The sequence below is a fragment of the Nyctibius grandis genome, chromosome 1, assembly GCF_013368605.1.
Source record: "Nyctibius grandis isolate bNycGra1 chromosome 1, bNycGra1.pri, whole genome shotgun sequence".
NCBI classification, from domain to species: domain Eukaryota; kingdom Metazoa; phylum Chordata; class Aves; order Nyctibiiformes; family Nyctibiidae; genus Nyctibius; species Nyctibius grandis.
The window spans coordinates 79,682,700-79,826,878 of NC_090658.1; the positions used below are offsets into that span (position 1 = coordinate 79,682,700).

The following is a 144,179-nucleotide window of genomic DNA, read 5'->3' on the forward strand; positions in this document are numbered from 1 at the left end:
AGAAGTATCTGCATGAGCAAAAAGCTCCAGCCCAGGAAGGTACAGAGGGTGTAAGAAGAAGAATGTGGCTGGAGAGATGGAAATGGCTTAGTTGGGGCACCAGGTGAAGTTCTGCGATGGCTGATCTTATTTGCAAAGACTGCAGGTGAAAACAGACCCAAGCAGGAGCTGATCCAGACTATTCCCAGCCTGTGGGGAACATTCAGTTTTGGAACTGAATGACCCATGTTTTAAGCCAAACTGAACCCATGAGTCTAAACTTCTTCAAAACTCTGGGGAGATGTTGCTTTTGACCTCACTCTCTAGCTTGGATCCATTTGGTTAGTCACTAGCCAGCTGAAGATTATTCTGTGTCAGGAAAAGATCTGCCTTTGCTCTCTGGCTCAGATTAATTTACTGTCGTCCCCCTGACAGTTTGTCTGCTTTTATATGCACATCCTGCTGCTAAATGTGGGTAAAATAAGTGGCTAGTCCGTTTACTCTCTTTCCTTTCAGCTTGTTGATTGCAGGATTCAGTCATATGCAGAGTAATGTGTAACTGAAGGGTGATAGCTTTGCCCAGCTGGCTTAGATCTCACCTCTATGCCTGTAGTCAAAAAGACCTACCTATTCTGAATGACATGGGAAGCTCTTCAGGGCCCAGAATGTGACAAGTAATCAGTTCTTACAGAAACGTTTCTGCAATACTGTGGAATCCAGCCAAGACACATGATGAAAGTGAAAACTCTTTTCTAGGACATCCAGTTTCATTTATTTCCGTTGTGCCCATAGAACTTCTCAGCAAAAGTCTGTACCCTTCCACGTGGTGATTGTGTCCTGCGTCCTTTTGTGATTTGGTTACCCTGGCAATCCAGCTAATTTTCCAGAAAAGTCAGGTCCATAAAAGTTCATTGACTTGTTACATTAATGGCCTGCTTGCTCCTTCAGTAGACTTCAGCATCCATTGATTGCAGGTTCTTTCATGGGCTTGGACCCTTATGGGAAGATATCTGCAGAGAGGGCTATGCCCTGGCATGCTTGATTTGAGCTGATATTTTTTCTCCTTGTTTCTTCTTCACTTGAGCTGCACAGATCATCTTTCTTGTTTCTTGAAACACTGGGGCAGTTTTTCTACATATTACCAGGCTTCTGTTCCAGCAGGTTCTCTATAGGAGTGAAGTTTTCTGGTTAAAGTCTCTTCTTACATGCCTCCCTTTGACTTGAAAAAGTCTCAAGATAATTTCTGCCTATAGGCAAGCTGCAGAGGGACCAATGCATATCAAGTTCATCTATACTTTCCACTTGAATTTAGCATTTTTTAGAGCTTGAGGATTAAGAGATAAAGCCTAAAACATACTTAAATATGCCACAACACTGAGCATTCAAATGCCTGGTTCATTGAATGCTATGTGGGGTGCTTGCACTTTGTATGGGGAGAGTCAGGTGCCTCAAAAGAATGGAACGTGACTGCACAAGGAGCTGCTTTCACCAGCCAGCAGGGAATATGTGCCTGGAAGGGGAAGTCATACAGGGAAGCCCATGCAGTCAAGAGCTGCTTACACTTAAAAAATAATAATAATAAAAAGAAACCCTAAACATGAAATGTTAACCAGAGGTTGACCTCTCTCCTTTGGTATCTTCCTCGCTTCTTTGCCCATGTTTTGGAGAGGATACAGGCCTGCACATTCTCAGGATACTGGCAATGGACAGGATTGCTGCAAGCTGAACCTTGTGGAAGGAGAAGGAGTGGAAAGACTGTGGTGATGAAGGGGTGGCAGAACAGTACTGGGGAGTTTCCTGAAGCTCTTACTACAGCAAGCCCAAGCAAAAGCCATCTCTTTTTATAGAGGCGTAGTCATGGATGGGGTTTTCTTTGAGGAGTCCACCATAAGCCAAATCCTACGAGTGCTCTGGATCTCAGAGCATCGGGGTTTCAGGCTTGTTCAAAAACCGGGCTCCTCCCAGCTGGAAAGGCACTGGCTTGTACTATTGGGGAAGAAATGGGGCTGTATTGGCTCCAAATCTGTTCCAGGTGTCGTGATCTTTTGAGAAAAATGTCAGGATCCCAGCAGATGAAGGAGAAGACACATGACACTAGGGAGATTTCTTCACTGGGATACAGAGAGCATCTCATCATCTCAGCTGCCCTTGAAGTTGGGTAATTCGCAGTTGGGTGATTCTCCCTTTGTCATAAGGCCACTTGTACGTGCAATGAGCACTCCAGAATTAAAAAGAAATCCCAGGCATGGATGGCACTACTCACCAGTTCTACTTGCCCAAAAGTCCCCACGTGCAGGAGCAGCAATGACTCCGCCCAAGAGTTTCTGCAGCCCAGGGTGAAGAAGGCCTCCCAGCACCAAGCCAATGGGGTGCCAACATGTGCTAAAAAGGGTTGGCTGGAGCCAGCGATCCAGGCAGGGATGTGCCTGCCTGAGAAGTCACAAGGTAGCTGTGCAGAAGCTCTGGGCTTTCCAAATGCTTTTGAGGGCCTGCCTGTTGCAGGAGCACACATGCCTTGTACCCTGCATGGAGGGGTCCTGCATGGTGGTGGGGCTGGGAGAATTTTGCTGGAGCCATCGCATAGCAGAATCTGGCCGTGGGGGAAAGGCTGGGATAGGATCAAGCAATGTGAAATACTGTATTTACCTGAATATAAGGCAGCCCCACTTCCAAGGAAGCCCTAGCTTCCCAAAACCAAAACTGAGTAATAATTCACTGGTTGTGTATTAGAAACATAAATCTTCTGTGTCCTGGTGAGGGTCAAGTCATCCCAGTCCTGCACAAGACTCCACTGCCCACCCGCCCTATACAACAGCCTCTCCGCAGCCCCATGCGACCTCCTCTGCCCCCCTTTTTTGTGATCGCCCTGCCTGACATGCGATAAAGGGTGCCCCCAAAGCACCCAGTGCGACAACACGCATGGCTTCTGCCTCCGTCTGGCCATGCAACTTGCCCCAGAGCTGCTGCCAAAGGGCACTATGGAGGCACCTGAGGTTTTATACCATGACAGGAGTTGTGGGTATTTGGAGTCTCTGTTTTTTCCCAGCACTTTCTGAAATGAATCTCTACCCAAGCTAGTACGGTCTATTTTGTAGAATCATAGAATGGTTTGGGTTGGAAGAGACCTTAAAGATCATCTAGTTCCAACCCCCCTGCCGTGGGCAGGGACACCTTCCACTAGACCAGGTTGCTCAAAGCCCCATCCAACCTGGCTGTAAACACTGCCAGGGAGGGGGCAGCCACAGCTTCTCTGGGCAACCTGTGCCAGTGTCTCACCACCCTCACAGTAAAGAATTTCTTCCTAAACTCTAATCTAAATCTACCCTCTTTCAGTTTAAAACCATTCCCCCTCGTTCTCTCACTACATGCCCTTGTAAAAAGCCCCTCTCCTGCTTCCCTGTAGGCCCCCTTCAGGTACTGGAAGGCTGCTAGAAGGTCTCCCCGGAGCCTTCTCTTCTCCAGGCTGAACAGCCCCGATTCTCCCAGTGCTCCAGCCCTCTGATCATTTATTTTACTTTGTTCTCAGTGGGACGTCAAGGTGAAAGTGAGTATGTTTTATGCATTTCTTTTGAGAAGCACCTCTGCAGCAGCAGCTGACACCGTGTGCCACCGCGGGGCCTGTGCCGCGGAGCCGCGCTGCCATCTTGTGGGCCGCGCCCGCCTCGCAGGCTGCCACGGTGCGGCCCTCGCAGAGCGCAACAAGAGACGGGCATGTAGCGTGGGGCTGTTTTTTTCATCAGTTTTCCCAATCAGTTTTAAAATCTGAAAGGTATTTTTGAAAAGAAGAGCGGGAGCAAGCACCATCCTGGGGTACACGGTCCATTTGATCATGAGGGAAGTGGCTGACCGCAGAGCAAGTGGACCTGTTGTCAGAGCCCCCATGGCTGCGAGCTTTGTGGGCATCACGGGCTGTCCAGATGTCTCCTTCCATTATCCTAAGGACAAATATCCTGACACATCTTTGCCAATCTGGAATTTTATAGCCCTGGCCAGCTAATTTTTTACCATCGGAGAGGCCAGCGTGCGCGTGCTCTGCAGAAGACGAGCGAAGGAGAACAGGGAATGCATTTCAGCTGGAAGTGCTATCGAACCGCACAAATAATGGGTGCAATTTGTGTGGAATTGCCTGCTTGGTACTATCGAAACACCTCGCTGAAGAGAGAGCATTGCTAGTGCTTGCTCGTTGGTGGGGGAAAGGGTGAGGGAAAAAATTCTGTTCTCTGTGACAAGAGGAGCGATCCCAACACACGGTGGAGCTAGATGATGGCGTATAATGCGCGTAAGTACACCGATACTACTACCAAACAGGATTAGGGACTAGCTTTTTCTTCTCAGAGTCAGCCTTTCATGCTAATTTACTGCTTATCCTGTATTAGCCTGACTTCTCCATTTGCCTAGATCATGGAATGGTGGTGCCTCAAGTCACTTGAAGACAGAGCATTGAACTTCCTGTTGCCACTGATGGTAAATGCACCAAAGTAGGGGAGAGGGAGCCACAAACCCTGACTGTGCCACAAACCCTGACTGCGTGTCTAGCCTCTCCCTTCATCAGGAGCATCTCAGCCCAAGTGAAATTGTAAAAATCTCCCCAAGAGACGTAGCACAACAGGGCTTTGTGCATCCCCTTGCACGACCATGGGAGAGCTGTGGAGTGAAGGCAATAAGACAGGAGCTTGTGTCTGGGTTTAAGCGAAGAAACAAGAACCTCTGCTGAAACACACTTCCCCCTGCTTTTAGCCTCTGCTTACCCTGTTATACACAAGACAAAAATTCAGTCATCTTCCTGTTTAAAAGACAGGAGGTGCTAAATCCCAGCTTCTCCTTTGTAGGGACCTACCTTCCGCTCTAGCCAGTACCCAAGTACATTGGAGGATTTAGACCCAAGGGCGGAGGCTTTTGCGGCTCTTTTCTCGCTTGGGACATAGGCAGGAGCATGTGGCATTAACAGCTCCAGTGGCTTCAGCTCCAAATGAGGTGGCAAAGGCGTTCTCAGCCCAGATATCTTTTCTGTTTTCTTTCCAGCTGTAGCAGTTGATCAGCAGGGGGTTTACCAGGTGGTCGTGCTCTCCTTGCAAACCTTGTTCCTCTTCCACACCAAGTCACTTATGACACCCAGCCTTTGATTCATTATCACGTCGCATTTTGGAAAAGTTAAACCCTGGACCAAACAGAAGAGAACTGCAGGGTTGCCTGGATGCTAAACCGCAGTGGTGGACAGTTAAACAGGAGACAGCTGGCTATCAAGCCTTTGAGTTTCACAGAAGGAAAAGCTGAGGTGAACAACTGGGTCTGGGGAAAGAGGAACAGAGGGTGCCCAAGCAGCACCATACAGCCAGCTAAGGGCAAGCAAAGGGATGGCAAGCAGGTCCCCATTCAGCAAGGGAACTCTAGTTCGCCAGGTGAACAGAAGAAGGCAATCATCTGGCAAAGACAAGGGCACAGCTTTGTAATGGTACAGAGGACCCCTGGAAAGACTGTAGAACGAGAACAACCAATTAACAAGCTGCTGTGGCTTCGGGAAGGCCGTAATAGACATACAGGTGTAATGAGCACATCTGATGCACAGAAGCTATTTAACCTTCAGCCTTGTGCCTTATAAAGAACCTCTGGGGCAGTTGATAAGGCTGTTAATTATTAGAGTTAACCTTAGCAGATGGAGGTGTCCTTAAGTATGGGTTCCTGTGATACACTCAGATAATTTCTCCATTATGTCAATAACTAATTTCCTAAATTGGTCAAGAATTGACAGATTGGCATCCAATAATCAAGCCTTAACTCATGGCTCTGGGAGCAGTTACAGGCCATGAGGACTACAAAACCCATTCATAGGTCCTTGTGTACACACACACACACACTCCTGTAAGAGCTTGGTGTTAGCCATTAGTAAAATAAATAACCAATGCATATAAAACGCCTAAGTAGACAAGGACAGACATTGCTTGAGCACTGTCTGCAGGTGCTCTGAGAGCAGAGGATGAAGTCAGTCTGACTTTTAAAGAACTGTGTATTGAAAAATTGTAAATGAACAGAATCACAATCAGACCAAAACACCAATTATATTTACTACCACAAGCACGACTGTACGAGCAACTGCCCTAAGCAGAGCTGTGGTAAAGGGGAGCAGCGCTGAAGGGTTTGCTGCCCAAGCTGGCACACCAGCTGCACCCAGCTTGTGGAGGAGAAGGGACATGGCCGTGTTACTGTGTCACAGTGTTACATGTGTCTGAGCTTACCTGCCTGAAACTCCTCTGGCTGACTGCCTGAAGTTAAATCAAAGGAGGCCGAGGAGAGACAGGACAGAGGAGGAAATGAAACAATGAAGGCGATAAAGCCTAATAATACTGAGGGTCCTTCAGGGTGGGCAGTGAGGTACTGGAATAACTGCTGCTGGAAGGGTGACAAGCTGTTTTTCCAAGGTCAGCGATGAACAGAAAAAGATATTAAACCCTGCCCCAGCACAGATGAAAGGACCAGGGGAGCAGGGGTACGGAAAGGAGGGAAGAGAAGCCTCTTAAGGGGAGGCATTAGTGCAGTTGCAGATGCACCTGGGTGTGCAACCAGAGCTGGGGACCGATGGGCCGTGGGGGCATTTTCAGGGGCTCATCTAAGCTGCTGGAGAGGTGATGAGGGGAAGCCCTGAGCACCAAGACCTCCCGCAGGCTTAGCCCTGTCTCCTGGTTTGCGGTGGGCTTTCGGCCGTACCCCCAGCCATTCTGTCCTGAAGGGAGAGTTTCAGCTGTCCATCGTAGGCTTTTGGAGGGGAAGGGGCTGGCAGGCAATGCATTCAAAGAGAGCAATCCTGTTTATATAGCAACACAGGGAGTGGAGGGGGGGGGGACACAAAATGGAGCTGCCAGCCCAGTTGAACGTGACAGCAGCCCTCATCTACTGAGCTTGTGCCCTGGGAGAGATGGCAAAGCTGGGCTGGGGAGGGACACTGCTCCCCCACCTGGAATGATGTCTGGCTTTTTTTTCCCCCACAGACATACTTTATTAGACTAGACGCTACCACCTTTCCCCACAAACCTCATCCTTAGGCTGCCATGGCTGCAGCATCACTGCCACAGCATCACTGCCATACCTGTGAGCTGGGGGCAAGCGCCTGCGGGAGAGGCTGAGTGGGGGGGAGAGCGAGCCCAGGTGCACCACACGCTGGAGCCATCTTCCCACCGATACTCGCCAGGCGGCTGTGACTGAAATTTAATTTGCCTGGTGCGTTCTGTGGACATTTTAATCAGCATTTCCTACAATCTACTTGGCAAAGAGGCTCAACTGGCAGCTGCCTGACTAAATGGGCTTTGCACCCAGTCTAACCTTCTCCATTCGCAATTTCCAGTGCTGGAAAACCTCGCTGTCTCACTCTCAGAAGTTTCTATAGCAATCACGGCCATCCTAGCGAAGCACTGAAAATGGCAGCCCATTCAGACTGTAATTTTGCTGGACAGTAATTGCTCCTTTCTTTATTAGTCTCTGAAATGTTACTTTTCAGGAGATACCAACCACAACTGCCTCCAGTCCCCTGCCTGTGTTTTCAACAAACTTTGTCTGCCCCACCCCAACTGTTAGCTGTTTGCAGCGTGTTTGAACCTCAACTAACAGGGAAGTGTTCTCGGGTCCTTCGTGCCTCAGCTACAGGAAAGACCTGACGTGAGTGATGCTCTTAACAAGCCTGCAGGAAAAAAACTCGCTGCCCAACACGTCATGTTGTGACCTGAACATTATCCACCACTGCAGGCAGAAAAAGTTACACAACTGTGTTTGGCTTTACTACTTGTAAAAGACTGGAGGATACAAAGAAAGCTTTTTCTTCATGTCATTGCGCTTACTTTTCCTGGTTCAGTTAACTTCAGCTTAAACAATCACTTGATCTTTTGTTCTGTGCTTCATCTTTCAGCAGCTGTGAGCGCTCTTAATTACTGTGACACTGAAGAACCACGCGCTAAAAATATATTAAGTAACAGAACAAAAGGTTTTGCTTCTTGCAAGAAGAGGATATGATAGCATGAAACTCCAGCTTGTGAAGGAATTGATCAACCATTTCTTAAGCTCTTCTAATAATCATTCCCTATACTTTTATGGCTATTGTTGCCTGCTGGAAAAATTAGCTTAAAGCTGAGTAAGGGGAATTGTGGATAAGTGCAATTTGGCTTTGGACTGACACAGTCTTTGCACTGGCAGCAGTACTCGAATCTGGGAATATAGGATTCACATTGGAAAAGAGTGGATTTTTATAACGATTTAAATGAACAATTTCAGCTAGAGAGTGGATTAACAGAGCCAACTAAACCCTTCACCCTGACAAAGAACTGGCGGGAGGACTATAGAAACTCATCCAAAACTTTACCAACATGAATGCAGAGTAATAGGTCAGTGAGAAGCATTTCTGTATTTTAATGGCGCTCTTAGAATTCAATTCAGTTTAAAACAAAAGTTGTTTTACAAATATGTGGAGAATGCAGAAGGCTGGAGAGGGAGCAAGTGGCCTGCATCCTCCATCTGCTCCATCCTCCCTCTACTCTCACGCAAGAACTGCCGCTGTGAGTCCTCCTTCTCGGCAGACAGAAAGGCAAACACAGGCGCTGCCCCAACCTGAGGGGCAGAAATGTCTCCCATTCTGCAGGGGCATGGATGTGACCCCAGACCCCACACCCCTTATTTCATATGTGCCAGAGCTCTCGAGGCCCAAAGCCAAGCAGCAGGAAACTCCAAACCCAGGGGTCTAATGGGCTGACAGGGAAAGCAGGTCTTGAACAGTAAGAATCCCAAATTAACAGGAAAAAAGAGCACTTAATTGGGGTTTGCACTCACCTGGAGCACCCCACCCTCATGTTCGTTACCAGAGAAAAGAGTCAGAGAGGTGGAAAAAAGGTTCCAAAACCAAAAATTAGGGATGCTGGCAGCAGTAACTGAGAAGGACAAGTCTAAACTGCCTCTGGAGGAGGACCTTTCTGACAAGCCCTGGATACACCTCCCAAAAGCTGAGCCACGTGTACAGCAATGGCCTGTGGTGCTACAGCTCATCCAGTCAACCAAGTGCCCAGAAACTGGCAGTGCTGCCAGTCCACGGTTGCCCCTTGGAGACAGAGATGTAAAAAAAAAAAAACTATCTCACAAAGTAATTAGCACAAGGCCAATCAATTCAGAACAATATTCTATACCTCAAAACAGCATGAATAATAAGTGAAATGTTTATAAACTCAGGATTTATTAATTTTTCTTTATTACAACATACGTTCTTCTCAAGTAACAGAAGGATTTAACAGTGTTCAGTTTGTTATAAATTAGACTCAAAATTACGTATTTTTTTTAAAAATTCTCAGTATATAATACAAGGAAAATCCCAACAGAATTTACAAAGCCACCATAGTTCTCAAGTACAGGAGCTAAGGTTGTAATGAATCATATAGGAAATTTCTCATTACAGGTAGAAGATAAACTACATGAATTGGTTAGGGTTTTAATCACAAACCTCAGATATTTTTTCTTCTTTAAAAAATAAAAAAAGTTCCCTATACTTTTATGGCTATTGTTGCCTGCTGGAAAAATTAGCTTAAAGCTGAGTAAGGGGAATTGTGGATAAGTGTTTGCAATTTGGCAATTTTTTTCTTCTTTTGCATTATACCAAAAAAAATGATCACTACAAAGAGGCACGTGGTGTTTAGTTGATGGCATTAATTCTGTAACCCAAACAAGGAAACTAATCCACTTTGAGTAGCTAAATTATTTTTTGCACTATTTACGTACTTCACTGAAGTATTTTCATCCCAGAGCCTCAGCAAGCATCTTAGAATACTAATGAGTGAAGCCTGGCAGCACTCCAGTGTCAGCAAATAAGAAAGTAACATCATCCCTGTTTTAGCAATGGGGAAACTGAGGCACCGGCATTATTCAGATCCAGGTACTTGCAGAAAGAAAACTCCTGGATCTTGATCCTCTTAGACAGGTCTTGACGGAGATACTAGTCTTCCTCCTTGTTAGATGGCTGGTGATCGAGCTGAGCACTGTTTGAAACCAGGTCTTTTTATTTTTTCATGTTTAAATTGCTGCAAAATAAGTGACATCTATCCAGCTATAGTGGCATTACGCTCACCTTTACTCAAAAAAGCCATTAATGGTTTTCCTTTTTAGACCAAAAAACGACAACAGCAAGAAGTGCATCTTCAATCCCTGCAAAGACCTTTCGAAGACTGTCTCGTTATACCCAAAATAATGCAATTATTCCATTGATTTGTGCAAAGGTAAGTACAGAAACCCAGTAGCTTTGAAAGACAGAATTGCATTATTTATAAAAAAAGATAAGTAAGAGCTACTGCACAAGAATATGAAATGAAAATACAGCTTTAGAGATAAAATGTCTATATGGCAAGAGTAACTATGCTCACAGAAGCTGCAATTTAAATTTTTGGGCATTGGGAACATTCCCCTTCATCAATCAAGTACTTGAAACAAGGTAGCTGACAGATTCTCAGTCAGGATTTGGCCTTTCTAAACTGACTTGAAATGTTTCACGTAGTCCAGAATCACAAGGATTTTACTTCCTGTGACAGCAAAATATCATACCACATGAATAAGGTTACTCTAAAAGACCTTTAAAAATAACTTCGCAATAATGTTTGCTGAATGACTAAAAGGGAAATAAAAACATGTTGCAGATCTGAGATTACATGAAGTTGCAAGTTAAGAAAAACCTAAGAAGCCAATACTTGAACTTGGAATAGAAGCATCCAGCAAAAATCCAGCAATTTTAAGGCCATTAAGGAGTGTGCATCATTTATTCACAGGCATCTCACAGTTTACGTTTTGGCAACTAAAACATCTTAAAGTGGGAATAAAAAGTCATGGACTGCTGCTGTCCGACAGCAGCAAGGAGCAGGCGAGGCCGCAGGGGACAGGACTGCTGGGAGCACAGGTGACCCAGGGCCCTGGGGCAGGACATACCCAGTGTTGTCCATCATGCCCCAGTGACAGATTCTGGCCGGTGCCAGTTGCCTGGAAGTTGTTTGGCCTCAGAAGAAGCCCCTCCAAATGCCCTATTGGAAAGAGACTTGATGCATGCTACAGCATTATTAGCAGCATCATAAAATAAGCACGTAGGGCCTCACTTTCTTTAGGGAAGCGGATGGGCGTAAGTATGCTGCTTCTGTGGTTCCTGTGGGGATCTCTGCCCTGGTGTCTGGGCTGGCTCACAAATTGGTCCCATCAATCTCTCCTTGTGGTCCTGACCTAAAAGTGGCAATCCACACCATGCAGTGCAACCACAAACACTGCACAGTGATTTAAGCAGCTTTTCTTGTTTACAGCCTCTTTCAGCCCCAAAACCCTTCTGGAATATTCCACATTTCTTCTCCTTGATTACTGCCAGTGCCTACCAATGACTCCCCACACACAGCTTCCTTGCTAGCCAATGAAAGACTGCACTATGGTTTTATTTAATGATATGCCCTGGAAGCAGCACTGGCTCTGGAGGCTTTTGGGAACTTCTCTCCTATGGTTTGACAGAGCTCTCCTACATCCCAGGAGGCTTGCAATGATTCCTGAGTTCCACTGCATCTAGGAGCTTCCAAAAACCTGGAGTATCTGAGTTTGGGATGGGCACTCAGATTGCAGAAAAGCCTCAAATACCAACAGGCAAAGCTGCACCAGTTTGAACACAAACAGATCTGCCCAGGGGGTTCCAGGGATCTCCTGGTTAAATGACGTTGGTCATCACCCACACAGACTGTGGAGAAACAGCTCACTCCCCCGGCCCAAGACAGTCTCCGTGGGAATGCAGAACCTGCCAGAACCTCCTCTCTCACACATCCCAAGCGTCTCACCTGTGTTCTGCAAGATTGTGCATTTCCCCTGGACCACTTGATGGAGGAGGACATACAGGCTAAATACACAGTCAGTCTTTAAAACAATGCAAATAAATATCCAGATGCAAGATGCTTTAGGGTATCTACCACCACCACCCATTTTCCCACAATACATTCTGGGTCAGACAAGGCAGGAGGCATTTGAATGCTACTAGAAAAAAAGTCAAGGCTGAAGCCTCAGGAGAGTTACCAGCGCAGGCCCAGGCTGATGAGTATAAATATAGAACCACACACACTTAAATTATATATATTAGTCTTACCTATATTTATATATATGTATAAGTTAAGTACACATATGTGTGTGTATATACAGACACACACGCATGAATCTCAATAGTCCCTCTGTTGAGAAACCTAATAAAAATCTCTGAAAATATACATCATTTATTTGGATATTCTTAATATAGGCAATGTATTCTGATTGGGCTTTTCATAAATATGCATTAAAATTCTCCATGGTAGTCACCCTTGTGGGAATAACAACACAGTTGCATAAGTTGTAAACTATAAATATAGGCTTTAAAAATTCTTTGAAGAACAGGTATAGCCAGAATAAGTAACCTCCAGGGCAAACAGAAGTGATCAGAACAGAAAACCAGACTTGAGCACATGGCTCCAAAACACCTGTATTGCCGTAACACGTGCAAACGCACAGGACCTCTCCAGTCCTCTTCGCCCCCCAAAAGTCCCTTTTGAAAGCTTTCTGTAATTGTAACAGGGGATTACAATTGAAGCAATTTAATCAGGCTTAACAAAGGCAGAGAAGAATATTTTTGGTAACAGATACAGTACAAGGAAAAGGTCATGTTGCAAAAGATCCCTCCAAGACAACCCCTCAAATTTGGGCACAGTTTGTTATCTATCTCCTCCCTAAGAAATTACGGCAAGCTTTTCAGTCCATTTGCATAATATTCTTCCCTATTCAGGGTTTCCAAATATACTCTTAAAATTACTTTTAATAAAAGTACAATATAAGCCAATATGCACAATACCATATTTTGTTTCAGTTAGATTAAAACCAAGAATGACACAATTGCATTTTTAACTAAAAGAAAGTTTCCAACTACAAACACGAGGACGGGCAATGTGCTTTGGGGAATCAGTTAATATCCCATCTTTTCCATAAAACACATTCCTATTGTAACGTGATGAATTGCCTCAGCACTACCGTGTACTACTCTCCTTAGATCTGTGCAGGTGTGCCAACAGCAGTGGAAGGTTTGGTATAGATAAAGCCTGAGAAAATTCAGTGTAGAAATACGTCACTGGTGCAGGGGCAGCATATCCAGGCTTGCAAGAACCACAAAATTTAGGAAGAGTATTAACTTGCACTTGTATGTTACAGTATACCCTGCCTTATAGGTTCTTTTCCCATCCATGATTACTTAGATCTTAATCCTCTGCGGTTTCAAGTACCTTCAAGCTCCTCCTCAGGCTTCTCTCTTGGTTCAAACCGAACCAGACTGCGCAACAATCTGATTACAAGAAAATCTTAGAGCCTGAAAGTCAGCAGATGCCTACCCACAGAAAAGAGGAAAAAAAAACCAGAATACACTACAAAGGAGTTCCAGGATTCTAGCAGGGACCTGTACCGTATCAGGAATTTCATAAAGAAAGCATTTGATGTTTCTTTTGTGCAAACTGCATTGTACATGACAGAAGCAGGGCATGAACCACAAAGTGTCCTCTTCACGTGACATTATAAATCTACTGTTGAACCCTGCATGGGCCATTAACTTTGCCTCTAGACCAATTCTCCAGAAAAAATCTAATCCTGTTAGACTTCCTGAACATCAAAGTGATGTTTTACAGAAAAGAAAATGAAGGCAAAATTTCATGTGTTCACACATTGCTGGTACAGAAAAATTACCAAGTCCTCATGTCTTAAGCTCAAAAACTAACTGATGAAAGAAAACATGGTCCAGACGATAAAGTGCAATTATTATTTCAGTTGTGCTAAAAAGCTTTCCCATTCTGTAGTTTTACTTCTTGATGGCTTTATTCAACTTTTAATTATAACTTTTTTTGCTTCTGTCCCCATCTTTCCAGTACTGTTCAGTTTGCATTTCTGTAAGCCGTGAGACAGTACGCTGGAAGGCAAAGATCTCCTCTTCTCCTGTAAACATGGAGAGTCCTTTGGCGGCATCCTACATTAATAGACAAAAACAGTACCACAAAACTGTGAGAGACATACCTGTATTGAAGCGTATCCTGTCTAACTCCTAAGGCTGAATGCTTTACAGGCTTGGACAATACAAGACAGCAGCATGGCAAGGGAAAAGAAAATTAACCTCCAGAAATTAAAGAAAAATACCTATTTCAGCTAGATAATCCTCTAATGGAACACAGCAAAGCAATAATTTGGATTTCGAACAACATGATGACATGTTAACCATCTATAGAATCATAGAATGGTTTGGGTTGGAAGGGACCTTAAAGATCATCTAGTTCCAACCCCCCTGCCATGGGGGGAGATGACTAATTGCATACTGATTTCGACAAATAATTTGAAAATTCATTAACAATAACTAAGTCATAGGGAAAAGGAAAAACAGAATAAGCAACATGCAACTTAGTATTATTTGTGAGGCAGCCCTGTATAGTCTATGCAGAGACAGAACAGAGCATCTTTTATTTCTGCATTTTAAATGCAGGAGCTAAGCTTAAATCAGTATTTTCATACATGGATGAACAGATATAATGAATAACAATCAAAATGACCCTAAAACTTACGCAAAATGGTTCTATATATTGTGACATTTTGACTATGAATAAATAACATAACATGCAATTATGAGAGCGACAGATACACTGCAGAAAAAGCAGCAAATCACTAGTTAAACGTTTACTCGATTCCTCTTCCTAAAATGCTGCTGTAATTATGAGACGAAAACCAATTTTGTTACAAAAGGGAGACGATGTTAGTATCATGTACCTGGCTCAAGTCCAAATCATCCATCAACACTCTGTTGTCCTCTGGCTCACCATTGTCATGTTCTACCAGGAACAAGCTTTGGAGAGGAGTCACTGCAGAACAAATAATACGCACCTGAGAGAAGGAAAACAGGCAACAATATCATCACTTGGGCTTTACAGAAAAGCGATAAAATACATGTTTTATGAAAAGCAAACTTCAGATTACGACCTTCGTTTTTTTCCAGCTATTTTCCCTTTCTCTTATTAGCACTGCTGTTACAGATTTACCTGACTTAGTCGTTTGGAATATTAACCTTACAGGATCTTTTTTCTCAATAACAACTCATGTAACTTTTACTCAGAGAACAGCATAACTGTGCTATTAAATACTCAGAATATCTGCTACACAGGCAATGAGTTCACAATCAAGTTTACTTTCCAAAATAACAGCTATAAAGTATTAGTGACCAATTCTTTCCCCCCACAGTCAGATTCCTCTGAGTAGGTAAGTGCACTGCACACGTATTTCCATCTAAATAATGTTTAAATTCCAAATTTCCTAGAAGGCTGAATTGAGCCACTCTTGTTTTCACCTATGATAACAATAATGATGCTGTTTTCTTGTCTGCTTAGAGGAGATACACTGCTCAGTGAGATACAGTATCTCTAGGGGCCTGCAATAAAGACAGACTGAAATATTACAGAAGGAGACACTTGTTGAGACCATGCAGGCAAAATGCATTCTGGACAAGTCTCCACAAATATCCTCTCAGGCAGTTTTTCCAAACAACTATTTGCGACGGGAGTTTAACACTTGTTTATTTCCTATGGAGGAAGTAATAGAAAGCGGCTGTTTGCTTGCGATTCTTAATGACAGCACGTAGATAGAGCAGATCACCCCCCGGCCCCAATTTCTAACACACTATTATTAGTTTATAAATATTAGCATATCCTCTTAGAAACTGTCCGTGTCCAAATCATAAAGCACAAAGAATCTGGCTGACTTAAATGAGACGACTCATACGCTTAGTTAGTTCAATACCTTGCTGAATTAGGACCTTTCTGATCCTCTTGGCAGGACATTCTTGAAACAAAATCTCAATTGATATTTCCTGATTGCATAAATATTTAAGTGTGTGCATATATAATCACACATAAGATAGGGTTTCATATCTCGTATTACTTTTAAAAACTCATCTTAAACATGAACAACTCTTTGTTTTAGTAGTGATGATTTTGCTTCCATGATTGAAACCTCTGTAAATCCACATGAAGTGCTGCATTTGTCTTACTGTTCCATTAGCAGTTCTGCAACCTAATGTAAAGCCTACAGTGACTGTTTCCTTTAAACTTAATAATGTAACTATACTATTAACTCCTCAGTACCCTGTTCAGGAAGGCACTGATTCCCAACCAACTGCCCATACAGATTAAAATTTTAAAAATTTAAATTTACTCCTGCAGAGTTGGCAGCACAATCTTTCATTATTAAAATGATTGACAAGGCTTCTGTGGTTTTCCTGGGTTAGGAAAGAAATAACATCCCTATTCAAGACAGGCAAATGAGCTCAGGCTTGTATTTATGGTCATGCTTAATACAGAAATCAAAAAAATAAATACCTGCTTATTTGCCTTTATTGCAATGAGGCCTTTTTTGTGAAGCTGGAATGGTGTTTCTTTGCAGTGCTAGTTCATTCTGCTTATGTTTTCCAAATCATTACTACAGAAAGTCATACTGCAAACCAATTATAACAGGTTTTAGGGGTCCCAATATTATTCCTATACATATAGGAAAGGCTTGGTTCTCACCTTATGCTCATAAAAGGTATCAATAAGAGTAATGAAACGACGAGCTTGTGTCCTTTTTGCCATTGTAAGAAGTGGTATGTCACGAACAAAGACCATGTCAAAATGCTTTGATATTTCCAAATAGTCACTGGCCCCAAGAGGCTGAAACAAAATAAGCCATAAGAAATGAAAACCCATGACAGAATGATACATAAACACTGTATCTTGAAATACTACAATCACAGAAGAAAGTGTATAAAGTCCTTATCATATTCTTATTTTTGTTTCTTCATGTCTTGCTTCAGGAATGCTTGTTTGCCCTTACTGACATAGGTATATATGGGTGCTCATTCATGCTGTCAGCTTACACCTGAACACTGTTCAATAGTTAAAAATGTGGCTCTACTGCATCTTGACAATGTTATGATCTCTCTGACAACCTCAAACAAAATAATCACTAAAAACCATAATCTGTAGAAGAAAAGAAAAAACATGGTTACGCTACGAAGTCAACCTAAAGCATAAATAATCTGACAGCTATTAGGATACTTTCCAGCAGCAAAATTTTTGAACGCAAATGCATAGGCCAGTTACTAAATCATAAGTAGACCCGCATTTAGTTCACCCAAGACTAACCCACATTGAATAAAAATCTTATGTTCTAAGTACTGAAAGCAACAGGAAACAGACAAAAATACAATTTTGTAGCAGTTCCTTTGTTCATAGTTTCACCTGTAATGATGAAATAAAAATCTATAATAAGAACTTAGTAGTTTCTATTTGTGTATCTAAACCATCAACAGAAGATATGCACAAATAGTAGTAGCTCATTCAGGTACACAAATAGATTCATTTAAAATCACTTTTTCATTACATGGAAGTTAATTTTTTTTCTGCAAGATCTACCCTATTAGTACTGCAGGTAGTACTTTATCTTGAGCTATTAAGTCATCGTATTTAGGAGAAAAACATCATACTCCTGAAGCTCATCCCATTAGTTTTACTTGTGTGAATACTTCAGTATCTTGGATGTAACTATTCCACAGAGCAAGACCAGCAGCATTTTGCACAATAACGTCACAACTCCCTTCCTAGCTAATGAAATGTGCTGTACCAACAGTATAATATGGTTATAAAGCACTGCAATACTGCTAATATCTTAAAAACAGGAAATAAAAAATATTTTCTCTAACTGAAATTACTGGACAAATTTGCTGTAGGCCAAGCATAACTGCTTAAGTAGAACCCTTCTGCCAGAAGTTATTTTGAGAAATTATTACTGGCTGTCCATGACCAGGACTTTTGGTTTTATTTAGACGCAAGAATGAAAAACACGTAAAAATGGTCTATACGTGAGCACAGGAGAGTGAAGCCCTGATGGCATTTCAAAAATTCTTCTGAAAATTGATGGGAATAAGCTAGAGCTTCCCACCAGCTAACCCCGCCCCCCGCCAGCAGGTATTAAAGTCTCTAACTCAAAGCCAGTCCTCCCATTTGCAGTCTCATGAATCACCCTGCTTTCCCATTCACAACCACACAACTGCCCTGTGGCATCTATGCAAAAGAATTATTACAAAAACTTTCACATGTTTTTAGCAGTGTTTAAGAGCAGTATATACTATATCCTCTCCTCAAAGTTATATATACTGTTTATTTTCTCCCTCCCTTTCAGTCCCCCAGCCACTATTATGGACTTCCTAACCAGAAACCAAGAAACTAATCATCATGAGGGCCACCAGAAACAGCTTCATGCATCACCTCTGAAAAAATCTCATCTGGACAAAGAGCACCTGAACTTGAAACGTTTTGATAAAATCAAGCATGAAAAGGTTAAAGAAAGTGAAAGGAACTGGTGGATGGAAATATTACAGAGCTAGCCCACTGCATACCTCACCATCAGACACAAGTAATAGCCAGCTGGACAACAGTCATATCAAGTGCAAAAGAAAACAATGGAAGCACTAAAAGCAACACGTACTAGGGTGCTGCTGGAGATTTTAAGATTGGTGGTAAGCAAACGGTTTAGACAATGGTAATTTTTGTTCCATACTTAGGACTGAAGAACTGTTAAGTATAGAAAAGATCAAGTGCGCCTGTGTGCCGAGTACCTGAAAGGGACAATAGCAGAGATCTAATTCCACGTGAGAAAGGAAATAATTTCTCATGTCTCTAGGTAAGAAATTACAGACATCACTGCTACTCAGGTTTTTTCTTTTATCACGTAAAGAGCCCAAGTACTCTTCTGCTGAAGCCCCAGACCCTGAGGAATTATTCTGTCTTGCCCCAATGTGATATACTTTCTCATCCAAACCTTATGAAGACACCCTCCTCATTTCAAATACAAAGTATCAAATACTAAAAGCTGATTCCTAAAATAAGTAGATTAATAAACAAAAATTAAAGGCTTCAAACTTTTGCAAAACCCACAGTCTGAAGTGCCCAATCGCTGAGCTATACATCTAAGAACTTGGTGGGCACCTTGGTGGATATCCAGACACCAAAATGAAAAACCTGGGGAGTCCAAGGGAGGAAACAGGTGGAGGACAAACATCATGCTAATGCATTTCAAATGGGAAGAAAGGAAGATGCAATACTTCTTTTGCTTTTTATACAGACATAAAACCACAGTCAAACAAGAATTCAATCTACTTCAGCAGTGCAAAAAGCAGGCAATTCAAAAATTCCTCTAATTAAGGACATAAAAGGCAGATCATTTCAAGCTGTTTACAAGAATTTCTGAAACACCTATGCCAGCGCTAAGTGATAATATTCGGTGCCTTTGGAGACTCCAAAATCTTATGATCAGAAAAATCCGAGCCTAGCAGCCATGAGTATTCTAATAGAGTAAGTTTGTACCTCCCTGCCAAGACTCAAGTCTGGTGAGATGCAACTGAAACTCCGAGCCAGCCAGTCTTTTGTTATATATGGCTCAGCTGGCATCAGCTGTAGTTCTTTACATAGAAAAGTTCTCAAACTCTCTCCTTTTAGAGTTTAGAAAGACATGGAGATGGAGACAAAGCTTTTGATCTTGTTCTCAACATGACTTACTCTCATACTGGACAAGTCCTTTAATTTCCTTCTGCCTTACTCATTACTGTAAAAAGAAGGAAAACACAGCAAATTAGCAAATGCTCCAAGGGCAGCTTAAAGCCTTTCTTGTATTCCTTTAACCTTGGTATTGGCTGAATTTCCATGCTGCCTGCAATTGCTTCAAAGCTTTTCTAACTCACCAGCTACGCTCAAAATGCTCCATATGCAGGAGACCATGATGCAGGGGCACCCCGACAGCTTCTCAAGTCACATTCTCACTGGCCTATTGCACCTGCAAAACTGGCATGAGGCTGGCACAAGCACCCACGTACGAACTCTGTGCCACACACAAAAAAGCCAGGGAAAATGGGCTCAAGCCCAGATTACACCACTGCTAGAGATTCTGGCTGTACAGTCCATATACAGAAGCTCCACTGAGGAGCAGATTTCTGCTGTTTCAGCAACCAACAGCCCTCCCCTCAACTTCACATTATTGCCGACAGGCTCTTTTTCCTCACCTTGCAGCAAGTACTGGCTGGATCCTGACTGCCAACAGTACAGGCTTGGGACAAGATGACAAGACTAGGGGCAAATGAGCTTAGACACTTACCAGTTGTCTGTATAACCCTCTAGGGCTGAAATTTGTTTTATGAACCTCAACCAGTCACAGAAAGTGTTCCATTTTAGTCAGTAGCATACATGAAGGTATTACTTCCTCTGAAGTTGCTAAATAAGCTACAAATCCTCCTATTATTGACACATATATATGTAATCCTTTTATTAAAAGTTTAGCTTGATTAATCTGGTCCTCTGAACAACATTCTAAAAATAACAACTTGATTGGTGTGTGTTTCTGGTACTGTCTGATCTTTTTTTGATTCATCAATTATCGATCAAAACTCAACTTCAGAGCCATAACACATTGATGTAACAATTGTCATCATTTGTTACCAGCTCTTTCACATGCTGCAATATTATTTTTTTTAAAAGCATTAAGAATCTTTCTTACAGTATTATTGTTCCTGCATGTGTATATAAGGTAAAACTGTTGCAGATTTTTGTCATTAACTCTGATGCCAGGAGTCAGCATTTTATAGGCATCATACTAATGCAAAACGCATTAGCACTAACATGGGCTACCTTGCTGACAAAGTGTTTACTCCACTTCAGTCTGCTTGACTGAGTTCTCACCTTCATTTGTTTTTGTTTCTCTGCCTACTTAATGCATTTTCAGCTATCATCATCTCAGTTCAAGTAGGATGTTTATTATTTGAAGCTCTCTGTGGACTGTTTTAAGAGTTAGTAGTCTCCTGTTTCTATTATATACTCCATTTAATTAAAGTATAAAGCATCCTTCTTTGTTGACTCATCGACGACAAAGTAACTCATCTTTTAGAGATTGTCTGAAGAATACAGAATGCTTTACATACGTTAGACAAAGTTATTTTATCTCAAGAGAAAATTTATTTTTGTTGATGTTGGAAGATATTCCAGGGCCACTTCCAATAACATCCTGAAGAGCTGTGACTGACAATAACTACAATTTAGTGCAGACACTCCCAACGCTCCAAAACTTCCTAAAACCAAAATACAGTTTAAGACTAGGTAATATTTACAACTTAGACATTAAGCAATAACAAAAAATTATAGAGCTCTTTCTGTTGTTTTCAAAGGAGCCACACTCTATCACTAGTAGGCCTGATAAAATAGAGCACTGAGTAATATTTCAAGATCATAATTCAAGAAAGGAACAGAAAAACCTAAGGTATGATCTGCGATGCAGCTACATGCTGAAAAATAAATAAAAACATAAGATAGGGCACAGCTAACTTGGTTAAAAAATTTAAAGACACTAATGGCAATGCAAATCTATTGGAAAACTCTGCAAGTTACAGGCAAAGATGAGAAGTTCATTTGAAGCATTATTAATAAACTGAGAATTTAATTAAGGCGGCAATTTCATATCAAGTTTTACTGAACGTTTCTAATGGCAAAAAAAAAAGAAGCATGTCATTGTGTAATTAAAGATCACATCAGAGGGCATACTGAGGATAGATTAAAATAACATGCAGTTTTGTTTTGGAGCTTCCTAACTAAGCACTATGAGTTGGCTTGCAACTTTAAAATCATTATTTTAACTTGTTTGAACACTACTTGACATGAGGCTATACAACTTGTTTGTTAAAATATTCACTAAATGATTCCTTATTCTTTCTTTTAAAATATCCCTTAATGTGTGTTTTAATTACTAAGAGGGAAGACACTAAAAATAAACAGAACAATGATGTTTCCAGCAGTAATTACACAAATGAAAGCTACATTTTAAAAACATTATTAAAGCTGAAAAGTCAGACACAGATGTTAGACAGCAGTTGCCTGCACACTCTTAATCTTTATCTCTTGGATATATGCTATAGTCTTGACTTACATTAAGTGATGTTTCCTCGTCTCCCAGGACCCCTGACCTACCAGTATGCAGAACAGTGGTTCTCATATAATGCAACTTTGCAATAAGTGTTTTGCCCTCACTTCTGGTGAGTCACAAGATCTCATTTTTCATGGACTTTTCAAATGCTTTTGTGAAGAAGAATTATGCCTTTATTCTTCAGCTTTTGTTATCACAACAGCTAGGTACTTCACCTGCAGTAATGAATTTATCTCCACAACTATAGCTGTGATTCAAGAAAGTGATAGTATCTCTCTTTTACAAACAGAGGACAGAGAAATTAAAGTTAAAAGCGTAAGCTGTTTTTTCAGGTTTCATGGAACGCTACCAATTCGAAGTCCAATGCCCACTGACTTCAGTTAGAGCCATGACTATGGCAGTCTAGGACTCAGTGTCTCAAGAAGACTGTCCAGAAAATTAAGATTTCAATTGCCAGCAGTGAAAAGGTGGTTTTTTTCTTGGGTTTTTCTGTTGGTTTTGTTTTGTTTTGTTTTGGGGTTTTTTTGGGGGGGGGTGTTGTGGGTTTTTTTTGTTTTTTAAATAAGACTAGTATCACACACTAACTCTGGTGCAGACTATGACAGAAGCCAATTATGCAAGGCAGCATTCAGCTGTATGTGATCATGTAATTACAATATCACATAACAATGATTATTACTGTAGTGCCTATGCAGAAAGAGGGACAAACTCAGGTAACACAAGCAACAGTCATTCTGGAATTTCCTACCTGCATGTTGGTATTGACAGCACCTTATCTTATACCTACTGCACATCCTTTCTGTAAGTTGTTGTCCAGCTTTGACACTCACATGCATGACCAGTAGAGAAGGAGTCCGAGATCTGTAAACTCTGGGGTAGAAGATATTTTCTGGATCAAGTACAGCCCCCTGCTATCTCAGGTTACCTCATCACGGAATCCCGGTAAGAACTGATTTTGCTTGACCTTACAGCAAAAGTCTTTTAATCACATTTCTCATAGTGGAAAGTTGTTTCTAACCTTTGCTCTTCTGCTGATTAAGAAGATGCCTGTAACTTCCAGCTTTTTTTTTTTAAATTCATAAACAATTTTATATTCATGTATGACAGTGCTATCTACTATCTGAAATACTGCTTTTTCATTCTTGGTCTTTATTTGAGATGACTGATGTGGATGAGGTTCTCACATTTCTATTTTTCTTTTTCATCCTGTGGGGAGAACATGCATGCCATTCAGCCTAGACTCTCCCAAGTACATCTTTTCTGCACCTGTTCTGCTTGAGTTCATTTTCTTGCGCACAGATGAATACTGCTTCAGTCACTGGTATTTGCCCATCTCCCCATTTTATCCCAATTGAGTTGAAATGTCAGTCTCACTAGAGCACGCTCCTATGTTCATTCATCATTCAGCACAATCACTCCTGCCTTAGAAGAGCTTATCTGCTAAACAGCGACAGACATCCATACTGAACCTACAAGAAGCGAGATCTCTCAAAGACCTATCAGCTGGTCAAAGCTGGCTACAGACTGGCAGAACAGCAAAAGGCATGTTTCTGCTCCCAAAGCCCTCACTGCCAAACTTCCTGTTCCAGCTCCGAAGTATGGCATTTGTCAACAAAAAGGTCTCAAAAAATAGTTAAGGCTGAAAAAAAAAGGTTTCTGTTGCTTTGCACAGTAAGCAAACAAGCCTACAAACAATTTCAACGTGTATAAGCATGTAAGACACCAAAGGCCATAAGAAAGAAATGTATATACATAAAAAGTACATGTAATGTCACCTTAAATAAGCCATTAGATCATAATTCAAATGATCTTGTGATTTTTTAAGCTTTCAAAAGAACCTAGAAACTATGGGAATTAGGTTTATAGGTCATTCTATTTATAGGTCTATTTAAAAATTGGCACTTACTGTTAAGATTTCAAAACGATGGTCAACAAAGCTTTAAAAAAAAAGTACATTCAGGCATTAAAGAAACAAAAAACTGAATTAAAAAGGCAAACCCTTAAAACTACAATTAGCTTCAAAAATCTTGTCTTTGTGTGTTCCCTGGTCTGTAAAGTATAGGATCTAAAGCCTCAAGGTTTATGCAGCTTTCACTGAAGTGAGGGATTTCTAAAATTAAGCCCTGATACACATAAAATAAGGTATAAAACAGAAAGCAGGTTTGACTAACAATATTACTACATTACAGTATTTCCACCTGAAATGAGTTTCTTAAGTGTATTTTATAAAACATACTTGTGAGTTAGATAAGGCAACTTTTTTTTATGGGTGTAGAAACTGATTAAGTTCTTAAAGCAAATGTAGCTAATGAAAGACACTCAGTCCAGAGCTTAAGCTACAAAAGCTGATCTGCTGGGAATAAAACTAAGATGAAAATCAACTAAGGAAAACTATGATTCTAAGAAAGTTACTGAAAATAGTGCTCACTTCTGAACAACTCTGTGATATGTTTATTTACAACTACACCCGACAATCCCACAATCCTAAAGATGACACTAAATTATACAGTGGATACATTTAGCAGTTTTTAATGAAGGTAATTCCCTCAAAATGATTCAGAATCATTGAACTGCAAATGCAGCTGAGTTGTGTCATCATGTAGGGGAGACTTAAAGGCAGACACCTGCATTCCTAAATCACTTGTTGCCTTTGAAAATGGTGAATTTTTTTTTTTTAAAGGTTAGTTACATCTTTCATTTTGAAGTGCAAGCTATTCAAGTGAGGAACCACGTCTTCCTCCTGGTCTGTAGAATGCGCCTATGGCCATGGACCAACCATCTAACAGAAACTGTTTGCCACTTTGTTGTGTTAATCTACACAAATCTGTATTTTGCCAATTACAGAAACACTAAACAACTTCTAGGAAAAAAAAACCCACAGCAAGGTAACTTTTATAACATAGATATTACATTTCTTTTCTTAGCTTTGTTATGCTGTAGTATGTTTGCTAATGCTTAGTAACCCAAATTCCCATGCTCTCTTTTCTAGCTCAAACTGAAAACATGACTTTATTTAAATTACTTTGAAAATAATAAACTGCATAGATTCATCTAGCCCCATATCCTCTAATAGTGGCCAGAAGCAGTTGTCTAAGGTGAATATAGGAACAGGATATGCCTACGGCAATACTTTGCTGATATACTTTCCCAGGTACCAGTGACTACTTGCTCATGAACTTCTGTGCATTTCTGTATTAAACCTTTTGCATTTAACGTGACTGCTTGCTCTTTAGTTTACCCATCCACAAAATCGGTTTTATAGATATACTTTCCTACCGTGTTAAGACACTGTGTTCATTGGTACTTGGCAGCTGGATGAAAGGATATATTTAATTACCTAATGAAAAGAGTACAGGATACATGAAACAAAGTTATTCAACCTTTGTCAAGAAAAGGCTAAAAACGCTAAAATGTGTTGAGCCCACTGCAAAGTCAGTATCCCCAGCAGAGGGCAGTGGTTGCTACGCAGAAGTGAGAGGAGGACTTTGAAAGATAATATTGTGAGGAAGACTCTATCTCCTTACTCCCTTAGGGCCTTGGAAGATTATATATAAGGTACACTGTTGTCTAAATTATTTATACCAGATCAAGATTCAAGGCAAACTGTCACAATTACCAGTTTTTAAGCAAAATTTTAAAAGGGAAGTGAAGAAAGAGGACTGGCAGAAGGTGATTTTTCTAAGGCATAATGAACACTGACCTTTACGTGTAAGCACAGAGAAATGAAACCACTCTGATGGGGTAGTAAGACTTACATTTGCATGATTGCTAGTTTCGGATATTGAGATTTTAAAATCCAGTTAATATGTCCGGTTTATTTTAAAAAGTATTTTCATGTGAACTTTGGATATACATACAACTGCTGAGAAAAGGGGTAAGGAAAAAAAATTTTTATAAACATGTTGTTGAGTTCAAGTTATCAGATCTGACCATCCAAGAAAGCCTTCTAGAATTTGTCAAGGACAATCATAAACTGTATTTGCTTGTCAAGAACCAGCTCCTTAGAATCCACTATCGTGGCCATTTTCCACTCACGCACTAAATAAAAAAAATTAACTAATGATGTTTTTCAACAGTCTAGCTCCACTGGTAAACGTATCCCTCATTTTATAGATGGAGAAACTGATAGGAAGAAATTAATTAAAGGCCACAAAGAATGGGGGAAGGTAACATTAGAATTAAAATTCAGGAACTGTATGTTGGTACTCTGCTTGGTGCCCCTCCCAGCCTTCTCTGTCTGCATTTGTTCATTTTATGGGGCCTTAGGAAAGATGGTATGATAACAAACACTTCGATGAAAACCAAGCATAGTTCCCCTGGATGATTACACTGGAGAAGCACATTTACAGGACTCCATTCTAGTGAGCAGGTAACTACTTTCAAGCCACAACAAACGCTGCCATGTGCCATACTGCCACATAAGCCCCAGTGTGTCAGATCGGAAAATCTGCTTCTCATTTTGCTCTAAAGCAAATAAAATAGGTCAATATCCTCTCATCCAGCATTTTTTAGTTTTCCATGTGTTCACATAAGCCAGTAAAGCAAAAAAGCTAAGTGTATGGATTTGATCTTAATTAAATTAACTACACTTGGAATTTTCCTCAGCTGGGAAACTATGATTTAAAACTTGATGCACGCAATAATGTAACAAAATGTTTTCTACCAAGTCAACTGCATGTCACATCAGCACTGCATACAACATATGCTCTGCGTTTTATTTTTATAAACCTTAATGGACAACTAGTAATTACCAATATCTGATGCATTATTTTAGACAGAAATAACTCCTTATATTCTTGACATGAAAAAATTCGATGCTAACACATGAAACAAGAAAAGAAAGACCATAATACTAAGGGCACCAACTCTATCTGCCAAGGTCTTCGGGTATTAATTACAAAAGCAGCTATTTTGAAAATTCCACTTAAAGCTAGAAGATGTTTCAAATGGTATAAAGTTACCAATTGCTGATTTGCTATTTTCATCTATTACGTATTGGCTGACATTCCATGAAATCACATGATATCGAAGTGGAAAATGTTTTAATATTTCCCTTTAAAACCACATTTAGATTTTATTTCAAAGGAAACATCACTGAATTTGAAAAGTTCTACAGACTGTTCGGATGAAATATCGTATTACAAAAGTTACTGTCTAAATAAGTAATGGTCTGAGCAATTTCAAACTATCTCCTTAATCCTACACCAACGAATGTAAATAGAGTTTTTAGGTCTGGACGTTTATCCCTCTGGACTGCACTCTAACAGTTATCCAAGACCAGACCAGGAGACATATTGTCGCAATGATGTGAAAGCAGAGCCATTTGGGTGATCAGCTATTTCTCCAACATAAGAAAAGCATCCATCCTTTCACACACTGACTCTTGCAAAACTTAAATTCTTCTTTCTGGAACCATTAAAGGTTATGGAGAGCCAAAGGAATCAATTCATCAAATTTGGAGCATAACATTGTCTGCTCACGCCACAATGATGATCAAGAACCGCACGAGCACTGGTATATGCCAGTTTCAGAAAACTCAAAAAAAAATCCTCCAAGATAATATTCAGTATAATGAAAAAGAACTTCCCAAAACAACTGATTCCCTTCGTTACACTCACCTATCCCTCTACTTTAAATTAAATAATGTTTTTTGAATTATGAACCAAATTTAACACAGGAAATAAGTTTAACCAAAGTTAACTGCATTAACTAAATCAAATTATATGATATTTTGAGTTGTTCTGTCAGAAGGTGTTGACACTGTAAACCTCTCCACACACAAAAATATTGCTATTTTATATCTACTAGATGGGAAACATGTAAACAAAAGTCTAAACAGAGCTGACATCCACCTTCCATTATAAAACTAGTTTTCTTCTTAAAACTTTCCCATTCTGATTGAATGCCTCACACTGACTTCATATGAACATGCATCTGTGTGCGTGAATTAATATTTATTTGTAAAAGTTTCATCCAATTACTGTATTTATAAGAGTAATGCTATTATAGACCTTGCTCCTCAAGTTAGACTTTTCTTTAGCAGTGGCTCAGTGAGAAGTTGTAGTGCAATCATGCTGTGGACCAGGAACGTCAAATTTGGAAGAAAGGTTGCTTGGTATCAGGGAAATGTCTTACACACATCCTATGAAACCCCACTCAAATCCAAGGAAGTTACAAGCCTCGGAAAAACACAGTCTGAACTCACTGCACAGATTGACAGTAGACTAAGCATTGTCTACTCCTAAAAGCATAAGGGGGCTGAGTGCAGGTTACCCCCTCAAGATGGACTGGGCACGTTCCCCTGCTGGCTGCTGAACTCTTCTACTGCACGTACAGGTGCAGTGAGACAGTTGCCAACAGGCAGCAGGGACCCTGTCTCTCTCACATCCCTAGTTTCAAACAATTTAAGACCAGAGATCATGAGATCCTCCAACTGCCTGAATTTTAGAGACAGCCACGCCTAAGAACTAGTACTTAGCTCAAACACAAACACTTCTTCCTAAAATGACACCTGGTTTTGACCCAAAACACATTACAAAGAGGCTCTACCTCTTCCTTCACTGTTTCAAATGTGTGAATGGGTGCTGCTTCTCCTTTTCTTTTTTTTTTAAAAAATCTCAATCTCTGTGTAGTCTCTGGTTTTCATTACGCATTCTTCTGCTAGATGTAGGAGACCATTAATACCTGTATTTTTTTTCCTGTGAAAACGGCTGTACAAACGGCTATAAAATAATCTTCCAGTCCTCTTTTTGATAAGCTGAACAAGTTGAACTGTAAGTCTGTCATCTGAGGGCACAAATTCTCCAGCTCAAATGATTTGTGGCTTTTTCAACAGCCTCTTCAGGTTTTTCAGTGTCTTTTCTAAAATTCGGACATCATAACCACACCTAACATTCTGCCATCAATCTCAGATGGTTTCAAAATTAAAATAATCTTTCTACCGTCCTGCTTATTTCCACCCTACCCATCCCAGACAAAGTTAGGTCTAAATGCTCTAACACTGGACCAGAAGCTCCTTTTGAGCTGCTTGTCCATTACAATGCTTAAATCTATTTCCAAGTCACCATGCCTAGGACACAATCTCCTGCAGGTATGACTTGTGTTCCCGATTTCTAGATGTAAAATTTTGTGTTTGCCTAGATTTAGAAATGCCAAAACAAAACATACCCTCTCCCTCCTCCTCAAAAATCTCAGTTCTGCTGAGAAATAAATTGCACACAGAGTCCTTGTTTTCATTGCTCCCGCCCCATACACCACTCTTTGTATTTACAGCAAATTTGTATTAGCATTTATGGTATATTCAAAACTGCTGGGGAAAAAAACCTGTTGTACTGGGCTTAGTATAAAAATGTGCTCATTAGAAATGCTACACTCAAAAACAATCCTTCAGTAATAATTATTTTTATGTTAGTTAACTAACTTATCAATACATTTAACAAATACTTTCTTGACACTGCATAATGCCAATTTCTTAGTAAGAACAGCATTTACGAAACTCAACCTTTTCCACAAAATCAGGGAGACTGCAATTCATTTCATTTCCATTCTTTAGTTATCCACTGCGTGAATCCAGAACCAGCTTCTGTTCCGTTACCCTTTCTGTACTAAAATCTGACTGACAGCCTGAAGTTATACGGTCATCATGCTTGTGTGAATTTGACTTGTTTATTTTTTAATATTGGCACATAATAGTATTCTTCTAGTGCCGTGGAATTTCTCTTGCACTCCAACATTTATGAAAAATAAAAAGCTAGTCAGACACCTCAGTCTAATTTTCCAGGACTCCAATGATTCAAAATGAATTTGCAGGCTATTTTTAACATATGCTAACTATTAACAGACTGAGTTATTTTATTATCCTTTAGTGAAACAAACATTTCACTCTGCTTCACCTAGAACAAGTATTTTTTGCAAAACCTTTTCCTTTTTCCATATCATTATTAAAAGTTCATCCATTTCCATCTAAGAATAAGCCAGTAACGTTCAAATATAAACCATATCAAAACTCCCATTTTACTTAACAAAAACAACAGAAAGTCTCATAGCTGAGCAGACATGGTATTTGCCCATGACCTTTAGTTTCTCTTTAATTTTCCCACAGTTCATAGCTAGCTGCCACTCATCCTATACTATTTGATTCTGTCTCAACAGTGACATACTTCTACTATCTTCTTCCTCAAAAAGTCCTTCTTGTTCTTTTTTGTTGTTGTGGTTTACGCTTCCATTTCTGGTCAGTTTTGGTCATATTTCCCTTTTGCTTTTGAAAATTACTCTTCCTGAACACTCAAATATGTAATTTCACTGTTTGGAAGTACCTTTTGGTCACACTGAACGTTAGAAAATCATGGAGAAGATTGTCCATGCGCAACACAAATTTCTAGATGAATTCATCACTGTAATCTCCCATAAAGCTGCTCAAACCAAACGACCTTGTACTGGATGCAGTACATTTTATGCTAGAAGATTATCATTTGCAATTTTCAGGCTAATTACATTTCACTATTTTGTGCATTTCATCTACAGCATAAGCTTCCCATACAACGGTATTTTTTCTTTATATGCTTTTTATAGCCAAGTGCTCAAGAAGCAACGCACCTCATTCTCCACTTGCAACAGACCCCTATGAGTAGTACCCTCTTGGGTTCGTTAATTAGTACACTGATTGATATGTATTCAAGATCCTCGTATTAATTAACTTTAAGGCAGGTACCAGTGTCTTTAATGTTGCATACTGTTCTCCACCTCTTTTAGCCACTCTGTCCTTAAGTAGGATGTAAGTACTGATTTCACATTCTTATTTTATTAATTCTCCCACAAGGTTTCACTAATACCAATTATATCTCATTTTTCCCCATTAATGAGAATTTCCCATTTATCATACTTGTCACCAGGTCTTATCACTGATATAAAACCAACTGCAAATCTTGTTTTCAATTCTGCTACAAGTTTCATTGGCTCCTACAACACCAACTTTAAATTGCATTTATCTACCTAGGACGCTTTGCTTGGGCTGTCAGTTAAGCCCCTTCCCTGGTTGCTACAGGCTCCAGCTAGGAAGACTGCCTGCCCCATGTCCCTTCACATAGTCTGCTTTCCCACGGGACTTGGTCCCCCTTTTCTGCACAAAGAAACCTACAAATTCACTCTAGCCAAATCCAACAAATTCCCCTCCAGTATTTTCTTTTGTGGATCTTCCTTCCCATTACATCTTTCTCAGCCTCCTAGTTTCCTCCTTCTTAATAGTTGTACTCATGATGCCTGCTAACTTATCTACCTTTTGGTACCACACGCAATACCAAATACCTTGTAGTTATGTCTCCTACAGCCTTCTGCTTTATCCCTCCACAAATAGTTCCCACTATTAGCCAGCATATTTGAATATATATGAATAACTTTATACTTCCTGTCATGTTGAATGTCTCCTGAGTTTGGGTTTTTTTTTGGCTATGAATCATCAGTGCACTCTTCCGGATTCTACCTATTTTTTCTTTTCTTCTGTGGCATCAGTGGAAATGCCTTCTCATTCTGACTGTTAAAAAAAGATACTGCATGTATAAATTTTTCCATTGAAGAGTGAAAAGATTTCGTGAAAAAAAGGAGCATGGTTTCATGATTTGACAACTGAATTTTTCTTTTGCATTTTAGCAGATTTTAAAGGCAACAGGGCCCGCAAACTGAGCAACAGGGCAGGCAAGGTGTTAAATGTAGCTTATACCCATGGGAATTTTTTACTATTGCTATGAAGCCCTATAAAAGTTTACATTCATGGAAAAAATGATATTAGAGGCAACTCAAGCCATTCATCCAAATTGAATGGACAATTCTGAAGTTCATGACTATACTTCTCTACCTATGAAGTGAGCATGGTGATACCACCTTACCAATACACTAACGTAATATTTATGAAGGTACATCAGTGATCTGAAGAGAAAAATCACAACAAAATAAATATTTGTATATAACAATTAAAGGCAGAAATAAATGCAGGCATATGCAAAGCAAACAAGTGAAGACCAAGGAAGCTGTTAAAGAAAAACATTTACTGTCTGCTGTGTTGTTTTAGTTTTAAGCATGTGATTATTCCATTAGAGACTATCATATCTGCAGAAGGTGTCTGAATTGAGACAGCATGACGTCCCAAGTCCTGGGTGGTCAACGTAAGAACAATACTGTTAAATGATGTGTATCATTTCACAAGGATTATCTACTTATTCTGAGCACAAACCAAGCACCTCAGCTACGTTACGGCGAGATGGTCTGAACCCTACATGATTCTTCAACAGGATCAGAACTTTCAGACCCAAAGTAGTGGCCACTGCCATGTGAGCTAACAGAGCACTTCTCCTTAGAAGCAATTTATCATCCCATTTAAGTACATAAGGAATTTACTGGACTAAAGAATTCTACAAGCATTCGCTGACAGCATAGTTTCCTGATACACTAAGAGGCACAAGGAAGAAAAAGTCTCAAAACTTTTAGTGAAATGCAAACTGTTCTACCCATGACATACCTCCATTCTCACCGATGGCTAACTGGTTTTGTCTGAAACTAAAAACCAACAAAGCCTAAAATCTACAGTCTGAAATATAACCAGTGAAATTTCTGTCCAAATAGTTATCCACTTGCTAGCTACAAGGAAGTGAAAACATGTTATAACCAAAGGACTGGTCAGCATCCTGAATCAAAGGTGCTATCGGCTGAGTTTAGAGTTGTGATCATCTAACAATAACCTCAGGTGTCAGCAGAGAGGTCACTGAAGTACAATGCAACTCCAGGAGACTGTCTGCAAAACCACTGGGGGTCATATACAAATAGAGCTTTCCAGGAATTACACCCCACATATTTAGCAGAGAATTTGGCAGTATTTAGCAAAATGTGGCAAATTTTGAGAAGGCCTGGGACCCTGTACAGATCATCACAACTAAGGCATGCAACAGCAGCTTTACTCTAGTGCTGCCAGGATTGCTACTCCTTTGCTTGAGTATCAACATAAACCCCAGATTTGAATGCTACTTATGTATTGATACGTTGTGATTACTAATATTCCAGCAAAGATGTTAGCCCAGGCACAATCTGTGATATACTTAAGAGTGAATTTACTGTATCATTAAAAAGAAAATTATTGTTCTTTTGAGGAGTCCTTTTAATTTAGTACAACTTGGGAAAATAGCAAGTTTTTGTGTTTGAGGTTTGGGTTTGGTTTTTTAACTGTGAAAAGTCTGAGCGTTAACTGATCTAGATTTGACTGGGTACTCACTCTGTCGCACAGCTCTTCAAACGTGAAGTCTGCAATGGTTCCACATGCTTTATTCAGCCTCAGCTCTCTGCCTTGCACTTTCAGAATCCTTGGTCTAGTTACTATGGGAACATGAACAAAGACTCAATCTTCTCTGGATAATTACTATAAAATTCATCTCTTACAGATAGGAAATGCATAGCTTGATGAATAATAGCACATGATTCAACACATAAATTAGACAAAATGCTGATACAATGACTGCCACTTGAGTGTGGCATCAACCCATATACAGCAATGGAACTTATTAATTGGTCAGTGGAGATTGGGCATTGTGTTCTAAATGTATTCTCTTTCAAGAGAAATTAACTTACGTACAATCATTTTGTTTCTGAGCCAGCTCATCAAACAACTTATCCATGACAGCCTCCACATCAGCTTCACTTGTGCTACAGTGAAAAGAATAATAGAATATGAAATTAATAACACTTGAAGCCAACATCAAACAGCTGCCTGAGCCTGCTTAGCTTTTTGCCCATAAAAAAGAGAACAGGATGTTATGCTCTAAATACAAACATTAGATTTAGAATACACTTAAAAGTAGAGAATATTAACTCTCAGGTAGATGATTCTGCCTTATTTGCATACACTGAAAGACTTCTGTGTTTTGAGCTGTTTCCAGTAATGAGGCAATACAGGCAGAGCAGATCCATTAACACTATGTGTACACAATGAGAAAAAAGGCTTCTGGCTCTATCTTGCATGCAAAATAAGAGCAAATAGACAAGGCAAGGCAGTCAAGCACCTAAAGAAGTATCCTTTGAAATTTCTGAGAGGGGACTTCGTGAAATAAAATATTGGAGCAGCTTTTGGGTTGGGGGGGATCAAGTCAACCGATTGTATTGATCAGAAAATTTGCAAAATTAAACGATGAAATTCATAACACCAGCATGATCTCCACATTAGTAATGTTCTCAGTTTCCCTGCTCTGTCCCCAATACTATTTGGGAAAAGATCAATCACAGATAGGGAAAAGGCAAAGTATCTGTGCTGAGAGCTGAAGTAAAGTCTATATTCGTCTTCTGGCTGCCACAAGAATTATAAATCAGTTTGATCAGAGAATTATTTTTTGTCACTGAATGGGTTAGAGGGTCAGCCTTTCTGTGTTTCATTCTTAAAGAAGATAGATAATATTTCTGGCTGTTTGTTTTTTCTCAGTTTGAAAGCTGAGAATAATAAATTAATGCTATGGTAGACAATAAATTAGAACTAGGATATAGGACGCTTCACTGAAGTTTGTATAATCTCATTTGGTGTGAAAAGTCTACTTTTACAGATCGTGGAAGCACTCAAGTTGCATTGCTTCACACAGTTCTAGACCTCCTCTAAATGACAAGTGACGATCAGCATGTTACACAATTACTTCCCTGATCATTAGGCCTTAAGCACCTTAAAAATGTTAACAGCAGAACTGAAATAACTCTTTTTAGCTCAAGCTTAACAATAGCAAACCTTGTAGTTACAAAGAATTTGGAAAAAAACCCACAAACTTCTGCAACTGCCATTGCAAACACTTGAAAAAACCTTTTCTGAATAGGAGACTACATAAAATTGTAACTTCATAAAAAGAAATTTCTCTCAACATTGCTATTTGTGTGCTGCTTTCCTCTGACAAAACAACAAATGAAAAGGAACAGACAAAACCAGAAAAAAAGCCATAAACGGGAGGAAAGAGTGCATATATATCGGAGAGTATGCACACTTGTGTGCATATCACTATCCAAAAGTTTGATGTAAAGGCTACAAGAAGAAACAGCCAAATATGATGCCTCGGTGGATATTTGCACCTAACTGCCAAGGAAGTTTGTTTTGAAAATAGACACCTGAGTCTGAGATCAAGGAAGTTGCTTTGATCAGGAATCTTGTAATTGTGTTACACTGATTGCTTTCAGATGAGCACGAAAAAGCTTTACGCAACCCTTAGTTGTGTATTTTAAATGAAGAAAAGACTACACAGATTATGAAGCATAAAGAGGATTTGAAAAAAATGTCATGATAATACTATAAACATTAATAGGGGAATGCAAACATGTTGGACAAGAACATGTTCTTCTGGGGGCAAAACTGCTAAATAAATTTCAAAAATTTGTAGCAAAATACTGTATAGTACCTAATTTTAAAACAAACCAAAAATATCCCCACATACTATGCTAGTTCTGCAGGGTTGAAAGCTCCAGTGAACAGGTTTGAATAGAAGAATGAATGAAATTCCCTCAGAAAAAGAAAGTACGATGAAATAAGTATCTTAGTTCCATTGGCAGCTACAGGATTTCTCCCCCCTCTTCACTGCTTCTTAATGATTTACACAAGTTCTAGAGGTAACCGACATCCTTCCAATGAGAGCATGTGAGACAGACTTATCACCAATCTCTGCCGTTCACTTGATCACAAGTTTTGCAGCAGAACACCATGAAATGCTTCAGCTGGGTACTGCTCCTGGGGCTTGTTCGTAGTTCTCCTCTGAGAGCTGATGCCATAGGCACCATGTTTAGCCTATTACCTGCTAGAAACCACATACAAGCTCTTCCTTTCTTCAGAGTGTAGACCATGAGAAAAGAACATGGTAGGTGCTCTCCGCAACTATCAAACAGAAAGTCACAGAGTGCAATGGGCACAATAAGCAGAGCCATAAGCAGGGACAGCCATGTAGACATCGGAACAAGAGCCACGATGAGCAATGCTGGGATAACAGTGGCGGCTTCAAACCATACTTCCAAGCAGACACCGCAAAACATAAAGAAAGTGGAGTCATGCAAGAGTATAGAACAAAAGTTACTTTTCTTGAGTTCATACAGTCACACTTTGTTTGAAGATATAGAACCTGCATTTGACCTGTTTTCTATATATAAAATTCTGTCATTTTCTTCCAGAAGCAGAAGAAGTTACCACTGTAATTCTACTAAGCAGTACTCCTCCTTCCGGCCAAACAACTACAATTTCTAACTTTATAATAAAGTGATACAGACATACTTCGTTTCATATATCTGTCACATCGATGAAAAAGCTGCACCTTTCTTAACGGAAACATGATTTTTAAATCAATATTGTATGTTGAGTTGAAAGATACCCAGAGAGGGACTTTTTACAAGAGCATGTAGTGATAGGACGAGGGGTAATGGTTTTAAACTGAAAGAGGGTAGATTTAGATTTTGGTGGTGAGGGTGGTGAGACACTGGCACAGGTTGCCCAGAGAATCTGTGGATGCCCCCTCCCTGGTAGTGTTCAAGGCCACGTTGGATGGGGCCTTGAGCAACTTGGTCTACTGGAAGGTGACCCTGCCCACGGCAGGGGGGTTGGAACTAGATGATCTTTAAGGTCCCTTCCAACCCAACCCATTCTATGATTCTATGATACAATGGTTATAAATCTCATTTTAAGTTATTGTTGTCTGCCTTGCTCAGGTTGTCATTGATTAAATAATACTATCAGAGCAAATACAAGATAGAAAAATGTCTGCAATGCAAAGGTTTCAAAGTATTTAAAAAAAAGAGAGGATGTTTCTATTAGGCACATATATGCTGCAACCACAAGCAGAACTGTGAATGTATTTTTAAATATATTTATTTGCAAATACAGAATAAAGTGCTCAAAAAATTTTGTCATGATAAACAGAAACAATCTGTCGAAATAGGAGTGTGTTGGGTTTTGTTTAATCCACAGCACTGGAAACACCCAACATAAATGAATCCTCATCATTGGATCTCTATAAATACTTAATTACTTAAATACAATAAGGATGTTCTTCTATTATAAGAGAATTGTGCAATCTCTTACAAGAGGATATTCATTACTTTCTAACCATCTGTCACTTCAGTTCTCCAAACACCACACCTCCCCAAAAAATCTAATTAGTTTTTATTCAGTCAAACATTATAAATGATGCTAGTGTGGATACTGAAAATGTAGTTTAATGAAGTTAATATCAAGGCATAATGGAAGGCGGTTTGCTGAACAAAATGGACCAGAAGGCAAAGAAAGGAAAAGTCACACTCTGCTAATTCTACTATACATTTTTAATGTCCCATTTACTAGGAAATTATTGGGTAATAAGAAGGAAAAAGAGGGTAAATACCATGTCATAGATAAACTTACAGGTAGTAAAGTTTTCCAGCAGCAGGAAGCGCTCGTTTCCTGTAGTCTATTCCAGAATCAAGCTGGACTGTGGTGCAGTATTTCTACAGAGACAAAAAAAAAAGAATAGCTTTCCTCAAGCCAAAGCTATATTTACTGTTGTCTGTGTTAGAGAAGACGCACTGTTGTGATAAACCATCAGCCTGAATAAGATCTGCAAAACTGAAATTCAAGATTACTAAATTGAAGTCTCCTTTACAATTATCAAAGCAAAGGAATAAGCTGGAAATCATTCACTTATTCAAAACAAAAAAGTAACCATTTTCAAAAGTCCATCAACTAGAAAATTAATATAGATTGGAAGCACGGGGAAAGAAATGAGGGTGGATATTACTCACTTTCTCTGGGTAGTGCTTTGTTGAGTGTGTAAAAATAATTATTTTCACATTAAATAACGCACGTTTAGAAAATTAGGAGCAATAAAAGTTTAACAGAGCATAATCAAATTCTATCAACAGAGACAACTGAAACCACTTCTACTTTATAAGCTAAAAATATTTTTATCTTTTCCTTCTTCTAAGAAGATTAAAAATTTTATGAGTCAAACATCAAATATATGAACATCACCAAGTCTTGCTGCAACATGGACTGAAGGGGAATAAAGGGGAGTAAACAAAGCTCTATATCAAAAACATTTTGTTTCATTTTTGTAATGTCTGAAATTACTCAGAAAAGGATCATCTCCTCCCCCCCCTTTAAACAACCTGTAAGATTCCAAGTGTGGTACAGATGTCCCTGAGTAGTCACAATAATTGCTTCTGTTAGAAAACTCAAAACCAGCTGTACTAAAGGGTGCTTTTTTGACTCAAGGCCTGAGGCTGAGAGCAAAATTCTCACTAACCTCAGCGGGATCAAGATTTTACACCCTCTGGCAAGGGGAATAGCTCTGCTTATCTGTTATTACTACTGCCGACATACACAACTTCTGGGTGTTATATAGCTAGAAGCAAAAGAAGCTATAAAAGAAAGGGAGGAAAAGTTATAATATTTTAGAAAATATACCTCTATCAACAATTTAATTAAAGCAATAAAACTTTTTTTTTGTAAGTAATTCAACACCATTAAAATTCTTTGGATTGCTAGAACCCACTAAATTACTCTGCTGCTTCCCTGCACTATGAACTATTAGTTTATCTTTAATACTCTCGTTGAGCATTTCATATTCTGTGTGTCAACTTTTTCAAAGCCTCCTTGAGGCCATTCAAATATCAAAATTGGAAATGTCAAATCTCATTTATAGCAAATACATTGCAGGGAAAAAAAACCCCTTACATTTTAGAAGAACTATCATCAGTGATTTAAGGAACAATGGCCCTTTTGCACAAATGCATTGCATAGGACTTATAGATTACAAATATCTGCAGCAGTGACTGTGATGACTCATGGCACTAATTTTTTGCCCTTGGCTATTACTGAAGGCTCTATACCTATTTTAAACCCGCAACTTCTCTGCAAAGATATACAGCTGAAGAAAGAAGGTGAAAAAAAATCATCCTGGAAGCACAGAATCCCAGGAAAATCCATGTGGCTTTAATTCCGGTAAGTGAAAAAGCCATGCTAATCAAATCATTATATCTTGGGCTAAGGCTACTGCAAACACAATAGCATTGGTGCTACAATATTATTATAATCTATTCCCTTTCTTTTCATGAAAGCTTACAAAGAAAGAGAATAACAGAGCAGAAGAAAAAAGTTCCAGAGGCATGTAATAATATGCACAAGCGAGGGAGGATGTTTAAGCTTTTCTTCAGCATCAGTCTGGCAGTCAAGGCTAGAAGGAAGATTCCTGAAATTTCACAGCAAAGCTGTTGTGCTTAGCTTTTCTTTGCAAGGCACTGATATTCAGCATCTTTCTGCCTATTGTTTTATTGTTCCAAAGTAGCAGATTAGCTCAAGTATTACTTTCTTCATGGTAGTAGGGGGGAAAAAAATCACATTACTACAGCTATGCCGACTATGAGATTATTTAAATTAACTTTAGATACTCGGATATTTAGTAACGCTGTTCATAATTTTGAGGGTTTTTCCTGGAAACAAGAGACAGGAAATTTTGCATGAATTCAGCCTCACCTCTTTGGCCTTCAGGATGGGTTTACAAACTCTGCCGCTCTCTCAGGATGTTGTGTTGAATGTGAAGTGAAGAGTGAACACAGAACTACATATACTTAAGATTGTGGCATGGTTATGGTATGGCTGAAAGAAAAAAGAGGACCTGAACACTGTAGCTGGTGTAAATTTATTGTGCTGATATTTACAGCAGTGCTTGTGGCTCAGCTGCTAATGACTGCTGAGTAGGGCAGACATTCTGTGTACTCAAATACAGACTGATACAAGGCTAGATTATGCAGGTCACTGCAGCTTGCTGAAATATCAATCAGCACTTGGTGCAACAGTATTTTTGTCCACTTGTGTTCTGCTTACAAACTTATCACTCCTTACATGCACTGACAGTCTTTTATGACTCCATGATTTCACCTGAGAGTGAACAAGTTTTGGAGGTAAGAACTGTAGATGTAAATGCTACTGATACAGCTATGAAGTAGATGCATTTCTCTGTCTTCCTTCCCTTTTCTCTTTCTTCAAAGTGATTAGTATTATCACTATTCAGGAAAAATCGCTATCATTAGTGACACTAGTTAAGAAGAGCTTGTGTGCTCAAAAGCTTATTTATGTTTTTGGGCCCTTTTTAAGCTACAAACAGTTGTCTAAATGAAAGATATTTCTCTTCCCTATAAACCTTGTCCTGAATGTTTACAATAACATACTACTATTGATTCTAATGTGATAGAACATTACACAGTATATTTCAAAAATATCTGTTAGATATTCTGGGCTATAGGACCTTTCAGCCAGAAAGGCAATAACAGCATCGCGTTCAGAGACGTATAAAATACAGTTACTATAGTCCTACTGATTTTTTGCTTCCTTAGGAGATGAAAGTCAACTGCACCAAACATAAACAAAATGGAAAAAGAGAATTCTGATATAAAGCAGTTTTCTCTAACACATGATATAAGCATAGAAGTAGGGGCCAGCTAACAGGAACAGAAAGATACTTAGTCCTTTGGAAAACATTTGGCATTTTACTATCCTGCTCCTTGGATGTTCCTACTTAATTTCTGGTTTTGGTTTAGGTTTTTTTCGGCTTAATTCTGTCCTATCTGTCAAATACAGTTCTGTCTCCTATTTTTCAAACCAGCATTCCCAGTCAAATTCTGGTTTATATTTTATTTTGAATCTCTAGCATATTTTCCACCCATTACTGTCTCAAGAACCACTGACTTGGACCTTGGGGCCAGTTTCTTTCTTCCCGCCCCGTCCTCTCCAGACTGATGCTCTCTTCAGCACAGTATGCCAGCCATTTAGAGCCCATGTTCTAAATAAAAATAAAACAACCACAAGAATTTCCTAACCCTTCTATATGTTCATCTGAATAACTACCTACCACTGTTTGCCATTAATTATTTTTACCGAGGCTCTTCAAAGCTGACTCACACCTATTCTGTTAGGCACTGTACAAATATACACAAAATGATGGCCCCTGCCATTAAAATAAAACATTATCATCTGTGTAGCAACATGCTCCCAGAAAACATTCTGTAAAACATGACTGCTGTTGTTAGATAACCTTTGTAGGGTAGGAACAACCTTCTCCTTATGTGAGTATATGACATTAGAGTACAGATCTATAGGTGCTACTGGAAAATAACTAAAAAAACCACCAAACAGAAGTGTGAATAAAGAAACCAATCATTAAATGATAATGTGGAAGAAATTAATGCCAACAAAACAGCATACAAACATGCACTGGTGTGGGCAATGCTATTTACACAAACTGAGCTCTATGGGGAAGGGGAAGGGGAAGGGGAAAGGGAAAGGAGAAAGGGTGTGACAGCAGTACCAGTGAACGGAAGGGCAGTAATGGGAGGATTACTTTCACTGCCAGGCAACAACAGCAGCATTTCTCCTCCAAGTTAAGAATGTACCAGTGGGGACAGTTCTAAGGAGGGATTCAGCACATGGTCACCTTTACTCGAAGCCAGACTCGGAAAGGTCACAGAGAAGCTACATGCTAAGCAGAGATCCAAAAGTTTTTCCTTTTGGGGTTTCCTTTGTAGACAAGGGTACCCACTACAGTGCTTTGTTTCTACACACACAAATGTTCACTTATCTGCTTCACAGGAATGCAGAGGGCAAAATGTTCATATTTGTAAATATTTTTTTCAAGATAAATGCTTTAAATGTTAAAAAGACAGCATGTAATCAAAATGTATAACAGAAGAAAATAAAGCACCCCAAAATATTGTATACGTCCAAGCTAAACACTTAAAATACTAGATTTACAAAAATGAAAACCAGGTACATGGTTGCATGGTATGGAAAAACAAATACTGCTCACAACTGTAAGAACAAAATACTGAACCTCAGAGAGGGTGCATAGGTGAGTACCACCATGCATCTTCTCTGCCTTTCACAGGTGTCAATGACATTATACTCCTGCATCACAGAACTAGAAAATCAATACTATCATTTACAAACCCTGCAAATTCGGGGTGGTGGGGGGGAAGGTAGGCTTCTCCACTTTTTACCCTTCATCATCTTTTTGAAGCATAGGGAAAAACCCTACTAAGATTACATATAGAAGTTCTAGTTCCTCTCTCCATCTTTGGACTAACATCTCCAGCACTGGACTGATTAAACCCTACAGATGTGATTGCATCCTCACACTAATCACCACCACGGAATCCTAATCAACAGCCAAAGAATGAACCGGAGTGCTCAGATTGTTAGTACTTAATTGTCAAAGCCACGACTGTAACTATTGGTTTCCATTTTTTAAGATGGAGATTTAAACTGTCAAATTTCATTTACTTGGGCTAAACTACTTTTCTTTTGAAATAAATACTTAAAGTTGAAGCTACAGTTAGTCTAGTCTGTTCTTGTGGAACCATCTACAGTTTCCAACAGATTTTCTATTCTATTGAGATATTTCAAGTCTGACTTACCCTATTCAATTCAAATGCATAAAATTAATTAGTCATACAATTTATTTTGAAGTCATTTATGTATTTATGTATACAAAGAACAAATACAATTACAGAATTGGAAACGCAATTAGTAAGTTAAAAATACATCATGATCATGCACTCATTTCCACTGAAGTGGCAGAAAAACTTGTTATTCCAGAAGGAAAAAAGACAAAGCTTCAAGGCTCAACTCAAGACAGAACACCTAAAACAACAATCTTCAGACAGAATAGATAAAATTAGACTTTCAGTATACTCACTGTAGAAAGTTATTAAATATAGACTAATAGAAATACATTTTTCTTCCTGAAAGCACCTCTAATATTCTTTTGTTGCTGCAATCGAGAACGGTAGCTATTAAAATGTTTAACTGCTCAAGAAATTAAAGTACACTACATGATAGATCCTTAAGTAGAGGAACAAATGTTTCAGAAAATTTCAAAAGGCAGTCAAAGCTAATTGGATAACCTGCAAGTTCTCAAGATGTGTGTTTCCCATGTGTCACAAAACCCCCTGAAAAGCTAATAGATGGCCTTGTGGTCCACATTAAATACTGTACTAAATACCATGTGTCCCTGTGAGCTCAAATATTGTGATCAGCTCATGACGCTTGATAATGCAGGTGAGTAGATCTCCCTTAACCTTACTGAAGACCATCATGAGTCAATGCCACTGTCATTCTCTGTTCCAAGTTTCAACAGCATTAAAATAAAACCCCAAAACCAACATACAAAATCATACACATCATCCTGTCGGCCCACAGGATCAGACAAATCCCACCTGAGGACCTGGAGAGAAGGTGTAGGGGAACAGAGATGTGAGAGTGCTTCACCTTGGGATGATCATCACCTTAATTCCCACACCTGCTGAGTTTCCTCAGCCTTTCACACTGGGGTCAAACCAGACACCTGGAAATGCAGTGGTAGCACTGCAGCTGCAGTATCAAATACACTTTCTGTATGAGCAAAGAAGAGCATAGTTCTATCTCTGTCAAGAGAGGTTCTCCTCCCCCTCTACTCTGCCCTGGTGAGGCCACATCTGGAATATTGTGTCCAGTTCTGGGCCCCTCAGTTCAAGAAGGACAGGGAACTGCTAGAGAGAGTCCAGTGCAGAGCCACAAAGATGATTAAGGGGGTGGAACATCTCCCTTATGAGGAGAGGCTGAGGGAGCTGGGTCTCTTTAGCTTAGAGAAGAGGAGACTGAGGGGTGACCTCATTAATGTTTATAAATATGTAAAGGGCAAGTGTCATGAGGATGGAGCCAGGCTCTTCTCAGTGACATCCCTTGACAGGACAAGGGGCAATGGGTGCAAGCTGGAACACAGGAGGTTCCACTTAAATTTGAGGAAAAACTTCTTTACGGTGAGGGTGACCGAACACTGGAACAGGCTGCCCAGAGAGGTTGTGGAGTCTCCTTCTCTGGAGACATACAAAACCCGCCTGGACGCGTTCCTGTGTGACATGATCTAGGTAATCCTGCTCCGGCAGGGGGATTGGACTAGATGATCTTTCGAGGTCCCTTCCAATCCCTAACATTCTGTGTTTCCGTGATTCTGTGATCTCCAGGCATGCAAAGCTGCACTATTAATACTCTTGGCCTCTGCTGTAGTTCTTAACAACACATTAGATGACCTGCTATTAATAACCAAGCCATGCCTAACTGAGAAGTGCAACTTCTAACCACTCTTTCTAAGCAAAAGGAATCATAATTTCCACACAGGTATCATCTTCCCTTTTCAAATGCATCCTCAGCATCTAACTCTTTGTATTAGCTTATACCCAAAAAAACCCCTATCCCACTAAAAAACACAGCACACCTGTCCTGCTGAATTGGTCTCCATTAACAATACACAGGATCACTAATACTTCTTCCCTCCAGAAAATGAGAAAATAATGAGATTGTTCATTGGCCATCATTCTTCTCATACATTTACATCCAGTGTAAGAGAGAAAAATTCTCTCGCATCACACAACATGTAGACACATGATAAGAACCCTCAGCCAGCAACAGAGGAAGAGTTCCTCAGGTAAACAGAGCTCACTAGACTTAACAATTTTTATTTTTCATTATTTGACTCCATGTAGTGTTAGATTATCAACTAGAATATTGTTTCTTCTTTGTTAAAATTATTTCTTAAGTGATTTCAAGAAAAGGTTTCTTCATCCAAAGGATACTATTAAAATTGGCATTTTCCCAAATGATTCATAACTGTGGTAGAACAAGAATCCTCTCAAGCAAAAATGCAGTGTGTCACGAAAAAATTACTTCTGACCTACAAAGCATACCCACAGTTTTTAACTTTGGCGTATTCTCAAAGTCATCAGCAAGTGACAATCACCAGTGTGTTTCAGAGTGTGAAACTGGTCCAACTGGGACTCACAAGCTGAGCAGGTCTGTCCACAGCCTGCTGAGAGAAGTGTACGAAGTTAAGCGCAGTGTTTCCTCTCTGGTGCAGCTCTAAAAGGAGACCAACCAGATCATTAGTCACGAGCAAGCACGGTACAGGTGCAGGACCTTCAAAGGGGCTGCTCCTTCTATCAATGCTTAACCTTGGCTTTGTTTAAAAAAAAAAAAAAGAGAGAGAGTAAATCAAGTCTGTAACACTCCTAACTTTCTGCTACACCAATCCATGGGAACAAGATGTATTCAGGGGGAGGGAGAAGGAAAAAGGGAATTATTAGGTATTTGGTGGTGGATAAAAACTTGGTCCAACAGTTGTTGGGTGTGCATACAGTTTTTGTCTCCCTGTTCAGATGTTGTTGAAACAGTAGACTTTAAAGAAAATGTCAATGAATCCTCATAAGCACTATACATGACCTCTGGGGTAATTAGCAATCATTCAAAAGCAACAAGACTAAAATGCTCTATTCTTTATTACTGTCAGCTCTTGTCTTGATCAGCATTTTAATAAAGATGGTTCATTGCTAAGACAGTTTCATGAATCAGTCATAATTACATTCTGACACGCAGTGAATAGTAAAGCAAAACTAAATATCACTTCATCAACCTTTCTAACCTTTATGCAAGTATTATCTGTAAATAATTTTTACACAATCTTACAACAGAAAATCTGCATATTTCTTAGCTTTGTACATACTCTACCCTAACTGAATTTCTTGTGACCTATACCTGGAAAAAAACCCTTACAATCAGGCATAATTACTTAGTCTTGCATGATATTCAGGTGTGGCCTTTCACAGATCAAATCAACTTCAAGTACAAAAGGCTATTTGTTCTACAAAATAGTGCTATGCTTTAAGGGGTTAACTAATTATTTTTTATGGTGCTTTTCCCCATATTCTTCATTACTTGCAGTAACAAAATATGGGAAATTGCTACAATAGCCTGAGACACTTCATGCTTGTTCCAATTTTAAACGTACAAAAAAACCCACAAATGAATTTTTAAGAAAACTTCCAAAATGTCATCCAAGTATACAGTACAATATCAATGAAACTAATCACGCTCAGGTTAATTTTGGATGACAAACATTTTATTTGTGAATTATTTTTAAATGGACTTACAGCACAGAAATCTGGGACGTCAAATACTGTCAAATATAATTTTTAAAACTATTCTTTGTCTTACATTTGTGATGAACACTTTAAACTCTAAAACTAGTTTAGCAGAAATAAATTTAGAGGTAAAATTAATTCAATGGAAGTTGCACAAGTTTACATTACAGCCTTCAAAACTTTAACCACTAAGAAACCCCACTATTCTTGCTACCACAAGGAACATACGAACTATTGTACAACTTTTCAATAACTTATTTTAATGTCTAGCTACAAATCAGCTACCCCCTAAGAAGAGGAAAAATAGACAATTAACTTGTAAAATAATGGTGCGTGAATAAAGACAGAGACTCTCTAAAATGTATTGTTCTGTGAATAGTATTTCAGATATTCAGATGAAAGTGAAAGAATTCAGGAGGTACAGATGTGGTTGTGCTGGGTAGGGGACAAGCAGCCTCTCCTTTTTCCAGGCAGGGAGCAGAGAATGGCAGAGTAAACTTTCATGCAGTAAGAATTACACTGAACAGCTCTCCCCATTTCACATCACTTAAGAAGAAATCTTCCTTGCAGAATAAGTATAAATAAAAAAAGAAACCACCAACCCAAAACCAACCCACTAACCACTGTATAACATTCAGTTTTGCTAACGAACCAATAATGACAGTAACTTTCAATTTCCTAATAAACAAGCTGCAGTGCTCTGTGAAAAACAAATGCCAAGAGTTCACTCCGAATTTATAACATCATGTTTCGTAAGCTAAGGGTCAAATTCATGTATTTCATTGGAATTACACCCTGGATTAAGTTATTTGTCTAGATTTCTTTTTTGCTGTTGTTTTTCTTTTTAACATTTGATTTGTATTTCTTTTCCCAGAATTAGCCTTTGCTCCTGCCAGAACTGTTGGCAGGCAGGGGAAAAAAAAAAAGGGAAAAAAAAAGTAGTATTGATTTACGAAACTGAATTTCCCAGAATAAAAAAAAAATGTGCTTAAGATCTAAACAAAGGCTAAAGATGGCTTACGCTTAGCCCTGTTGAGGTCCACTACCTCATTACCAACAAGTGAAAACTTCTGATGCATTTTGTTTCAAGGGAATCCAAAAGTCCTTGCTGTAAAGCAGGCTGGGGGGTGCAGGGTCCATTCACTCTTTCTGTATCACCACCATTATGTAAGAAGCATAAAACACTGCCTTTATGCTGACAAACCACAATGACTCTTCTTACATCAAAGTGGTTTCACCACTAGGGTTTTTTTTCTCCGAAATTTATTCAAGCCAAGGGCAGAGAGACAACAATTCATACACGCTAATTACACCTAATTATCTATTCCTTTTTTTTTTTTTTTCCACCAGCTTCAGCCAGTGTTATTTGCTATCTGGGTTTCTCACAACCTCCCCTTGCCCTGTCCATCCAGCTCAACAGTAAAGTCTTTGAAGAAAACAGTTGTGGCTTCTTAGAATTTTAACAATATCAGGTTCAACTCAAATTAAATTATTCTATTATTAGTTTTGACACATTTTTGTGTTAAATATGAAGGCCTCTTGGTTAATTTGGCAAATTCCTCACATCTCTTCATGGCTAGAATTGCTGGTAACACCCTCTCTTGTAGGAGCTTCTCCTCATGCTTTCTTTTCATGATCTAAATGAAATGTTTATTGGATTAAAGTTCTTCTCTGCAGACCTCCACGGTGGCCTGTGACAAAGAGCTTAAAAGCTTTATTAATTGGCTCGGGCTTTTTGGAGGGAGGCAGGACCTCATTTCACATTACATCACAAGCAAATAAAACTGCCACGTGTAATTAGACTAATTTACCCTGATAGAGCAGGAATCAACTATTCCATATCTATGATAGGCTTTGATTTACTCATTTTAATCAAGGAGTAAATAAACCAAGCAAGAACTCAGGAAATCCTAACAATTAAAGGAAGTGAGAAGGCAGGGAGCCCAACACTGAGCTACAGTAACAACTATTTTATCCTTAGATAAAGTTTTGATCTGCATCTAAACAAACTCCCTAGGAGCAAGCATGTGTGTGTAAGACAGACATAGAAAGTAAACAAACTGAACAGCTTAGTAGCTAGAGAACACACTAAAGCAACAGGTACATTATAAAATATTGCAACAGTTAAGTGCTCTGAACTACAGAATTCAAATAATCCTTCTGCTTAAATTTAACACACACAGAGGCTTAGAAGGCTGAACGCAGAGAGAGCTGGTAACTTCTCATCTGACACCTTGCTTTCTAAATACAACATTTTGTTAGTTAACAGTCTTACAAATTTGTCAAACTAAAACTACACAGAAATGATACTGACGCTCAGCGCAAAAACACTTGCAATCATGCTATATTTTCAATTTTTAATTTTTTCTATGTTTAATTAGGTACGCTTCACAAAAGATGAGTACCTCTGTTACTTGCGGAGAGAGAGAACAAGAACAAATGCTCCTTCTACTTAGGAGTTTGCTTGGTTACATACTAAGAAGGGAAACAAAAGGCCCAACATCTTCAGTAATGAAAAAGTCAATTGATAGGCGAAGCCATCACAATATCAAAGGCCTAATCCCTGCAATTCTGACTCAGGTGACAGTTCACAGGGGTCAGAGTGGCTGACACTGACCTCAAAAGCAGGTTTTAACTATTCAACACACTGAAAGCTGCTGGGCTATCACACCATTAGACTGGAACAAACTGACAAATCAATTTCATCAAGGAGATGACTTTTTTGGGGGGGAGGAAAGAGGCAGATCCGCCAATCAACAAATCCCTGCATTTCTCACACAGGTGGTTGGACAAAAGCTGAGTGCACCATCAAAGACATTTTATATCTACCAAATGCCTTTGTACAAAACTAACTCCCACAATTTCCTTATGGACAGCTCTGAATGTTTTAAACGAATACTTTTCGCATATTCAAACTAAGTTATAGAAAAGCAAAATTACTTTTAAATTCCTCCATTTCTTGCTTTGAAAGAAAGGATATATTTTAATTAAAACCAGAGTAGGCAACAATGTCAATAAATAATCATTAACCAATTTCGAGAAAGACAGTGAACAAGACAACGTATAAAAATGCAATGCTTTCTATTTGAGAGGAGTGTACAACGCTTACTGTTAAGAGTCATTTTAACCAAATAGTTTTAAAATAAATAATTATTTGGTCCCTAATAGCAGAAGGAAAAAAAAAGTTCACTATAGGAAGCTTACAGTAATTTCATGTCCTACTGACAACAGGTTTCTGGTTGATTCTTTCTCTTCAGTTAAAGCAAAATGCAAGTAGCCAAACATTTTATTTTCAAACTGTACCTTTTAAAGGTATACTCAGGCTATGAAAGGCCCTAAAACCTCCTGACTTTCTGTTAGAATTTAGTGCATTGCAGGTCTACTGCATGAAGAAAACCTGACAAAATGCAGAAGTTACATATTTGGTATTTTGACTTGGCTTGACTTTTTAAAACTTCACGCTATGGTTCCAGGAAACCTTTGGAAACTCAAGAACTGCTCATTTAAGTTAAAGATTATACACAACAAACTATTTGAGGAGCTTTCCTTAGGGTTTGTCTGAAGAATTAAGCATTGAACTAGTCACTGCATTAGAATTAGGATTCCAGAACAGTTGAGGGCTGATGTAAATGTCTTCATTAAATGTCTGCAAAAATCAGTGTTACTAAAATTACTGCCAAGCCAGTAAATAAAACGTTCTTTCTCTCTTTTTTTTTTTAAGAACCTCACTTCAGATCTTCTATCAAGTTGTTAAAGATGCATAGCTTTATTTGTAAACCAGTTTTAAAAAATTTTTATATTTCTTATTGGTTTAGATTAGCAATTTTTGCAGTATTTCTGCTCTAAGCATTTCAACAAAGTAACTGTGAGCAACAAATGTTTTTCTTTTCAAAAACTGCCTTTGCAAAAAAAAAAAAAATCCCTTAGGAGTTCCATGCACTTTAAAATGCTTGGTAAGAGATGCTGCAAGATTAAAAGCTCAATCAGAAGGGACTGAATCTAATTGCAATTATAGAATTAAAAGATTTTCCTTCCTAATACTTCTTATCTCTGTAAAGCTCTATCTTTATAAAATGTTGTGGACTGAAGAAGCACTCTTATCTGTTGCAGAAACTAAGCCCTTCCATAAAGAATATTGTGTCCCAAAGAATTTTAGCCACAACAAACTAATCAATTGAGAGTTTTTCCCTGTTTATGAAAACTACCAATTTAAGTTACAGGATTAAAGAATTGAGGAAAAATTAGATCTCAAACTATTTAAGGTTTCAAAAGATCAGAGTACTGGGATAAGTTCAGAATCGAGCACTGTTTCACCTTTTTGCTTATTCCACAGAAATTGGTTTGTAGTTATCTTTCTAAGAAATATAAACCCAAATACAGAAACTGGAATTATATAGTCTGAAGAAAATAAAAACAACAAAAAAAATCAAGGATGAACATGGATAATTCTAGTTCCAGGAAAGAAACTATTTCTTTTGATCATGTGAAGACAGGGAAATATTTTTGTGTAAGAGTTACCAGGGTATCTAGGAACTATGCATTCCATTTATAAGGAATGGAAACAGCCTGAAGTCTAATTCAAGTGAAGCATCCCTTCACAGAAATGTACTGTCAATACTTTCCATTCACCCCATCTTCCCAAGAATATTTAAAGGAATTCGAAGATCCTGTCTTGAACTTGAACTACTTTTAGTGCTAAAGCCTTATTTTAAGATTAATCATCATAAAAGTTAATTTCTGAAACAAACAAAAAAAACCCAACCCACCCCATCACCCCCACTAAACCCCAAACAACAGCCCCACAGGAGGCTCTGAGCCCAAAGACAGGAGTTCATCCGAGCTGTCAAAGCCACTGCCAGGGAATAGGTGACATCAGACTAACACTACCACAGACACACATGGCTTGGAGCGAGGTAAAGGCAGAGGAGACAGTAAATCAAACATTTGCAAGCATCCAATGTAACATTTATCCTTTATATTTCCATGCAAAAACCCTGGAAGATATCATCTTTACACTTCCTAAAGTCACACATGGAATTATAAACAGCTGAGGCAGAAGCTACTCCACCCATTAACACCAATGCTGTGACACAGATTACACACACGTTGGGAGGCCTAAATCTGCATTTCTCACACGACCACAGCCAGAATACCAATTTAGTTCTATCCACTCTTTCGTAATATAAAGGTCACTTGTTAAAATCTTACTTTAAAATACGTTCCAATGTGGGTTTTTTAATGCCTACTTCTGATGTGTTGAATTCAAAATGTAGATTTGGGAATTTTTTAGTTATTATTTTTAATGTCTTGCCATTACTCTTCCATTTTCCAACTAAGGTCAGAGAAGCATTTGTTGATAAGCTTCCTCTGATTCACCTTTCAGGCATTAAGTTTTTGGGTAAGAACCGTGTTGTATTGGTAACATTTATTGAAGTGACATTAAAGGCAGATATATTTAGAGCAGTGTTAAAACACAACGATGTAGGGGAAAAACAATGACAAGTAATCCAGAATTTTAGTAAGGACCTTGTGAATGAAGCGTTGAGTGAAACCTTTCTTCTCCCTTCATTCATTACTATAGTAACGTTTGTCTACCTCTAGTCTGGGTTGTGCTACTTGTTTCTTTTTGCACTACTCCATCCTCTGTCCCAACTCTACACCAATCCACCTTTAGGGCTTCTCTCAGCATTCTATCCACAAGGTCCCTTCTAAAAATTTAGATTATTTTCCCAGTCCTGATGAGGTATTCTGTATGCATAAACTACAGTTTACTTTTTTTGTTCAGCTAGCCAAAAAAAGAGAAAAAAGGAAACTACAAATAAGCATACATGATAGACATTCTTTAAGTCTGATCATCAGTGAAATTAAAGAGCCTTACACTTATCAAACCTGGTAATTGCTCAAATGTGAACATTAGATGGGACTTTCAAAGGTGCTTAGGCAATTAAGCAATCTTATGATTCCAAAATGTCCCACTGAAAACCCAAGGCACTGCCAACTGCTTTACGGCTGACCACCTTAACAGAAACATCCAACCAAGGTATCTATTCAGCAATTCTCACTAAGCCAAACCCACCCTAAATTCTACCTTACCTTTCTTTTCCCTTAGATGTTGATATAGTTAACATTATTTATGTATTTATGCTGGTAATTGTGTTGTGAAGTAGGGAAGTGCTGTTATTTCCATGTTACGTGTTATGTCAATTCAGGCAGAGCAGGACACAGGAGCGCTATGCTAGCCCTCAATAACGAAACAATACAGTCATAGCTTATGAACTAAAAATATCTGTGACTTGCCCAGAATTGAAAGTTTGAGTTCAGCATATGTTCTTTTTTAATAGTAAAATAAGCGCTGATTATTATTCACATTGAGAAAGGATGCTCCGCTTTTTAACGTAAATGAAGCAATTATAGTTTATGGCCTGCCACACCGCAACACGCAGACTCCAGGAAGCTTGCTTCAGAACTGGTGCATGTTGAACATTACATGAAGCCTCACAAATACCCATTCAGAAAACCACTTACACACAAGAAAAACCCCCCAGAAACAAGGTAATTGAGGGTTATATACCGAATACTACTTTCCTTACACCAAAGGAACAACAAGTTTTTGCAGCATAATAAATGTAAGATGTCCACAAGTAGAACACAGTGTAACTGTTAGAGGAATACTCTATTACACGGAATATATACACCAGGAAGAAAGTCCTATCCAAACAAACAAATTCTGCTACCTTAGTCAAAAAGGTAATCTTTTGTCATACTAAAAAAGCCCATCTTTCAAGACATGTTAATTCTAGAGAGGAAGAGTTCCTTTTTGCCTTACCTTCAATTATTTTTGCCCCAAACAGTTAAAGCATATACATCTTATCTGGAAACTAGTATTAAAGCAATCCTATACAAATCTCTAATCTATTAATACAGCAAGCGAAACTGAAAAGCATTTAACAAGTGACTCTCCTTACCTTCAGCACAGCAATGAATGGCACAAAATTAGCTCTCTGAAGACCATTTTTATAGAGATCTGAAAGAAAGGAAATCAGTACCATTTTGCTACTTAGTCTTAATAACAATGTCAGCTTGTCTTTTAGCCTGGCAAATAAAACTCAGTGTGGCTAGAGAGAGGAGGAATAGAAGGCGGAAAAGGAGAGCTGAAATTGATTTCTCTTGCTGGATGAAAATTCAATACATTCTTAAGGATGAAAGGAACATCCTTACAAAGTCTGAAAAAGGCAGGGACTGAAAGATGACTTAAATCTCTAACGACATATAACCTATTTTAGCATAAGAAATAACACCAGCATCTGTTTTAAAGTAAGGATATAAAAAAGGATTTGTAATGCTGGGTGTACATTGGTATGATTATAAGGCCAAAATTATGCAACTGCTAAGTCCCAAGTATTTGGCAGAGGGGAAAAACCCAACATAAACTAAAAATATGCTATTTAAGTTTACAAAGTTAGTATCAATTCTTATTCAGCGTACTGTGGTACACTTTATCTTCTAGCAATTCTACCAGGTACACTCCCTTTTCCAAAGCAAAAAAAAAGGGTCATCCCTAAGATTAAAAAAAAAAAATATATGTAAACTTATGCAAAGTTGCTAAAAATACAACTGAATTAAAAAAAAACTTATGTAACAAAATGCAAATCTGCACTCAAAGAAATGACCAATTATGAAAGCAAACTGCAAAGCAGCATTTTATATCTTATTCATCTCTGTATTTTATACAGCATAGTTATCTTCTCTGGAAACTATCCAACTGCCCAACACGATCATAACAGAATGACTTGTTAATTGAAAATGTTATCATTTAAACTGTACGATGGGCTGCTCTTTATCATTAATATCAGGAAGCCTTATAAAAAGGCAGTATAGCAGCTATGACTGACAGGAGGAATAAATAACAGAATACAGACACCTGGCAGAGATGTCACCAAAATTCCCCACGAAGACCATGTCAGGTTATCAATACCATCTATATTCCCCCACCATGTCTGAAGGCTACAACTAGGCTAAAGCTTTTATGCTCTGCCAACAACTCATGGTGGACCGAAGATACAGTATGCATGAGAAACCAACAGGACACCTACAAAATGGTTTTCACAAAATTGGATACATACACAGAAACATTTAGGAAAATTATCAGTGAAGGTGATTCCGCATTCTGATTACTAACAAAGTTGTACGAAGCCATGTATCATTCTCACTCATAACTCTGCAAACCACAACAGCTACACACTTGTTAAAACAGCAACCAATTGCATATTTATTTGCAAAAATTAGTGAACATGTAACAGTACCATGAGACAGCTACTCCTGTTAGTTCTTCTAGTTAATAAGGCTGTGAGTTTTGTATTATGTCTCTATTTTGTGAGAATGAGAAAAATAAACAGTAATTTTAGTGGAGAAATGAAGCCAGGATTCCTCAAACACTGCATCTGAGTATTTCCCTTCATATTCCCCTGCGGCGGCAGTTTAACACGGTTAAGCGTACCACTAATGGTCAGCAGCTGGGTACATCTGCTCTAATGAAAAAGCCACTTTTCCCCTTCATATCCACAAGAAACAAATCTCTCGATTCAGTCTTAAACCTTGATGCAGCATACTACGCTAACCCAACTCTCTTTCCTGTGGGAGGATTTCAGACACACACTGTGAGCACCCAGGAGTAGTGAGAAGGGAAGAAGAGACAGGCGTTGACCAACATCTGGACTGCAACATAGTTCAGTTCTGGAGATGCCATTGACATTCTCTGTTGGGTAGCTAGTACAAGGGTAGCTTTCAGGTTGACACAGTGACTTAATATGTATTTAAAAACCTGTGCGATGATAGTGGTCACAAATTGACATCTCTAAGATGTGGGATACAATCCCCAAGTTATGATAAAAATCTGTCCTACAGAACAGTGCTTCAAAAAACACAAGGATGGTTCCCAACTGAGTAAGGCACTAGTGTCTAGTTTATCTGTAGTCAACCCAACTACAGTAGTTGTGATTCCATCTCGTTTGCTCAAACAAGTAAAATAAACCAACGGGAAATTATTTCCCCTTCTGGTAAAAACATTTGAGGGTTTTCTTCTTTTTTTTTAAGATAAAGTCCATTGTAAATCTTTAGTGATTCTCTTTTACTCAATTAACTTGGGTAGAAAAATTAACTGGTAGTTACAGTTAATACTGTAACGCTTCAGTATTTTTTGCAAGCATTTGAAATTAATTAATCTGAAGTGTCATAAAAGTTGCACAGAAAGCATGCATTATGCTAACTGCTAATGCTATACTATAACATGTTTCTCCTCTACAAAAAATTGCAATTATTGCTTGGTTAAAACCCATACAGATTTAGGAACTTTGTAGAAGGATGTACCTAGCTAGTCACTCTCTATCACTCTATTTCTAAAAAAAATATTGTTAGAAATGGAAACAATTCTCCACTTAAGTAATTCCCAATGAGTGACCTGAAACCAGGCTGTGAGAATGGCATCTTGGTAAGGGGTTCTCCTTTGAATTGGTGGATCAAGTCTGCAAGTTCCCGAGTTAGAAACCAGGAAAGAATGTACTCTCATTTGCCCTCTCTTCTGCAGAATATGACCTTTTCCTATCCTGGAATACATTCAAAACAGAGGCAATATTTCACTCTTCCTCAACTCCCCTGTCCCCAGATACCATCCCACTGGTTTGGACAGAGTAGAGAAGATCAGAAAACACAGAGGGATTTGGGGGGAGGTGAGGGGAGGAACACCTTGAGTTTGAAGGAAGAGAGAAGTAAGATTTAGTGAAAAACCTTTCTTCCTTAAGAACATGAAAAAACAGGACAAATTGGAGTATCTCAGATTCTTGAAGACGAGAGAGTTTATTAGTATTAAATACTGTATGATTTTAATGGGATTGTTTTGTAAGATACTGAGATTTATTATATTTTGATAATACTAACAACATGTTTGTTTTTACCTTCTGGCGGCCTGTTAGATGTTGCCACAACGACAACCCCATGTTGGAACAGATTTTCAAAAAGCTGCTTCAGAATCATGGCATCAGCAATGTCAGTGACCTGTAGGAGACAACACATTTGTTTTATCTTGCTTTCAGCTTCTGCCGCAATAGATCTGCAAGTGGCTTTACAGCTAGGAAAAAATGCTTGTTAGTGAAAGCCATGGAGAAAGATTCTAATTATTGCTTGGTGAGAAAAAAAATAAAAGGGATAATTAATAAGCAGTGAATGTACCATGGTCTTTCAAAACTTGCTCGCTCTTTATTGCCGAACTCCATAATTTCTTTACCAATCACTAAATGATTCCATGTTAACTTCTATTATAAAACTACAGGTGGGAGACACAGAAAACAGACCCAAACATTTAAGAGGCCTAATTAATTAGAAACAACATGAAAAAAAAAACAGAAGACAGAGAGAAAATACACACCAGCTGTTTTACATTTCTATTACCTTTGAGGCAAAGGTTTGCAGAGGTGAATTTAAATGGTCATGGGACTTCAGAAATAAAGACAAGTAGCCAACTATACACAATCAGCTGCTGTTGAAAACAGAATGATATGACATAGATACTATTGTGTGATTGTTGCAAAAAACAATTCAACAGATGGCCCATCACAAAAATAAGCAATTTCATTGTTCTTTTTAAGTGCCTTCTATTACTGTCCATGAATAATCAAAAGGCACGGCAGTCACTTCCAGCACAGTCAGCCTCTTCTAACCTTCAGGCCCAAAACACTAACAAAAAATAAAAATGGGTGGGACAAGTGATACTGGGGAGGGAGGAAAAAAAAGAAAAAAAGACTAAAAAATAAGCCATAGAGTAAAATTTCTTTAATTATCGAAGTTTAGCTTAACTAACTTGCTTTACAGTACCAAGAAATAAGAGGAAAGCAAAACAGAAACCACTCTGTACAAATGAAAAGAAAGTAATAATTTTTTCAGAACAAAAAGCCCCCGTTGTTACAACAGCAATTTATATTTTGCAGGAGTTCACCAGCTGAGATCACCAATCCTAATAAGTAAACCAACTTTATTATTATTACACTTGTTCCTCCTGCATTCCCTTTGATTATTACATAGTCAAGTGGCATTTTGACTTACCAAAACAGACCCCAGTTCTGAGGAAATAAAACAGTGGTGGCATCCTGAGAGTTACACGCACTCATTACACAACAGACTGACAGATTGCTACGCTTTGCCTGTTTAGATATGTATGTTGTGATTGATAGTAATAAATCTACAGAAAGACTTTAACCAGTATGATTTTTTTCCCTACTGCACCACCACCCCACCCTCCATCATTCCCCCATTTCTAAATGATCTTTCTGGGCAGCAAAAAAAATTAACGCTACACTAGAGAGAGTAAAAAACTTAGGTTACATTTCCGAAAGCTAGTTTGGAAGCAATAATGTTCATGAGGAACACACCAGTTTCCTTCTTCCAAAGATTTCTTCTAATTAGTTCTATGGAATGCATTAATATGGAATTTTTTCTCCTTTTTCAAAAACAAACTTTTACTCAGTCAGTAACACAACCCTCAGATTTGCACATGTCTGATCACTAAGATCCGATATTATGTATGTAGCAATCCACGACTGTACTATATCTCTAATATATCATCTGCTTATGCACCTACCTATTGATAATTTATTTTTTCTGAATACTAAAATTTAGGAACTTTCCCTGTTCCTAAAAAACAAGACACAGAAGGAATCACTATGTATGTGCACTTTAGGCACAACTGAATTTCTTGTATCAAAAAGCAAACCTAATAGCCAAGTTTTAAAAATTTATTATACAAATCATTTTGATACAAACTTTTTTCTTTAAAAATACTGTAAGACATACTTTAGAAAACAGGGAGGGAAAGAATATTAATGCTCACATAAAAGAAAACAATAACAACCTCTTATTAATCAGAACCGTCATCTGATGTGGAATTCTGATGTTTTCAACTCCATTACAAAAAAAAAAAACCAAACCTCTTGAAAGTTCTGTCAAAAAGCAAGAGCCATTATGAGAACTGTAAATATAAGCTCTTTTTATCTAATACAGCTTGGGAAAGACAAAAAATTTCTACAAGGTAAAGCAGGTAGAAGACAGTAACTAAAGCATTGTCATTTCTCATGTTTTTTTACTGTATCCAGCATTCATTGCCAACAGGGAACAAAAGCAAAGGCTACAAATTACCAATAAGGAGAGCCTGCTAATAGAGAGAATGAAGAAACTTCATTAGCATTTAAGAGAAAAGATTTTTATGACCTAGTGCTGCTTCCCATTATGACTCACATAAAAAAAAAAAAAAAAAAAGAAAAAAAGAAAAAAAAGAAAAAAAGAAAAAACACTAGACTAATAGTTAATTTACATGTGTAAGTGCCTGAGACTCAGTCATCCACTGATTGGTACAGTTCCACGTAATGAATGACAAATACAAGCATGTATTATCAGTAATTAGTATTAGCACAAAAATAAGAGTCTAATTTTTATTAAAGGCTTTTAATAGCATGCAGGTTAGTAAAAACTCCCTAAATTGTAGTTTGCTTTAAGTCCAAGTGGTACTAATGGTGTATATATAGAGACTAACACTGTACGATCATCCAGCTTACCAAGAAGCAGGGATTCTGTTTTCGTTCTCAATACTAACACAGGTTACAGTCACATGCCAAAATTAGAGCTTCTAATTACTTGAGTATAGTTATTTGATCACTAAACAATAACGAGCTTCTTTTTATTGGCCAACCTCTGTGTTCTGAAACATGGAAATTACAATTACAAATGGCTTAATTCTAAGGTTTTTCTTCAAAATAAGGACACATTTTTAGAATGGCTTAAGACTTTAGTGATTTAAAAAAATACTTTAATATTTACAATAAACTGTATGACAAAGATCAGTAAGAAGTAGCAATGCTTTAATAATCTGAGAGCCCCTGGCTCATGCAAATGCTGATGAAAAACCTGCTTCAGAATCGACAAACTCAGAAGCTTAGTGCCATCACTGAGGTCCTGGCTATCACATAGTATTTGCAAAAAGAAACATTTAAGACATACTAATTATTTTTTTTTAATATGGCAGTATTTAGAATACACAAAACTGCTTTTAAAAGTACTGAAATATTTTTCTACATCAATTAGTCAACTCTCCACTTGTTTGACAGTTCTCTAGGCTTTGCAAGAAGATTCCCTTCAGAGTACTTCTGTTTTGCTTTAGCCCACTGAAAGAGGAATGTGCAACCTCAGCAATGTTTTTGTCTTTTGAAGTTCTGCATTTGGGTCCCTCTGAAATATGAGCATTAACAATACTTTTTGCTGTCCCTGTTACAATACCACTCGTCCATGTGTCCGATCTTAAGATAAATAAATAAATATTATCAGCTTTTTCTTGTTCTTTTTTCCAACAATCTCAATAGTTTTCTGATGTTTCCTCCACACACAAGTATTTTGCCAAAGCAGTACAGACCCAACTTGACTTTCCATCTGTCAAAACAGACAGTAGCTTTGTCTGCAAGTCAGAGCAGTGTATGTTCTGAGTCTCCAGTTCTTTCCAGTTTCTTTTTAATCTAGCAATTATTTAAATATGAGTGAATCAGACTGCAGTGAAATCTAGCCATTATCTCCACTGGGGAAATGAGCTGCAAACATCCTGAATCAGATATGGCTCCTTATTATCAATGTTAATTGTGTCACCATGTGAGCTCCTCTTCCAGTCGCTGCACTACTTTATGACTATTTAAGCAGAAGGTTTCTTATCCCAAATTCAGTGCCTTCTGCAAAATTTCAGAAAGCTGGGACTCCTTTTCAGTAGGCAAAGCCTGCGTAGCATTCCATGCTACAGAAAATCAGTCAAGAAATCCAGCTGTTCAGAAATCTGTGAATTTAGAACATTAGTACACCCAGAACAAGTAGATTTTTAAAATTCACATAAGACTGCAAAGTCATAGACACACATTTTAAAGTACAATTCTTTTATTACTTTCCCAGCTGTGACCCACCAATAAAAACAGGTGACTTTTACAACCGACGTGATTGATGTACCTCAAGGAAGTCAGCAGGGGGAGCAGGGAATCAATTTGGAAACAAAAAATACCAGTGTCTCTCCCCTTAAAATGTGGAAACATGACAGTCCGGCAACGCAGCAACACCAGGATATGAAAGCACTGGGCATTTGCGCAGAAAAGCACGTATTTACACTAATACATGGTACAGCAAAGATGCCTCTTTCTACCATTTGAGCATTTGATGTCATGACAGTTAACGCTCTTCCCTGCCCTCTCCAAACCTTCCAATTTCTTCACAGTGTAAATACAACTGTCTCTGTATTTAGATTTTATACTGCAAGTTTTGGAAGCCCAGCATTCATATTCACTAGATAAAGCACAATTTAAATGATCAAACAGCAGCAATTATAATGACCCCACACATTCTGAAACCATAGACCAAAGGACTACCCCTTGTTAAAAAATGCAAGAGTAACTTGAAAAAAAGAACACCTACTACTTTACAGCTACAAAAATCCCCTTCATGGGAGCTGATCATAAACCGGTTATTTTCTTGGGTGTGCAGGCTTGTAAAATAATAGCTAGGAGATATAAACTGCTCTATCCATTTCAGTAAGCCATTAATTTAAGAGCACAACATAGACAATTTACAGTTAATAGATGATGCTTTTACTACTGGTGATTTGAGAACTAACACAGATCTGTTCCTATCTTGCTCTGCATTTTCTCTCCAAATTAAAAAAAATCTCAGCTAACTAGAGCTGCCAAATACCTCCAGCCTCTCTCCTAAAAATTTTTATAAAGCAATTCTACACTTAAATTTGTGACATGCCCTTAAAACAAAATTCACAAGCTGTGTGAAACAAATGAAACAACCAAATTAGCTTGGGCAAAGATCATTTTATGAGTTTATTTTTACTTTTCACATTTAATTCAATAAAAGTTTATTAAAATGTTAGTTACGTTGATATAATCTGGCACTGCCGTGCCAAAGGCTCCAATAACTCTAGGAAATAATTTAGGTTTAATTTGACATGTTATTTCCACATCCTTAATCACACTAAGACAATTTTGTTTCAGTATATGAACTACAGCAAAGACCAGGCATGCCAAGCAAGTATCAGGCGGCTACTCTCCTGGGCACTGTACAGACTCAGGACAGGATGATGGTCCCTGCCCTGAAGTACTGATAAGCCTTTCACCAAAATCTAATACCTGCTTGTATGACCAGTAACTAGACTGGTAAACGAAAGCACTATAAGGGGACTGACACCACCAACTTGTATCTTATCTCCTGGGAAAAAAAAAACAACACCATCTTCAAAACTGTGAAATGACTTCTACTCTTCGACGTCTACAGTTCACTACTGGCCAGTGATTCAAATACTGTATTAGCAGTAACAAGTGTCATATTTTAAGATCAAAAGTGATTTTATGAAGTTTCCCTTAAAGTGAAGGAGTGATCTCTGACTTCTTACCTGAAATTCATCAAAACATAAGAGAGAAGCCTCTTCGCTTATTTCTTCTGCTACTGGTGCAATCGGATCATATGATTTGGCCATAAATCCTGCCTTTCTTTTCGGCAAGCTCTGCTTAAGGCGATGTATTCCTCAGTTGATAAAACAGAAAAGAACAAATATTTCCTATTTCTTTTTCGAAGACATGGAGAACAAAATTGTTTAGCTACCAAATAAAAAGTAACCCAGTCCCATAAAAGTAAGCAAGCTTCAAATTTAGTCCAGTTTCAAGAGGGCAAAACAGTTTTCAGCCACATCCAGGCAACCATTAAAAGCTCACAGATTCTGTGATTCGTATTTTCTTTACATAGAAATATGTAAAACAAAAATCAAAGAACCCTTGAATGCTATGCACCTATACTTTATCTTTTAAAAACTGATAGAAATTACAGTTTCATCTTGCTCCAATTCATGACCTTAGTTTCAGTTTCACTTTGCACTTTGGCATTTTCTGTCTTAATCTTCTCTCTGAGTATGAAAAAACCTTACGGTGTTTACAACTCAGTGGCACAGCTCTGTGCATTGCATGCTCTGAAGGTAAACTTAGAATGCATTTAGTTAAAAGAATTCAGACACAGCAACACAGTTATATTTTAAAATGTAAAGAAGGTGATACTGGCACAAAGATTAGTACATCCATACTTTACTGTCTCATGGATTGTAGTCCATCTGACCATAAATAAACATTTGGAAAACAAAGATCCTGCAGTAAGAAGCCACCTTTGTTAAGATCATGCACAATTGACAAGAAACGGAAACAGAAAAATCTCAACAGTGACCCAATGATGACAGAAAAGAGTGCACTAGAAGTGGCAGAAGTTGTTTACACCGATGAAAGCTTCCCAAGAAAAATGCAGCTGTCACAATACTTGTAAATTACAGCATCATTTAACAATTCACAGTATTTTAAGGTCATAGAATTTAGAAACAGAAGCAAATTTTAAAATATCTAAACCAGTATCTCCATCAAAACAAAGTGCCTTATTCACCCTGTCAGAAAATTTTCTGAAACTTAGGATGAATTTCCTTCTATTAGTTTTTCCTCTAAATTACTGATACTAAGTTTGCCAACCAGAAGAGTCCTCATTCTCCTTGGTGTTTATATCTGATTTAGTTATTGTTTATTCAAAATGCAGATTGAATTTTACCTTCACTGTTTCAGTTTTAGCAATTGCTTTCTTCAGATTACTTGTAAGCTAATTGGTAACTGGAAAACATCTAGTTAACAATTTAATCCTAAATATACACACAAGTTTTCTATACAATCAGGTATACAGAATCTTTGAGAAAAGATATTTGAGAAGTAATATGCAATTAATATCTACTCTGGTATGACAGACAATGCTAAAATCCTTTAACTTCTCTCTATTTTTAGCTTTTTTGCTTAATACTTAAATAAAGTTATGCTGATTAATATGAACATGAGAATGAGACAGGCTTTTTTTATAGATACCGTATTTCATAAAATTCTTGTAAATACCTGTGTCTGCACTTACTCTGGTGTACATCTAGCATGAAGCCATGAAAATGGACTCTCTTTTTCCTTTCTACTTCTAAGTGAGAATAGAACATGTCCATCACCATTGTCTTTCCTGTGCCTTCAAATAAAAAACAAAAAAAACACCCAACAGGCTGTTAATTTAAGAACAGTATGTACCGATTACAATAATGATTGTTCATTAGCTTTGAACTACTGAAACTATACTCTCCCACAGAGTAAGTACAAAACCAGACAGTTTGTGAAGAACAGTTACGTATTCCATTCAAAAACTTGGAACAACTGCATTTTTATTTTTCTGTTTTAAAATTTTGATCCATACAGAGATGGCCCAAAGGCTGCACAAATGGCTCCATACGCATCCAGAAAACATACTTAGTATTTCCTTTTGAAAAGCGAGTATGTTTTCATGCTGCATTGTTGCAATTAGAATATATAAATTCTCTCCATGGCCCCCTCAATTTCTTCCCAAATTCTTAAATTGCATTTTTAAATATTAGTGAGTGGGTAATGTCGAAAAAAATTGCACATAGTAACGTAGTTCAATCCAACAGCTTCCAGAATTCAGAGTAATTGTACTAAATAACATCATAATGTGGAAGAAAACTAATTCTGGAAAATTCATTAAAGCAATAATGCTACATAAACATAAAGCTTTTAGACACTTCAGAATATGAATAAACATGCATTTAGAGAAAATTCCATTGGAACTGATGCAACTGAAACTTACCAACATCTCCATAGACATAAAGACCTTTTGGAGGTTTGTTTTTTGCAAAGAGCTGCAAATCAAGAGAAAAAGAATAAATAGAAATATGGGGTAAAATAAAAGCAACCACATTGCAGTGGTAAAGTAAGAAAGTAGCTACACTTAGCCACCAAAGCAGCGCTAGCTAGCAAAGTGTAACCTTGAATAAATCATTAGCTCAGAATGGGTAAGCAACCTTAATGTTGTATTTGTGCAAATTCTGTAAAAGAGGCCAAACACCCATGCAGGGTTTGGGTTGGGTTTTTTTAGATCACTGCGAAAATACCCCCATCCCCAGTCCTAGCACACATGCCTTTTTACCAGAACACATATAAAATGATTAAATGTTTCCCAATCCATCATCATCAAAACAAATCCTTTCCCTCATTAAGCCATTTGAACAAACAGTCCTAGGAAAAGGATATAAAATTAAGCAGTGTTGCAGTATTCACCTATTAAAGCAGCTCTGCTTAAGATATAAAGCATTAGCATTTATAAAATCAGTATTGCAAAGCCAGTGAGCGTTGTAAGTCCCTTTTCTCTCCACTTTGAAACTTCAATGCAGAATCATCTCTGGTTTAAGCATGATTAAAATCAATGGGGTCGTAATAAAAATATGTACCTATACACACGTACATGTGCGTGTATATGTGCGTGTGTATATATATAAAAAAGGTTATTTTCAAAGTATGACTATTATTAATAATTTTCTCAAGTGAGTTATGTTTACCTTGAATGAATACTGCTTAGGAATTTTTAATCTCTTAATATTACTCAGGACATATGTTATGACATCTAATGGTTTATTCCATTTTATTCAAATATATATTTTTATGGAAAAACTTGCAATAACATCAAGACTTTCCATTTGGAACAGTCCTCCCCCCGCAAGTATTGTGCATAGCCACTTCCAAGCATAATTCTAAAAAGAAACAGTTTCTTAAAAACTGGAAATCTCAACAAAATTATCATCAAATCCATGAAACTGAACTGACACCCACAAAAACACTGCAGAAGAGTATTTGGTTATTTTAAAGTGCTCCACTTTCAGAGTTCTATGAGCCGAGTCAAAACAGAAGAAAATTAAAACTGCAACCCTGTGGTCTCATTTGGAGCTGGGTAATTGCTAAACAATTTGAATCTAAAGCACTTTTCAAAATACAGTACCATGTAAAAGAAATGGGGGAGTCAACAGCAGAACACTAATTAAATATGAAAGAAAATATATGACCAAAAGGTAGAAAGATAATGTCTCAGGTGTATAGTACCAGTTTATTCAGAAAATATGCAAGCATGGCTCTTATATAAAAGATCCACTTATAGATTTAATTTAGAGCTATATCAATAGGATAATCAAAAATTTTTATCATCAGTCTGTGGCTGAAAGGGGTTTCAGATGTTCTGAAACCGCTCCGTTAATAGACAAGGCTGCAACTATTTGCTAGTGCTTTGAAAGCATTGCAAGACAATTTAATTGACGAACATTTTTCAGTGTCTACTTTTTAAGAGCTTGCACTCATTAAAACCACTGATGCTCAAAGTTACACAGGGAAGAAAGGAGAAATGGAAAAAAATCCGAATGAGAGAGACATTCATAAGATTTTATTTATTTTTAATTTGAGGTTAACAACCACATTAAACTCATTACATAAAAAGTCTGTGTTAATGTGATTTGCAGTTTCACAAGGAATGACACAAAGCTACAAAAATAAATCTATGTTTAGAGTACTGCTTTATCTGTCTTTGTAAAGGTTATATAACCAGAACAAGTAGTAATGCCTAGATTTTCATACCTTTTTTTCATTGTAAGGTGTTTATTAATTACATTTAACCATTTTGAAGTTCATCTTTTTAGGCATATTTTATTCTCACTCCTGTACTTACCATTTCTAAAAAACACATTACTGAAAAAGGCTTTTCTGGCTAAAGGAAACAAATATAATGGCTTGGGCTCCATGAAGTCTAAATAAACTTCTGGTCGATTTAAAAAATGAAATTAGTTTTTTTTGTGAAGACAGCAATTTTTGAGTGATATCTAATTGCTACAAAAAAAAAAAATGGATGGATATTGTGGCAGTTGCAAACACATTTGCTGAAGCTGATCATCTCTAAAAGCAAAGCAAATGCCAGAAAAACTGTTATCCTCTTTGAGCAATTAAAGAAGTTTGTATTTTACCTATATTTCTGCCAGAAGTGACACTACTGACACTTTTAGGATGCTCATTTTGTCAATCCTGTCAGGTATTGTATAACACTAAGAATTTACTTTTATATTCTTGGGTTGTTATTTTTTAACATATATTTTATTTTAAAAAGTAAACTCGATCAGTAGACTTCTAATACTGAAACTCAGACATCCTACCAGTCTAAAGCTATTATGCATGATCATAAAATTGATTTTTTTTTTAAATTACTTTTTAAAATTATTCTCATGCATCTTCTAAAGCCTGGAAGTTGCCTATGAAAAAGAGCAACTTCCACTAGGATTTCTGATAAAATCCAGCCAATGCTGTTGGTTCAACTTAGAGCACAGCAATCAAGAAAGTCAGTGGTACGTGGGGGCGAAGAAAGCAGAAGACATCTTGGTTGTATTGAAACACACACTCCAAAAGAGGAAGGAGGGGGCAGATCTAATGCAGAAGATCCTCCAATTACCCTAAAATAAGGGTAGTCTTGTGTATTTCAGGAAGGGAAGGAAGAAAAGTGAAAGATGTAGGAAGACAAACTAAATGAATGAGCTTCTCCTCACTCCTCACTTCTATATTATCCTGAGGTATATTTCGGGTCTCAGTATAATAACGTTCAATTGGTTGACAATAAATTTGCTTTTGCAACAATGATAAGATTTAAGGATGTTAAAGCTAATATTTAAAATGTACAAAACCAAAGATATGAAGGGATGCACAAAATTTGAGTTTGAAGAGGAGAATTTTGAAATCCTTAGACATATGTTTTGAATGCTCACCACATCCTTTCAAACAAGGGTATCACCACAAATGTGTCAAATCCCTTGAGTTCCCCAAGTTTCTTAATTCCCATAACATTCTTTGCAGAAACTTAAGAAAGCATAACCTGAGCGCTTCACCGAGTTTCATTATCATCAGGACATGCTACAGCAGGAGTCTTTTTTCCTTTTACAGATCCGTTGACTTACAGACTTTTATTTGAAAATCATTCATATGCTAAAATATTTACAATTCCACAAGATAACACACAACATTTACAGAATTCTCTCCTCTACTATCAAAATGTTTTACACATTTCTGCTTCAAAACTGCATGCCTTGCTTTGATTCTATCACATCAGATTTTTCTTTTTTGTTTAAACTTCACTTTAATCAATCAATATCCTACCTCATCTAAGGAATTACATTGGTCAAAATCTCTCCTTCGTTCTGACAACTTCCTACTCTTTCTTAAATATCTTTAATAATGTGCAACGACTTCCCACCTTCCCCCATGCTCCCTACCTCAAACAAGAGAAGCAAGCAACTCATTTCCTGGGAATATTTACACTCTGATTTGAAAAACTTTTCAGTGAAAATGCATGTCAATACTAAGATGGTTAATTAAAATATGCAAAAATCAAGAGACAAGTCTCCAAACAGCAGATTTTTTTTTAAACACTAACAAAACTGCCTCTTTCTCCCACTCTTTTAGGCCTCCTTTTTGGTTGCTGTTGTAGCTGAAGACATTTTCAAGGTCTTGAATGGTGTTTACTATTGTTCATACCTCTTTTCAAAACATGACCTCACTTATAATTGAGCTGATTTCAAGTCATTAGTACAGCAACTCAACAACTCTTAAGATGGCCCAATTGGTATTATTTTGAAAAGCATGAGATCTGAAACGTCTATGCAAACTCTTACAGCCTTGAACTTCAATTCAGAGGATCTCAAAATATTTCAACACACAAGGCCATGCTTTCACCAAGCTGAAGATCAAAGTCATTATTCAAATTTGAGTAATAATTTTGAAAAACAGAAGCCTACTTGGTTTGCAGCAAGACTAATTGTTTTTTCCCCTCAAATTCGTTCTAAGATGATGCCCTAAAAAACCTACATTATAAAAAACTATAGAGTTTTATTATCATAAAGGAAATGGCTAGTGTTGTGTCCCTCCCTTCCAGACTACTGATTTCAGAAAGCTTTGGCCTGTGAGGTAATGCAAGTCTCTTGGATAAACTCTGAAATGCTTCTATTGCATCTGATAAAAATATTTGCTCCCTAATCCTACTTTTACCATATTTTTAGTGAATAAAACTATTTATATAAAAAGTGACAAATTAAGAACAAAACTAAAAACAAAGCAGACCATTCTTGTAGTGGTTCAGAAGTGCAAGAAGTTTCTATTTCTGGAATAACTGTTATTTGAGAAGAGGCTTCTGCAATTCTATCACAGAAGAAATCAGGCCATAAAATAAGGAATATCAGACTACAGAAGAGGCTGACAGATAGAGGCTTCTCTCTCTCTCTTCCTCCTTTTCTTCACTTCAACCTCTCAACCACATTCTCCTCTATGACAGAGCCAGGAAAAATGAGCATGTTTGAAATGCCGAGCACCACTATTTTTTATTTCTAAAAAGCTGCCAGTAGATTCTTTTCAACACAGAAGTTTTTATACTAAAAGTAGGCTAGTCAAGTTGCTAGAAACCTCCTGACAAAGCAAAAAGTCAATCTACAAACTACTATGTGTAACTGATTAAAGTGTTTGACTTATTTCCAAAAAGTCCTTAAGTAATTTAAAATATATCAATTTGTTTCATTTATGTCTATTAAAACTCATTAAGTACAAAACGTTAAGTAAAACCAATGCCAGTCATTTGCAACTGGACATCTATAGCATAAGGTTTATCTTTCACTTCCTAGTGTACTCAAAGTTACAAAGTACCAGGCCTTCATGGAAGGAGAGTGCCGACCAGCTATTCATCACAGAATCACAGAATGTTAGGGATTGGAAGGGACCTCGAATGATCATCTAGTCCAATCCCCCTGCCGGGGCAGGATTGCCTAGACCATATCACACAGGAACGCGTCCAGGCGGGTTTTGAATGTCTCCAGAGAAGGAGACTCCACAACCTCTCTGGGCAGCCTGTTCCAGTGTTCGGTCACCCTCACCGTAAAGAAGTTTTTCCTCAAATTTAAGTGGAACCTCCTGTGTTCCAGCTTGCACCCATTGCCCCTTGTCCTGTCAAGGGATGTCACTGAGAAGAGCCTGGCTCCATCCTCTTGACACTTGCCCTTTACATATTTATAAACATTAATGAGGTCACCCCTCAGTCTCCTCTTCTCTAAGCTAAAGAGACCCAGCTCCCTCAGCCTCTCCTCATAAGGGACATGTTCCACTCCCTTAATCATCTTCGTGGCTCTGCGCTGGACTCTCTCTAGCAGTTCCCTGTCCTTCTTGAACTGAGGGGCCCAGAACTGGACACAATACTCCAGATGCGGCCTCACCAGGGCAGAGTAGAGGGGGAGGAGAACCTCTCTCGACCTGCTGACCACACCCCTTCTAATACACCCCAGGATGCCATTGGCCTTCTTGGCCACAAGGGCATACTGCTGGCTCATGGTCATCCTGTTGTCCACTAGGACCCCCAGGTCCCTTTCCCCTACGCTGCTCTCCAACAGCTCTGTCCCCAACTTGTACTGGTACATGGGGTTGTTCTTGCCCAGATGCAGGACTCTACACTTGCCCTTGTTATATTTCATTAAATTTCTCCCCGCCCAACTCTCCAGCCTGTCCAGGTCTCTCTGAATGGCTGCGCAGCCTTCCGGTGTGTCAGCCACTCCTCCCAGTTTTGTGTCATCAGCGAACTTGCTGACAGCGCACTCTAATCCCTCATCCAAGTCATTAATGAATATATTGAATAGAACTGGTCCCAGAACCGACCCTTGCGGAACTCCGCTAGACACAGACCTCCAACTGGACTCTGTCCCGCTGACCACTACTCTCTGGCTTCTTTCCTTCAGCCAGTTTACAATCCACCTCACTACCCGATCATCCAGACCACACTTCCCCAGTTTAGCTGCGAGGATGCTGTGGGAGACCGTGTCAAACGCTTTACTGAAATCGAGATAGACCACATCCACAGCTTTACCATCATCTATCCATTCATGAATTTATCTGCGCCCTATATCATTAGTACTTCCTGGAGACGCCTTCTACCAGTTACATGAACTACTTCTACTCATAAGCCTACACAAATCCTATTAAACCCAGGCCAATTTCAGAGTGCAGTACTCACCACCTCTTCTCAGCACAAAAAGCCTTAGTTCTACTCTTCAAAACTGAACCAAGTCTGCAACAGCATCCTTACCCTGAAAGTCCATCATAGAAAAACATATATATATTTTGCTTACTTAGAAAACTCTAAGACAAGCATATGATGCCACTGTCTACAGCTGGTACAGTGCTTGATGGCTGTGATTTTACCAAATACCTGTTCACAGCTGTGACTCTTATTCTGGGGAAAACCTTCATTAGGGACGTTAATTACAATTTTGCTGAAGCAAAACCTGGCCTGAACTAGAAATGAAACCATACTTCATTTGTCTTCATTTTATTTCAAAAGAAGCTCTGTTTGAACTGCTGAATAACTTCCTCAAAGATAGCAGAAGAGAAATAAAGATGTTATGACTTCTTCTCCATCAAGAATCATGATTTGATTTAATTACAGAAGCTAGCAGGCTTTAACAGATGTACACGAAACTCACCACTCTCCTCCTTTCTGAGGTTTTGATGTATGGCATGGCACCATAGTGCTCAACCTGGTTATCAATCTTCTTAAGATTTCCACAGAGATATCAAGCTCTAGAATAAAAACCTCAAACTGCAACAACACTTATCCCAATAGCAAGTAGTTCTACAGCTCCTTCTCACTGACTGTGGCATTAGTTCCCAGGGATCAGTGAGCCATGCAACAATTTTTAAAAGCTGGTTTAAAATTAAAGCATGGAATTGAAGCAATGTTAAATGAAAGAGAGGAGTGCTTTAAAGGAACTAGTGAAAACCACATTCTCAACCTAAAAAATGGCATTTGACTTTTTCCTTTTAAGAAAGTGTCAGTCAGTTTGGCTTCACTGTGATTAGCTCTGTTATACAGGGACAAAGTAGCATCACAATTTCCTAAATAGAATAAGATTAGTATTTGTTCTCTGCAATAGAGACTTTCTTCCCTATTCATGCTTCCCGATCAAAGAAACAGTAAATAACAAACCCACATAATGCTTGATCTACAAAGCCATTACAAGACACCTGCTCTAACAACTGTAATGGTTCAGGGCATTCCAGTTAACACAAGTCAGCTCTCAAAACTATTCTCAAAGGCAGTGCTTTTAGAACAGAATATCCAAATGCCCAAAGCAGTTTACCAGGAAAGATCAAAATGCTCTGGCCTACTGACCCTCAGGTTTGACAGTAAGACCAATGCCTTCATCGTAATATTTTTTCTAAAGAATGAAAATGAATAAAAGTCTGTCAGTATGTCCAAAAGGCAAGGCAGGAGCAAGCCAGGTAACTGGCTTCCTTTTCAGTGACTTCCTCTTTTACAGTCCAGGTACAGTGTCTAAAGACAATTTTGAGACAGGCAATTTAGAACATTGCGAGCCCAACACCAAAGCTTAAAAAGAAGCCCAGACAGATGGAAAAAAAAACTTTTCACACTGAGCATTCTCAAGATACAAGATTCTGGCCTGTTAGATTACACTTACAGAAGTAGTTTGGCAAGCTGAATCCAGCTTGATCTCCTTATATTTATGCAAAACCAGTTCTCATTCAGGCACACTGCCATATTGCTTTGGATAACAAAGATAAGCAACAACCATTTTTGAAAGAGGAAATTTCTATTTTTTATTTGGTACTTGCCCAAATTGAATCAGGAGGCTGGTTTAGACTCAAGAGTTAGCCTACAAAGGCATCATGACAACAAGGATCCACAGGCACACACCCACATACAATTTAAATAAGTGTTTTAAAATACGTTTTTTTTCATACAATTTTAATAAGTGTTTTATGTTATAAACATACATTTTTCAGACTTTATCATTTTTACACTGTTTTTATGTTTTTAATAATTTTAAATAAAGAAATCCCAAAAGTAAAAAGGTAAGCAATGTGATGAACTGAGCCACCAGCCAGCGAAGGCAAAATATATCCCAAACCATTGTTTGGCCCCAATTCCCACATCAGTTAGAATCACTGAATGATTTCAGTTGGCAGGGACTTCAGGGGATCATGTGGCCAAACCCCTGTTTGAAGCTGGGTTACAGAATATCTCAAGTGGCAGGGGACCCATAAGGATGATCGGGTCAACTGCTTCCAGAACAGAACTTCTGAAGACATGCTCATTGTCTTCTGGGAGCAGTCTTGCCTTAGCACGTCACTTCCTGTACTTCGCCACTTTCATCTTTTTCCTTCCAGAGTGCCTGACTTCTGCTCTGTGGAATTATTTCCCATTCAGGTTTCTTCTCACTGTATGTCAATTAAAAAAGAGCTCCTTCCTAGGTGTTTAGTCTGCTTCCTTTCATCAGGAGGCAGGAAGACATTTATGGCATTTCCAGTCAAGCATATGATTAGCAAATACATGATCTCCAGCTACATATATGAGTTTAAAGCATTCAAGGGATGTTGGAGGCAGGCTGACAGGCAAGCCTGTGTCCCAATGCTCTGCACCCTGCTATATTTGCCTCTTTGAAACAAGGGTATTTACAGGCATGACACAGGCCATTTATAGATTTAATACTTGGGTCTTACACTTCGGCCACAACAACCCCATGCAGCTCTACAGGCTGGGGGAAGAGTGGTTAGAAAGCGGCCCGGTGGAAAGAGATCTGGGGGTGCTGATCGACAGCCGGCTAAACATGAGCCAGCACTGTGCCCAGGTGGCCAAGAAGGCCAATGGCATCCTGGCCTCTATTAGGAATAGTGTAGCCAGCCGGTCTAGGGAAGTGATCGTCCCTCTCTACTCAGCACTGGTGAGGCTGCATCTTGAGTACTGTGTTCAGTTCTGGAAAGATGTTGAGGTGTTGGAGCGAGTCCAGAGGAGGGCGACCAAGTTGGTGAAGGGTCTGGAGGGTCTGACCTACGAGGAACAGCTGAGGGAGCTGGGGTTGTTTAGCCTGGAGAAGAGGAGGCTCAGAGGTGACCTTATTGCAGTCTACACCTACCTGAAGGGAGGTTGTAGTGAAGTGGGAGTTGGCCTCTTCTCCCGGGCAACTAGCGATAGGACAAGAGGACACAGCCTCAAGCTTCGCCAGGGGAGGTTCAGGTTGGACATTAGGAAGAATTTCTTTTCAGAAAGGGTTATTAGACATTGGAATGGGCTGCCCAGGGAGGTGGTGGAGTCACCATCTCTGGATGTGTTTAAGAAAAGACTGGACATGGCACGCAGTGCCATGGTCTAGTTGACAGGGTGGTGTAGGGGCAGCGGTTGGACTCGATGATCCCAGAGGTCTCTTCCAACCTGGCTGATTCTGTGATTCTGTGTGATTCTGTGATTCTCATACCAACGTTCTCTTCTCTACTTTTTTCATGCCTTGAAGCTAATATACATTGCAAGAGCCTTAGAGTGGTAACTTGTCATTTGGTGCCTAAAGGACAGGGGACAGCATGTAATTTAGAAGCACTTGAGCCCTGTAGGCTTTGGCTCCCCTGATTTCATACTACATCATTTAGGCTTGCCATGCAAACAAAATACGGTATTTGTGTCAGAAGAATTTGGGGTTGTAATGGGACGTGTACAGTTAGGTAAAAGTTCAATAGTTAGACATTTACATTTATGCCCATGAGATGAGGTGTGTTGCATAACGGATGCTGAGAAAGGCTGACATGGAGATTTATTAGCAAGGTCTGCAGCTGACAGCATACATTGACTGTAAATGTGAAAGTTACTTCTGATGAAAAATAAAAACAAAAGCAGTGCAAGAGAAAGAGAGAAAGGAAAACACTCAGTGGCAGGCTGCAAAGAGCAGTGACAGCTTGCAGACATCCTCCTCCTACTCCTTAGGGGTAGGGAGGTGTCTCTAGTGCAGGCAGGGAAAGTGAAGATAATGATGGCAATGAATATTTCGCCATGCTTTTTTTCCCAGCACTCTACTTCTATCATCAGCCTCAGTGAAATGTCCTATTCTTGTTGTTTCCCCTCACCATGTTTATGAGTATTTGTGCTGACTGGAGTATGTTAATCAGGTGCAAATGAAGCATATTCACTGGTCATTCAGCTTCTGTGCACATCTATGATAGCCTAATATTTACCAAGTAATTAAATGTCTTATCTACTTTGCTGGGTGCTGTGTTTGGTTTTCTGGGATATAAACTCAACTCTACACAACAAGAGGCAAGGAAAGCCGAGGGGGGATTCTCACACCAGTTCTAGTTGCTTCCCATGAGAACGTGTCATAACAACACTATCAAGATTTGCAGGTGCAAGGCCACAAAAGCAACAATATGATAATAACAGCATGAGAACAAGACGTGAAAAATACTGCCACAGAGGCTCTGGAAAACACCACACCAACAGCTTCAGGGAAAAGTTACAGAGCTGCAACAGCAGGCTATTAGCATTACTAATGCTAAGGCAGTATGGTTGCTAAGGCGCTGTGCAACAGGGAGATGTCTGAATTTTTGTTAACACTTTGAAAAGGAGCTGTGATGCCCTCAAAAACACAACTGGGGTGCAGATCACACCTCTTCCTTCTTTCCTTACCTCACTTGGAGACTAACAACACTGGAAAGAATGGACATTTTTTTAAAAAGTCATGTCTGATCTATATTATAATGTTTTGCAAAGCTAAATTATATAGACTCTGCTGCCTAATTTCACTTATATTCATGGAAGATCTGTTAGAACACAAAACATCAGTGTTCAGTATGTGTAACCCAAACACACGTGTTATACCAGTGCTTGAGAATTAAAATCTGGTCTAGGCCCCTCTCTCCTGTTGCCAAATGACATTTTTTGAAAGGCAGACAGTGGACATAACCAAAATCATAACAGATTTTCTTACATAATTATTTCAATAATATTTAATTTGCTTACTCCTAGAGTGTCACTGAAATTTTACAAACTGAAAAAGAAAGAGCAGAGATCCAAGCACGAACAATGATCTATCCGTAAAGACCCAGCTGCAAAAATAAGGCTCATGTTAATGACAGAAATTTATGTATTTTAAGCACATACTTATGCGCAAATATAAATGCAAAAAAAAAAAGTTATCATTATAAACCTTACCTTTGAGAGAAGATTTTTTGAACCGATGCTGTAGCCTTTAAGGCTCTCGTGCAACTTCTGTAGGTGCTGCATAACTCTTCTTTGCTGCTCATCATTCCTCAGCTCTTCTTGCTTAATCAGAAAGTCATAATGTTCTAAAGGTCCACTGCAAACCAGTAAGGCTCTGGCGTTAGCATCTGAAGGAGTACCAGGGACTGTCGTCTCATCTGCCTGAGCCGTGTATGCTGTAAAATAAAAAGTAGATTATTAATAGAGAAGTTTTGAAAAGCATCCTCTTATATTCATAAACAAAACACATTCTTAACAGTTTACACAAAGACATATATACATTACTTACTTATACAACCACTGGAGTATGTTACCTCTTCGTTTTTCATTAAATCGACTTTTAACTTTACTAATAAACACCTCTAGTAGTATGTTTTAACATTTATTTTTATTATTAACAAGTACACACAGTAAAAAGCCCAGCTGGAAAGTTGGTAAGATTTTGATGAGCTGTTGCAAGGTAAGTTTTGATTTTTTTTTTTTCGCAAATTGGGTCAAAACCATTTAAAAATTCCAAAGTGCATTTCTCTGAATAAATTAATCCTTTAGAGAGTAGTGGGCTAAACCAGACAGAAGGAATTTAAAAGCCAGCAAACAGGAGACCAAAACAGCAGTTCTGCAAGCAAGTTGAAAGAATCAAAGACCACACTACACAAAGCAATAGATGTGAAGCCCTGCAATGCCACAGACGGGTCTGCTGGCATTATCTTCTGCCTAGAAGAGACACAGCTGTGCCCAAGCAGGAATTTTGTTTATTAAGAAAAAAAAAAAAAAGTAGTCAGAACTGCTAGACATAAAATGAGATATAACTAGGAAAAGAAAGAACATACAAGATTACAAAGAAGGCTTGCTAAATCAGTAAGATCAGAACCGTAACAATGGAACACACTGAAAAGGTATTCAATATCGTCTTTGCTTCCACTGTCATTTAACAGGTTAAGTATAATCATGAGTAACACAATTTGTAGCAATGATAAAAGAAATAGATTTGAGTAGTAAAAACATGTATCATAGGCTATATAGTTGGATATTTTGAACATTGTGAGATATAAGGAAATTCATCCCTAAATGCTTTAGGTAAGTTTCCTAAGCAACACAATGGCCTCTAACAGCTTGCTTTGAGGCCTCACTGAAGGCAGGTGAGGTTCCAAAATACTAAGAAAATGAAACGATTTTTGTCTTTAAAAAGGAGAGAAAGGCAAATCCAGAAATTCACAGGCCAGTCAAAACAACTTCAAACCACTCAAGAATACTGGAACGAGTACAAGCAGATTTTTTTTTTTTAAATAAAGCACTTAACAAGATAACATAACAAACAAAAGCCAACACCAGCTCCTCAGGAACAGCACGAGATCAACAAGTTTTCCTCTCTGAGCAGGTAATATGCTTAGTGGGTAGAGGAAAAGCATCTTAATTGCAGTAACACTTTTGTCATCGGGTCACATACTTTCCTACTTTATATATGAGAATGCTAAGTTGCAAATGAAATTACTTTCGAGCAGGGACAAAAACAATGAGAAAAACTACATGTAATGAATAATTACTACAGTTAAATGAAGTGCATATCTGCAGTAGAATTTCAGAGAGGGCTCAGAATCTGAACTTGGTGCGATCCAGCATTTCCATTCATGACCTGCATATGGCAAAATAAAGTACATGGACTGGGAACACAGATAACGGCAAGTCAGGAGGGGGCTGCAAATACCCTGGAAGGCAAGGCACTTCTGACAAACTGGACAAAGAATCTAACACAAATAGGATGCAATTCAACAGGGACAAAGTATGGTGCTTCGGGGAAATAAATAACTGAAGAGATGGAGAATGACCAGCTGAAGAGCAGCCCTGCAGGAAAGGATCCAGGGGCTACACTGGATCACAAACTGACAGTGAGACACCATCATAACACTATTAGAGGAAAAAATAAAATAAAATTTAAAAAATGCAAGTACTCCAATGTATATACATGAACGGTAACATAAGCACACATAAAAAACCCTGTTCTATTCAATATTGGTATAGTCTGGAATACACTTTTCAATTTTCACATCATATTTCATGAGAGGTATCAACTAAATGGGAGATTAGAAGATGCTATAAAGGACTGTTTCTTAAATCATGGGTCACAACCCACAGAGAAGCTGTAAGGGACACGAGAAGACTTTTAAATTTTTATAAGAAACACAAAATGAATATAGTTATAAAAGAGAAGTATAAAACTGAACAATAAGACCAAATTATGTTTATTTATTGCAAGTAACACTTTAGTTTCTTCGAAGCAAGATAGTCACTGTTTACATCTACAGACAATAGTTATACCAAATTCTCCTGCCCTGAAGGAATTGAATTACTGCTATGAATTCAAAGTAATTAGCTCATCCCCAGCTAAAGAGATCACATAAAGAGAGCTGAGTTCAAAGTCCGTTTTTGCAAAAATCTGAGTAAAACCTTTAGAGGAGACTAAAGAGAAACACATAGCTATCTCCAGATACACACAGAGTACTGAGAAAAGGAAATAAACTGTATTTATACAGTTACCTTAATAACTGTAATTAAGGTAGTGAAATTGATTAATAGTCTAGAAGTTGTAAAACTTTCATTGATGGGGAGTGAATTTTAAAAATAAATTTGACAAAAATCTGTCAGGAACAGGTCAGCATTACCTGACCCACCTCCAAAGGGAAGGAGAAAAGGCAAAGATTATCTCTCAAAGTTTTTTCATCTTGTTTTCAACCATTCCACTCCCATATAAAGTCAACCTCAGTCCTGTGATCTGTACCTCTAAACTATCCCTGCCTTTGCAACGCATAGAGCTTGATGGCTCCAAGAGCTCCAGTGTGAGGGACAGCCACTGTCCCGTTATACTGTTATACCTGTAAAGCCATCAGTTCCTACTGCTTACCACGAGATTGGAGAAAAAAAAATAAAAGCTAATTTAGGGATAAGAAAGGGTTTGCGGCTCATGATCTTCCTGGCCATGGACAAAGCACACCAGCAGGACTGCTCAGAAGTGTGATTTTTGTCTCAGCTTACATGTACTTACAGCTAACCATCCCGGGAGTGGAAGAAAATACTTTATCATTAACAGACGGCAGAGACAGAGAATATGCGCAAGTGACGACAGAGAGTGTCACGGGACAAATTACTCACTGTTCTCCTAAAATAATATTGAACGCTGGGATTTAAATATGATGGGGGTACACTACAATACACCACCAGCAGACACCCAGTAACTGGTCAGTGATAAAGTCAAACTTGTAGCTGCAAAACAAAGGCATATGCTCTTAAAAAGTATGCAAGGGTTTTAGAGGTAAGTCACCAGAAGACAGCTATTCAAGTGATAAACTATCCTAAGAGACAGAAAAAAATGCGGGTCTTCCATTCTAACCTGCATTTTGTGAGATAGGTTCCAAAATCATTCACACAACTATGCTTCTATAGTAATCTATTCCCAAACTGGTAAAGAAAAGGACACTTTAGAAATGTTAATACATAGCAGAGGAATACCAGGCAATTACCTTCCATAATTTTACATCAAGGAAACTACTGTTAGAATAGGAATCACCTGTGATTCAGCACATGAATTGTAGTCCTACAGCCTTCTGCTCCATATTGCAAAAGATGGGTTTTCACTTATCTCTTCACATTTCATTATCGAATCTTTGTATTACATAAACTGTTACTGGAATTTTATTAGCTGCCTTCTGAAATCTTTGTCACACACAGAAAAAGCATCTTCTGTCTCTATGTAGTGTTCTAGATAAAGCTATAGAAAAGCGCAGCGTCAATTCATTATTCATCTAGTTTTACGTAAAACAGTGTAAAACTACAGACATGTGGTTATCCATAACTTATCTTTCTCACCTCCATGGTGCAGGACAGTGCTGGATGTTACCACATTTAGCCTGACATTCCCTGCTTCTTTAAGAGCTGCCACCAGATTGCAACTTTTTATTAAATTCGTGTTTCTAAAACATACACATTCAACTATAATCTCACTTTATTTAAAGTCATAAAATTAGCTGCTTGTATTTGCCTTTCTGCTTGCCTATCCAAAGATCACAGACCAAGCTGCAGGGAAGACTTGCTGTGATACACACACACATGAGTCCTGCCTTGGAGAAATCCAAGGGGAAGAACTCACCAAAGCAAAAAAAAAACCTTATTAATGTATAAATGCCTAATGAAAATGCCAATCTGAAATTATAAAAATTTCCTTTAAAGTGGGGAACTTAAGACACCTTCAGTAAACTGGCATTAATTTACTGCTGCAAAGATAAGTGCCTACATAAAAACATAAAAAGTGTTCTTAACCCCAGTGACCACCTGCTCTGGAAAAGAGCAGCGAACTGAAAGAGGGTAGATTTAGATTAGAGATTAGGAACAAATTCTTTACTGTGAGGGTGGTGAGACACTGGCACAGGTTGCCCAGAGAAGTTGTGGATGCCCCTCCCTGGAAGTGTTCAAGGCCAGGCTGGATGAGGCTTTGAGCAACCTGGTTTAGTGGAAGGTGTCCCTGCCCATGGCAGGGGGGTTGAAACTAGATGATCTTTTAAGGTCCCTTCCAACCCAAACCGTTCTATGAAATTGAAAAACTAATCAGTGTGTTGTCAAGTTTTCCTACTGCCATTTAGAACTCATCTCTGAGATGACAGAGGAAAAAGGCATGCGACTTTCAATGACACTGCTTATGAAAGCAACAGTCACAGCTGAGGCAGGCACCAGAGTTAGTTATGTAAGAAGACAATCTGAAACGGAAGCTAGGTTGTAGCACATCAAAAACTGATCTTGACAGCAGTCAGGAGGTTGAGAGCAAGTAGATAACCGAGGTAAACACTATTCACCCTGGTAATCCTTATTTTTTTCCTAGTAGTTGGATTTCATTATGTAAGGTTTTGAACTGTGATTGTCAGAAGAGAATTCCCATGACAAAAATCCTAGCAGGTCCTTGTCTCCGCTGTATTTCAGGGCCTAGGAAAAGAACCTGGGCTTCCCTGACATGAATTTCATCTTTGCAATCTTCCCATGACTGCAGAAACTAACATCTTTGAATTTATTAATCTGTGAGTTTTCAAGTAATGCAAAAAGATTTCATGTGAATTTAAGATGATTATTCACTTCTGGTAGAGAAAAAGTATTGTACTTCCACAGATGAATTCAAATTTGGTCTGCAAGCTCTTATGGCCCTCGAATTAAACATCTTTTAAACACATTATTAGAATTGTAGACTTTAATGGGATGAAAAAGAAAAACCACGACAGACAGATAGAATATTCAGCTAAAGAAGCAAAGATCAAGCACACGGAACTGAACTCCTTTTATTGCAAAAGGTAAGTCATGCTTCAGATTACAATATTCACCTCACACTACAGGGTCACTCACATACAGTACACGTGAAAGTATGTATTATTAATTCTGGAAACAAAGTTGAAACAAGCACTTCAGAAGACTGATGATAGGAAAAAAAATCACCTTTAACCTTTGTGCTGTATGTATGCTTCAAACCACTCCCTCGTGGGAATGAGCAGAAATCGTTTTCATTCATGGAGATTAAGGCTGGAAGACAACGTTGACCTTTCTAAATATAAGGGAAGTTAAATTTATGTAATTACTCCTGAACTACGCTCAAGAATTGTGTTTGATTACAGCATATTTTGAAGAAAATATTCTGAAGACCTAAGAGATGGAGAATTAACCATTTCCTATGACACTTTCCTGTAATGGTTAATTACTGTTTGTCTTAAATATAAAAAATATTTCCAACTAATAGTTGTTTGAGAACTGCATCTAAACCAAACTCATGGAGGTTACAACTGCACCAAAGGTAACAACCCCAAAATCACCCAACTGCCACCTTTGCTGACAGTCACAATCAAGAAGCTGGAACACCTTCTGCTAAACCAGTGTTAAGGCAATATACAGGAGTCACATCTGTTTCATTACTGCTCTGCAGACAGAATTCTGCCTTGAGAGATTTTCGCAAGCACTGGAATTTGTGTGGGGGGAGAACACAAAAGGTAATAGAAAGTAACTTTTAAAACTGTCCTGTTTTCAACAATCCAAGCTGAAGTTCAGAATATTAGTTTGGGTCACAATGAAGCCAAACTGCTTCAAACCCCCAAACCCTTAATGTAAAGCCGCTAAAATTGCCTGTGAAACACAGCTGCCATGACAGAAGAAGAGGACTTTGAAGTTAGAGGGCACTTTTATCAACAGGCAGATGGTGGTATCAGAGACCTCACTATACTCATAATTAAGCTTACAACAGAACTGCTGCAAAATCTTTCCTTCTTGGATGACACCACAGCAATGGGGAAGGGCAACAGTACGGTCTTGTAGCCCCAAAGTTTATTTTCCTGCAGGAGAATGGGAGTGAAGGTAGCAAAAGATCAGGAAAGACAAATTTTTTGCATACTAGTACCTGTAGATAATAATAATGTTCTCTTGTCCCATCTTTTATTAAATATATGTGCAAGTTTTGCAGAATCAGTCTCAAAACAGGTAAACTGCCCCATGATGTACAAGGATTTGGATGAGTTAAGCACATGCACTGAAGATAAGCACATGCGTAAACCTGCAGAAGAACAAAGACTTGGCATGTAAGCTTCTCATGAAAAAGATCATGTGTTGGTTATGAAGCAGAAAATACATTTGTAGCCCTATAATAACACAAACAATTGCTCCTTTCAAAATATTTTACAATGCTTAATAAGAAGAATGAGAGAGGAGGCCATCTGAAAAAATTATTTACTTTCCAATGCTTAATAGAATGCTTAGAAACACAAAGTCCAACCTACCATGCTGGGGGGGAAGAGGCTAAGTTATCTCCACAAATTGAAAATGTTAGGCCAATATCATATGAAACAAATGGAAAAAAAATAGACACGCCGAAATGAGCAGTTCAAATCATAAGAGGCAGGTTGCAGCTAAGATACAAGGACTTGGGCTGTCCTCCCATCTTTGTCTCATTATATGACCTTAGATGAATCACTGAACCTCTATTTAGCCGCCTTGCAGTCCATTCATTTCAGCAGCATATGAAGCAGTATTTAAGCTTCTAGAGAAACAGATGAATTGGAACTAGAATTCTGCTTTTTTTCCACACATGCCTGTGACATTATTCTGAAATAAGATTACTTGTACTATTTCCACGCACACCTCATTTAACAATCTGACCTGCAGATGAAAGTAGAAAAAGACAGAAAAGTTTATCAGTGAAATTGCAACTTTACACAAATACTACTTGTGAAGTCTTTTAATTAAAGAAAAGGTATAAAAGTGTGGAAAGCAAATCACAAAAACAAATAAAAGACTATAAACCAGTGACCATAAAAACAAGATTATAAATCAATTCAATGATGGCTGCCCACCCCTGCAGATGTCCTCAAATAACATATGTAAGGACTACCTTCCCTTTAACGTGGAAGCTGAAGAACTATGCCTAAAGCCACTGGATTTGCTCTGACAACTTTTTTTAAAATGATAATATGTTGGTTAAAAAAAAACAATCTACATAGATTTAAAGGTTTAGACTAATATCAAATAAAACATATACAGCTATAGTACTAACTGTAGTGCTTGTCTGTTTTCCTTAGGATGTATAAATATTGTGCAATCACAATATAATGTGTGCATGTGAACATTTATCAATCCTAGATCTGCTGACTTTCAGACCCCCGGGACCCACCTGAACTCAGCTGAATCCTCACACATTTGCCAGGCCGGCAGAGAACGAATAGCTCTCACTGAAGAAAAAAAGGCCTCTGCTTCTAACGTAAGCCTCAAGCTAACAAAACCTAGTTCCCCATAAATTTGGGTATGACACTGACTTTTTTAGTAAGGCTGACAGATAGAGCTCAGCTCTATACATCGGAGGATCCTTATGGGAAGAGAAGTCCCCGAGTCATCCTGAAGCGCACTGAAAGCTTTGGCGGGCACGAACGCACCCGCCGCCCATCAAGCTCCCGATGCAGCCGCGGCGACCTGAAGCCCTATTTACTAAGGGAAAGCGGCATCGTTAACCCGGGAAGTCCCGGGGTCGTCCCCACCCGCTGCCCACGGGGGCCGATTCCCGGCGCCAGCCCCCGGCCGCGGGGCCCCGCCGGAGCTGGGTGGACGGACAGGCCGCCCTGGCCTGCCCAAGCGGGGGAACACGAGGACACTGACAGGGCACGCCAGGGCGGCGGGGCCGGGGCGCGTCCCGGCGGCTGCCGCCTGCCCGGCAGCGGCAAGCCCTCTCCCCTCGGCGCGGCCTCACCTCCGCCGGAGAGGAGACCGGCGGCGAGGAGGGGCGCACCGGCTCCCGCAGCCGCTCCACGGTGCCTCGCCTGCCTCCCTCCCTGCGCGGTGCCCCAGCAGCCTGCCGCTCGTCCTCCCTTCGCCCCGCTGCGGGCAGGGCAGGATGCGGGGCCGGCGAGCCCCCTCCCGGGGCGGCACTGACCTCTCCGCAGGGCAGCGGCCCGCGCCGGCAGCAGGCGGGCGGCGCGCCGCGCCGAAGCCCGCAGCAGGCAGCGCGCAGTAACCAAGGGCGACAAGGGCGCCGCCATCTTCCCGGCCCGGCCTCTGCGGCGGGGGCGCGGGGCGCGCTGGGAAGTGGAGTCCCGCCGCCCCCCGGGGCAACGGCCGCGGGCCTTCGGAGGAGCCGGCCTTGGCCGGTGCTGGGCGAGCCCTGCCAGCGGGGGTCCCCGGCGCCTCTCCCTCCCCTTACCCACCTAAACCGAGCCCCAGTCTGTGAGGTAGCCCCCGGGGAGCCGGGCGGCGAGCAGAGGAGGCCGGCCCGGCCGCTCCCGGCCCAGGGCCGCGCTCCCCGCGCAGCCGCTCCGGCCACTCGGCGCTGCACAGACCCACCGAGGGCCGCACTGGTGCCATTTATCGTGCTTTACTGCTCATATCCACGCATTTTCCAAGCAACTTGCTTGTCGCCTGTGATTTGCATCGTGTTGCACCGTGGCTGTATCCGATGCAGCAGCTCTCCGGCCAGCTTGGCCGTTGCTGAGTTTTGGCAACTGAACTTGGGTTTGTCGATGATTTCTAGCTTGTGTTGTTTATCTTTAAAAGCGTGGACCATAAAATGTTAAGGACAAACATTTGTACAATATTAAGGACAAATATTCCTGGCCAGAGTTAACAGCCTGTCTGCACATTAGCAGTACAACCACCTTTATGCCTATGAATGTATATTTAAACCACAACAGCAAGATATGTTAATGTAAAAGCAATTTCCCTGAAGGTAATGCAAAACCTACAGGCTGATTCAGCCCCGTACAGCCAGTGTGTGTTAGCACACAGTAAGCCTTGTCCTTGGCAGTATCAGTTCAGATACCCACGTGGGGCTCCTGAGAACTTCTCGGAAGAACGCCGACCACCTGCCTCATTTGGTCGGTACCTGTCTGTCTTATCCAACCACCTCCACTGTAACTACAAAGCTCTTCTGACAGAAAGGCACAATGCAAAAAAGCGTACGCTCCAAGCGAAAGGCACTGGCACTCGGGAAACGCTAACCATAATACTCACCTGTTCACTGACTGGCCCTCCATTCCTGTCAGAAACGCACCCAAAGGTCAGGATGGGGCTTCAAAAGATGTTGCCTACGCAGTACATTGTGCAAGAAACAGATAACAAAATGACTGCTCATGGTAGAAGCGCAAAGGAAATGCTTTAAGTGACTTTTGGTGTTGCAATGTCATAAATCCTATATCTTATTCTAGCATTAAATTCTTGTGCAACATGAGAAAGCGAGCAAGTCAATTTCATAGACTATTAGTCATCTTTTTTTAATAAGAATATAGCAAAATGTTGCATCAGGGCACTATAGAACGGCTTGCAAACAAAAGTTGATTATTATATCCTAAATAGTATTGCTAATTTCAAAAATAATGTTTATGATCTTGAAAATATTGACTGAAGTTATGTTCTAACATGTTCAGCTGTTTTAAAATACGTAGTTGCTGCACACATATCTTCAGTGCTATATACCTAATTGAGCAGTGAGCTGAAGTGTCATTTTATCACATCTTAAAAGCGCTGTTTTCAGTGCATTTTCTTTCATCTTTCCTTTATTGAGCATTTATTGGTTTTGACTCATTCTAGCACGTTATAGCTATCAACACCTGTGCCCATTTAGGAATGAATTCCAGTACAAATCATAGTGAATTCAACAGACATCTCAAAGATGCATCACAATTGTTGCAATATTTTTAGAAACTCAAACAAGGAAACAAACAACTTCAGTAAAAGTGATTTAAATAACAAATAACTTCTCTTTATAAACAGCTTATCTCCTTGAGAACAAAGAATAAACAAGGCAACAAGAACCGTTTTTTCCTCCATTATTAACTCAGATCACAATACGAATGGGTGAAATGTCAAGAATAATTGGAGAAAATGACAGCATAATCTTCAGAAAAAAAATCTGATTTATTTAAATTGTCACTGTTTTTTTCTTAACCTTGTTATCCAAGGCAGCACAGAAAAATGTCCCATTTGGGTCTATTCTGACATCTTCTACCTAAATGAATAAACCCTCTGCAATGCTATGAGTCTTCTACACACTGGCAAACTCTGAAATGCCACCACACACTGTACTGCACACCCCATTAACTGAATCTGCATTGGCTGTAAGCACCGGGCAAAACCACCTTTTGGTGTTAACCAAAACGAACAGGACTTTCAAGTATACCTCTGTAGATCAGTATGGTTAATGTCCTCTAACAGATACAGATCCATTCTGAGGTACGTTTGTGTGCTTCATTCCCTGTACCTGTCCCTTTGCTCACCTCCCAAAATGTGACATTGCAACTGTGTAGAAATTAATTGACACTTGTTCAATCCAGCTGCATTATTAGTCTGCCAGGTAGCCAAAAGCATAGGTGGTCTTTAACAGGAATAAAAATCAGGGGTATAATAAAGCCCCTCCAGAGGCCGCCTCTGGCCTCTAGTGGTGTAAACTGCACTCCTTTTAGAAATCCTGATGTGCTGAACCCTACGGGGATATATGTGTCCAAGGGTCTTTGGGTCTCTGCCAGACCCTCTCTGAGTTTCTGCAGAAGGAGGGCAGAGTTTACCTGCCTGCAAGGCTCCAAGATATTCCCACCATGGGAAACATCTTTGGCTCCCAAACATAAATGTACTTTTGATATAGAACTGACCATTCAGCCTGCTCTACGGAAATGGATTTTCTGGCTAGTTTTCATCACCACAGTTTCCATTAAAAGGCATTTTCCTGGGATTCTGTCAAAATACACTGTGGTAAACTTGATATTAACCTCATCTATTTCGAGACAATCAAATAGGCTATTAATAGTCTATACTGCTTATAAAGCCTTAGATTAATAAAGCTGCATAAATGTTCCCAAACTTACGGACTTACGGCCATTTTCAATGTCTATTTACAGCTTGTATTTCAGTCAGCTCAAGTAGCTCAATGTGTTAGAAATTCATTGTACAGCTTTCCAGCTACACAGGCACTACTCAGCATCTCTCAGAATCAAGGAGTCCACAGTAGAAATTAATGCCATGACATGGTGGATGACATTTTAAACATTAAGGAGTCTAGAAGTGTGTATGAGAATCATCCCTTGTTGAAAGGGATAACATTGTGTGAAAAGGGAGAAGAGGAATCGAATACAACAGTTAAATCTGAATATAAATATATATATAAATTTAGAATATTACAAATTATATTTATAAATGTAATATTTTTATCTGGCAGATAAGTACACAATGCAGATATTGAAACACCATGTTTCAAACCACTGGCAGATAATGCAGGGATCAGGAAGTCATATTTCCACATAAAGCATTGCACAATTAGTTGAATGCCTTGTAGGTTTTGCCTTACCCTGAGTCAGCATTCCCCACAAGTTTTGACAAAATACTCCTATGTTGACGAAAATGTGTTAACCTGGGCACTTGTCAGAAGAGTCCTAACTGGATAATGGAGAGATTTGGTTTCCTTTCCAGTTAAACGTGACTTTTTCTTTTAAAAACAAAGAAACAAAAAACAACATGAGAGGTATTACTATACCAAATTTAAGAATTAATCATCCATTAATACCTGCTTCTGTTGGTTCATGCTATGAGACTGGTATTCATACTGCCACTTGAAGTTATGCCAGAAAATCTTTGTGTCATAGTTGAATAAATAGTGTGTAGTAACAAATCCATGAGCACCTAATCTCTTGGTTGTTACTCTAAATGCTTGATTTCTTGCATCTAACCTTTGGACCTACAAACACAGCTGACCTCTCTCCCTCCAGATTTGAAATCTGGCCCAAAATTCATGTCAGAAACAGAAATAAAACTTTCTTTTCTGAATTTATGCTCACTTTCATTCTGAGAGAACCTTTCTATCAAGCAGAAACCACTACTGATACTATAACTCCAGTCTTATGGATTGCAAAAAAACATCCGAAACACAATTCAAAATAAACAAATGCATTTTCTGAGGGTTGGAAGGAAAGAAGGAGGTTCACAGGACTCTGATTTTCCCCCACCTTCATTCTTTCTCTTTGCCTCATTAGCCAGTGTGGCATGCATGCTTTCATGTGATGGGGGGGGGCGGGGCTAGTCATGAAGCAGGGCATCATCCCCTTTGTCTCCCAGGTCAGAGGACTTGTATTTGACCTCAATGAAAAAAACAGAGATAGGAGACCTCACCAAATGACTGTAACCTCCTTACTTACCAATGCTATTGACACATGCCACTAAACATTCACTCCCTGTAGCTTGCCTCCATACCGCTCTCCACTCCCAGTTATCTCTGTTAGGAAAAGCAGACAGAACAGTGGTGCTAAGATGGTATGGTATGCCATGAGAAAAGCATTCAGCTTAAGACTCACTCTAATATTTACCCAGCATGAGAACAAATTATATTCTTAATTCAGCTTAAAACTCACTCTAATATTTACCCAGCATGAGAACAAATTATATTCTTAATTCATCATAGGCTCACCAACTTCCCAAATGTATAGTATTAGGCTCTTTTTTGTTTCTTTGGAATAGAGAATGAAACCAGGCTTGGCCAGGAGGCAGACAATATATGATACTTAAGACAATACCAGTGCTCTGCCATATTTTCACATTTGCAGTCAGATGTGGTAGCATAGGTTGTGTAACAAACAAAAGCTTATCCAGATGTGTGCGTATTTAATCTCAGTGGAATTAACGAGTTTTTTCTTGCCTTGCTGCAAGACCAGTTTAATAACTAGTATAATTCAGGTAAGGCTCCCTTTCACTCCCACTTTGTAAAACTCTGTCAGCTTAATTTCTGTTTATAATTATAAAGAGAATAGTTGGCAGCTATTAGCAGAAAGAAAGGAAGTAAGGAAGGTGCACTAGCAAGAGGGAGAAATAATACTGGAGGAGTGACGAGCAGGAAATTCACAGAAAAGTTACCAAGCAAACCACCTACAGCATACTGGTTATGTGGATGGGCTATTTTTGTACCTTGGGTTCATCTCTGCTTTCTGGTTATGTTTTTATTAACATAGGCAACTGCTAACCAAACTTGCCAGATGTTAACTTTGAGTCTCTTGGATGTGATCTGGGGGCAGCCTGCCATTTTGCCTACTGCCTAGACACAGATTTTTAGAAAAGAATATAACTAGTTTTTCTACAGTCTCATTCTACCTGGATAGTAATGGAGTGTCATGAAAACTGGGAGGGAAGCAGGAGAAGGAAGGAAGGAAGGAAGGAAGGAAGGAAGGAAGGAAGGAAGGAAGGAAGGAAGGAAGGAAGGAAGGAAAGAAGGAAGGAAGGAAGATGATATATGCATGTAATCATTGGAGGGGTACTGTTAAGAGATAAAAAAATTCTGGAAGACCTCTCAGATGATAAGAGCAATTTAGAAATATCAGCAGTAGGTTAATACAATTTCTATTTGCTGATGTCCTAAGTGCATCAAGAAGGTAAACATTCCACTTCTTTTGGCAACATTTCTTCTATTGTAACACACCATCTACTTGGACCAGGTACTGAAGAATCAAAGACCTTATGTCTTGGAAGGGAACAATTCCGTCAGCTCTCCTTTTCTCTCATTCTCTTTTTCCTTTCTCTCTCTTCATGTTACTAAAATATCTTTTTTTTAAAAAATTATTCTGTAAACACAATTCTCCTTTCCTATCCTTTATGAAGAAAATGTGCACAAACTCTTAAATCTTTGTAAGCTATGAGGATATAAAATCTGGGCCAGCTGGTTATACTGCTATTAAATGCATGTAACTTGTGAAAATTCAGGAGTTTTTAAAAGCTTTAATGCTACTACTACGACAACCTTGCCATCTTGCTTGCAGCTCGGGTCAATAACCTAGACTTCGTTTTCAACGTAGAGCTTTTGGTAGGCATCTCCTCCAGCCTACATTTGTACCTGGCTGATTCCTCTTGCCTAACACCTTGCATATACAGCATTTCCTACCCAGTCTTTTCACCCTGGCTCTCACCATTTCCTACATTGACTACGGCATTGCCTTCTCCCGTCATCTTGATACATAGTTTAGTTTATGTCCATTGACAATGCCGTTACAAAAATAATTTCTTATTCTCTAACACCAAGACCTAGGTTACGTTTCTGTCCAATATACCAATCTAACCTGCCTGGGGTTCTCCACCTGTAATGAACAGCAATCCTTCCTTTCTGCACACTTTAAGGTGCTGTGGTTGAAAAGTTGCAGCCACGACTTAACGCATTACTATTGTCATGTGTTGTTAAAACATTATTTGCTTTTTTTTAAAAATCGGTTAGACTGCTGCTGCGCTGACTGTGTCGCATCGCCACGGCTGTCTATGCTCTATGACCCGTCCTACCGCATCAACAGAGGCGCCCGCCCCGGCCTCACCGAGGGCCGGGCCCAGCCAAGCCGCCCTGGGGTCGGCTCACGGCGCGGCCTCCCGGGGCCGCACCTCACCCCCCGCCCTCCCCGCACAGGAGCTCCTTCCCTGGACGAGAGAAGGGAACTCACTGCGGGCCCCCAAGGCGGGGAATTTGCGGGAAGACCCCGATCACCCCCCACGGAGCCCCCGCGCCGCCGCCTGCAGCCGGGCCGAGCCGCGCAGCCTTGCGCCCGGCCCGTCGCACCGCCCGCCTGACGGGCGGGCCCGGGGAGCCAGCTCCCATGGCCGCATACCGCGCCTGCCGCGCACGCCGGGATCTGTAGTTCTGCAGGCGGGCGACCGCGCCGAGCATAGCGAGTGGGGCGGCCCCCGAGGACTACACCGCCCAGCCGGCCTTGCGCGCTGGCGGTGGGCGCATCCGCGGGCGGCGGCGTGGGTGCGCGTTGCCGGGCAGTCAGCTGGCCGCGGGGCGATAAGAGGGCGGGCGGCGCGGGGCAGCAGCGCTTGGTGCTTGCTCGCTCGCGTCCTGCCGCGCTTCCCGGGGGTGAGGGGGAAGGCGCCTGCTCCGCTATGGCCGAGACGATCGCGGACACCCGGCGGCTGATCAGCAAACCGCAGAACCTGAACGACGCCTACGGGCCGCCCAGCAACTTCCTGGAGATCGATGTGGGCAACCCGCAGACGGTGGGGGTGGGCCGCGGCCGCTTCACTACCTACGAGATCCGCGTTAAGGTGAGGGCCCGGCCCGGCGGCGGAGCGCGCTGGAGCCGGCCCCGCTCCCCCTCACCGAGGGGCCGGCCCCGCCGCCCCCGCCCTGGTCCAGGCGGGTGGCCGGCGGCGTCCTGTGGGCAGCTCCGCGGGGTACGTGCCCGCCCTTGCCGCGGCGGGGTCCCGCGCCTCGGGACCAAATAGAAGGCGAATGCAGAGCCCGTGTGTCGGTGTTGGGCTCCTGCCGGCTCTTATGTAACCGGGAGGGGTGTCCCTGGGGTCGGGGGTGGCGGTGGTGACGGGCTGCCGCCGTCGTGTCCTTGGGGGCCCGTGTCACAGCTCCTGCTGTGCGTAGCGCTGGGGAGGTGATGGCTGAGCAGCAGTGGGCTTCGTCCTCGACTTGAGAGCAGGCCCCAGCTTCTGCAAGCGACTGGAGCTGGTAACTCTGATGGTCTAGTGGTGGTTAAACCGACGCATCTCGGTTGAGATATCCAAAGGACAAATGCTCTTTCGGCACCGCTGTGTGCAACTGCCATTGGACTGCAATATTGCTGTCCTGTGAGCAATTGCTTGTTTGTCTCTAAGTAAACAGAAAAGGGCAAACTCTCAGCTCTCTGAGATGTAGTAAATATGGGTGGATCTGCCCAGAGAAAGAGGTCAAGTTCAGGATTCCAGCAGCCTCCAAACACCGTAGAGAATGTGTAAATAAGTCTAGTGGGCTCACATGCTAGATCAAAGCTAACTGAAGTGATAACGTGAGTGATATGGGGGAGGGCTTCCTATTTTTCCTGAAATAGGAATTGAGTGCCTAATAAATAGGGCTGTTTCTCACCATGTGCTATCAAATACTCTTTCTTAATAGCACTAAACTACTTCCTAGCTAGAAGGGCTGTGTACACTGACTTGCCCCAAAGGCTCGTAGCCTTGAGCTTGAGAAAAGCTATGTGAAGTCATTATTGTGTTCCCTGGTCTTTCTAGTTTCATAAACAAGGCCTGGAGGAGTGGACAGAAAAATGCAATATCTGTGGCATGGTCCTTGCCTGTGGCTGATAGGGACATGAGGCAGGGCATCCTTTTATTCTGTGCTGCCAGGGATAAGTTGGGTTGAGAAAGATGACCTCTGTCACTTTTTTTAATAGCTTCTGGTTGAGTCTACTACCTTGTGTAGCTTTCCTCTGTCACAGCTGGTTGACCTTGGTCAGTTATTACAGGCAGTAATAGAGGGGGAAGAAGCCTCATTGACCCTCTGCACACATTGTCTGCAATATGAGTTCTTTCACTGAACACCATGGAGTGCACATGCCTTCATGGCAGGGAAGGCTTCAGCTGAGGGCTGCTGCCTTGGTCGCTAAAATTCTTCAGACAAGGCTAAAACCCTGTGTGGATTTTCTGGTATTAAAGGTCTAAGTTCTCAGCTTAGCATAACTTTACTTAAAAAAGCAAAATCAACTGAGATCTAAAGCTACTAGGGAGGATACTGCTTTAATTCTGATGCTCCTAAATTGTCATGTCCAGTAGCTATTCTCATGTTTCAGGATGTGTGCATAGGGCAGGAAGAATAAATTGAAACAACTGGAGCCTGTGTTTGGCCTCTGTGTGAGGACAAACTAGAACTTGCCAACTTGTGTTGCATTACACTGCCCTTGTCAGGACCCTAGCTGTCCACTTAGCAGAAAGATGTAACTCTACCTTGCTGGGAAGTGTTTGTGCCTTAAGTTCCTGATGACTTTTCTTTCCATGAGACTGAGCATTTGGAATTGCTGGATCCAGGGAAGATGATACAAAAGGGACTTAGTCATGGTATGGCCTTGGGAATGAGACCAAATTTGCTGGGATTAAAAAAATTTTTTTTTTTTTTTAAAATCCCCAGCTGAAGTTCTTCAGCAAAAAGGAAAGCAGAAAAACAGGTTTTGAGACAGGTTACTCTTAGTCCATATGCTGTTTGGGGTAGAAAATTCTGGATTCCTGTTGTAATGAAGACCTAGAAGTGATGTGAACAAACATACACTGTGATAGTACTCTGTTCTTCCTCCTAGTCTGACTAAACATTGCTTCCTCTGCCCTCCTTGCACCTGTGCATGCCTGTATACAGGACTCTCTCTTATAATATGTGATCATTCCCCTTCCAGTTGTGCACTACTGTACACATAGTGCAGCCATGCTGTATACATTCATAGCTATCGTGAACTGTAAAACTGAGTTTTATGTCTCTGCATGCTGGAAGGCTACAGAGCAGGTAATACAGGTCATGCAGAATTATGTTCACTGTCTAAACATGTATCAATTAACAACTTCTCAGCAGAACACAGGCCATGTTGCTAATATGCAAGTTTTGGCATGGGAGAAGAGTTCGAACTTGAACTGCTGTAATATTGTATTTCTAAAAGGTAGGCCTTGTACTATAAACTGCTTGTTGTAGCATGGCAGACCATAGCCACCAGCTAGCCTCTGTGGTTTGACAACTGCTTGTGGTCACAGAAAGTAGCAGCAGTTTGCAGTTTCTCCCAGCGGTGCTAGTAGTGGCAGCAGAACAAACCTGAGAAGATGGAGTGAGTTACCTTTGTCGTATCTGGAAGGCTATGTCTTCAACTAACACCAGCATTAAAGTGTTAAGTGGCGCAGAAATGGATAGCTTAACTGCTGCCAAGTTCTTATTGGACAGCCTCATGTTATGACTGGAGATCATGCTAAGCCAGAAACATTGTCAGAGAGGACACTGAGGTTCAAGTTTACGTTGACGCAGTTAGACTTATACAATTGTCATGGTATTTACAGACTTGGTCCAAGGGTAATTCTATCTTTATTGCTTTGTCTGAATCTCAAGGCTTAACTTTTTTGAGGAAGACTGAGCTTGCTAGCAGACTCTTGAACTGATGTCTGATAACTAGTATCTTGCAAAAAGTACTAATGTGAAATACTGCAGAGTTCCCCCCCAAGCTTTTATTGGCAAGTTTTCTACTGGTATTGCAGCTGAAGCATATCTGTTGCTTGTCAAGCAACAAGTGGAACAACCTCAGGCTTTAGTTCTTGTATTGCTGTACTCATCAACTTCTGGTGGAAGCTGGAAAGCCTAAGGAGGAACCCAAAAGTTTTGGGTAGACTGCTCAGCAGTATACTACTGGATAAGCAATTAAATTGTATTTCAGCGCTTAGGAAAGTTTCTCATAGTGTGTGTCTCTGTGCAGGGTGGTAGGATGGCTGTGCATTGTGGTAAATGCATGGTACTTTCACAAGCAGTTAAGCTCTCTAAGAGTGTTCCAGGTAGAACCTATATAGCACTTCCAGTGGGGCAGCTTACTTCACAGATGGTAAGTTGGCCAAGATATTGACTTTCTAGGCCTGAATTTGCATCAAATAATATTCTGTTCTCAGCAAACTGGACAAGGTGATGACAGAAAGCTTTCTACTGTAGCAACCAGTATAAGGCACACAATGTGGCAGTATGCCACTACGGTGCAGCTTGGCAATGAAAGTCAAATGTCTTATTCAGTAATGGTAAATGATAGAAAATCCCATCCTGCTGTAATAAAATAGCAAATTTGAGTGGGTTGTGTTCTTGAGAGGGTACTTGAGAATTTGCTTTCCATCAACAGCATTAGGCAGTGAGTTTGTACCATTCTAAGGTATCCTTTGTGTGAAGGCTTAGGGTGAGCTAAAAAGGAGAACAATGCAGTACAGTGTAAAGCTCCAAGTGCTTTTTCTAGTGAAATAAAACTTGATAGTCATCTCATCTAAAGGTACCTAGATGATCACAGTATGGTGACTGTGCAGTGATTAAAACTAACATAATCAACTAGACCGCCTGCTAAAGTAATACAACCAACTACTTCACTGCACTTACCTCTTGAGGAAAAGTGTGAACCAAGAGCTAAGTTGTCAGTATAAATATCCTTGAATGCCATATGCTATTTCTTTTAGGTCTTTACAAGGGGTTTGCTCAGGAACCGCCACCAGAGGGGTGGTGGTTCCCTTCTACTTGTTACATCTTTTCAGGGTGGGTTTGTGCATGTCAACACTCTTCAACAAGGGTATGTGAATACCTGTTACTATTTATGGGCTGTAAGCCAGTCGTCTCTCTGAATTCCAGGAAGCAAATGTAGAACAAATGACAGTTGTCATATTATCCTACAGCATGTCTGCAGTCCTCAGTCCAGTTCCAGGTATCATTTGACTTCTGCTGTAGCTGAGACAAATAGTTTTCCTGGTAAGTGGGTCAACAGGAACATCTTTGCTCAAACAGATTCTGTGCAACAGCTTCAGTTGCTAAATCCTTTAAGGAGACAAGACTTAAGCTTTACAAGCGAACTACGATCCCAGCAACTGGTGGCACACTTCAGAGCCATGCAGCTGCTGTAAAAGTGCCACAGGAGATAAGCACATTGGTTACAATACTGTCAACAAAGCATACAGATGTCCAGGAACTTGCTACATTTGGGAAAATATCCCTTTGTTAACACTATTTCGTCTGTTAGTGTTTTGTAGAAGCAAAAATTATTTCTGTGTTGCCCATTTTAGTTGGGCTTGTCACCTAGACTAAAAGGTTAAATTATCTATTTATGGTTAGTAAGAACTTGCAGAGAAGTCATTAATGTTCAAACAGACAGAACTAAAATAAAGGAGCTGCTAGTCCAAGTAGTTAATTCTTTTTAGTCAAACCAAAGTTAAACAAAAAGCCTTTGTCTTCTTAATTCTGTTCTTTAATGTTGAATGGCCTGTTGCCTCTAATGAGTATGATTGAACTCGGCACTAAGGGACACCTTAGCTTCTCAAGGTTCCACAGCTCAGTGGCTTGTGTAGAGGTGTAGAAAGGTAATGCGTTGCTGCTGTACTTCCAGACGTGAAATGCACCACTTCGGTGGCACCAATGCTCTTCAAGGCAGCAGTCACCTTTCCTGTATCTTCTGCAGAAAGACTTCTGTAGACCTGCAGAGGTACTTGACTATGTAGGCCCAGTGTGGGGAAGGAAATGAACATACAGGCTGTGAAGTGCCTGCAGTGTTAAGAATAGTATTGGTCTCAAAGGATTGGGGAAGTATACCAAAGTACTGCTGAACTTGAGCTGCTTTTGAAAGTCTGTTCTCATCTTAACCTATTTTTTCAAGACCTAGCTTGGATACAATATTTGCTTTTCAGCATATTTATAGTAGTCTCACTTGAGTGACTGATTTGAGTCTGACTTCTGTGATCAAATCAAGTCAGAGTAAAATAAGTGAACTGAAGGTGTAACTCGCTCAGAAAGCACTTGTCTTATGCTGTGGTTTTGCAAAGTGGCACTCTTGATCTGGTGAATGTGTCTTTGAAACATTCTGTCCTTGAATGGTACCAAATTTCCCGTCCTTCATGTGTTTGGCAGGGTTTGAAGTTGCAGACTCTTCTCCCACCGTGAAAAGAATCAAATCTGCTGGTGCATGTAGTTGACTTAAAGCATTGTTCAGTTCCATAGTGCAGCTTGTGGTGGAGTAATGACTAAACACTGACTCAGTGTGGATGTGTTTAGGGATGCACAATCAGCACTAATTCTCTATTCCTCTACTACTGCAAATCTTGCATCACACTGCAAGTCTGCTTGAACTGTCGTTAATTACTCTTTTAGTACCCTATTCTAGATACTGCTACCAGTTAGATATTTTTAGACTCCTCTTCAAAGAATAAAAACGCACTGATTCAGGTGACTTTGTTTTTCTGTTCTACAGCCCAGGTACTGCATCTCTACAGTCATTAACTGTTCCATTGAGCAGTAATTCAGAAAAGGATAGCTGGAAGGCTAAGAACTTCCCAGGACACTGACTAGGGAGTCAGAGAAGTGGAATGGCTTGGTTGAAAGAAACTTCTGAAGCAAGGAGAGTAGATTTACAAGTCTATTGCATGTATTTGCTCTGAGCAGCTGATTTTTCTGTAGAGGTTTTTGATTAAACTAGGTTCAAGAGCCTAGTCCAAAGGTACTGAACTAGTTTGGTGTTGATGTCTGTTACTGTGTAAATAAAGTAACCAAGTTTCTGAATAAGTGCTGCTTATTAGTATATTAGTTGAACTGGTGACTTGGACTCTTTTTATTTCTGCTCATACAATGCAGGCCTTGATTGTCCTGTATTAAGAGTGCACTCTAGTACAGTGCTGAACAGACCAAATCAAACAGAACAATGACTAATCTTTGTAGGACAGATGGCTGTGATCCAGGTAGGCACGTGGTGCCAGAATATTTTGATACATCTTTATTTTTAGATGGCTTGCCAAAAAAGTGTCAGCTTGAACTTTAGAGCAATCAGGTCTCTACTGTTTTTCATCTGGGGAAATAAATAATGCAGTGTAGATTTATGAGCTTCTAACTGTAGGAGAAGTATTTTCTTTAAAGTTTTTTCACTTGATAATGCAATGCCAGTTGCAGTACTGGAGGGTGTTTGAGAAAGTACATAATCCAAATGCCCTGTGAAGCTATAGCACTGAGTGAAGGGTCTGAAGTTCCTGTTGCTGCTGTAACTTTTTTGACATGAGAAGGAAGGAGAAGCACTAACCTTCTGGTCAAGGTATAAAACCAAATATTATACCAACTGAAGACAGGTCCATGAACATATTCCTACTGTGGCTATTTCTTGAGAATCCAGCTCAAAACTTCTGTCATGGGAGGATCTTCTGAGGCACATGACAGTATAGTTTGTGTTGGCCACAAAGCCAACCTTGAAAGTATAACTACAAGCTAGTGCTTAGTAGCTTTACTCTAAAATCCAGAAGAAAACAGTTATACCTTAAGTGGTTTAAAGCCACCCCTATACCTGGAAATAAAGCTTCAGAGATTACTTCTACCAGCCTAAGCTGCAGCACCCCCTAAGCATTGAGATATGCTACAAATTAATGGACAGGAGCTATCAGCCTTTCTGTAGCTGTTAGGTGGCTACTTAATAATGTGAATGTTACTGCTCTAATAAAACTGGAAATGTGAAGAGAATTTTTTGCTACTTAGTATACTTACTTCTATACTAGTTACTTATATCTTGTTTCTTGCATGTTTGTGTAGTATAGGGATACTGGACTGTAGCTCTCAAAGCACGTTAAAACTTTTGGTTTTGATTAAAAACTATCAATTACAGCAATTCACGGCAATTTTGTCAGCCCCGTTTGACCATAGCTCGTAGGTGCTAATCATAGCTAATGATGCTAAAGCATTAACTTAATGTGATCCCTCCTCAGTCATTCTCAATGAGAAACGAATGGTAACATTACAGTAGGCCATGTAGAACATGTGGCAGTTATACCTTGCAATTGTGTAAAAGTAGCAATCCCTTCTCTTTAAAAGGAGTATTCGCTATTTTAAAGGAGATTTTGACATGCTAACCCTGAAATAATTATCTAGAGTTATTAATTCTGTCTGGGTGTTGTCAAAGCCTTTGCCTATATGTATCCTTGAAGTGGACTTCTGGGCACGGAACCTGAAGAATAAAGAATCACTAAACAATCTAATTTTTCTAGACTTAGCCTGCTTTGAGCCTTTTGACTGTGGCACACCATAATTCAGCTGTTCATGACGTTGGTGAACTTGATCAGGTGATGATAGATGGTGCTTGGCAAAAACCCAGACACCCCTACACTAATTTTCATAGAGCAGCTCTGGGCTCAAGGCATTGGACTTGGCAAAGGTTAGCTCTTGTCTAAAGACTGATGGTGTTTGTCATTGTGTTGCTATTAGGATTTCACTGCCTTAGTCTTTAAGATGGAAAACATGCTAGCTCCATGTCTCAGTACTGTGGAGTGGGAAGCTCTATAGTTCTTGGTATAGCTTAAGTCAGCATTGTTTAAAACTTGGGTGTATACATATGGTCAGATTTTTCAGTGTTCTATTAACTTCAGATTTTCTGTGTGTAATGTACCTTCAGTAGACCTGGACACCAAGTGAATACAAGGGGAGCTAGAACTCTGCTTTGATCAAAAGGAATGAAACTTAGGAAAATAGCCACCTCTTATCTGACTTTTTGCAGTGGGGAAGGAGGTTTTCCTTCACTAGAGTACATAGCAAAAATCTAAACTTCTAGCAACTGAAGTTTAGAGCATGTTTGCCTTCTTGCTTGCTTTTTATAATTGTAGGAAATAGGGAGGTAGCTGCTTATGTCGTCGGGAAGGAAGCAAACCACTGGCAAGGTTTCTGCAATAACAGTGGACTACTGGAGCCAGTTTCTTGTACTAAAGGACAACAGGCTCTTGCATGAAGAAAACGATACTTTTTTATCCACCCTGAATGCCACTTACTGTAATACCCCAGAGCTCCCATTGGCTGACTGTAAATGTAGCCAAAGGGTGTAGTCTCTTGACAAAGATTACAGCTTGTATGAAGAGATAGTAAGGAGCTTGAATTTAGCTTCTGAGAGTCAAGGCCACAAACTTCTATCAAAAGTGGGCTGAGTGCTTTCTTTCACTCTATTTTAATGGAAATAGAGTTGTATCAAGGCTACCATAACCTACTTGAAAAGACTACATCAAAGTAGGTGCTATGGCAACAGCATAGCTTTATTCTCAGTCTGTTAGGAGTGGAAGACATGGGCAATGCAGTTCTCCTGATGAGTGTTACATTGGCAGATGAGGAAATGAATCTAATTTATCTCAGACTATCCTGGACAACTACAGCTGTGGAGTTTCTGCAGTTGTGGGGCTGGGCCGGGCTGCAGTGACATTCAGAGTCAATCTTGTGGAGTGTCAGCATGCTCTTTGAAGGAACACAAATGCTATTTGCCTTCAATTTATGCCTGGAAACAAATTTGTAGGAGCAAGTGTGGCTATTTGCAAGGCTTTTTCCACTCACTGGATAAATTAATCTAGTCTAGATAACACTTAAAAATGACTTAGAATTTTAAACTAATGTATTTAAAATAAAGTACTCTAGTTTTCTTCCTGTATTTAAGGTAACTTGTATGCCAGAATGGATGCATTGGAGAGCTGTGTGTCTGAAGCTGAATGGACAGTATTGACTAGTACTCAAACTACTTGCATTCTGCTTGTGAAAGTCTCCTCACTTGTATACATAAAGAATTTTTGGACTTCAAACTGGGCATAGCTTGGGGATTGACTGTATTAGCAGCGAGAAGACTCTTATCTGGTTATCCAAGCTACTGTATCAGGACTGTCATTTGCTTCTGAGGTGAATTGGGAACCTCCTGAGCTTGGAGTTGGACTTGTAGTTTGAATATGTTGTAATAACATAAATGTAGCTGAAGAAACACGCTTTCTGTGAATACTGGTTTTGCCCTGAAATCTATTAGCAGGCAACCACTGCTTCCCAGTACTAGTTTGTTGAACGCTAGCCAAATGACTGTAGAAACTTGTTTGGCATCTGAGTGGAAGAACGCAGGAGTGACTTAAGGGTCTGGGTTTGTCATCTGCTGTTTAACTATGTAATTTAACTTGGTGCCAGTTCTAACAATGTTTGTTCCACTGTACTGGCTTGGCCGTTAACTCACCCAGCAGAATACAGACTCTTAGTTTGACAGTAGTTAGAGAAAGCCTAATGGGTGTATACATCTAGTCTGATACAGAAACAGTGCTAGACAGAATCTGTCTTGTCTTAGCATCTTTGTATGCTTAGCATTTTGGGCTGTGTGGGACTTCTGCAGAGCTGGTTTATTGGTCCTTCTGGAATAATGCTTTATCTGCAATTCTGACTAGTGACTTTCGGTTGTCTAATGTCTTAGGTAATGCATAATCCTTTCAGATTGAGGACTTGCTTTCAAACTGCTAGGAGGCATGGTTTCAGACTAGGAAGTTGTTGAAAATGCTTTTGATAAAAATTAGAGTAATTATTACACTGTAGAAGAAACAATTGGTGCAGTAATTATGCTGAATTTATCAGAGGAATGAGCTATGTTCCAGGGGCTGTGCCAAACTGGGTCATGAGTTTTATGACAGTAGATTTAGCAGATCAGCAGGCCAGAAAACTGACACTATGATGCTGAATGAGCATGGGAAGAAACGTTTGTAAAAATGAAACTAGCCTGACTTCAAGTTTTGTGCCTTAGACTTACCTCTGTTCTAGCAGGCAAACAAAGCATTGTGTTCAGGATAGCTACTGGCACTTCAGTGACTAAACAAGGATAACTCTCAACATAAACTGTGAAGCTGAGAATAATTTTGATATGCTATATCAAAATTATGTCTTGAAGTGACACTTCAATAGAAATTGAAAGTTTCCACTGACGCCTTAGAGTTGATTTCTACCAAATTGTTGTGCAATGATAGCCCATGCTACAGCAGCTGTCTGGCTTGCTTAATGAAAACCATCTATCCATGGTAGATGGAGGCAGTAGGACATGCAGAAACCCTTCCTACTGAAGGAAAAAGTGGTCTGCTCAGAGTAATAATCCTTAATGAGAAAGGCACATACAGGAACTTCAGGTGTGAATATATCCTGTGTTAAAAATAGGGAGCGAAGATGTAAATAGGCTAAATGGTATAAACCAGGACTCTCAAATTGCTTTTTTAAAATAGATCCTTTCTAACAGCTGTGTATCTGAAGGACACTTCTCTATCAGAACTAATTGCTGGAGGAAGGAGAATTGCTGCAGCTTCTGGGTTTTAAGGAACATGAGGTTTACAAGTTGATCTCAACAGATAGCTCTAATTCATATGCAGACCAAAGGACAGGGGACACATACTTTCCTTTAGCGTGTAGTTGTCAAGTTGTGACTTGTAAGCCACTTAATTTAATGGGAGCCTTCTAGCATACACTTCAGTTTGAACATTTCCAGTGCTTATGATCAAAATCGGAGAAGATTTTTCAACTCGAAGGGAAAACAACTGCTCTAACTGTCCTTTTCTCCACCTTGCTAGCTGGGATAGCATGTCAAAAGTTCAAAAGGGAATGTAGATTGTAAAATGAGCTCAATGGGCACTTCTGCCCCCACATTGTACCTGTAAGCCTGATATGTTGTTTAGAGATTAACTTTATAGACTTCATGCCTAGAAGCATGAAAAGAGTTCCTGAAGACCTGGGAACTCATTGTTTTTTAGCTGCTTTTATTCAGTTCTAATCCCTCTTGTAAGTAACTTGAGAGGAGAATGGAATATTTTCTGCAGGTGAGAGCCTATACGTTAAGTATTGTGAAGGACTTTCTACCTGAGACACTGACAAAGAGTTGATGTTGTAATGTGGAAGGCTGAACTTGGTTAAAAAGCCAATAGCTGAAATCAGAGAAAAATAATCCAGTACTTCACTTCTGGGAATCTCCTTCATGCACTCCGGGGGACGTAGCTTTATTCACTCTTGAGTAGAGTATTCTTATCCTCAAGATGAGAGTGTTTATTTATAAAGCCTGACTTCTGACATAATAGCCTTAAGTGCAATTTTATTATTAGTCACTGGTACAATCAACAATGTTTAACTGGGAAGGAGAGCTTGAATACGTTTAAACATTTAGCAATAAAAGATTTCATAACAAAATACTGCTCTGTGCTTTATCATTTGTAAATTATATCCTAAATAGCATAAAGTGTAAGTACACAACTAACTTCTCACGTACTTTTGAACTGTGACAGCCAAAAACTTATTGGCTGGCAGTAATACAATGGCCTGTAGTCATAGGCCTGCCTAGTGCAGGAAAGTATCTCTGCAATTAAATGTGTTTTGAACAGCCAGAAGTATCACTCAATGATAACTTAAGCATAACAGCCTACAAATGATATCGTATAGGTATATCCGCTCAAACTGGGACCAGAAGCTGAGTGAGATGGCTTACAATTTAAAACAAAAAAAAACTGAAGGCATTAGCTGAGAATGACTACTGTGCTTCTGCCAACAGGAAAACTGGGGATAACTATAGTCCCACGTGAACGTCAGCTTCCTAGGGTACTCCTCAAGAGTCTTCTTGAAGGTGTATGAGACAGCGAATATGCAGTCTGACAATAGTAAGCTTTATTCTGTTAGTGCTGGTTATGTATGGCCATTACAGACTCTTGGTCTTGCTTTTAGTAGGTCGTAACTCCTACAAAGGTTTTTGTAACACTCTAACCAGTTTGCCATCTCAATGACATTTGAGCTTCAGATTGCGATCTTGGAGCTTTCCATTCTGGGGATGTCTTCAGGAGAGTGCTCTCTCAATGTCTACTCTTAAAATAGCATGCAAGTTGGATTACAACAATGGGATAACCCTGCACCCCAAGAATGAATAGAAGTAATATAGGCTTTTACACAGAATCACAGAATCAACCAGGTTGGAAGAGACCTCTGGGATCATCGAGTCCAACCGTTGCCCTGACACCACCCTGTCAACTAGACCATGGCACTAAGTGCCATGTCCGGTCTTTTCTTAAACACATCCAGAGATGGTGACTCCACCACCTCCCTGGGCAGCCTGTTCCAATGTCTAATGACCCTTTCTGAAAAGAAATTCTTCCTAATGTCCAACCTGAACCTCCCCTGGCGAAGCTTGAGGCTGTGTCCCCTTGTCCTATCGCTAGTTGCCCGGGAGAAGAGAACGACTCCCACTTCACTACAACCTCCCTTCAGGTAGTTGTAGACTGCAATAAGGTCACCTCTGAGCCTCCTCTTCTTCAGGCTAAACAATCCCAGCTCCCTCAGCCATTCCTCGTAGGTCAGACTCTCTAGACCCTTCACCAACTTGGTCGCCCTCCTCTGGACTCGCTCCAACACCTCAACATCTTTCTTGAAGTGCGGGGCCCAGAACTGGACACAGTATTCAAGGTTACACGAGTTAGTGTAAGGACACTTATCAAAGTGCTAATGTATTTAACGTGGTCTTGTGCAGCATTATAGCTTGGCTCCTGTTTGATGTCCCTTTCAAGGGTGTTGGGAGTTGAATGCTGATTCTTAGCCTTGTTTTGGAAAGTTCTGCCTCATCAAGCTCTGCTTTGATTAACTTTGTAGCAAAGCAGTCTGGTCTCATCAGCACTGAATGTTGTCTTGCATCTCAGCTGTCTTGGCTTCTTTGGAGTTATCCAAACTTGGCAGCTTGTATGAGCAAATCTTCAGCTTCATCTGTCCTGAATGGATTCACTGTAGGACTAGCTGGTTTTGCATTTAAAGATGTTGGAGGCCACGTTGTAGTAGGTAGCAGAAAAGTACAGGAAGCTTGGTTAATGTCCTGTGCACACCACCACACTCCACCTTGTGACTATAGTAAATTCATCTTACCTTCACAGAGTGGTGGTATGGTCACTTCTTGCCTGTGTGCCATAAATAGTACATTGATAGTTTGCACTTATAGATCCATGGTAAGTAAATAGTGAAGCACTGCTATTTGTATGGTTTGGGTGGTTGAAGTTGGGTTATTTGTTTTATGATGTACCAAACTGGTTTCCTGGTGGACAGTAAGTTCACCATGAGCCAGCAATGTGCCTTGTGGCCAGGAAGTCCAATGGTATCCTGGGGTGCATTAGGAAGAGTGTGGCCAGCAGGTTGAGGGAAGTTATTCTCCTCTTCTACACTGCCCTAATGAGGCCACACGTGGAGTACTGTGTCCAGTTCTGGGCCCCCCAGTGCAAGGAAGATAAGGAACTATTGGAGAGAGTCCAGCAGAGAGCAACAAAGATGACCAGAGGATTCGTGCATCTCTCTTATGAGGAGAGGCTGGGGGAGCTGGGTCTGTTTAGCCTGGAGAAGAGAAGACTGAGGGGGGAATCTTGTCAATACATTCAAATACCTTAGAGATGGGCATCAAGAGGATGGGGACAGACTCTTCTCAGTGGTGCCCAGTGACAGGAGAAGGGGCAATGGGCACAAACTGAACCATGGGAAGTTCCATCTCAATATGAGAAAAAACTTCTTTAAGGGTGACAGAGCACTGGAACAGGCTGCCCAGGGGGGTTGTGGAGTCTCCTTCTCTGGAGATATTCAAAACCCAACTAGATGTGATCCTGTGCAACTTGCTCTAGGGGAACCTGCTTTGGCAGGTGGTTGGACTAGATGATCTCAAGAGGTCTCTTCCAACCCTAACCATTCTGTCAAACCTTTATATGCAATATAATTGTAAGTAATAGACAAATTAAAGTTACAGCTAGTAAAATCACAACTGGGTGAAGCATGAAATTAAAAACTCCTGTTGCTGTTGGTGACCATCCAAGAAGAGTTTCCCACCAATAGTATTTTCCATCCTTCTTCACCCTTTCTAAGACATAGTGTGTCTCTTTGCTGTCATGATGAACAGTGATTAGAGTTTTTTGTCTATTGTTTTGGACACATTCTAGCAGTTGGCACAGGTCATTGTGTTGTAGTAGTTTCTTCACCAATGTAAGATTCATTCTGATAGGGGTAGGCGATAAATCATGACTCAATGTATAATTAGATTGTAACAAGTGATAAGACATAATAGGAGCTGAATAATTAAAGTTGTATCCTGTAACTTCAGTAAAGTTACAAACACAAATATTTGAGTGATTACTTGTATCTACAGTAATGTTATCTACGAATATAAAACTGCAAAGGGTCCTCATACAAACACATCCTTTTCCAATACATACAAGTACAGTTTTGGGGGTTTCATCATGATGTATTTCAAAATGACAAACATTTTGTTCAGCATCAAGACAAATGTCTTGGGCCTTGATGGTGTTACTCTCACAGATGAATCCTTGTTGTTCTCATACAACACATGCGTTAACATCAATAGTTTACCATTTGTTTCTGTTTTGTTGGACCCATGCTCTTGTGTTCTAATGGATAGAGTATAGCTCCACTGTGATTCAATTCTAGCACAATGACTGGGTATATGGTGCATACCGAAGCAATGTGTATTGTTAAGACAAAAACTGTGGCCTTATTTTTGATGGGGTCATAAGTAAAATTGACCACATCAAATCCCAATTTATTTATCCAAATCCCCATATTATTCCAATACCACGAGGATTGGAATTCCTTTTCAAATTTGGTTGCATTATCCCAAATTATCTTTCAAATTTCAGTGGGTAAGGTGCCCTCTTCACCTTCTTTTGTAATTGCTGTTACTATAGATTGCATCCACAGTTGAGCTTGGATGCAACACAGCTAGAGAAACGTTATTTTGTGCTGCACCAAGTGCATCCACAACCAATTGGCAGTCTGTCCCTTTCATTAATTCTTTCCCACTGAGGCAATATATCAGATAAGAGCCATTCGTTAGTTCCCAGTGCTAGTAGAAGACTGCAATGGGTATTCTAATTTGTTTAAATCAGTTCTTGTTGTGCTCAGTTTATTTACGAGTACTTTGGCATCTATAGTATTTAAGAGTCCCCATCCAGTCCCTATGATACCAGTCACATCACTTCTTGTTCGTCGTGGAGAGGTGAGGGTTTGCCCGTGTAACCATGCTGACCATCCTGCATAGGACATACTTAGGAATGGTGAACAGGACAATTTGATTGTAGAAATATTAATTTGCATTAATAGTTCTATTTGTTTAAGAGACCATAATGGATTAAATAACACTCATTGTTGGCCTGTAGTTTTGACTGCCTTTTTATGTTATAATTTCCATTCCCAGGGTTTGCATTTCTGTAAGAGTGAGTATAATGGACAGGAAATTATAGAAAATCCAGGTACATGCTTCCTCCAGTATCCTGAAGTTCCCATTAGTTGTTGTAACTCCTTCCTTGATTGGGGAATTTGCAGCTCTTCAGTTTTTCTTAAGGTATCTGGAGGAATCACTGCACTGCCTGCTATCCACCAAGTACCTAAAAATTTTACTTCTTTACTTGGTCCCTGACATTTTCCAGGTACCTACTTATTGGTACAGGTGCACATCTTGGGGGAGTGAGACTCTCTGAAAGTTCTGCAAGTGCAGCATGGGCAATTGTGGGTGAATGGTTATACCCCTGTGGGAGTCTGTTAAAGGTACATTGTATTCCTTCCTAAGTGAAAGCAAACCTCTCTTTATCCTCCTTCTTCAGGGGAACCATATAAAGAACATATCTTTTACGTCTAGTGCCATCATCCCTGGGTGTGCAGCTGCTTGCAAGGTAGCTGTTAAGTTTGCGATGTTTGGCACAGCAACTGCTAGTGGGGCTGTATTAGCATTCAGGCACTGATAATCATTTGTGAAACGCCACCTCCTGTCCGGTTTCTGAACTGGCCAGACAGGTGAGTTATATGGGGAGTGGGTTCTGGAGATAATTTGTCGTTTCTCCAAATCAGCTATGACTTGCCATTTCATGCCATACCAGAAATCCGATGTTGTGGTGCATCAGTAATTTTTGATTGAGGGAGCGCAGGGGCTGCGTGAAGTACATGCACCGCAGCCTCCCTATTTCTGCTGGGGTTGGGACCCATGTTTGTGCTGAAGGACCATACACTGCCTTTTGGCAGACGCCAGGTTTGTCTGTTTAAAACATCAAAACCTAAAATATTTTAATGATCTTTAATTGCAAAGTGAGTAGTTGACATGTGCTTCTCCAATTTGTGAGCCATAAATTGACCTTTGGCAATTTGGTGCACAACACTGTTCACACTGGTAATGTGATCTTAACTCTTTGCTGTCCAGATTGCACACCCAGCTTCCTGGCATCTTGTTGTGTTAGTACTGAAATCTGTGCTCCCATTTCTATTAAGAACTCCACCGATTGTCCTTGAAGACCAACTGGAATTGAAATGTATGGGCTGTCATCATTCATCCACTGATAAGCCTCCTCTTTCTGGACAGGCAGACCCAGTTGCCTTCTGGACATTACTTGGTTTTTGATTTCATGCCCTGCAGTTCCTCCCTAAGGGGGAGGAAGGTGTTGTCTCCCTTTCTGGGGACTGGTGCTGGAGGAGTTGAAGTACACTCCTTCCTTTCACTGTTATCTCATTTCTGGAATGCTTCAGTGAGACTCAAGATAATGCTAGTAGGCTGACCTTGAATCGGGGCTCTTGGAATGCCTAAGGCTAATGCATTCCTCCATAATTCATTCCTCTGTTCTCCAGACTCCGTTTTTGTGTTTTTAAATTTGTTTCCCTTTGATCTAATTTCTGTTCCCTGTGTCATGGGTCTTACTTTGTGATCTCCTCCCTGGGGCTTCAGGTTTTGTTTTTCAGCTGGTGCATCATCCCAGCCCATTTCATGGCTGTAGTTAACAATGCTGTGCATTAATTCTGTCCATGTATAGGGAGTTGCCTGCGGGCATTTTGAGCGTTATCATCTAGTCCCTTATTGTGTTCTGTGTCTTTCTTGATCTCATTTTTTTCAACTAGATGGGGTTTAGGAATTGCTGGGGCTCCTCTGATCAGTAATTTTAACATTGCTAAATCCACTGTAGCAGACAGTGGAACATCATGGGGCCCTCCTTTGTGCATGGCTTGTATGCAAGCGCCTTTTGTGACTGCTGTGGAGAGCTCACTTAGAGACTTAATGGGGATTATGGAGGGTTCGCCTTGCTCCATGGTGTCTGTCCTCCAGCCCCATAAGCTACTCAGCTTGTGATAGAATGGGGTGTATCTGCCAGCTCAGGTCCTAAATTTAAGAAAACTCCTGGACCGCAATAGCCATTTGCTTCATCCTCACTCAGCATTACTTGGTCGCTGCCACTTATGGCAAGTATGCCTAAGTATTCAGTTTCACCTGACTTTCTGCTATATCTCTCTTGCAAGTTTGTCAATTGTAACAGAGCCCAGGGGATGGTTTGCATAGTACGTTGCAGATGACCACACCAAGGTCCCACATTTCTTTGTGTTCTAGCAGTGGGTCTGGCTTCATATTCAGGAGGATTTGTGGAGAACAAGGGATCATCTTCTGGGTCACTGTCATTGGAATCACCTCTGATGTCTCCATCCCAGTCTTCAGGGGATACTATTAGTTTCCTAATCTGTATGATGTTGGGGTGGGGAGCCTGCATAAGTATAATCTTGACCTTTTCTCCCAACTTTTGTCCTTTTTCCTTTTCCTCCTGTAACTGTTTCTGCAGTTCTTTAGTTTTTAAAGACAGTAACAACTCAGTTGCCTTACTACCTTCTATTTCTTTCTCTAGCTCCTGCTCCTTCCTATTTCTATGCTCGCTTTCTTGATATACAGCTTCTGAACAGGTACCTAGCATCTTGCAGATAACTCCTTTCCCTTTTCCATCCTTTGTGCAAGCCCTAGTTACTTTTAGGTGCTCTTCAACAACTTCCCAATTATGCCAATTGTCACGAGCCCATTATTCTGAGAAGCTGGGACTCAGATTCACTCTGTGTCTCCGTAAATAATCAGTGATACTACTTGCCATCCTGCTGATGATGCCAATTTGTTGCAGGAAGTGTGATGCACTTCACTCGCAAGAGAGCAGCAGCAATATATTTTACTGATATAAAACAGTGAGTTAACAATGATAAATCTGACAGTGGTTTAACAAGATGTGATGGCAAGGTGCACTTGATTATTTACTGCATAGAGGACGAGGTTAGACAGAACTGTCAGGGAGACCCTCCCATTGAGTCATGAGGTTCAGAGAGGATTCCCTCATGTTCTAAACTTTCTCAGAGAGGAGTTTAGGTGAGGCTGGATCCAGACTTAGTCCCAGACTTGGTCAACGGTTTATGTATAAAGGATTATATACACGAAATCTATCCTTTGTATCACTTTGCTGAAACTTTGTAATCTTAGCTTGCTTATTCCCAATTCACTTACAGAGTATATGATATGAAAAGGATTCTCTCAACCTCGAGTAGTAACCTTGAGAAGCATCCCTGCTCAAGGGGACACCCTGGTGTGCAGCCTGCTGCTGTGCAGGAGAGCTCAACGAGCTTTGGGCTCTCCACTATTTATGGAGTAAGATGATCATCTTCTAGTCATGTTTGTATCCTGTTGCATACTGGCAAGGTGTCTGGGTCACTGCACCAGACAGCACTTGGCTACTGTGGTGCCATCCGTCTCCCCAAAGTCCAACTTATGGATGCAGCCATCACAACCTCCACTGATGGTTATTTTTTTGGGGGGGCGGGGACAGGGGGGAAGGTGGGAGGGAAGCACACTGCCACATTTGTCTAATCAATAGCTTATGTTCTTGTTTTCAGACAAATCTACCTATCTTCAAATTGAAAGAATCTACAGTCAGAAGAAGATACAGTGACTTTGAATGGCTAAGGAATGAACTAGAAAGAGAAAGCAAGGTGGGTAAAATGAAAGATAAATACAAGTCTTTATAGATATACAAAGAGTAGTGATGCTGAAATGTTTTTATGTTATAAAGTGTATATATCATATAGAGCAGATATTGTGCTTGAAAATATCCAGAACTAAACCACTGTCTTTCAGCAAACCTCTGTTGTACAGTGCTACAGGCTGTTTAATGGTTTTGAGTTAATTCAGAGTTAAACTGCTTGAATTCAGCTTACCTTTCTGGCAGATACTGTTCTTCTCTGGTCTTGTTTTATTATTTCAGTGGGCATGTGATTGAGTTTTGTCCTCTGGGAGGAAGAGGTGGCACAGGAGGCATATAAACTTGCTTACAGGCTGCACTTAAGGACGCTTTTTCTAAATCTTTCAGGTTGTGGTACCGCCTCTACCAGGAAAAGCTCTTCTCCGTCAGCTCCCCTTCCGAGGAGATGATGGCATATTTGATGATTCCTTTATAGAGGAAAGGAAGCAGGCTCTTGAACAATTCATAAACAAGTAAGTATTGGGTATAGGTATCTGGAGACAAACCCAGAACTCGGCTCCAGAAAACTGAATTGAAGGTGCTAATCCTTTAACTATGGTAGCTTCACTCAGTAGAGAATAATAACTTTCACATAATCTTGCAGTGGGACATACTAATATTGCTCATCCAGTGTCTAGTTTGGATATCCTAATGCTTACCTGAACAGCTGAAATGAATGTTAGTGTTGTTGTTAATTTATGCAAATTACTACTGAAATTATAGCATTCCAAATAGTTCTACTTTTTCATTTCTGAAAAGGTATCCTCCGTTGGGTGAACAATGGAGCTTACAATGGGCTTACAGCAGTCTACTTTGATTGCAGATGTGAGATATTATCAGCTTGTGTAATGATGCATATTTTCTCTAATCATGAGAATCTTTCTGAAATGTAAAAATACTACCTGAGGTATGCACATATATAGTTTGAAATAGATGCTTTGGGTTTTGTCACTGCCATTCAAAGAGTGATCAGAAATTATAGTAACACAGTCTTATGATTCTTTTTCTACCATCTGACACTACTAACTGCTCTTCTTATAGTGACCTGAAGAGCTACTTTAATCTCTTTAACAATGTGGATCCAAACAGTGGGTAAGAAGGAATACTGTCAGTTATCCAGATCTTCTAGTCTCTAGAGTCAACACTGTTCAGACCAACTGGATTTGGGACTTCTCCATTTTAAAAGTTCAAGCTTGTCATTTCCACTAGCATTTTAATCTTGTTTAATAGTAATGCTGTTTAACAGGGACAGAGGATATCTGTGAGTTAAGCCAAACTTCATCTGCTCGTCAGTTATTGTTAGTCAGCTCAGGCACGTGGCTTGGAGTTGGAAGTGACTAGTTCACTAAAACTGTCTTGTGCAAGTAAGTGAAGTGTGACATGAAATCTCTTCTTCTTCACATGATTGCTTGTTAGCACAATTTAGAGGTATTGCTAAGGTTCTGAACAGGTAAAATGCTTCAGAATGCTCTTTTCTCTGTTCAAAGACAAGTGGAACTAATTTCCAAGGCTTCTAGTTTTGCATTTACACTACTTGAAGGCAGATGTGCTTATAGTAAGATGGCATGTGTTCTATTTTTTAAGGGTGTACAATCAAGGTAGTCATGACTGTAAAGTACAAGTCTTATCCATGCAGGCTTGGGACTCTACATTAAATGTGGAATAAGTGCACTTACTGAAATTTTTGTAAGCTGAGCCTAGCAATATGTGGAGGAAGAGGGCTGTTTCTGTTCTGAAGCAGCTGATGGTGAAACAGTCATCTTAACTGAAATATCTGAAAAACTCAGTATAGCTGACAGAAATGGAGTGGCCAGTTTACTCGTATCACTTCAGTCCTCCAGCAAGTAATACATTGATCTTGTGGAATTGTAGAACTTCTTGATGAATTTTTCCTCCTTTTGAAACATAAAAGCAGGCTGTTAATGTAGATACTGATGTAGTGGCAGACTTGAGTACAGCTGGAACAAGATTCTTCAGGCAGAACTCCTAGCTGTTCAACCTCATCAATTTATTCTAATGGCATGACCAACTCATCAAGCAGATATTACTAATTAAAGTTTTTAACCATGTGGAAGTCTTAAAGCTTCTACCAAGTAATCTGGGTACTAGTAAAATTAGTCTTGAAGTTAATTTGCATAATACATTCACATTACTGCATTCTCAAAACTGGTCTTCACTCCTAGAACTAGAGAAGAGCCCCTCAAATAACTGATATCACTGTATCCAAAAAAGATCTTGATGCACCAATGCCAGTTCTTGATATCCAGGATGTTGTTGAGAAGCTTTGTTCCTCCAGATCTAAAATCTAGAGGGACTAAATCACAGCAGTGCAGCTTACTTGAGTCAGCTCTGTTGGGCTGGCTTGATGGCACCACCATCAATACTACCTACAGTGACATTCACAGGGGTAGCTATGTTGCAACACACTTGCCTGCCTGAACCTGACTTTGGGATACATGAACATGTTTGAAGTAGCAGCTGCTCTGTGTAAGGGTCACCCTAGAGGAGAATACAGAGGAAAAGCCAATGCAGAGTAAGGTATTCATGTGAAACCGAGAGCTGAATGTGAGACATCAAATCTAGTCTTGCAACTTTGCCTGGAGAAGAGGAGGCTCAGAGGTGACCTTATTGCAGTCTACAACTACCTGAAGGGAGGCTGTAGTGGAGTGGGAGTCGGCCTCTTCTCCTAGGCAACTAGTGATAGGACAAGAGGACACAGCCTCAAGCTTTGCTAGGGGAGGTTCAGGTTGGACATTAGGAAGAATTTCTTCTCAGAAAGGGTCATTAGACATTGGAACGGGCTGCGCAGGGAGGTGGTAGAGTCACCATCTCTGGATGTGTTTAAGAAAAGACTGGATATGGCACTTAGTACCATGGTCTAGTTGACATGGTGGTGTCAGGGCAATGGTTGGACTCGATGATCCCAGAGGTCTCTTCCAACCTGATTGATTCTGTGATTCTGTGAACTCAGCCACCCATTTGCAAGCCTTCCTGAAAGGGAGAAGGAATATGCTGCTGCCTCGTCATCTTCTCCTGTGTATCTTTCTTTTGAAGTTCAAGGCCAGCAACTTCAGTCTGATGAGGGTAAGAAACTCAAACTGGTTATTCCAGACTGTCTTCCTTGTGAACTAGTGCTTCCGACTGCTGCCCGTTTACTAGAACCTGGCAAGATTGATAGGTTTTATGACTGCACTTGAAATAATCTGTCAATGCTGAACAGGAGAGCTCAGCTTCCTCATTAAAGGACACCCTCAATGACAAGTGAGTAGTGACAAGTGAATCTGTCCTGTGGTGAAATAAGCACTAATAGGTACATTTGGAGAAGATGCGCAAAAGTGGTTGGAAATACTGATGCTGAGCTGCTGGACTTGACTGTGTATTACATGTGTTCAACTAGATAACTTCCATTTAGAGTAGAAATGTTCTGACAGATATGGAGGCCATAAAGCTGACACAAGCTGTCCTAGGGAGGATGGGGACCTTTCTCTCTTGAAGGGAGAAGCCTGTCTGGATTGACCAAACTAGATGTAACTTTTTTCACACCAAACTGCTTTAGGCTTTCATATCCATAAGCGATCAACTTCCAGGGGTTCTGATTCTCTTGGATTTTTACCTACACAGAAGGCTGCATGTATTTTAAGGGTTTAAATGCAATACTCTGTGGTTTTCTTCCAAGCATGTGAATGTTTTCTAATTCAGTTTCGTCTCCTTTACTGTGAAAAGGATGGTGACTCAGCCTCTATGTGGAATAAAATTAAATCTGTGGTAGAGGTGCTGGTGTCTTCTAGAGCAGACAAGCTCTGTCTCTCCTGTGTTTCATATCTAAAGACATCTGCAATTAACAGAATGGCCAGTACTCTCTGGCTGTGCATCAGCACTGTTTGTACATGCTAGGAATAGTGGCCACGGTAAGTCACTGTTCTAAACAGTGTCAGAGCCTTCAGAAGACCTTCACACTCTCTGGCAGAGTAAGTTTTTAACTCTGCCTGGGCTAACTGCCATTGGATTAGACTGAGAACTGAGGGGTTAAGCTGCCTTTAGAAAGGTGTCCTGTGTCAAAGGCATCAAGACCTGTAAAATTCTGATTGGCTTGCTTAACTCTAGTTTTCCTGGTGCTAGGCTGGGCGCTTTGATAGTCCCATCAATTGCAGGTGACAACTGGTGACATAACGTGCTTCCAAATGATCAGAGGTAGCTCAGGGTTCCTATGGACTAACTTCATCTCGGGGAGAATGACAAATCTTGCTGCCAGACATCATTCTAGTCACCATCAGTGAACTGGAAGTGGGATCTATGGCTAAGTGCAGAACCACAGGTTATAGGTATAAAACCTTGCTCTGCTGGCTAGCTGCAAGTAGACTCGATTTGTTGGCACTAATGCTTATTTTTTCCTTTCCAGGGTTGCAGGCCACCCACTGGCACAGAACGAGCGCTGTCTTCACATGTTCTTACAAGATGAAGTAATAGACAAAAACTACACACCATCCAAAATAAGACATACTTGAGTTCTGAAACCATCTTCTCAAACATTAGTGATTCTTATGCTTGGTTTTAAGAGGTTGTAGTCTGTCTTAGCATGCTGAGGATAAACAGGCACAAAGTCTCCACTAACATCAGTACACTGCTTGGTCTTTGCATATGCTTTATAGCATTAAAGAACTCACTTGTCTTCTAGTTAAATCCCTCTGAATCCTTGATTTAAGAGTATTATACTATGAGACCATCCACCCCTTGCAATGTCTCACAAACCTTTCCACTCTTATTTGCAATGACTTAACAATGTTTACTGACTTGGCCTTACTTGAACTTGCACAGTTGTAGTGTCACGTGTTCACTTGTATTTGACTAAACTGCTATGCTGTTTGAGTAGTCGTCTGTCTGAACTTCTGTAGAAAGACTGCTTTATTTCTGATACCCTGTGAGAGAACACTTATGCAATTGTCTTCAAGCTTGTAAAACACTTTATACTGAAGTAATGAGGGAATTATCTTTATATTCTGTAAGAGGAAAAAATCAAATTTATATACTAAAGTAACTTGTCTAAAGTTTTGAAATAAAAGTGAAAATGCACTTGAGATGTTTTGTCACTCTTGACCTTGAGTGTGGGGTAACTCATGCTTTCTGAGAAGCAGGGACTTGACTATACTTAGTGAACTGGTGTTTCAGCCTTGCTGTGATACTCTTCTGCAACAGAGTCTTGTGTTACTAACAGCCATCACTAAGTATCCTGAGGTGCTGGCACTCACTGCTCAAGTGTTAAAAAACATATAAAGGTATTGAAGGCTGTTCCTGTGTCGTGGAGCCAAAGCCGGAACCCCGTTCATGACAGGTGGTCAACAGATCTGTGGCTTCAGTAAGTTTGGGAAAAGAGTACCTTTCCACTTGGCATGAGAAGCATCAATCTAGCTTCAACTAGCAAATGAAAATTATACAGAGAAAGGAATGTTGATATAACCTGTAATATATTGTAACTCCAGTCCTAGATTAAAGTAGCTCTGCTCTAAAAATACAATTAGGAACTTGAAGGCGTACAAGCCTGCTGTAAGACGTGATCGTAGACCACTTCCCTGAACATTAGAGGAAGGGGAAGCTGTAGCATTGTGCTTATATGACCACTGGTGAAATGCAGGTGGTCGATGCCTGAACTGTGGTTCACAAGCAACACTGCTGAAGTCTCCTTTCTCACTAGATGCTTCTACAGCTGGAGAAGCTTCCTCAGTGCTTCCAAACATATGGGAGTTACTATGCAGATACTCTTGAAAACAGATTCAAGAACACTCTAGTAGCAATCTGATCAAGTGTTTTGTGCTATTTGGTAACAATACATGTTGGCTTAGACTTGGCTCCACAGCTTTTTCCTTCTTATAATACTTTTTATCACTGTTGAGAACATTCTACAAACTTACTGGCAAAGTTGTTAGTTTCCTTTAAATGAGGTTAATGGTCTTTATGGAAATCTGGGTGTAGAAGATTGAACTGACAAAACAGTGGTGGCTGATTGGATTATATGTAGTACTAGTGACTAGCTACACTGAATAGTTAAATGCTCAAATAATTACTCTTTTCCCCTCATGCTTAACAAAGACTGTGGTAAATCTCTCCAACAGTCCTATTAATGAAACCAGGGATCAAAACTGACACAGCCTACTTGCAGCCTAGAGGTGTCTAGCTTTTCAAGAAGTTTTTGATAATGTAAGATCAATTCTAAAATTCCCTGTGCTTGTTGAATCACACTTAAAAGTTGAGTTACTCCTGGAAATGGGGAAAGAGGGCTAAATGTATATAAAGTTTTATTATTTAGGCTTAGGTACATAATAAGGTGTTCTTTTTTTCTTTTCTCAAATGTTCTTTTCTGAGAGAAGCTTCTTTCAGAAATCAAAGTAAATGTCCTGTCTTATTTTTAAAATATGATGACACAATCTCTATCATCTGCTGTGGAAAAAAAAAAAAAAAGAGTTAAGCTGAAGAGGGAAAAGCTCCATGCTTGATGTCAAAGTATTCCTGTTTCCAAAGTGAGGACGTTGGAGTATTAACCTGCACTGTACTGGGGGATTTCACCGGGGCATCAATCCTTCAAGGCTAACTACAGACCCTATTTCTAGTGTAGTGTAACTGATTCTGCTTCTGTGCTATCTGCAGTACTGGGAGGAAGATATGATCTGAGATTAGCTGTGCCTAAACCACAGGGATCTGGACATTGCTCCCAGCTCATGAGTCTGCTTTGCAGTTGGGCTAGGTCCTGCGGGTAAGAGGCTGAGATATTGTGTGCACCCATTGCCCTGCCTGTTTTGCAACTGGGAGAAAGCCAGTACGCTCTGTTGCATCCTCTAGCCTGGGTGATCTAGGGACAGACTACAGCAGAATGCTGTTTCCTTGCAGCGTGGATGCAGTTCATGTTCCTTGCTGCTCTGGGACAGCAGCATGAATCTTACCGAAACGAGTGTTCTGTCACGGGTTCTGTGCAGCACTGGGTTCAACTTCTTTAGCTCATAAACTGAATTGTCACAGAGTGGAGAGCCACAATTGATTTTCTGTCCTGTCCAGTTCTTTTTAGTGTAGAGAGCAGAAAATGGTTGAAGGTTATTATAGGTGCAGTAAGAACACTTCATAAAGTGTTTGTTGGTTTCTTTCCAAGAATGTGCTACGCCCTGTGGTAAATGCATTCTCCAGTGCTCCTTGCTAGTTTGTAAAGAAGATGTTCCGAAGCCCTGTAGTCCATGCTTTGTCTTACTTGACTCATTGGAAGGCTGGTCTTGTATACTTTATGGTCCAGCTGTCTTGGAAAGGACAGAATGTGAGACATAGCAGTCTGCGCAAATGGAAGAAAGATGGGGTGAAAACTTTGACCTCTAAAATGTGTGAGAATTTTTGTGCTTGGAGTCAGTGGAGCTAGGATTTCACTTATGATTTGTATTCCTTGACACTAAAAACCGATGAGCCATTGATATGCACTGTACATTTCCACCTGTCATTTTAGTGTGCATGGCTTTTCGGTCACTCATTGCCATATGAACAATATGTTATGTCTCCCTTCTCCTATTGCCAACTTGTTCCTGTGCATTGGGCGTTGCTTACCTCTTTCTTTGGTGTGATTACACAATTGGACACCTTAATAAAACCTCAGAATCTTTTTAACCAAAGCAGTGTTTTGATACTCATCACCCTTTGTTAGCTGCACAATTCACTGATATTAAAAATTGTAATGGCATGAAAGGGAAGACTTATACGAGATTGGACCTCTGGTCTGTTTAGTATTGTGTCCTAGAAAGAGCTTTGTGTCAGCTCCTTGAGAAGGAAACCTTGCAGCAGGTGTATATTTGAATTACAGAAAGCATCTCTATGCAGGACTGCGAGGTCCCTTTGCCCTGAGGCAGGGTCACTGAAGCCATTCCTTTAATGTTTGTCTAACTTGTTTTTTAAAACCTCTGATGATGTAAACTCCACAGCATCCAAGGCAATCCATTTTAGTAGAGAATATTTCTGTTCCCTGGTAAGTAGGGTACAGTGGAAGAAACTAATCCAGAAATAGAAGGACAAGCATTAAAAGAACAGTGGAAAGTAATTTAAATTCAATATATTTTTATTCTTTGTAAATACAATGAGTACAACTTTTTAACTTCACAAATCAGTTAATCCACTTTGTACAGGAAAAGTTTTACTCATTCTATGATAGTCCAAGTGCTGATTTTTCTCAGTGCTAGTTCCTAATAACAAATCAAATTTTGAAAAGTACAGCAGCTATCTTTAAGTGGTTTTCTACATTTTTCATACATCAAATAAGCAGCTTGTAATGTTTTCGTGTGTGAGAGGGTGTGGGTGAACAAGGCTTCAAAATTAGAACCTGGAGTTTTCTAAAAAGGCATTGGAAACTTTTGGAAATTGTTAGCATTGTATCAGTCAACAATCTTTATTTCTTTGAAATAAAATTCCTTTCATTGATTTTTTTTATAGTCATTTCACTTCTCTGCACATCTCATTGACAAAGAGTTTGGCCACCGTTGCCTTTGGTTTCAGCACTGTGCCAACAGGACAGCCAGCAGATCACTGAAGCGGTCATCTCCATTGTATTTGGTTTTGCTGTTTTAGTCTTCCTTTCTTGACTTGTATCTTCTCAGGTGTGTGTGTGAATGTGTGTCTGTGTGTGTGGAAGAACACGGAAGGTCAGGGAGGGAAGGTCAGGGAGTAAGTGTGTAAAGCTCTTCTGTCTTTGAGATGTTAACCAAATGAATTGTGGTGACATCCGCATCAAAGATCACCAGTTCATTTTGCAGGAAGAATGGAGCTGCCGTCATAAGCTACTTTTTAATCAGTTCTGAAGGCCACTTCACGATGTATTATAGCAGAAGCAATGTTTTGGTAACCTGGTCTTAAATGTTGCCTATCATATTAAAAACATTTTCCCAACATAGGCTACTTTTAAAACAGTTCTGAAGGCCACCGCATCTCATGTTACAACAGAAGCCAAGTTTGGTCGTGCAGTTCCAAATACTGAACAAACTAAAGTACCTTCTTTCCCATTTTGTCTCAGATCTGCCAGTTAAATGAGAGAATAGCAGAGTCTTTGTTATCTATGACTGGCATCTGAATTGCCTCCATCCTGTAGTAACAGGAATAGCAGCCAAATTCCAACCACTTTCACTTTTTCTGTAGAACAAAGCATTCTCTCCATGATCTAAATCACTCTGTTCAGAGCAGCAGAATCATATCTACTGGGGTATTTTCTTGTCAATGAGTTTAAAGGCTAAACATTCCCAGGCTTACGCTTCCTGTAGATTTTGTTAGTTGAGGCTTATTCTCCATAGATAAAAGTTCTCAAACTGTCCATCCTGATTGTTTATTTTAAGGTAATTTATATGTCACTGGATTTGTACATATCTGAAAGCAGTCTTGTAATTGGTACATTCCCAATGGTCTTTTTGAAAAACACTTCTTCTATTGTAGATGGACTAATCGAACGTAAAGCTGGTAAAAGCAGTAGAAGTTTTCCAAAACGACAGGGTTGTGTGGGGTACCTGGGAGACAGAAAAACATGATGTTGAAGTTTTCATATATTTTTCCAAAGAAAATCCTTTACTTTACAGAAAAGACCAATATCTGGCAAATTGTACAGATGGGTGCTACCTGTGCTAAAACCCTGTGGTTTGTACTCATGTGAGCAAAAAGTTTGACCCCAAGGAAAACTCTCTTAATGGAGGTTAGCAGAATATAGACCAATGTCTCTGAGTTTTTATTAACTCTTTTGTTTATTCCCTCAGAGCCGTAGCAATACAGAGACAGGATCTGCTCTGACTTGTCCCTCAGACGATAACTATGTTCTTGATGCAGTCAGGGAAGAGCTTGACCTATAATAAATACCTTGTCATTTAAAGAGCAATTTAAACCTGTCTGGATTGGCATGGTAATCATTTTGCCCCCTTTTGGTTGCCTTATACATTGAATACCAATTGACATTTAGAAAGATTTTTTTTTTGTTGTTAAAGAAGCTGTGATTTATCCCCAGGTAATATATTTGTGTAATAGGATATTTTCCATCCTTTCTCCCAGCTTTTGAAGCCAACACAAAGTAGGATGTGTATTCTAGCTGTGCTTACACTGACTTTACACCAGCGGTTCTCAAGCCTCTGCTTACAGTGATCTCCCTAAAAGAAGCAGTAGGTCTTTCAGAGAAACTTTCTGCTTCTCCAGTCTGCCCTCCCATGCGTCCTGTTGAGAGCGACTCCACTGAGATCAAAGGGCTGATACTACCATAACACTGGCAGGAAGGTAAATTCAAGCCTGAGGATGAAACAGAAGCTGAAAGCCCCATCGCACTGGAGTCAATGTGACAGCCCTGTCAGTGGACTGCACTTTTTTCCTTGTAAAAGGGTATCTTTTACAACAGATACTGTTCAGCCCAGTAGCTAAATATTTCCAGCAATGCAGAAATGCGGTGGAAAATCCCCATGCCTGGAAAGGAAACCATGGCCACGTAAAACCGTTGCTCCTTGGCTTTGCTCTCCAGCAGGCCCTGGCTCACTCAGAGTCCCCAGGGAGCAACCTTCAAGGGCAAGGCCTTCTGTAAGAACTGTTGCTATGCCTCAGTTATTCTTTTTGCTCCAAACTAGCCATAACTGAATGGTATTTGCAATTTTACTCCCATCCCCAGGGCAGGCCATTTCCTTTAAACTAAATAGAAGTGCTTCAGAGGCTGCTGCCATCTAATCTCTGACACTGAGTTGACTTCTGCTAGACAGAGCTATTATGAGAGCAGATCAAAGTTTAAGAAGGAAAAAATGGTATAGAAGTTCTTCTTCCACTGCTCCATCTCCCACTGTGCTAGTCTCATGGACCTCCACTGCAGCTAAAGGACTGAGACATGGACTTTACAAGACCTGTCGCAGCTCTCCCCAGAAGTCATGAACGAGCCAGAGCAGCTCTTGCAGATGTTAGGTGCGCTATTCTGACTTCTCCCCTGTCCCACCACTCTGAAGTGGTCCTTAGCACAAGGCTACTGATCTGTTCACAGCCAGCTGTTCTAGAGTGTGGGGTTGTATTTCGCACAGTACATTTTGTGCATTCCTGGGCTCACTCCTGCACACATCATGGGATGACAGCTACAGCTTTTACAGCAGTTTTTAAGATTTGTGTATCCCATGGGACTTCTCCTGAATGAGACAGAAGGGAATATTTTCTTCCCAAACAATGATTCTTATCACTCTGCTGCAGCACTGAAATGGGATTCACAAGTTCTGGGTTTTTCATTTCAACCTGAGAACAGACTCAGGGTAGAGTCTTGGAAGAGCCATTTAACTTCCTGTGTCCCAACTTTTGTATCTGCAAAATGGGGGAAATGACATGGGGAAGTGTATTGGAGTTCATGGGTCAAAAGCGCTCACACTGCTGTGAGGTGTGACGTTGTTTTGAGCACCACTATTAGCAGTATTTAACTGAATAAAACGTAGATGAAAATGTAGCCTTCTGAACTGCAAAGTGTTCCACAGCAGGTATCACTTCCCAGGGGAAGATCTCTCCAGGGAGGTACTGGAGCGTGTCCAAAGAAGAGCAACAAAGCTGGTGAAGGGTCTAGAACAGAAGTCTTATGAGGAGCAGCTGAGGGAACTGGGGTTGTTTAGCCTGGAGAAAAGGAGGCTCAGGGGTGACCTTATCACTCTTTACAATTACCTGAAAGGAGGTAGTTGTAGTGAGGCAGGAGTTGATCTCTTTTCCCAAGTAACAAGTGATAGGACGAGAGGAAACAACCTCAAGTTGCTCCAGGGGAGGTTTTAGATTGGATATCAGGAAAAATTTCTTCACCAAAAGGGTTGTTAAGCATTGGAACATGCTGCCCAGGGAAGTGGTGGCGTCACCATCCCTGGGGGTATTTAAAAGATGTGTAGGAAAACAATTTAGTGGTGGACTTGGCAGTGCTGGGTTAACAGTTGGACTTGATGATCTTAAGGGTCTTTTCCAACCTTTTCTATGATTCTCTTTCATCAGGGAATGCCAAATCCCTGCAGGCTGACAGCCAGTGTTTACTTACTGTAGCAGCCTTGTCCCCATTTCAGTCAGTGGAAACGTCACCTTCGCTACAGTGAGAGCAGGGTTTTACCCCTACACCTGCAAGTAGTACTGAGGGAAGACACCACTCACCTAGTATGAATGTAGCTGTTCAGAGTGAGCTGGGCTTCGTCTTGAAGGGCTGCTATGGCGGCAGCATTTCGGAAACTCCTCAGTTCAGAACCACTGTGTGTAGGCACTGGAAAGCAGATCAGTTACTAGTTCAGCCAGACTCTTTGGTGGGTCAAAACAGTTCAGCTAGTGCTATCAGCGGAAATTAAACATTCCCCTTAGTTCCCCAGCACTCCACTGTCAGCCTTTCAAAATGCAACACTGACTATTGGAATTCAATACCAGGAAACCTGTTGGATGGTATAAAGCTATGTCTGGTTTAAAACATCGTTTTTTGCTTTAAAGTAGCAACCTCATAGTTATCAGACCAGACAAGCAAGAGATGCTTTCTGCTTACCAGCTTTAAAAGTGACAATGCATTTGAGACAGGCAAATTCGGTAGCATCTAGCCGAAGTTGTCTAAATCTAGCCACAACCTCCTGTAAAGCCTGTATTTCTGAAATAATTTTATTCAGCTTCTGAGAATCTGTATTGTCACCGTTCATGCCTAAAACAGAAAGAGATGAAGTAAATCATACTAAAGGCATTTGCTTTATTTTATATTGATTTCTGACAAAATTCTGTGTATCAATATCCACTCTATTGTCACACTTGTCTATCTGGTTCCATGTAAACTGACTATATTGTATGAAAGTTAATACAAAATCTTCTCTTGGATGATAACAAACACAGTAATTTGCATTTAAATGACAATGCAAGCAGTCATGAATACAACAAAACAACATTATTTGCATTTAAATATAGATTTATAAATGACAGGTATGCTCTATTGTTCAGTAGGAATTTGTTATTCTTTACATGTTGTTCTTTTTTCAGTAATGTATTTTTATGGTAATTTTTGTAACAAAGTCATTAAATTGTGCAATTCTTACCAGATACAGCCAGTAGAGTGTTAGCATCAACTGGAATGGCCCATTGTGCTATTCCTAGAACAAACAGTTCTCTCCAAGCATCTTCCAAAAGCATCAGCTGTCATACAATAGATGTACAATATAACATAGTGTATAATTTATAGATTTATAAACAATTTAAATATGTAAATTTCTGTTATTTTAAAAACTACTTTAAATGCCTGTCATGGTATTTTCCCCACAGCATTTGTTAGCTCTTCTCTTAGCTTTTCGAGAAGGTGTCTAGAAATAAGTCTATGCATTGTAGAGAAACACGGAGGGCTGGCTCACTGTGCACCATATTGTGGACCGAAAGGGAGGAGAAAGAGAAAGGAGAGTGAGAACTCCCACCCCAAAGAGCTTGCTCACAACGTGAACACTCGCCCGTGTTTCTCAGCACAGCATGGGCTCTCCTCTCCCTCGGCACATACAGCTGTCCTAGGACAAGTTGGATGAGTGCTCTCCTATTGCTCTCGAGGGAAACCCCTTCCTTACTAAGCAAGTCTTTAGCTCTTTCAAGCACAGCATCTGAACACAAATACGGTTTCTCAGTGTCACCTGTTTCCTTGCTTTTTGCTTAAAATCACTCAGAAATTCCAGGCACTAAGAGCTGTTTCCTTTCAGAGAACTGAGTATCCAAGCACCTATGCTGACAGCCTTGCTAGTTCTCTGCAGTTCTTGTACGTTGCCTGGTTGTGTGGAGGATGTGTTTTTCTCTGTTTGGAGGCAATGCCTTTCATTTCCGTAGAGGGCAGTGGTGCATCTGAAGAGGAGACATGACTCCTGGTAATGCTGACTGGCAAAGACAGAACGGCCATGTTTAGTCTTGAGGGCATCTTTGGATTGTTTGTCCAGACCAACTCTTAAGAGGGGTTTGGAAGGCCCCCAGTTCAGCTGAAGTTCATGGCCTAAAGGATATCCTGGGATCTCATGTCTTTCAATAGGGTGGGAGAGATTTGGAAGGGTGAGAACTGTCGTGGACTCAGGAGGGATCATCTGGTGGCTCCATGCAGTGAAAACAGATTGCCCAAAACTCATGCAGAAAAAAAAAAGCAAACCACATGTATTAATATTGCTATGGTCCCTGAAAGTATCACCAGCTCAGCTTCTTAGGAAAATAGGAAGGAGGGTATTTTAAGTAAGTCAATAAAAAATCTGTAAAAGGAAGAACAAAGTAAAAAATACGTCTTACCAAATGAATTACTATTTCCTTGGAATCAGATACATGAAAGTAATAGATGATACAGAAAGCATGCAGTAAGAGTGAATCCTTTATCTGTGTGCTAACTCTTAACAGTATTAGGAGTTTTAAACCACCCTGTTCCGATCAGAACAGGAGGAAGAGCTCTCAGACTCTCTGCTCTCACCTTGTAACCGCAGGCTTATGCCCATTTTGTGCCTTTTTGTGCTATGTGCTTGGCAGAACTTCTATATAACTTGACTAAGGAAATTGTGACGGGAAAGTATTTCTGTCTCTGTTTGCATATAGTTACTGTTTGAAATAATTACATTGGATTTTACAGTGCTGGAAGCTGCCCAGATCATTGTATGAAATATGGAGGGGAAAGGAAGTCTAGGGTGCAGTGCCCATCTCAGCTCTGTTCTGAGAGCAGCCGAACCTGCTCGTAAGTCTCCTAATTGCTGCTGCTGCCTGCGAACTCAGCCCCTCCTCCCGATAATCCTGCCTGATGGATGTGCAGGTTTCTGTATGACATAGGAAGTGATTTGCCAGCCTTTCATTTGCTTTTGTAAAACATTTTTTGTCATTCATTCATGCAGATACAATGGTAATGAGTGGTGGTTCCTGGAAGATATCAATTTCATATGTTCTTTCCCACTAAGTCTTTAAAGTCAGAAGACTTTAGAAATAAGAGACTATTCCAATAGCTGAAGCTTTCTTCATGCCTATGTGTAAGTCTGTAAAACCCCCAATTAAAATAATTCACGCTGAAGTCATACTCAGCCCTCCCTCTTCAAAGAAACAAGAAACACCAGGCTTTCCGAAGGACTGGTTTTTGCTTCTTAATCAGCCCCATCCTGTTAGTACAACCTTTTGTTGGTGACCTGCATTAGGCCAACCTGTCTTACAGACAAGCTGGGCAGGTGTGCAGGCCAGCAGAACTTGAAGCAAGGTGTATTTGTTGTGTGGCTTCCAATCCATGGTGGGATTAGCTCTGTGAAGCTGGGGAAGGGATACAGGTTCTCTTCTACCAAGAGTAGTAACACAGCAAATCCTCAGTCTTGTGTTTTGTCAGCAAATTGGTTCCTACTTATTTCCTTGCCTTCAAGATGAAACTGTCAGAGTCCTGGAATCACAATGTGTTTGCCTTTTCAGAAAAGCACAACAAAAGCAAAATCCAGGAGAAGGTTTTAGACTCTCCTCAGGCAGATGTCAGGGATACAAAAAGAGAAATGCAGACTTTTACAGCTGGGCCATTGTCGAATTAAATAATGCAATGGCACTATTATAAAAATCAACTGCCTGATTATTCATGAAACAAGGTGATTAAAATCAGAGTGATTTCTTCTCCAGCTCTCCTGAATATGACAAGGGAATCATGCAGAAAGAGGCCCAGGTCAAAGCTTTAGAGCTGAACAGCTCTGAGTTTTGAAGAAGCTGGCTTGCATTGAGGTACAGCAAGTCAAGGTGATGTTAAGGAAAGGATGGGATTTTAATATGTGCTTCACTAACGTTAGTCCCTGGTGTGAAAGTGAAAGAGGCAGTGGGTTATTTAAAGGTAATGGGAACACTCTGGTATCTATGCTGTCTCAGGCATGTTTGGTCATGTGCAATGGAGACTTCCCTTGCTCCCGAATCCTGCTGCCCTCTCCTCCGCATACTGACAGAGATGACCTTGTGGGAAATGCATCCATTTTATGTCAAATGAAGCTTTCACCTAAAGACCCTCTTGTGGACCTCACTTGTCTAGAGAAGGACCTAGCCTCTTCCCACACGCTGAGGCTCCTGCTGAAGTGGCACGCCTTCTATTGTCCCTGATATTTGGGCCTGTTTCTTCAGTTGCTTAGTACGACAGAGCTTGTGCTCTGCAGGAGTAGTGGCAGCAGAAGACAACATTAGAGAATAGCATGCTGCACTGGGACCGTTGTCTTCCTGACACTGTGTGTAACCTCCCGGGCCCTATCGCATTGCTCCCCTCACGCTCCTCTGTAGCAGCACCCCAGCCAGACCTGCACAGTGTCCCCCTTTGCCTAATTTCATGACTAGGATTTCAAAATGTGAGTCTGGTGCTAGAACAGGAACATTTCAATGTGCTTTAGCTTTATATCACATTGTTACCGTCATGATTTATCTTTAGGTAGAAAACACTATTGGTTTCCTAAGAAGCTCTTCTCTTTCAGTTCAAAATACGTGTTTGCATATCAACTGCAACACTTGCAACATGCATCCATGGAAGGGAACTAGTTCCCCTGCTGACTGCTATGTAACATCTAAGGCACAACACTTCTAGTTACCATTTTGGGAAATTAGCTCAATCATATCAAAGTATTAGATGTTTTTTATGATTGGAGCTTTGCATAGATTTCTCCTCTTCCATTTTATAATTATCTGATTACTTTTTTTTTAAATTAGTGCATTACACAAAGCACACTGAGTCCTCATCAAGAATCAAGTCATTAAGAAATTGCTTCAGCTCTTATGGTTCACGTATGATTTACCTGAGGCAAAGGCAAATTGTCATAGAGGAAAACAAGACAAATTAAAGAAGATTTTAATTAATGCTGAAAAATGTTGTGGGCTGGCCAAATTCTGCTTCCACCATATTGGTGTAATTGTAATGTAGGTTCGCTAAAGATAACATGAATAAGAAAAAATTCTGTGTGATTCTGTGATTCTGTGATTCTGTGAAATGTTGGCTCTGTAAACAGTTGAGAGGAGAGGAGAGGAGAGGGGAGGGGAGGGGAGGAGAGGAGAGGAGAGGAGAGGAGAGGAGAGGAGAGGAGAGGAGAGGAGAGGAGAGGAGAAGGAATGGTCTTCAGAAATCACCTCAATCATATTCTGAGGCCATATGCTTAACTAAGTACTTCTCATCCCAAAATAGCAAAGATGCTGTTTCAAATTTTATGGAGGGGAAAGTTGTTCCACAAGTAGAGAAGCAGTTTTGACACGCTGAGCTTGGTCTGCAGCCTGGTGACTTTTCCTCTAGCACTTGTCCTCCAATAATATTAGCTTTATATTAGATTTTTTTCTGTCTCGATTTTTGTTTGCTTTATGAAATAACAGTTGGAGGAAAGCAGTTTCTAAATCTAGTTTTTAGGGACAGACCAAAACTCTGCTCTGAACTTCAGAGCTGCTGAAATCCCTTACAGATTTAGAGATCTAGGGCTGAAGGTTCAGGACCCAATCTGAGCTCTGAGCCTTCTTTAACAGGCAGGCCAGGCCAATACCACTCCCACCGCAGGTGCCTTACCTGATCTTGTAAGGACAAGGTGGAGAAGGCTGGGACACTCTTGGCCCACTTGATGCTCATGAACAGAAGTCTGGCTGCTGACTCGCAGACGGATTCAGTGGCCACTTCGTACAAATACATAGGGGTACCGTTGACTTCATGCGGGTACTAATGTCAAAAAGAAAATAAAGCAACTTCATAAAATGTCACCAAGGCAGCCTGGTCTTCCTGTCCCCTACAGCTGCCATTCAGTGCATCACGCTCATGCTCAGTGCAACTGTGCACTCTCTTATTCTGCAAGCAGAGGTCATTGCTTTCAGTGGGCCCACTCCAAACTGCTCTCTGCTGCTCATCCGCATGGATGAACTGTACTACAGAAACAGTTCTCCGGAGGAGGTTGAAGGGAGAACGAAATGATTACATCAGGGGGAAAAAATTACCAAAACGCGGTGTCGTCCTTTACCCTGTTACACAATAGCCCACCTCTGGTAGCAGAGTTAGAAGGATACAAATTTGATTAAGAATTTGTGGTTTGTAACCTGTGCTTCAGCAGCTGATGTAGCACTCCAGCCCTGCTCAGCAAAGCAGTACATACTCATTTAGCCTTAACCTTCATCTAGCTCCCTGACTGCAACAGGCTGTAAGCAGATGCATAGAGCTAAGTGTAACTACCTAAAGGGTATGTAGTGTTGGAATGGAGTTACGTTTTCAAGCATGTGCTATGTTTTCTTGCTAAATAATTTCTGATGCAGTATTTTCCAAAATTATAATACAACAGTATATGTTGTGATCATGTTCACGACGGATTCTCCCAAGCTACCAACTCTGGAAATGGAGAACTATTTAAGTTGTGTCTTCTTTGATTTTCTAGGTGCTGTGAATATGCAAAATGCCATTGCAAATGGGTTAATGAAAAACATGACCTTATGGCTAATTCCTGTGCAGTTGAGGCCACAGCAGTGCTTCTACTGGGCTGCTTAGGAAATGTCGCAGCCAAGAAGCGCAGAGCCAGCTTAGGCACATCTGTGTCTGCGTGGACAAGCTGCAGGCTTTGGTCAGTACAGATATAGTACTTTCTGGACTACATCACTATGGAGATGGGCATTTTGCTGAAGAAAACTCGGTGATTGCAGCTCATCCTCATGAAGCAAGGTTTAAAATTGACTTGTGGATGGGCTCCAGGCACTTCTGCAACCATGAGGGTGTAAGGATGTAGGAGAGACAGGGTTTGTACAGAGCAGGTTATCAGACGGTCCTTCTTCATACCCCTTCTGCAGAGGGCCTCTTACCCCTTGCACCTCGTGTCTCCAGAGCTTTTAGGGACATAACAAAAGAGTCCCCACCACAACCTGCAAGGTCTCAAGCCTTGCTCTTTGCCATGTCTACCCGAGAGGCAGGAAGGAGCTGGCCAGTTGCAGGCACCTCAACAGTGTGGTCTGCGGGCCTGCCGGGGGCCGGGACAGTGGCTGACCTTTGGGGTGGGCTGCGCCAGGCCCACCAGAGCCTGTCTCTCGGGGGTGCCAGCGACGGCGGCCAGCTCCAGGCCGTGGGGCTCCAGCTGGGAGACGGCAGTGAAGAAGGCAGGTGCTGGCAGGGCGGCGGCTGGGAAGTGTGGGGCGCCGCTGCTCTCCTCCTTGTGCCCGCGGAAGTAGAGGGCCACCTGCTTCCTTATCGTCGACGTCCGGGGGCCCCGCTCGTGCTGCACCGCTGCAGGGCACCAAGGAGAGGCGAGGAGGTCACTGTGGGGTCCCACAACGGGTACCCCATGGTGCTTGGCTGGGCTTCCCTCCTCCCTGCAGTTTTTTGGGGCTGGCCCCCGATTCCCCACCTGGGGGTGTTTGGGAAGAAATGGGTGAGGCTGCCATGGGATGGGGGGTTGTTAGGGGCCTGGAGGGGGAGACCCCACAGTGACACACCGCTCCCCAGTTCAGAGAAAGTCTCTGTTCCCTCCTGCCACCCCGCCGCCCCGGCCCCGGGAGAGGGGGAGCAGGTACCGTCTTTGTTCATGTTGACCTCCAAGCACTTCTTCAGCCGGCAGGCCCGGCACTGGTTCCTGTGCGTCTTGTCCACCGGGCAGCCTCCCTGCAACACAGCCAGCCGTCGGGCCGGGGGGAGCACCGCACTCACCCCGCCGGCCCCCGCGCCCTCCCCGGGCCAGGCCGGGCCGCGGCGGGGCCGTGCCTTGCCGGAGTGCTTGACTCAGCGGCGGGGCGGAGCGGGGCGGGGCGGGGAGGACCGTGCCGTGCCGTGCCAGGGTGCTTGTCCCGGCGGCGGGGCGGGCCGGGCCGCCTTCAGCACCCGAGACAGCGACGGCGGCACCACCCCCTCGGGGCGCCCCGGGCCCCTGTGCCCCCCCCGCCGCGTCCCCAGCCCCGCATCCCCGCGGGGACGGTCCGGGCGTGGAAATGAGCGCTGGCGGAGCGGGAAGGGGAACAAGCGGAGCTGCCTCCGCCTGGGCGCGGGCGCGACCCGCCGGGGTGGAAATGGTGTCGGTTGTCCACCGAGCGGCTGTGGATTGTGGCCCACCGAGGGGCTGCCCCTCGCTCTCCTCGTGTGATGAGCGGTGGGCTGGCTGCACGCCTGCCCCCGCTGTCATCCCCGCTCCCTCCTTGCGCACCCCTCCTCATCCTCGCCGGTGGGCTGCGGCCGCACGGCCCGGGGTGGGGGACCGTGCCGGCGGGAGGCGGGCTGGGGTACCCTGCGCCCGGCCTCGGCCCGGGACCCCCTGGGAAGGGAGGGGGGGGCTGCATGACAGCTGGAGCTTGCTGCTGCGGGTGTTTCTGTTGGCGGGGGGGGCAATACGGGGGCCAGGGGAAATACAGGGTAAGAGGTGCAGGTGGTGAGGGGACTGCGCTGCGGCGGGTACCTGATTTCCCGATTTGCAAACATAGGTCCTATTCCTCCTGATGCTCCGCTTGAAAAATCCCGAGCACCCATCGCAGGCGTAAACCCCATAGTGTTTCCCGGAGCTGCGGTCCCCACACACTTTGCAAGGGATGTCTAAAATGCGACCTGAAAGCAGAGAAGGGAGGGAGGGAGAGAGCGAGCGCTCAGCAGTCTGACCTCCGGAGGGATTAGCCCCAGAGCCGCAGTACAAGCAAATAATGAAGTGATTTTATAGCCAACTTTCTTTTCCTTGAGCAAGTGTCAGTTTTCTACAATGAGCATTATTCATGCCCCGCTACGTTTATTCGGATCTTCTATAATCGCCAAGACCCATTTTGGAAGGGAAGATTACAGCAGCGGGAGCAGCAGACTCGCCTGCTAGAAGTGGGGATGCGGGGGCGGGGGGGGGGGGGCGACTTGGGGAGGGGGGGCGACTTTGGCGGGTGGCGTTCCCCTCGCTTCCTGGCGCTCGGCAAACAGAGGACGGCACTTTCCCTGGGCAGGAGAGCAGTCAAGAGACCGAGTCACAGAATAAATCAAAACAAAATAACATGAGCAGGAAGCCAAGTGACCTTCTCTTTCCCCTTGCAACCCCGGGGAAAGGGGGCTGGTTCCTGCCACAGACGAGCCGTGTCATTTTCTTCACCCCAAAACCTGCAGCAAACCTTTCCGCCTCGCCTTTGTGTGCGGACGCGGTTATGGTCTGCGAGCGGGCTGGGGCGCGGGCTGGTGGGCGGGCAGCGCTGCTCCCCTCCGCTCCCCTCCGCTCCTCTCCGCTCCCCTCCGCTCCCCTCCCCTCCACTCCCCTCCCCTCCGCTCCTCTCCGCTCCCCTCCCCTCCGCTCCCCTCCCCTCCCCTCCACTCCTCTCCGCTCCCCTCCGCTCCTCTCCGCTCCGCTCTCCTCCGCCTCACACGCAGCTCCCGCTCCGCCGGGCGCTGCTCTCGCACCCACTTTGACTAGAATTGCAAATGGTCTGAGGGTGATGTAAGAACTTGAGCAGAGATTATTGCAGCCCGGTTCAAGAAACCCGCCAAAACGCCGCTCGGCTTCTGCCTTTTCTCTGGCTTTGCTCTTTTTTCTCTTTTCTCTTTTTTCTCTCTCTTTTTCCTTTTTTCTTTTTCTTTTTCTTTTTCTTTTTCTTTTTCTTTTTCTTTTCTTTTTCTTTTTCTCTTTCTTTTTTTCTTTTTCCTTTTCTTTATCCTTTTCTTTTTCCGCGTTCTTTTTCTTTTTGTCCTTTCCTTTCCTTTCCTTTCCTTTCCTTTCCTTTTCCCTTTCCCTTTCCCTTTCCCTTTCCTTTTTCCTTTTATTTTTCCTTTTATTTTTTCCCGTGTTTTCTCTTTTCTTTTCTTTTCTTTTCTTTTCTTTTCTTTTCTTTTCTTTTCTTTTCTTTTCTTTTCTTTTCTTTTCTTTTCTTTTCTTTTCTTTTCTTTTCTTTTCTTTTCTTTTCTTTTCTCTTCTTCTTTTCTCTTCTTTTCTTTTCTCTGCCTCAAACAGCCTTCTTTCCTCCTATCTCAACTTACGCTGGAGATTCAGTCCCTCTCACCAAACCTTGGTCTCCAAACTCCGGCGGAGAGCACTCGGGGCCGCTATCTGTGTTTGGAAGTAGTTCAGGGAGAGCCCCGGCTGCGGGTGGGGGTGAGGCTGGAAGGGAGAAGGCGGCAGCGTGCGGTGCGGTGCGGAGCAGTGCGGTGTGGAGTGGAGCGCTGCTGGGGGGGGCGGGGTGAGAATGGCAACAGGCCGCAGGGGCTCCGCTCGCTCCCTAGAGAATTTAGGATTCCGAGATAATTTCAGACATGTCTGCGCTAAGGCTCTAAGACAATGCCTGCTGGCAGACAATAGGGACATTAGATAAAGTGTTAACTTAATGATTTTGCCCATTGAAACTCGTTTGACTGCCTCCAATGAGCACAAGCTGCCAGCTTCTTCCCTAAATGAAACCCGACAGCTGCTATACACAACACGGCGAGAGGGACGGGGATTAGGTTAGGGACTGCGAGAGGGAGGGGTGGCGGAGGGAGGGTGGGAGGGAGAGAGGTTAAAGAATAAAAAACTTTTGCGCAATTAATAAGAAGCGCAGCCCAAGGAAGCCCCCCCCCGCCCCACTGCCTGCGAGCAAGCCGCGGCTTTGGAGCTGCAGGTAGGCGCCCGTGAGGAGGGCTGAGGCCGAGGCACGGTTTCTGTGAGTGTGTAATTACAAGCCCTCCTTGCCACCTGCCTATTGGGGCACCAGTGACCCGTCAAAAAGTGTAGCATGGGAATTCGGATATCGCACAATGCCAACGGGGGAAAGCGCTCGACTTCCCTCTCCAGCCCTCAGCATCCACGGGGAGAGAGAGGGTCCACACGCACGCACACAAAGGAGGAGAAGGGGGAGGAGGGGCAGGCTGGGGGTGGGGGGAGAGACACTGAAGCGGTACGTGCAGCGGTGGTGCACCCCGGTGCAGAGCCCAGCACCGCCCAGCCGCCCCCGCGCACCCCGTCCGGCCGCCGGGGACCCCCCACCCCCCCTTCCCTCGGCAGCGGGCCTCAGCCGTGGCCGCGCACCCGGGCCCGCCGGAGGGCCGCCGCCCGGGCCACCGGGCAGCCCCGGGGGTCTCCACTTCCCCGTCCGGCCCGCGGCGCGGGGCAGCCGGCTCGGCTTCCTCGGCGCTAGAAGCGGGCGGCGGAGAGAGAAGAAACTTGGGGTGGTTTTACAGAACAGTTTTCCCCAGGCGGGTTTTAAGTTTGGGAGCCTCTTTAAAAAAATCATATGCGTTATATATATATACAGACATAACCACACCATGCATGTAAACATGTTCCCTATATTCTTCACACGTCCACATATTCCATCGATAAAAACCGAGCACCTGGAGCACCTCGCCAAACCCAAATAACCCCGTTTCCAGCCGTCTGAGCGGGCCCGGCCCGTCCGATCATCTCCGCGGCCCCCGACGAGGCAGAGGGCGGGGAGGGGGGGACGCGGCAGAGGGAGCGCCCGGAGCCCCCCGCACCGCGCGGCTGCGGGGCCGCCCCGTCCCGCCGCCCGCCCGCCATCCCGGCCGCGCTCCGCGCCCCCCCTCCACCCCCCATCCCCGCCCCGCGGAGCCTGTTATGAGAAAACTTTCGTGCAGGGCAAATATGAAATAAGTAGAGGGGGAAGAGGCAGGGCAGGGGGGTGGGAAGAGAAAAATGCGAGCTTGACACGGGGTCATGAGATAACTGATTAACTCTGCCTAACAGCGCTCCGGTTCCCCGAGGTACCGCTTCGTCTCAGAAGTTTAGCGCTAAGAAAATGGGATTTCTGTTCAGCTGGGAAACCGTTTTGAACATCCCACGACAGGGGGTCCTTGGGGGCTTTTTTTGTGTGTCATAATTGCTTAAAGGATATATGGCAGCCCCGATTACTGTAATTACCATCAGAGGCTGTTGAAAGAAGTTAGCCTGGGCTCGGGGGACGGCGGGATGGGGTCTTGTTACCACCCAGGCAGACCTCGCAGCTGACATCGTTAGGCGCCCACCGGCGGGCAGAAAAGCCAGGCCGGAGCCCCCTTGCCCGGGAGCCCCCCGGGACCCCCGGAAGCCCCGGGACAGCGGGTCGGGCTTTTTGTATGCGCTGCCGAGGCCGGCCGGTCTCGGGCCCCGGCCCGCTGCAGTCCCCGCGTGTCCCCGTCCCCGCGGGGCCTTGGTGGGGTCGGGCCTGGGGAGTCTCCTTCTGGGGGTTCCCAGGGAGTTGGGGGGGGTCGGAGTCAGCAGCGAAGGTGGCGGCGGCGGCCGGGGGTGGCCCAGCGCCGTGCGGCCTGAGGCGCGGTCCAGCCTTGCGGGTTTTCTCCTCCGCAAAATATCTCCGGCAGAAGCTCCTCCGTCCTTTGGGGACGAGGCCGCCCGGCCCTTCCTGTCCCCTCGCCAACACTCAGAAATCCGCCAGGCGCCCCGACAACGTCCCGGCGCGCCTGCCCACGGGCCCGATCCCGCTCCGTCTCTCGCCGCACTTACCGGGCAGTTCGGGCAGCGCAGCCGGCGCGAAGCAGCCCCGGCCGCCGCAGCTTATTTTTGGCCGCTGCCCCCTTCCCCTCCGTCGATGATCACCTCGACCGCAGCCCCGCTACTAATTTTTTTTACCCCTGAGTAAAATGCCGCGCTCAGCCCCACGAGGGAAGAAGACAAGCCAACCCACGCCGAAGCGGCGGCAGCTCGGCCGCAGCGCCGGGCCCGCGCCGGGCTCCACGCCGCGGCCCCCTCCTGTCCCCCGGCCCCGCCGCCGCGGTCCCCCGGTTTCCCGGCTCTCGCGGACAAAGGGTGGACACGGGTCAAAATAAGGGGGAAGAGCGGCAAGGAGAAGGCCGCGGGGCTGGCGGGGGGCGGCCGGTGTCAAGTAGGGCGGCGGGTCCCTCCCGGCTCTGCCTCCCTTTCTCCACCGCTCCGCAGCCCCGGGAGACGGCCGGAGCACGGAGGAAATAACTGTCCGATCCATCACTTGTCAGACATTAAATTGGATTGGGTATTTTTCCCCCCGCTTTGTTACTGACTCCATCCATATTACAAACTCCGAAAGTCCCACTGGGATTATATGGATTGAGCCATTCTGTAAGAGCGGTTAGTCATGCTTTAAATTCCCCAGTTATGAGGTGCATGGATTTAGGATTAAAGAAAATGTGACTTTTAAGTTGTTTCTGCTTTCCTCGTTGCAGGATTATTTGTTGTAACTGGAAATGGTGTGCAAAGTATTGCATTTAAATCCTCCTTCAATAGAGTTGCTTACGCGATTCCGTGTAATTGAGTGACCGGAGTTTCAAACTCTCAAAAAGAAATTATTATGTCGCAGAAGGTTGCATAAAGTCCCTGAGAAAAGCAGCACGTTTCAACTCCGTAATGCCCTTTAAACCCAAACCTTCCCCGCTCCGCTCCAGTACCGGAGACCCGCAGACAACTGCCCGCGCCCCGGCGGGACGAACCCCCTCCCCGCCTCCGGTGGAGCTGCTTTTCCCGGGGCTCGCTGCCCCCGGGCTCCTGCCCCCGTTCCAGCGGCGGAAAGCCGGGGCGGGCAGCTGGGAAGAGGCGTTTTGTAAGCCCGGGGCCCAAACTCCGTCGGGGCAACTCCGAGCCTATATATTCGTTGCCACTCCGGATGGAAATATACACTTCTTTTTTAATTCGCCGGGAGGGGATGCAAACCCAAACCACAACCCCCCCCCGCCTTCCTCTCCCTCCCCTCACCTCCCGCCCCCCAGGCCAGGCTGCAGCCGGTCTCGGAAAGGCTGCTCGAAGCCTCCACCGCGTTATTACCCACTTGTTGATCCCGCCGGCTTGCTCATGCTCGAAGCCCCCGAGAGTCGTTAAACTCAGGGCGAAGTGTCGGCGCCGGGGCGAGGCGGTCCCCCCCCCCCCGCCGCCACCGGCGCGGCGGCTCCGCGGGGCAGGTGCCTCCCTCGGGCGCTCACTGCTGGCTCCGCCGCGGGGGCCGGCACATCCTCGCCGCTGCCCGGCGATGTCCTCCCAAGGGACGGGGACACGCGGCGGGGACGCGGCAAGGGGTGGGGGAGAAGGAGCAAAAAGAACAAAAAAAAAAAAAAAAAAAGAAAGAAAAAAAGAAAAAAGAAACGAAATGACCCAAAGTCGGCGGTCGCTCGCCGCCCCCCTGCGAGCAGATGCTCTCGGGACCCCGGGAGGGTGCAGGGGGGTGCGAGCGGGCTCTCCACCGCGCTCCTGGAAGGCGAGCGAGAGCCACAGCAGCCAGGACAACAATGAGGCGAAGGAGAAGGTAGGATGGGGAGCGGGGCTCTGCGCCGAGTGCCTCGGTGCAGCGAGCAGGGAGATCAGAGCCTGGAAAAATAATGGAAGGGGGGAAAAGGCGTCAGAGGAGGCTGTCTCTGCCTCTCAGCAACTGAATGGTATAAAAAGGGAAAGGTTTCCAGAAGTTCATTACACTGGCTGACTTTCCGCTTTGAGCTCCAGGCTTCGGCCCCTGTAATATCGGCGGAGAGGCTGTGACAGGCAGCGGCGGGGAGGGGAGAGGGACGCCCCTTGCCCACTGAGCTTCCCTCGCTTTCCCCCCAACTCCTGCCGCTGCGTGACGTCACCCTGCGCTGGGAAGGGGAGGGGGGCAGGAGGGGGTTAAATGCTAATGATATTAATGAACCCCCCGAGCGGCTTCCACACAAAATGCAGCGGCTGCCGAGATGATTCCGCCTCCTCAACTCGCCTTGTACGCTCGCTGTCATAAAAAGGGACCCCCCCACCCCCCAAAAAAAAGAAGAAGAAAAAAAAAGAAAAGAAAAGAAAAAAGAGGAGACAAAAGAAAAGCAGAAAGAACAGATCAAGGTCCCGTTTCTTTTGCATTTTCCCGTGGCGAGGTGGGTCCCGCCTGCGCTTCGCCCCTGCCCTTGCCCTTGCCCCGGCCCGGGCAGCGGCTGTGGCGGCGGCCGGCGGGGAGGGGGCCGTGGCTGCGGGCCTAGCCGAGCCGAGCCGAGCCAGGCCGGGCTGCCAGCCTTCCCTGCGGCCGGCCGGACCTGCCTCCTGCCGCGGGAGCCGGGGGGTGGCCCGGGGGGAGCAGGCGCGGGCTGGCTCCTGGAGGCGCAGGGCGGGGTGTGCAGGGGGCAGCAGGGCAGGAGGGCTGTTTTGGCCCTCGGGCGGAGCGGGGAGCGCTCTGCTCTGCCCCAGCCTGGAAAACCTCCGCGGCTCCCAGTGCCCGCGGGCCAGCGGCTCCCGGCTCCCCGGCGGCGGGACTTGGTGCACGGCGGCCATGCAGGGAGCCTGCCTGCAGCCGGGGGTCACTCCTCCTGCCTCCCACAGCGGGCCCGGCGGGCGGGTACCCACTCCCCGGCCCCGCGGGGCTGCTCTGACCCCCGGGCACCGCCGGCCTCGCCGCGGCTCAGCAGCACGTCCCGAGTGTCGCAGCAGCGCTGCCAGGGATGGGGTGCCGGGGGGGCGGCGAGGGGCCACAGGTGGTTTCACCGAGAGGCTGCCGAGCCTCTCACCCCTTTTGGAAACTCACTCTGAGTTGGGAGCTGGTAGAGCGGCCCAAGGGTGGGGAGAGGTGCATGTCCGAGAAGAGAGGGAAAAGCATTTCTCCTGAGAATGCCACCTGAGGTGAGCAACAGCACCAGAGAGAAGAAACAGAAGTTGCTGGGGAGTTTATGAAACCCTCGGATGTCCCTCAGTCACTGCTTTCTTGTCCCTGCCACCGGTGCAAGATGTTAATGCACCACAACTGACATCCCCCTTGCTGGTTGTGATCCTGGGGGAACGTAGCGCTCAGTCCAGCCCCAAACATGCTGTCCCCGTCCTTTTGCCCTTCATCTTTTGTCCTTCTGCCCTTCTGCCCCAGGTCATGGGTGATCCCTCTGGTGCCTGTACTATACTTGTGTTGCAGGGCTGCACAACTCTGGACAGCACTGAGATCCCGGTGACTTTCTGCTCTTTGCTTCCCATGGGACCAGTGCCTCCATGGCACAGAGAGAAGCCTTCAACCCGGACAAGCCTGGTCCTGCCTAACACTGAGGGACACTGTCCAGAGGGCTGGGAAGTTGCTCAGGGAGATCCCGGAGAGCAAAGAAACTGGTGGATCAGGGAATGCAGACAGATTGTAACTCCCAGTCTGCTTTCAGGGAGGCAGGGAAAGCTTCACCTCTCTGAGCAACGTCCAAAGCAACAAAGAAGGAGATGACCATGCTACATTAGCAGGCCCTGGGGCCAAAACAGAGGATTACCTGGCCCTGGGCATCCCCTGTGCTAGTGGGGCAGATCTCTGGTCCTACACCAGCCACAATTCTTTGCCCTGTAAACTCAAAGCCACTTGAAAAACACTGCAAAGGCTGGTCAAACTGTGTCCACAGGTTCCAGCTGCACCTGAGACAGGGTGCTCTGAATGCAAGCAGGACTTTCCCTCCCGTGTACAGCATCAGGTTTTGCCAAGAGAGAGAAAAAGAAGAGGAACTCAAACTACTCACCTCTCCACCCAAAACTCCACTAACATAACCCAGACACCCAAAGCTGGCTCTCCACGTGGGCTGGGGCTGCGGGTCGCTGAGGAGAGAGCAAACCATTCGCCTTTCCCTCTTCCCGGGGCTGTGCCTGGTGTTGCTTTGCAATCCTGCACCAGATGAAGTTTGTCCTCTGTCTCTTCAGAGTCTTCCGTGTAGTTTCTGTGAGGGACAGAGATATCTCAGCCCTGAAAGTGAAGGCAAGGTGCATCCTCCGAGAGTACAGGGAAGAGCTCTCTCCCCACTCCAGCTTTTCACTGAAGCTTCTGTCAAAACTATTTCCATAGTCATTTGATGGAAAAGTAGTCCAACTTCAACAAAGCAGGGAATTATAGTTAGCATTTAGTATTTATCATTATTACCATTATTAACATTTGGCATTTACCATTATATTTAGCATTTTGTTTATTAGACAGTCCTACACACAAGATGCTAATACAGTAAAGAAATTTACTGCCTCCTTGTAATGCCTTGGAAGTACAAATAGTTATCAGTTCTGCTACAGAAGCTGGCATGTGTTCCTGTGCTGGTTTTGGCTGGGATAGAGTTAATTTTCTTCATAGTAGCTAGCATGGGGCTATGTTTTGGATTTGTGCTGAAAACAGTGTTGATAACACCAAGATGTTTTGGTTATTGCTGAGCAGTGCTTACACAGAGTCAAGGCCTCTTCTGCTTCTCACACCACCCCAGCAAGTAGGCTGGGGGTGCACAAGAAGCTGGGAGGGGACACAGCTGGGACAGCTGACCCCAACTGGCCAAAGGGATATTCCATACCATATGACATCACGCTCAGCATATAAATCTGGGGGAAGAAGAAGGAAGGGGAGACATTTGGAGTGATGGCGTTAGTCTTCCCAAGTAACTGTTAGGCATGATGGAGCCCTGCTTTCCTGGAGATGGCTGAACACCTGCCTGCTGATGGGAAGCAGTGAATGAATTCCTTGTCTTGCTTTGCCTGCATGCGTGGCTTTTCCTTTACCTATTAAACTGTCTTTATCTCAGCCCACGAATTTTCTCACTTTTACCCTTCTGATTCTCTCCCCCATCCCATTGTGGGGGAGTAAGCAAGCGGCTGTGTGGGGCTGAGTTGCCGGCTGGGTTTAAACCATGGTAGTTCCCATTCCACTGTATCTCCTTCAGGACTCTGGACTATGACCACAATTACGTGGTGACATTTCTCAGCGTTGTGCCTCAGCCTCTTGCCAGGTATCTTCTCTTCTGTTGGAGTCTTAGCAGCAAGAAAAATCCAACATGCTTTCCATCTTTAAGTACACTGTTCTTGCTGCCTTTACCTTGCTCGTCTTCTCTGCTCTTTGGATGGGGAGACAAAAGATCTCCAGTGAACAAAAAACAAAAATAAAAAGAAAAAAGCGAAGGAGGTCAGGCGAGGGAGAGATTTAAGCTTCCAGAGGTGTATGGATGTAGCAGAAGAGTATGTGGATGCACTGTTTTCACCTGTTTCTCTCAATGGGAAGCAGGTGGGTAAGGAAGGAAAGGATAAAGCTATTTTCTCCTGGGAGAAAGAGCTGCTATTTCTTTGGGGTGCACAAGAAGCTATCTCCACTCCCCTCCTTCACTGCACATGCCAGGGAAGAGCCAGGGGCATCCCTCGGTGCCCCAGCCAGTCAAATGCAGGGAGGTGAGCACGGCAGCACCCTCGCAGCATATAAGACCTGCTGGGTTTAGTTCTTCTGGCGTTTCTGCCAAATCCCCCCTGAAGTCTGACGTGCCTTCCCTTTGCAGGTCAGAGTCTGTGTTTCTGCAGCGCCGCCACAAACCTGTTTCCACATTTACCTGCAGGCAGATGGACAAGCAGCAACATGGCAAAGGCTGCTGAAGGAACTGTGCTGCTCCTCGGCTGCTCTGCCACGCTCCTGGCCTGTGACGTGGCAGTGCTTGATGCCCAGCTAGGGCTGCTTCCCGTGCAAGTGGTGGAAATGCACCTAATGAGCTCTGTCGTGGTATTGAGTCTTCCTTGGGAAGCCCCTGCCTCCCAGACACCTGCCCTGATGGCGGCGTTGGCCTTCCCCATGCCCCACCTGGGCCATCGCACCCAACACGGCTGGCGCCGGGGGCTGAGGCCGCTGCCTGGCAGCTCCCCTGGCCGCCATCTTGGCGCCACCTCATGGCTGCCCTGGGGCTGGGCACCTTCCGGGGCTGCCGGGCCCTGCTGATTTTTCCAGCTAATTTAAAAAAACCACCACCACAGCTTTGTTCTGTGAGTTTTCTCCAGGCGGGGCAAGAAAAGGCTTTTTTCCAAAATCTGAAAATCCAAGGCACAGAAAGATGACCCAGTGAAAAGACTGTCCTGTGAATGCTCCCTCTGTCCTCATGCAAGAGGGATTTCCTGGTCTTTAAGTATCCTCTGTAAAGTGAAGCCACGTTCCCACTGCAGCCAGGGATGACTTTCCCTGAGGCAGTGGCTCCATGTGTTCGATCTCTGCCCGCCAAGGTGTCCCAGTGAAGGCACCAGTTACCACTGGTGGCTTTTGGGCTTGAGTTGCTCTCAGCCTATCCTCCACCTTAAGTAACCCATCCAGCAAAAAGTTGTGGAAGACAAGCATTCCTCGCAGGTGCCAGTGAAAAAGTGGCGAGTTTCTCCCTTGCGCGTGTGCATGCTTGGTTAAATAAGTTAATGACTGCATGAAACAGTGACCATATAGCTCTGTTTCCACATGTGCATCTGATGAGTGTACGTTAGCAAAGCCACTTTGCGCTGAATAGCAGGGAAAATTATACCTAAGGAAGACAACTGAGAAAAGAGTATCTCCGTAAGTCATGGCACTTCCTCTCAATACTCGTATTCAGGGGTGGAACAAGCCTGAGTTCACTTGCAGCAATGAAATGCCCCATTAATCACGTATGCCTTTGAAAGGGATATGTCAGGCTTGGCTTACACGCCTACATTGGTACCTGATCCCATCTAGACAATGCGAGACAAGCGCTCAACAAAGCGGCTCTAGTTAGTAACTTGACTTATTTGTTAGTTTGCTAGTTAGATATAAATCAAAGTGCTGTAATAAGCCAATGAAGTAGCAGCAGCTGTAATCTAATTTAGAGAGAAACAGCCTCATTTTAGTTTTCCTGACACGAACACAAAAGACAGTATCAATACTGAAGCCGGTAGAGACATAGCTGTATAAAACTAGTGAAAGGTCCGAATACGAGGGCAAATATATTATTATCTTAATAAAACTTAAAATTAGATTGGGTCTATACTTTAACAGTTTTAAATTGCCAACAAAAGAATGCTGACTACAAAAGATAAATACATCTTGGAATTATGCTGTGACATTTGAAAATCGTTTTACCAATCTGTTACAAACGAATACATCCTAAGCGCTTGTGTGTGTGTAGGAAAGGATTGCCTCAGCTGATTGATCGCGCTTTGAGCGTAATCATTTCTATGGTAGATTGGCCTCCCAAATTTTCCTGTAGAAGCCTATTAACAGCTGACCTTTGAGGCAATTGCACAAAATCCTGTGTAGTGGCAGCAAAGGATACTCTTAGGAAGGGCCATATTTTTGGCTGGCAATGTAATGGCTCAGCTCCATTGACTTCGATTTAGCTATATCTCTTGATATTGGCTGGAGACCAGATCGTGGTGTCTATTTCGGGAAACGAATTCAGAACCAACAGAAATAAATACTTCCAGATGCAGCATTGAGTCAGCATTTTGCATTCAGTGCTGCTTGAAAGTATTGAGTCAGTTGGTGCAGATAGATCTTTAAGAGATGAATAGTGTTATGACTGCCTACGATATTTCTAGACATGCTTGCTTTATCTCTTGCTTCATAAAATATAGGTCACAGAGTATCTTTGCAGGTAGAGCAATTACTGGCAAGTCCAAGAAGAGAAGAGCACTGTATGCGTCACTCTGCAGCTAGATGTATTATGAGGTTGGTTGGGGTTTTCTGCCTTTTGAGATTTCGGACATGATGAGGCTAGGGTGGTGATCTTGAGAAACCAGTGGCCTGAGCCTGTGTTAACAAAATCTAGCACTCTTACCTTAAGAAAAGAGGAAAGCAGAGGTCTGCTCTGTTCCTCTGTAAGATGATTTAACTCCTGCAGCTATTTGCACTTGTTCTACCTGAACAGAAAATGCAGTCCAATGAAAATGTACTACTGCGGCAGACTCTGATCCTGCGGTCTTCCATTGTAAATACGAAATAGGTAGTAGCTTAGTGGGCTTCGATAGGATTGCTGGTGTGCACAAGATCTGCAGAATTTGTCATGATCAACCAAAGTTTCAGGCAGCCTATCTGACCTGAAAAGTCCTGTCAGTCCTCAGCTAAGATTTCACCATTCAAATACAATGTACGTCCTTGAACTTGCAATGTATTTTGGTGCTTCAAAAACCCTGGTGCCTGAAGCACTTTCTGCACCGTGGGGCAATCACATGCTACTGACCCAGGGATTCCATGCTCTAAGTTCTGTTAAAAGAGACTTCAGATATTTTCACTCATGTCCTCACGTGATTATGCCAGATGCAGTTTTGCTGCAACTGTCACAAGAACAATGTATCACCGTAAATATTAGGGAATTACAAGTGCTTGGATATGGAAGAGGATATCTCTTTGGTGATATGTGATCCAGTAACTGTATGTCACTCTTTTCCATGAGGAATGGCTCTTATAAAGAAATATAAATCAGGGGAATGTGTGATGGGAATCCCAGGAGAGAACTTTATCTTGTGACTTAGTTCTTTGTGCTGCAATGCAGAGCACAAAGTATGGAAGCATTGAATCTACAGCTCTGAGGATTGGCATGGATGGCAATTCAGCATGGGACAGTGCATGTGGAGTAATAACAACTAGTAATGCTTACAATAACTGTTTTTCATAATTACTCTGTTCTGTGGCAGTGCTGATACTGGTAAGCTAAGTTGCGTGGCAGATCACTTAGTTAAAGCAGTCCAATGTGCAGATTATTGCTCAACAATTTTGTTCCAATTACAAGTGCAGAGACTATACTGCATATTAAACCATGATGTTTAGGAAAGCCCAAGAGTGATCCAAATACTGTAATTTGGCTGCAAATACACATGCAAAGTTCTTTAAAATCTACTGTGTGGCTAATTAACCAGTTTTGTACTGTCAGGAATGTTTGTTTGATTATTATTGACATTTGCTGTATATTGCCATTGCAGTGAGTGTTGGCTGATGCCGCTCAAATCCATCTAGCACTTTTGCTGGGATGAGGTTGACGTGATTCAGCACCTGACAGACAAACAGAGGAACTGGGTTCTTCTTCTGTTTGTTTTTCTGTGCACATGGTGAACACACTGTAGATGGTAGAATATTTTCTGTCATATCCAGTAGCCTGATTTTTCTTCTGTTGGAAATCATAAGCAAAATCACTACTTGAGGAGGAAGAAGAGTTTTGGTCTTGGGAACCTTGTTGATTTGATTGATATCCAGGGCCAGTCATGCTAAGGGAGTAAAGAGTGGGACAGCTAAGCTTCCTAGGGAACACCATTGTCTCTAGTACTGGTGTTCTTCCCATGCCAGGGAAGAACAGTGTTAATTTACTTGTGCGTTTCCAGGAGAGTTGAATGTGTGAGGCCTTCACAGGAGAGATGCCACATGGGCATCCCTCTCTCCCGGACTTCCTGGAGAAAACTGTATTTGAACATATTTGCAATTGTACCACTTGACTTTTAGCCCATCTCAGTGCCTTGCACCATTGCAAGGTGTGTCCATCCTCACTTACGTGCCCTTATGGTTTCTTAAAACTCCTCTGCAGATGCGGAAGGTCTTAGGTCTTACACCCGCCTGCTGCAACTGAGGATGCTGCTGCTCTGTGACTTTGTTGCACTGTCCCCTGTGCTGAAGGCCACCTGGAACATGTAACACCCATTGGTGTCTTCAAGGATGTAGCCCGATGTTTCAGTTTTAGCTCAGTGTGTTCTAGTTTTGCTGTAAACCAATTCACTTGGAATAGCCCTAACCTAATTGTAAATGATCTCTGCTTCTGGCTGGTTTGTAATTAGGTTACAGCCACTTGTACCCTTGTTCCTTTCCAAGAGCAGGTGTCAGCAGGCTTAGGGGAACTTGGTGGGTATAAAGCAGGCTGGTGACATTTTTGATGTCGGTTTGAACTTGGCCTTCATTTTTCTTGTGTCTTTCAGGAAATGCCTTGGGAAGGCTATCAAATAAACACCAGTGGGCTAGGCAATACTCAGACAATGAGGTTCTTTGAGTAATGTAGATCAAACCCATTTAAGATACAGCGAGACAAAGTAGTCTGACAGAAGAGCTGGACCAGCTGTCACCCGGCA

At 41.7% G+C, this 144,179-nt stretch overlaps 3 protein-coding genes across 4 annotated transcripts; 1 reads left to right on the top strand and 2 right to left on the bottom strand.

Moving 5' to 3' along the window:
• Positions 1-9,182: 9,182 nt before the first annotated feature.
• AFG1L (AFG1 like ATPase) lies at positions 9,183-83,538 on the bottom strand. Its single transcript, XM_068414351.1, has 13 exons — positions 83,429-83,538; positions 74,944-75,167; positions 63,700-63,751; positions 62,968-63,069; positions 61,433-61,563; positions 55,917-56,016; positions 52,932-52,990; positions 37,385-37,467; positions 33,611-33,681; positions 33,254-33,354; positions 16,563-16,703; positions 14,773-14,886; positions 9,183-13,984 (listed from the first exon to the last, which is right to left on the bottom strand). The coding sequence occupies exons 1-13, from the start codon at positions 83,532-83,534 to the stop codon at positions 13,847-13,849; spliced, it is 1,422 nt and encodes a 473-aa protein (XP_068270452.1). The 5' UTR covers positions 83,535-83,538; the 3' UTR covers positions 9,183-13,846.
• Positions 83,539-90,235: 6,697 nt separating this feature from the next.
• Positions 90,236-114,659, top strand: SNX3 (sorting nexin 3). Of its 2 annotated transcripts, XM_068398362.1 has the most exons (4): positions 90,236-90,549; positions 109,460-109,555; positions 109,933-110,057; positions 113,984-114,659. In XM_068398362.1, the coding sequence occupies exons 1-4, from the start codon at positions 90,388-90,390 to the stop codon at positions 114,087-114,089; spliced, it is 489 nt and encodes a 162-aa protein (XP_068254463.1). In that variant the 5' UTR covers positions 90,236-90,387; the 3' UTR covers positions 114,090-114,659. The 2 variants fall into 2 exon arrangements, with proteins under 2 accessions (XP_068254463.1, XP_068254472.1); XM_068398371.1 differs by lacking the exon at positions 109,933-110,057.
• Positions 114,660-118,933: 4,274 nt separating this feature from the next.
• NR2E1 (nuclear receptor subfamily 2 group E member 1) lies at positions 118,934-135,232 on the bottom strand. Its single transcript, XM_068410575.1, has 9 exons — positions 135,208-135,232; positions 129,918-130,063; positions 129,046-129,133; positions 128,523-128,758; positions 127,073-127,219; positions 122,625-122,721; positions 122,090-122,239; positions 121,714-121,819; positions 118,934-119,096 (listed from the first exon to the last, which is right to left on the bottom strand). Exons 1-9 carry the CDS (start codon positions 135,230-135,232, stop codon positions 118,934-118,936), a joined length of 1,158 nt encoding a protein of 385 aa, XP_068266676.1.
• Positions 135,233-144,179: the final 8,947 nt, after the last annotated feature.

Coding starts and splice junctions, on each gene's coding strand:
- AFG1L (XM_068414351.1), bottom strand. CDS start 83,534: ATGGCGGCGCCCTTGTCGCCCTTGGTTACTGCGCGCTGCCTGCTGCGG. Junction 37,468..52,931: donor CATTCATTGCTGTGCTGAAG/GTAAGGAGAGTC, acceptor TTGTCTCTGTAG/AAATACTGCACCACAGTCCA. Junction 33,355..33,610: donor GGCTCAGAAACAAAATGATT/GTACGTAAGTTA, acceptor ATGTTCCCATAG/TAACTAGACCAAGGATTCTG.
- SNX3 (XM_068398362.1), top strand. CDS start 90,388: ATGGCCGAGACGATCGCGGACACCCGGCGGCTGATCAGCAAACCGCAG. Junction 90,550..109,459: donor CCTACGAGATCCGCGTTAAG/GTGAGGGCCCGG, acceptor TCTTGTTTTCAG/ACAAATCTACCTATCTTCAA. Junction 109,556..109,932: donor AACTAGAAAGAGAAAGCAAG/GTGGGTAAAATG, acceptor TAAATCTTTCAG/GTTGTGGTACCGCCTCTACC.
- NR2E1 (XM_068410575.1), bottom strand. CDS start 135,232: ATGAGCAAGCCGGCGGGATCAACAA. Junction 130,064..135,207: donor CAAGCCGGCGGGATCAACAA/GTGGGTAATAAC, acceptor CTCTGCTTTCAG/GTCGCATTTTAGACATCCCT. Junction 119,097..121,713: donor AACAGCTACATTCATACTAG/GTGAGTGGTGTC, acceptor TCTGTCTCCCAG/GTACCCCACACAACCCTGTC.